The 107,858-nt window shown below is 34.4% G+C and overlaps 3 protein-coding genes, 4 non-coding genes and 1 pseudogene across 9 annotated transcripts; 6 read left to right on the top strand and 2 right to left on the bottom strand.

Moving 5' to 3' along the window:
* Nucleotides 1-1,057: 1,057 nt before the first annotated feature.
* On the top strand, nt 1,058-31,087 carry SPDYA (speedy/RINGO cell cycle regulator family member A). Of its 3 annotated transcripts, none has more exons than XM_074288260.1 (8): nt 1,058-1,236; nt 1,993-2,045; nt 3,009-3,263; nt 6,626-6,684; nt 12,753-12,838; nt 15,558-15,729; nt 27,510-27,813; nt 30,247-31,087. In XM_074288260.1, exons 3-8 carry the CDS (start codon nt 3,029-3,031, stop codon nt 30,333-30,335), a joined length of 945 nt encoding a protein of 314 aa, XP_074144361.1. In that variant the 5' UTR covers nt 1,058-1,236; nt 1,993-2,045; nt 3,009-3,028; the 3' UTR covers nt 30,336-31,087. The 3 variants fall into 3 exon arrangements, with proteins under 3 accessions (XP_074144361.1, XP_074144364.1, XP_074144362.1); XM_074288263.1 differs by having other exon boundaries at nt 1,081-1,236; nt 1,996-2,045; XM_074288261.1 differs by lacking the exon at nt 1,058-1,236 and adding an exon at nt 1,300-1,447.
* On the bottom strand, nt 18,722-18,821 carry LOC141559306 (U2 spliceosomal RNA; annotated as a pseudogene).
* On the bottom strand, nt 30,025-41,211 carry TRMT61B (tRNA methyltransferase 61B). The gene is made up of 7 exons (XM_074288259.1): nt 40,397-41,211; nt 36,889-36,991; nt 35,445-35,635; nt 32,428-32,519; nt 31,791-32,020; nt 30,809-30,886; nt 30,025-30,661 (listed from the first exon to the last, which is right to left on the bottom strand). The coding sequence occupies exons 1-7, from the start codon at nt 41,183-41,185 to the stop codon at nt 30,600-30,602; spliced, it is 1,545 nt and encodes a 514-aa protein (XP_074144360.1). The 5' UTR covers nt 41,186-41,211; the 3' UTR covers nt 30,025-30,599.
* A 5,256-nt stretch (nt 41,212-46,467) lies between these two features.
* Nucleotides 46,468-85,960, top strand: WDR43 (WD repeat domain 43). Its single transcript, XM_074288258.1, has 18 exons — nt 46,468-46,754; nt 56,196-56,333; nt 57,032-57,153; nt 61,046-61,166; nt 62,371-62,510; nt 64,662-64,764; nt 66,834-66,898; nt 69,294-69,465; nt 70,210-70,293; nt 73,026-73,154; nt 75,805-75,942; nt 78,480-78,566; nt 79,590-79,621; nt 80,642-80,705; nt 81,383-81,496; nt 82,142-82,211; nt 84,001-84,053; nt 84,155-85,960. Exons 1-18 carry the CDS (start codon nt 46,530-46,532, stop codon nt 84,380-84,382), a joined length of 2,085 nt encoding a protein of 694 aa, XP_074144359.1. The 5' UTR covers nt 46,468-46,529; the 3' UTR covers nt 84,383-85,960.
* On the top strand, nt 61,868-61,950 carry LOC141559251 (small nucleolar RNA SNORD53/SNORD92). Its single transcript, XR_012487315.1, has one exon. It is a non-coding gene; the product is annotated as a small nucleolar RNA SNORD53/SNORD92 (small nucleolar RNA).
* LOC141559252 (small nucleolar RNA SNORD53/SNORD92) lies at nt 63,061-63,142 on the top strand. The gene has a single exon (XR_012487316.1). It is a non-coding gene; the product is annotated as a small nucleolar RNA SNORD53/SNORD92 (small nucleolar RNA).
* LOC141559249 (small nucleolar RNA SNORD53/SNORD92) lies at nt 72,468-72,546 on the top strand. Its single transcript, XR_012487313.1, has one exon. It is a non-coding gene; the product is annotated as a small nucleolar RNA SNORD53/SNORD92 (small nucleolar RNA).
* On the top strand, nt 74,154-74,228 carry LOC141559250 (small nucleolar RNA SNORD53/SNORD92). The gene has a single exon (XR_012487314.1). It is a non-coding gene; the product is annotated as a small nucleolar RNA SNORD53/SNORD92 (small nucleolar RNA).
* Nucleotides 85,961-107,858: the final 21,898 nt, after the last annotated feature.

The following is a 107,858-nucleotide window of genomic DNA, read 5'->3' as shown; positions in this document are numbered from 1 at the left end:
GCTCACTTATTGGCAATGGTTCAGTACAAAGATGGACTGAAAAAGCTATCTTTCAATCCTACACCTTTGTGTGTTCATGCAAGCGGTCCTGTCTGAAACTCCCTTGTTCCTTCAGAGAAAGATTACCCTGTTTATTTTCTGTCTTTAGAGCTCTCCTTATGTGTTGAGGTGTTTGTCAACTTGACCAAAAACACTCCCTAGTCATGAACCTTTTAGTGCCATTAAAAAGAACCTGTTGAACAGCAGGTGGAAGAAACAAAATATAGCCCTCTCCCTGACTTTGAGAGGCCATTAGGGGAGTCTGCCAGAGGGAAGTTGTGACTTCTGCTGATCTGCCAAAAGAGATTGGATTAGATCTTTCACAATCTCTTCCAGCTCTAAATCTAATCTAGTCCAACTAGGATAAGATTCAACTTTGCTCTTTTTATTTTCTTCAGATAACTTAGCTGAGTCACAGCCAACCACAGACTCCCTTGGATCTTGATTTTTAGGCTCCTGCTCTCGCTACTACATAATCCTGGCCCCGAGTTGAATCTAAAAAAATTTCTCTGGAAGAATATAGCCAACGGGTTTTGCTTATACTTTATTAGGTTCTAGGATAACCTCCCCATCCCCATCCCTGCCAAAAAAAAAGTTGCCTTAAAAGGAAAAAAAAATTTCTGTCCAATATTTAATTCGCTTATTTATTAGAACGAGTGTATGACAAGCCATGCACATCGAGCAGAGCGAAGCCTTCCCCGCCTCTCCCCTGTGCCAGACCGGGACCACTGGTGCCCTGTGGACGCCTGAGCACGGGAAGGGCCTAGCACTGATGAAAAAACAGGCCCCGACAGACTTGCCCGGATGGACAAAACGGCCACAAAGAAGGGCGTTAATTATCGCCGGCAGCTTCACTAGACCTAACATTTGCTGACCATTGACTCCCCAGCTGTCATAAGGCGACCCGAGAGCTCTGGAGCACTAGGTAAAAGGGCACGTGACACGGGGATGGGTCGCGTGGCGCCCCGCCCAGGGCTCCTCTGCAGCCTCTGATTGGCCGCCTGAAGCCTGGACTCGCGCTCCTTCACGCTCCCCCTCTCTGAGTTGGCGGGAGGTTCGGAGTGTCCCGTGGTGTGCAGCTGTTTGCCGTCGAGCGAAGTAACTGCTCTCGGCTTTCCCTGAGGCCGGAAGCTACAGGACTTGCCCCTGCTCGCCATTTGTTCTACAAACCTAGAGCCCAGGCATTCTGTCACTCAGGTACCTCCCCCATCTCCAGGTTTGGTTGCCTCAGGAGATCACCTTTGCCCCGGAGACTCCGGAGAGCGAGCGAACGACGAGGGACGTCCACCGAGAGCGCCTTCCCGCGGGGCTTTTTCCTGAACTGTTCCCCAGACCGAGGCTGCCTGGTCTCTCTCCCTTCCTCGCTCCAAGAGTAGCCGGTGGGGCGGTGGGAGCGAAGGGGAACGGAGTAAGCCAGAGGGGCCCTATTGGGTATCAGCGCATGTGGCTGGGCTCTCGAGTCAGGCCGCATCTAAAGTGTGCGAAGCGGCCCTTTTGATGTGGGAGCCCGTGAGGAAAGGGGCGTGGGGGCGGGGTGAGGGTGCATCGAGGGGGGAAGGAACATGTAGGCGGGGTGAGGGTGCATCGAGGGGGGAGCAAAGACAATTTGAATGTGGGGTAAATGCACTGGGGAAGAGGAGGAAAAGTGGGATGAGTTCGGGGGGAGGTATGTAGTGTGATGAGTATGCTTCCAGGGGCAGGGAGTGGGGATGTGAGAAGTGCGTTGAACGGGAAGAGGCTGGATAGGTGATAAGTGGGCTTCGAGAGGTGGGCTGGATGTGACGAGTGCGCACTGAAGGGTGCGAGAGGTGTGTGGGCGTGTTGTGATGGGGTGTTCGGGGGTGTGTAGGTCGGTGTGCACACGCTCCTAGCTAGCTAAGAACTCTAGGGAGGCCCCCCCTCTTGATTTTGCGCGGCTGGAATTTCACTCATGGCTGTACTTTTTGCTTCCAGTAGAGGGCAGTGCCCGCGGGCCACACACTTCAGGTAGCTGGCTGCTAGAACAGGTGAGTTCAGACTAGAGCATGAAACATCTCCTAGCTATTGCGTTATGGATTCACCCTGCCATTGCAGTAGTTTTGTTTGGGAATGGGTCCTTTGTACCTCAGCCATCTTCCAGTGTTTGTGCACAGCTATAACCTTGTACATTATTGTGCACTTGAGTTTCCTGTTTAAACTGTTTCAGGATAGGCTATTCCTGTAAATTCACAAATTTGCATGAATTTAGAGGCGGCCAAATGTCATAGAATTGTTAATTCTGTAAGCAATAATATATCTCCTGGATAATTTCAATGAAATATTAAATCGTTATGCATGGGAAGAATGAAATTGTAGATATTTCCTATAGAGTAAATCTATGTGGTTTATTCAGAAGTGCTAGATCCAATGGGTATCTACTATGACTTTTGCAATGCTTAAAGTCATAGTAGATACCCATTGGATGTAGTACTTTTCCCTTGATTACTTCAAAAATGCTTGGACTAATTATATAAATAATGCTAATTGTAGACTTTTATGTAAACTGCTTACCATTTGTGCCTGGTTATCATATAGTACAACTGACTGCATATCGTTAAATGTTAGATAATTTTGTGATAAGATTTCATTTGTGCTTATTCTATATGATTTTTATGCTTTCATGGCCTAGTCATTTATCCATTTATAATAACTTCAAAAAATTAAGGATTTTTTTCATTTGATCAGTCACTCAACGTTCATTTCATTGCTGAAGTTCATGATTATTAAGGATGATCTGAATTTTTTTATTAAAAACTGAATAAGTGCTTTTTGGATAATTGAGTGAATTTTAAAATTTACCCTAGTGCTTGTGAATACAAAGATAGGTGTTTTTTTTTTTTTTTACTGTTTTCTAATATAATACTGACAATATTAAGATTATGCAAATGCTACCGATTTTATGTGGAAATGAAATTCAATATGATAAATTTTTCTTGTTTTGTTACTTGTAGGACTCTTTTCAATAACCAGAATGAGACACAATCAGATCTGTTGTGAGACACCGCCAACTGTCACTGTTCATGTAAAATCAGGATCAAGTAGATCTCATCAGCCAAAAAAAGCTATCAATCTTAAGCGTCCTATTTTTAAAGAGAGTTGGCAAACATCTGAAAAAAATGCACATAATAGTAACAAGTCTAAACGTTCTAAAGGACCGTGTTTAGTTATACAACGTCAAGAAATGACTGCTTTCTTTAAATTATTTGGTAGGTTAAAGTATTTTAATAGTTGTGTAAGAATGCAAAAATTAGTTACAGAAACAGCTATTACTCGTTTTCCATTGTCATATGACTATCTTATTTCCTATCAGACTTCTCACTCTTAATAAATCTATAGTTTCTTCTATACTAACCAGATTTTCTTACATGACTTGCTGATTTAATGGCTCATATCAGAGTAACTGATACCAATTCTGGAAAATATGTTTACAGTTTGGGTTTATTTTTGTCTGATATGAAGTTTTAAGTAAGAAATGGGATTAATAGTACTAATGCAATCTTTGGAGTAAAACACAAAAATTGATCAACCCGTTAAATTATTTAATATTATCCTTCATCAGTGAGATTAAGTGTGAGATTGACATAATTGTTTGCCCAGAGCATATGATGTTTGTTACACTGATACATTTCACTAATTATCAGAGAATAAGATCCTTCTTTGATCTACCAAAAAAGTGTGTGGTACTTGATGTTGATCTAGGATGGTTGTTGGCAATAACAATATGAATTAGAATAAGAACTGGGGCTGGAGAGTTGTAGAAGACATCTAGGACATTAACGAAATCAAAAAGATTCTAGAGATAGCACAAGGACTGTAAAAGGTCTGAGAACAACATTCCTTTTTTGTAATAGCATTGTGACATATTGAGAGAAAGAAGAGAGGGAAACTTAGGAAAAAGTTATGGAGAATTGGGGGAGAAAGTATAGAAAAAAAGAAGACAGTAAAGACATATTCTAATCTCTGATTGATGCTCTAGAAGCCTATGGTTCTTTCCTTATCTCACTATTGATAAGCTTTATTAGGTTATGAATAAAAGTAGCCTGCAGAAAAGCTGTTGGTTTGTAGTTTCTCCCAGCATCCACACCTGATCCTGTAAGGAGGGGTAGAAGACTCCTCTATCCTTTAGGTCATTTAGGAAATGGGAAAGAAACTGATTAGGCAAAAATGTATTACAGTTTTTTCAAAAGAAGACTATCATGACTATTAATAATTGCTGTCAGATGCAAAATTGAATTTTAAAAGCAATCTTAACTTTTAAAACAAAATAATCTAGTGGATCCATTGATGTGAGTACTTCTTTCACTGGTACAAAGTAAATGTCATCCATATCACTTCATCTTATCCATATCTTTCTAAGTACTACAGCCCAATGTAATTGAGACTTTCCTCTTTCGGGACAGTTAGGTGGGCACAGATAGAAGGCTGGACTTGGAGTCAGAAAGACTCATATTCCTGAATTCAAATGTTACTTCAGACACCTACTAGCTGAATGACCTTCAGCAAGACACTTAACCCTGTTTAGCGTAGTTTCCTCATCTGTAAAATGCATTGGAGAAAGAAAAGGGCAAATCACTGCATTATCTTAGCTAAGAAAACCCAAATGGGATCACAAAGAGTCAGGCACAACTGAACAGTAATTATAGTTTTCAAACCACATCCTGAATATAATCCAGTATACACTCTTTTCTGACCATACATATTCTTGTTAATGCCTTTTATACCATTTTCCATAAGTGAGTTGTCTCTGGAAATGTGCTAAAACAATTTTATACCCTACCTAACATGCATTTTCCAGAAGTATGGTTATGGTAGAATATTGCTTTTAAAGAGACAGGCTTTTGCAACAGGGAGCACCTTAGAATCATTACAAGCATTGTCTAAATTCCCAAATAAAAACCAGTTTGACATCTTCACATTCCATTCTGCATCCCACTCATTGACCATCTTCACTGCATATTCAATGAGCTTCGTGGCATGATCTGGTCTATATGTGTTCATCCACCTGATTTTTCTTTCATAAATGACTAAATCCAGTCTCTTTAGACCATGGATGTTATTAATGAAAACCTATTGTGAGCACTATATTACTTATAGTGAGGACTATTAAGCACAATATCATCTACAATTGGCTTCTAGAGAAATTTATGCCAGGCCTGATAACTGATCCTCAGGGATTATTTAGACAAAGTTATAACATATATACATGGAGGTCATTTTTTAAAGGGAACCCTCAAGGCTGTCCTTTAGTTCCCCAAAGCAAAATTTTTTTTAAGTTAAAAAAAAATTGGAATAATTTTTTTGTACCTTTTACTCAATTCTTAATTTTAAAAATGTAGGCTACTATAGAGAATGGTGAAAGCTATAGAAATGATAAAAGTATGTGTTGCTCTTTTCTGATATCTTCTCCTTCACTTATTTGTTGTTATAATACCATTCTTGATCACTTTAATTATTTGGGAATTTTCTAATTTAGTAACTTTTAAAAAGCCATGTTTGGATTTTTATTTTGAAAGGTTTTTTTTGCGTCTTGGATTTTTGAGATTTGGAAAAATGATCTCTGAGTGCCTTTGAAATTGTTGTCTTTATACACAGTAATGTGTATATTGGGTCAGGTGGAACTACTATCTCATTTTAAATGTCACAACTTCTTCAAATAGGCAATCAGGTAATGAAGTGATAAGTTCAGTTATAGTAGTTCCATTGTCATTGATGATGAGAATATATCATCTCAGAGCACTGACAGGATTGTTCTGTATCAGATATATTTGATCTCTTTGTGTTATTTCCATATGCTTACAGTGATCTGGCTTAGTTGAGGTTACACAAGCTTTTCACTGTTTTTTTTTTTTTGTTTTTGTTTTTTTTGCTGCTTTTGTGAAGCAGTATGCTTTTAATTATAACAACATTTTGCTTATGAGGATTTAGTTCAATAATAGGTGTAGAAAAATACATTGTTTCAGCTTTGTTCTGATTTAGTAATTTTGGAAAATATATATTTTAAATTCTTGTTTAAAGTCAGTTATTAGATTGCTTTTTAAAAAGTAGATAATAGTTCAGTAAAAAAATAAAATGTTTTCTATGCTTTGGGTTCAGCAAACAGCAATTTTTTTTCCAGATTTTCATTCAAAATTTGATAAAAGTGTTTGACAAAAAAAAGTGATATAGAGTATCTTAATAGGTAAAATAAATAAATTGCAATTCATTGAACATATATAGATAAGTTGATTTGCATTCCTTTTAGAAAAAGAAGGAAAATCTAGAGCTGCCCCAAAGTAAATCTCTTAAAATCCTATTGCCTACAATAGTATATAGTAATTTATAATCATCTCTTCTCCTTCCAATCTCATTTTATATACACAAGCCAATCAGATGTTGAAGGTAACTGCTAAAAGCAACAGTTATTTGGATAATCCTTGCTGTAGAAGACATTGCAGTGCCTGGGAATTGTAGGACATCTCTGTTTTGACCATCCTTATTTATCTTCATAACAAATATTTATGACTCATTATGTAGAAATTCTTCAAGAGGAGTTTATTTTAAAAATAAAAGTAGTAATCTGTTATTGCAGATGATGACTTGATTCAAGATTTCTTATGGATGGATTGCTGCTGTAAAATTGCAGATAAGGTAAATTTTGTAAGCATATAAGGATTAGCAAGTGACACATTGGTATCTGGACTGCATCTTAAGAATCTTAAAAAGTGAGATATTGATCAGAATTAAGAAAAGAAATGTGTTTTTATTGCTTCATAATTTTAGTTTGTGTGAATTTTTTGGGGTAAGAACATTAAAATCTAGAACTGTGACCTACACTTTGGCACATTCACCAGTTCTATTTTCAGGACTATAGGATGCTGATTGAGTATAATGAGGGGTCTTGTAGATTTTAGATCATTAAACATTATAACAGTTGTCATGGTGGAAAGCAATGTAATATTTAGGTTAATATATTCTACTCTGCATTTTAATAATTTTTAAGAAATTCAGATAAAAAGTCACAGTGGTAATTTTTAAAAATGGGCATTTTAAAGAGATCCTACTTTGGAACTCTCAATATAGAATAAAGTTGTTGCGTGCTGTATGGTATAGTAGGGGGAAAAATAATCCCACATAAACAGCAAAAGCCCTTCTGAGTATTCCTGATTGCAGCAGGAATACATGTTTTTGTTTGTTTGTTTGTTTGTTTGTTTTTATTTTTGTTTTGTTTTGTTTTTTTTAATGGGGAAAACATTCAATTTTATTTAGGTAGGTATGGAAAAATCATCATCATATATTTATTATAAAGTGACAGGTATGGAAATGGGAAAAGAATCTGGTTGACCAACATGTCTAAAATAGAATTTCTTAAATTATTTTCCCACTGAATTCCAAATCTCACCCTAACTTAATTATTTTTGTCAAGGGTACCTCTAACTTCATCACTAAAATTGAAATCATCCTTTTTTCATTCTCCTTCACCACCTATATCTGAATAGTTACTCTATTTTACTTCTATTACATCTGTTCTTTTCTTTTATTCACATGGCCACCGACCTATATGCATAAGACATTCCAGCTCTCACCTCCATGTCTTTGTATAACTTATTTTATATATATTCTGTGGGGTTTTGTTTTGTTTGTTTGTTTTGCTGAGGCAATTGGAGTTTAGTAACTTGCCCTGGGTCACACAGGTCCTCCGGACTTCAGGGCTGGAGCTCTATCCACTGTGGCACCACCTAGATGCCCCATTTTCTATATAGTTTGAATGCTTTTCCTACTTCTTCCTTTTGAATTACTAGATTCTTTCAAGCTCAATTTATGTGACACCTATTTCATAATACCTTTTCCTAATTTCTTCAGTTTGTATACTTCCCTCCTCCACCAAAAGAATTGTTATTGTATATTTGTTTATCTTTGATAGGATATAAGCTTGAAAATAAGGGAGCATTTAATTTGCTTAAATGTTTATTGAATTGAATTAGATGGCTAATAATTATTTGTTTCACTATGGCAGAATTATTTCAAAATTAATACATTCCTCTCTATTGGATTTAAAAGGCAATCTCAGACAAAATTTTATTTAAAATAATATGTAGTCCCAACAATTGACGATATTGAACAGCAGATGGCAGTGTTTACAAATTAACAAAACAGTTAACAGACTTAAATACCTCTTATAGACTGACAAATACTTCCAGCCTTTATATATAGGAAAACTAATGTGCTTGACTGTGACTTGCCTGATGTCATAGAAAAAGCAGCAGTACCTGGGCTAAGGTCTTTTTACCTAGACTTATGTTGGCAAAAGAACTGTCCTACTACTCTTACTTTACTACCATCCTTCTCCATTAATACCTTCCCTTCTGAGATTATCTTCCATTTATACCGGTAGAAGATGGACTTTTATTTTTTTTATCTTTTATCTTTTTATTAATTTTATAATTATAAATTTTTGACAGTTTATATGCATGAGTAATTTTTTTATAACATTATCCCTTGTATTCATTTTTCCAGATTTTCCCCTCCCTCCCTCTACTCCCTTCCCTAGATGACAGGCAATCCCATACATTTTACATGTGTTACAGTATAACCTAGATATAATATATGTGTGTAAATCCAATTTTCTTGTTGCATGTTAAGTATTGGATTCCGAAGGTATAAGTAACCTGGGTAGATAGACAGTAATGCTAATATTTTACATTCAATTCCCAGTGTTCCTTCTCTGGGTGTAGTTGTTTCTGTCCATCATGGATCAGCTGGAAGTGAGTTGGATCTTCTTTATGTTGAAGATATCCACTTCCATCAGAATACAAGAAGATGGAATTTTAGCTGTAACTTGAAGCTAAGAGGTGGAGATGAGGAAGACATTTGAAGCATTGGGAACTAGTGAAAATGCCTGAAATTAAGAGATAAGTGCCTTTGAGAAATCGTAAGGAGGCCAGTATCATCATCATAAGAGTGATGATGTGGAAAGAGAAAGGGAGTGTAAAATAAATGGAAAGATAGAAAGAGACCAGAGCATTTTATATTTGGTCCTGAAATTGATAGGGAACCACTGGAATTTATGGTTAGACTTTCATTTTTAAAAGACCACTTTGACAGATAAATGAAGAATAGACAGGAATGAAAAAAAAATATGTAGCTGGGAGACCAATAATCAGGTTGTAGTATTCCAGGTATGAAATGCTGAGGGTATACATTAGAATGGTAGTAATGTCAGAGCAAAGAAGCAGGGAATATATGAGAAATGTTTGATAAGTTGAATTATAGGACTTAGTGAAAGATTGAATGTGGATTGTGAGAGGAGGAATTGAGTTTGATACTTGGATTTTAAGATTGGTTGATAAGGAGGATAGTAGTGCCTTTAAGACTGGGTGATAGGAGAATGATGATATTTTCAACAGTTATAAGTAAGTTAGGAAAAGTGGAGGTTATATTGAATTTAAGAAGTCATCAGGAGATCCATTTTGAGATTTCTAATTGACAGTTGGAGATGAACAACTATATGATGAGAGATGGATAATTTTTTTTCCTTTATTTTAATTAATTTTATTGACAGTACATATGCATGGGTAATTTTTTTACAACATTATCCCTTTTACTCCTTTCCCAAATTTTCCCTCCCTCCCTCTACCTCCTCCCCTAGATGACAGACAATCCCATACATGTGTTACAGTATATGCTAGATACAATATATGTGTGTAAAACCGAATTTCTTGTTACACAGTAAGAATTGGAGTCAGAAGGTAAAAGTAACCTGGGTAGAAAGACAATAGTGCAAACAGTTTACACTCAATTCCCAGTGTTCTTTCTCTGGGTATAGCTGATTCTGTCCATCATTGATCAACTGGAACTGAATTAGATCTTCTCTATGTTGAAGATATCCACTTCAGTCAGAATACATCTTCATACAGTGTCATTGTTGAAGTGTATAATGATCTCTTGGTTCTACTCATTTCACTCAGCATCAGTTTATGTAAGTCTCTCCAAGCCTTTCTGAAATCATCCTGCTGGTCATTTCTTACAGAACAATAATATTCCATAACCTTCATATACCATAATTTACCCAACCATTCTCCAATTGATGGACATCCATTCATCTTCCAGTTTCTAGCCATTACGAAAAGAGCTGCCACAAATATTTTGGTACATACAGGTCCCTTTCCCCTCTTTAGTATTTCTTTGGGATATAAGCCCAGTAGTAGCACTGCTGGATCAAAGGGTATGCACAGTTTGATAACTTTTTGGGCATAGTTCCAAGTTGCTGTCCAGAATGGTTGGATTTTTTCACAACTCCACCAACAATGCATCAGTGAGGACTGGATAAATCTTACTTGATATCACCATAGAGATGATAATTGAATCCATAAGAGTTGATGAGATTAGCAAATGAAATAAGAGGGAGAAGAGAAGAGAGAGTAGGACAGAATGTTGGGGGACACCGATAATTTGTGGGCATTATCTGTGTGAAGATCCAAAAAAAGATATTGAGGCGTGATTGGACTGATAAGGAGAATCAAGAGAGAATAGGATCACAGAAACCAAAGCCTGCAGAGAGGTCAAGAAGGACTTGTCTTCCTTGATTGAGAAAAGGACATTAGATTTGTCACTTTAAGAGATAATTAAAACTATGGAGAACTGTTTCAGTTGAAAGATGAGGTCATCTGCAATCCCTTTTATTCAGGGGTGATTTAGTCTCCATTAAACATTAACTTACTACCCGAATTCAATTTAAATCATTACAAAGATATGTCAGAATAAAATTCTGTATAAGAAAAAAGCTAAACATGAAATTCACTAATTACACTTACTTATTGTTTTCAATTTCTTTCCAGACTGTGCTCTAGTTGTGAATCTCATTTATTTATCTGGTTCAATCAAGGGGATGATATATTTTTTTTAATATGAATTTTCTATTATCTTTAGTGCCCTATGACTAACTTTGGTATGGCCTAAATCATTCTTTGCAGGTCTTTAAAATGCTTAGCAAGGAATGATTATTCTAGGTGACCATTAATGTTTTGCTATTATACTATGATACCATTATAATGTCATATACTAAATATACTACATGATGCTTTTGTAGGATGATACACTTAAATATATTCTTCATGTTCATGTACATATAAAATTTGATGTTATATTAATTTTTAATAATCTCATTTAAATTCAATTTTTTTTTTCTCTGAGGCAGTTGGGGTTAAGTGACTTGCCCAGAGTCACACAGGTAGAAAGGGTTAAGTGGCTGAGGCCAGATTTGAACTCAGGTCCTCCTGACTTAAGGGCTGGTGCTCTATCCATTGTGTTACCCAGCTGCTCCAAATTCAACAATTTTTCAGTGAATAGGCAACATAGGCTTTTTAAGAGGTCTTTTTTGTCAGCATGTATGATTATTATAATAATGCTGTATTATAATAATGTTTTCCAACCTTAAGAACCTATTCATATCACAAATTTATGACAAAGACATTACATCTTTTTTCACTCTTTTATATTAATTATGGAAGACAGAAAATTAAATATAGAAGTAGTTCCCCTACTAGACCTATGCCATAAAGAAAAAGAAAAAATATCTGTTCAGAAATATTTGTAGCATCTCTTTTTGTAGTCAGGAAAGAATTAAAAACTAAGGGTTACATTTGAGAAATGGCTGAACAATTGCAGAATATAAATATTCCTTTTTTAAAAAAAATAACAAAGAAAATGGAAAGTCTTGGTGTTGAACACTCAGTTGAACCACAACCCAAATTACTAACACAATCATTTCTTATTTGGCCAGAAACCCAGAGGATCTTCACCATTTAGTTCATTTATTTATTTAGTTAGTTTTCTTTTGGGGGGGGGGAATGGGGGAGATGAGTAGGTGAAAGAAGAGATTCATTGCCTGAATTGCTATTTAGCCATATTCGCTGAATGTGTGTAGCCTTAGTCAAACTGAGCCCTGTTGAAGACAGCTTAAAAAAAGTCAAGGTCTTCCATTTCATCCAGGGCCATCTCCAGTTGTCTTGAACTTGCCACTGGACCCAGATAGCTCTGGAGAGGAAAGTGAAGTAGGTAACCTTGCCCAGCCCTCCCTCACTTAAATTCAATTTACTTGCATGTCATGGCATCACCTCCCTGATGTCATGGTCCTCTTCAAGAATGAAGGACAAACAAAAATATGAATGTATTATTGAAAATGCTCTTGTCCTATAAGAAATAACCAAAGGATGGATTCAGAAAAATCTGGAAAAACTTGAATGAATTTCTGCAGAGTGAAATGAGCAGAATCAACAATTTATATGATACCAATACTGTAATGACAAGCTTCAGAAAGACTTAAGAACTCATCATTGTAATAACTACCATTGCAATAACAAACTCTGTCTTTATCATTGCCTCCTAATAAAAAATTGATCAATTTAAAATCTAGAATGAGACATATGTTGTTTCTAGTCATGAACTATATATAATTTTTTTTTGCTTGACTATGCAGATTTGTTTTAAGGATTTTTTTATTTTTTCTGCGAGATGGGAGGGAGAGAAAATAAATGCTTATTAATTTAAAGATAAAATGCAAATAAATGTGTAAAAGAATATTTTAAGTCTTTAAAAATATGTAAAATTTATAACTTTGTATTAAATCATCAAAAAATTTAAAGATGTTAATAATTTTAAGTAAATTTTACTTATAAATATAAAACATTGATATTAAAATTTTAACCCTTTTCCTCTAGTATCTTCTGGCTATGACCTTTGTTTACTTCAAGAGGGCTAAGTTTAGTATAAGCGAGCATACCAGAATAAATTTCTTTATTGCTCTGTAAGTATATTTTCTTTCATTTGATTGTGTGGGAGGATTTTTCCTATATAAAGTTCTTTATTCTGAATAAAGTAACAAATTATAGCAAACTTTATATCTAAAGTCATTGCATTGTCTTAAGTTTTTTTTTTGGTTTGTTTTATTTTTTTTTTTTTTTTTTTTTTTTTTTTTTTTTGGAAAAGGGATTTCTTTAGTCCTTTTCCCAGACTTTATTTTTATTCATAGGCCAAAAATTTTAATAAGTGGTAATAATATTTGCATTATTGTAGTGCTTTATACTTTTAAGTGTTTCCATTCAATTATTTAATTTTATCTTGTAGGGCTGCAAATGTTTTAAAATATTTTTTCCAAGATGAGTATTTAATTTGAAATTGCCAGTTTGTCATTAGAATATTTATTGACTTAAAAACTCATTCCTCACTGCCTTTTAGTATGCGTGATTTAGAATACTAAACACTGGTTTCTAAGTAAATCTTTTTTGTTTTTGAGCTCTTCCACTAAGTTTAAATATTTTACCTTAATTTTCTAATTTATTAAAAATGATCGCAGCTAGGTGGTGTGGCAGATAGAACACCAACCCTGAAGTCAGGAGGACCCAAGTTCAAATGTGTCCTCAGACACTTAACATTTCCTAGCTGTGTGAACCTGGGCAAGTCACTTAACCCCAATTGCCTCAGCAAAAATAAATAAACAAATAGATAGATAAATGATAATAGCTCAGTTCTCTAGCCTTTGTAGATTAGACTTGTGTTGTAGTTGTAATAAAAAATATATATAAAGTGTCCCAAAAGTCTTATGATGGTTTTAAAAGCTAGTTTTTTTTCTATTATATTTGAATGAAGTGTTGCTCTTTTAAAGACTTTTGTAAGCATACATAATTTCCTGTTTATAAGAATTTAACAATAAAGCTTAAATACGTAACTATGAAAATGGAAAAAACAGGTTGAATTATTTGTAGTCTGTAAGCAACAAAAGATAATTCTTAAGGTAAATGTAAATCTGAATCAGTCATTAAAGACATAGACATGCATTCTATCCCTTAATATGGAATAAATACACATTTCCAAATGCAGAGGGGAAACTGAATCTATACTTGTTTTATTTCTTAACAAGAATCTTACTAAAATTTGTGAGCTAAAAAATAATTTGTATTTACTGCATTTGAATTTATTCTCTTTTTATTTATTCTGAATATACATGTATATATTGTCTCCTTTATTAAAACATAACTTCCTTTTAAAAAAAAAGATAAATGAGCTAATATTTGTAAAATCCTCCTTACTTCTTCAAAGAATAATAATTCTTGATGATGATGAGGATGAGTAAAAATTAACACCTTTGTTATATATATATATATATATATATTTTATAGATTGAATATTCAATTCTATAGTTTGTATTTGTGAATTAAGCCCTTTCTCCCAAACTCCTAAATTCCTAACATTCAAATTTCATTTAGTTCCCAGGATAATTTCTATTTCATACTGTTGTATTAAATATTCATTAGAAAAATATTGCTATTAGAGCATGTTACACAAATGACTATCAGAACTCTTCTCAAGACTAGTAGACATAGATTAATACATAAAACTGTATGTTATTTTGAAATTTTGTGATAATTTATCGGTTTTGTGCCACTGTACCTTTACAGTTCTTCAGTTGGTTCCCAATTAGTGTGAATAGTGAATTCCCATTAAGCATTTGTGTTATTTGAAGTTACACTACATTTTTTCATTGGACTGGAATTAATGGCCATATTTTATACAATTATTACTTCAAATCATACAGATTTAAATATATCTAGTCACTTCATAGAAATCATTATTCACATTAATTTGTACCTATAAGTTGTCAATATTTGTATTATAATGACAATTAAGAAGACAAGATCTTATCTTACCTTAATATTTTAAAGTAAAGGAAAACTTATATGTATATAATGTAGTTTATCAAATGTTTGTAAAAAATTTTGTGCTCATGTATACATAAATATGTTTATAATTGCTTTGAAAAGGAATATGAAATAAATTATTTTGATGTTGAAGTGAAGAGAAAATCCCTAACATTTACTGTGTGATCGTGAGCATGTCAACCTCATGTCTTTGAACCTCAAGTTTCCTCATATGTAAAATGAACAGAATATTAACCTATTTCACAAGATTGGGGAGAGGTGTTTTGTAAAGGATAAAATGCTATATAAATATGAAATATTTATAAAAGACATAATATTTGCAGTAATTCATTTCTGTTATATTTTAGTTTTTAAAATACCTTATACATATTATTTAATATAGTCCTCCCATTCCACATACTAAGAAATGAATGCTCAGAGGGATTGTGATTATTTATATATTTACTTAGTGGTGATAAAGCTGGAACTCTAATTCTATCTGAGCCTGATAGTCTTTCCACTACACAATGAAGGTAACACCGCCTTTATAGTCCTGGTATGAGAAAACACTTGTCATTTATGTTACTGACTTTTTCAGTCCATTGACGGACATTTAAGTCCTAACACTGTGATAGATGTGGTACCAAATAAGAGAGTAACTATAGAGTACAAAATTTGAACAGCAATATAATAAAATGAGTTCAAATGGGTGCTTTATAATAGTTTTAAAATTTTATATATTTATTTTACTATAACATTAAGTGAAGGTAGTGGTAAGATTAGATATGTATTTCTGTTTCATAATATTATTGTGTTAATTTTTTATAGGTATCTGGCTAATACAGTTGAAGAAGATGAAGAAGAATCAAAGTATGAAATTTTTCCATGGGCTTTGGGAAAAAATTGGAGGAAATTATTTCCTAATTTCTTAAAGTTAAGGGATCAGCTTTGGGATAGGATTGACTATAGGGCTATTGTAAGCAGACGGTGCTGTGAAGAGGTAAGGATTTTTTTTAAATAAAAATTTTTATATAACATTAAATTTATACATTTTCATTTTTGTATTTCCTTTATAAAATGATTATATTTCATATAGAAGAAGAAACTTAATATTAGTTATTGCCTTTTACATGGCTTGTATTTTAAACTGCATCATTTTTATAGTTGATATTTTAATCTTAAAATGGACAGTTTTTGGTTTCATACATGACCTGTTCCTGTAAAAAGCATAGGATCATGTGTTTAGAGCTTAAGGGGAACTCCTGATCCAATTCCTTTTTTTTTTTTTTTTTTTTTTTTTAACTTTTTTCCAGACTTAAAAACCATGGGGGAAATATATCACATGATATTGCCATAACCTATGTATTTGCTTGAGAATGATGGCATTGATGTGGGATAGTAGTAATTTCTATTAAATAAAATATTTGTGATATTTCAGGTATGTAGACAATCTTGGTCTGAAATGAAAATTAGTTTTTCTAGAAGTTGGTTTGATACTGAAAAAGAAAACTAATTTTCTCTAATAGGTATTATAACATGGGTACTATAACATTAGTTACTAATAAAATAAAGTCATTAACACTAAAAACTAACAGATAAATTCTTGAGGTATTTCCCCTTTCCTTTGAGTTCCTAAAACAAACTTCGGGTATATTCAGATCATATCTGTGGAACATCCATGCAGAGGAATCTAGATTGGTGTGCTTGTATAATCTAGCATTAAAAGCTTACTGACATTAATTGGACAAAGAAGCTGATCCTAAGTATTAATTGAGAAAGTGAACCAGACTTCTCATAAATCCCACAAAAAAACCCAAACCAAACAACAAAAAAAAAAAACTTAATAGAAATATTAGCGAAAGTAAATGATAAAACACACATAGACCTGTACAAGAAAACAAATATAAATTACTTTTATAAATATAAAGAAAAAATTAGCAAGAGTGTTGTATTATAAAGAACAATTGAAACTGCTGAAGTATGAGAAGCAATGAAAATGGAAAAAAAACCATGCAGATATCCTGGGAGATGTACTCAAAAGTATAAAATTTATGACACTTTGAAAAAAGTTAACAAGAATTGACTATGCTAAAAAAATTCCAAGACCAAATAATAGAAAAGCTTGAAAAAAGGAAATAGTCAATTAATGACTAATAAAATTAAGCAAGAATTTTTAGAATAAAAAAAATAGCCAACATGGAAAAGAGAAATAAAAGAAAAAAAAATGTTTAATTCATAGAAGCAATGACCAGCCAATTTACTACAATGGACAATAAAATAATACAGAATGAAGAACAAATTTATTGGAAAATGTAAAACTACATAATAGATTTGGCAATAATATCTTGATGTTGCAATCCCAGGATTACTTTACATCCCTAAAAACCTAGACAAACAGAAGAATTTGGGGAAGGTATTTGAGAAAATCCTCAAAGCAGATTTCTAAGAATTGCCTCACCCCTTCTTCCTACACATACAAAGACCAAGAACCAGAAATTGTTCACATCAAAAACTTAAAACTCTTAGGTACACACTTCTGAGGCAATAATTAAACAAACTATGATTTGTGAGTATAATGTGATATTTTACCATAAGAAATGGCAAAATACACAATTTCAAAGCAAATTGGGAAAATTATTTATATGAACTGATTGAGAATGAAATCAGAAGAACTAAGAGAGCATTAATATAATAGTATTTTTGAAACTGACTAGTTCACAGACAAACCAAGAGATTGAAGATGAAGCATGATAGCTACTTAACTGCCAAAGAAGTGAGAGACTTAATTTAGAGAATGAAAAATGTTTGGGGGCATAGTCAACATGAGAATTTTTTATTTGGGGGCATAGTCAACATGGGAATTTTTTATTTGAATATGCACTTTTATTACAAGGGTTTTTTATTTTTCATTTGTGGGAGAAAATGAAAGAAATACATACATGTTTATTTTTATTAGAAAATATTAATTTATTATCAATTAAAAATTGAGGAGGAAAAATAGCACAACACAAAAAGAAAGCACAGAACCCTGAAAATGAAGAACCCAGGTTTAAATAGTGTTTGATATATGGTAGTTAAATTTTAAATTCTGTTACAAGAGATCGTATAGTAAGCTATCAGAAGAAAGAAAGAAAGAAATCACTAAACCAAGAATAAACAGGATTAGAATAAACTCAAGAACAGGGGAGGAACACAGAAATTAAAATATAAATTGGTCAGAAAAAAATGATTTAATTAGTTTTCATTAGGTTAATTAGTTTTCATTATTTCATTAAAATAATTTGTGTGGAAATCAATATTTTTTTGATAGTTTGAAGGGAGTCTGGATAAAAACTCTACTTAATCTTTCTTTTCTTTTATCTAAAATACTATTTTCAGTTCCTTTATATTTCTGAAAGATATTGTGGAATGGTAGATATGAAAGTAGACCTTAGAGTCAAGAAGAGAGAAATTCATGTTTTGCCTAACATAAATTTTATGATCATGAAAAAAAAATCACTTAATTTGTATATTTGTGGACAACTCTTTGAATCCATAATTACTAATGTCCATCTCTGGAGAAAATTCCTCACATAGATAAAATTATAGTTTCCACACCAAAAGAAAAAAAAATTATGTCTTGCCAAAATGGATTTTTTTTTTTTAACCAATGAAGTAGAATTAATATTCATCTTATTTTCAGTAAGAACAGAAAGAATTTTGTAGAAACTTATCTTGGGAGAATAACAGAATGTTGAAATATCTTTAACATTTTCATTTTTGAAATATTTTGTAACAGAATTTCAGAGTTGGAAATAGTTTTAGTGGCAATTGTGTCTATCTCATGCCTAACAAAAGGTCTTTCTATGATATCCCCAATGAATGATCATATTTAAACAACCTCCAGTGATAAAAGAACTCAAATATATTTTTTAAAAATATAAACAGGGCTGAATGGGAGCCCTTACAGACAACAGATAGAGGAACTTGAACTTTTTTCAGGAAACAATTAGGAGAATTTACAATGTAGAATACTTAAACCTAAAAATGCAAGATCTAGCATGCAAAGTACCAGTACTACACTTGATCTTAGCCAAAAGGCCGAGAAGCGATTCAAAGTACAAGTAAAAAAGCAGAAAGAATATTATACTTAGTGGCACTCAAACTCATGAGTAGCAATAATAATAGCTATTGAGATAGTATCAATAACTAACTTAGCCACATGCCTGTTCTGTAAAGAACTCAATATGTTGAGTTCCTATTACTGAAGGTCTAAGTATGGCCATTTGTTGGAAATGGCCTAAAAGACTCTTACTCAAATTTAGGACAGAATAAATGACCATTGAAGTTCCTTCCAACTCTGAGATTCTATAATTCCATGTTATAAGGTTCTTTAAGCAGAAATATTTCAGATACATTTCATTGTGAGGAAGTTTCCTCAAAATAAGTTTCTACAGCATTTCTTTGGTTTTATCCCTACTTTTTCAGCTGTACAAAATCTCTTATTTCAATTTTTTTTCTATATATCCCTACTAATTAAATTCCTATCTTTATTCCCTTTGGATCTGGATAGATGGAAGTCCCTATGCTTTGCTACTGGTCCCTCCTCTCTCAATCCTGTCTTATCTTGGGTTGACCTTTCAGCACTTCTATCCTCATCTGATTTCCCATTATATATTCTATAATTATTATGCTGTTAACAAACTTTCTAAATAAATTACTTCCTCTAGAATTTATATTTTTTTGTATTCTTAGGAAACTGGCTAAAAGATCATTACAGTTCCAAATCATATTCAGGGCTATGAAGGAATGCTTTTCCCTCTCAATTGCAAATCTCAAGAGATCAGTCACTTTTCAAACCCCTACTTCCTTTATATAATTATGGTCATGAAATTGTCCTCTTAGTTCTGCTTAATTTGTTCTCCATCATACAAATTTTCCCACATTTTTCTGAATTTGCCCTCCTCATAATTTCTTATAATGCAGTAATATTCCATTATATACATGTACCACAGTTCATCAGGCTTTCTTATGAAAGGGTATCCATTTTTTCCCAGTTCTTTGATATGACAAAAAGTGCAGTTATAAATGTTCGATCATATGGGTCCTTTCTCCCTTTAATTTCTTGGTAGTATAGACATAATAGTGAAATCACTAGATGAAAGGCTATGTACAGTTTAGTAACTAATTTACATTCCAAAATTATCTAGTGGTAAGGATATTCCTATTAATGATTCAAAAACCAGTAATGTGTTAACATGCCTAGCCTCCCTGTTCATAAGTTCTTTTTTTTTTTTTTTTTTTTTTTGGAAAGCTTTTTATTTTTCCAAATACATGCAAAGATAGTTTTCAACATTCACTTTTACAAAACCTTGGATTCCAGATTTTTCTCCCCCCTCAGCCCCTACCTGTAGACAGTAAGCAATCCAATATAGGTTAAACATTTGTAATTCTTCTAACATATTTCTGTATTCATCCTGCTGCACAAGAAAAATCAGATCAAAAGGTGAAAGAAAAAAAAATGAGAAAAAACAAACAACAACAAAAAAGTGAAAATACTATGCTTTGTTCCACATTTAGTCTCCACAGTTCTTCCTCTGGATGTGGGTGGCTCTTTTCTTTCACAAGTCTATTGGAATTTTTCTTGATATCATCTCATTGTCATAAGTTCTCAACATGCTTTTAAAGCCACAGAGACCACATACAGAGCAAGTGTTTACTATAGTATTATTAGGGTTGTGTGGCTAGAACAGTTATCTTCTACTCAGAGTCACCAGGTGGTAGTCTTGAGCTTTACCAATTATGGTATCCTCAACCTATAAGGGGGTAACATTCCTGGAGAACTCTGTAAATCAAAAATAGGAATGTTGGTACATTGAACCTATGGGAAATAAGGGATTGGATTTGCATGACCATCAAAAACAATTAACTTTTCATAAGAATTGCTAGAATTGTGCTTTTCTGTGTAGACTTCTTTATAACAAAACATTAATTCAAAATTACCCATAAAATGCAGTACACAAAAATAAATAATTGGTATCATGTAAAACATTTTTTCTCACTAATAATTCTCCAGAATTTTGTGACTTTTGGTGCCAACATCTCAAGGAAACAAAACAAAATATTGATTTCAGACAACATTCACTTTTCATATTATTGTACCATAAATACTGTACACAAATAAAATTCTTAAAACAAAAAACATTTTTTAACCTGAATCTTATTTTCTATTGTCTCAGATAGTGGTGTCAGGCTGTTGTATGGTATAATCTACTGCTCTAAATCTCTACTTTGGCCACCTTCTGAAAACTAAATGAGAGAGGGTACTAGGACTTTGGTTGCTAAGACATAATTATTGCTATGGGAAGATGAATGAGACTGGTGAGGTTTCAGCATCACCTTAGAACTCAAATAATATACTATTCTTTGTGGGCATAATTGCAACATACAACTTGAGTTTTAAAGTTTAATAAAGTCATGTAAATGCTTAAAATCAAAGTTAAATGTATTAATGTTGAGGATTGACTGTAGTTGTAAGATCTTGCAAACCTTAAGCACTATCTCTATGTATAGGTATTACTAATCATCCAAAGAGGACCTCCTCTCTTTACCTTCCCATAGAATTAAGAGTCTAAAGTTTAAGCATAAAGATATTACCATGATGATCCATAAACTCACTTAGATCCTTCATAGACTGTTTTGCAAGTCTCTGTCCCTGTCTCCTCAATTTGAATCAAATAAAAATTTATGTATTTGGCATTTAAATGAAGTTGCATTTACTTTTTTCAAAGAATTGAATATACCTTGTTTTTAAAATCCTTAAGTGGCAAGAGCCCGCACTGCTCTTGCAAAAGATTTGAATTTTCAATCAAACAATGTGAAGAGTATGAATTTGAAATCAAAGAATCCAAGTTCAAATCCTGTGTGACTTTGGACAAGCCATTTAACTTTTCCAACTCTGTTTCCTCATCTGTAAGATGAAAGGATTAAATTAGATACATTCTAAACACCCATCCAGTTTTAAAATCTTTAATATTATAATCTAGTATTTTACAAAAGGATCAAAGTACAAAATGAAATAAGCAGAACCAAGAGAACATTATACACAGTACCAGCAATATTGTACAATAAAGATAACTGTGAATAACTTGGCTTTTCTCAATATTATAATGATCTTAAGACAATCTGAAAGAACTCATGATTAAAAATATGATCTGCCTCCAAAATAAGAACTATTCTGCTATTGTCTGAGTATAGACTGACGTATACTATTTTTCTTCCTTTTTTCTTTCTTTCTTGCCTCCCTTACTTCCTGCATACCTTCTTTCCTTCCTGCCTGCCTGTCTCCATGCATGCCTGTCTTTCTTTTTTATTTGTCTTCTTGTACAAAATGACTAATATGGAAATGTTTAACATGATTATACATGTATAATCTATATCAGATTGTTTACTATGTCAGGCTATGTCAGGGAGGATAAAGGAAGGGAAAGAGAGATAAAATTTGGAACTCAAAATGTGAAGAAAAATGTTTAAAATTATTTTACATGTAACTGGGGGAAGATAAAATATTATTTTAAAAAATGGATCCAAAGACTTTTTTTATGGAAGTACCATCAGCACCCCAGTTTTTATATTGGAGAAAAGAGTTAAAGAAGTTTTCAACATATTCTAGTTGGTTTTCTTGTGTGGCCAGTGAATGGTCTACACCTCTTGGCCAGCAGCTCAAATCCAGTGCCTTCTCACTATCTTCTTTTGTTATTGCATCTTCATGCAAAGAAGAAAATTTACCAGGTGCCTTCTGACAGCTTTTATCTCAGAAAGAAAGAATTTGTAAAAGTCCTGCTAGAGCTCAGAGCTTATTCAGACTAACAGTTGGCTTTTATGATATTCAAGGATTTTATGTGATGCCTACAGGTATGAAAATGCAAGGGAAACATTAGCTATCTACTAAAAAGAACTGCTTCCAACATTGGTTACATTTCTTCTATCTAGTTCTTTTTTCATCCTTTTTTTGGAGAGAAGAATTTTATCATAAAGGGAGTGGTACAATAGAGAATATATTAGATTTTATATCAAAGAGCTTGGATAATAGTCCATTTAATATCCTTGAAAAAAAAATCATTCTACTTAACTGATTCTAAATTCCCTTGTATATAAAATGAAGGCATTATACTAGATGATTTCTAAGATTCCTTTCAGCTCTAAATCTGTGAAAATATGAACCATTAATGAATATAACACTATAATTCCGGATGCTTTGAATATGCACATATATATATGTTATATAAAAAGAATTTAACTTCTGATTCCTATATGCCATATCATTTTGTTTCTCATTGGCTTGTAGAAAACTGTAATTTTTTACCTTATGCAGATAGTCTGGTTATTGTACAACTTGCATTTTTACTTTTTTTGTTTGTATTATTAAGATTTAACTATTTTCTTGCTATACTAGGTTTCTTTGAGTTCTAATTATGTTTTCCAAGAATAAGGATCATGATTGATTGATTGAAATCAAAATATCCCATTTCATCAGAAGTAAATGCTAAAATGTTGTTTGAGATACTTTAACTAGCTGAGAATGTCTGTCATAGACTTTAAATGTAAAAAAATCCTTGATCAACTAGAGTGGCTTGCGTAGGAAGCATTAATTAAGAAAATTAATTCCTTATATGACTTGTATAAAATCAGGGAGCTAATTCAGAATTTAGAGGAAGGGCATTCCATCTAAATTCCTGAGAAGGAACTGAATGGGAGGGGGGAGGGGGGGAGAGGGGAGAAAAGGGAGAGGAGAAAAAAAAAAGCAGAACCCTGGATCTCAGTCTTTCTTCTACTCACCTTTGACCAGAGGAAGACCTTGTGACCTTCAGAGGTACATAAGATTTCCAGTCTTCTATCAGCATCCTAGCAGTGTCTCTGGAACAACTAACTACAGTTATTTAGATTAGAAGCCAAGGATATACCAGAAGCATAGCTCTATAAATAGTCTAGCAGAGCACTATATATACCTAAGGGTATAATCCTTAAGGATTGCAGCCAAAAGATGTGAAAACATTTTACAATTTATTATATCCTTTAATATCCATAAAGAAAGAATAAATATCAAATATGTAGCATTTAACAAAGTAGAATTGCTACTTATATATACTCCACTTCGTTACAAATACTTTAGGTTTTAGCCTACTTCCCTTAGACTGTATTTGTGGATCAATGTTGAAGACATTTTGGGGGAAAGGAAGGTATTTTGTACTAACTACACCATTTTAATAAATATCCTTTTCTAAAAAATGATTGGAGATTCGTGATTTATAGCATTAGAAAGACTTCACCCCCCAAAAAAAACCTCTCTAAGGCTAATTTTAGGCTCTGACCCAGCACATCAGTGGGAGTTTGAAATCACTCCACTATATGCAATATATCAGGTTCTCCAGTTTCTTGGTTTACCTCAGCTTGTCATGATCAAGAATTTAATAAGAATAACAATAAGCTTATTGTTATATTATTTCTTAATAATTAGTGTGAAATCCTTAAAAAAAAAAAACCTAACACATTTTATACTACTTTGTGTCATGTTTGAATTTTAACAAAAGAGTAAACTGAGACAGATCACACAAGATAACATTTATTAAGCAAGGATATGCTAATCTGTCAATATATGAATCAATTGCTTGCTTCCATTAATGCCAAGTACTCCAAGCAAGAGGACAGACAGTTCTCCTTATATAGGATTTGGGGAGCATAGAACAAAGAACAGAACAAGGTAGATGACACCATGGAATTAAGGGCAACATGATTGATTGGAAGTTTGGTAATGGGGGCTAACATCAACTCCCTTTCTTTTTTCATGAGATTAAGAAATGCTCATTGTTTAAATCTGGATGGTCAAAGAGTAGCCCAAACGTTTTGGACATCAAATCAGACATCTTTGAAGGATAGTATCCTTTCTGTTCACACACATTTCCCATAGTTAGCAAAATTCTTTGAAACAAGAATAGATTTAAAAATTTTAACCCATTACAGTTCAGCTGAACTCAATCTAAGTTCAAAGACAAAAGAATCATGACAATTAAAAGACAAAAGCAGTTATAGGATAATTAAAATTACTTATAAAGATCAATAAGAAAATGATACAGAATCAATTTTTATCTATTTTGTATTTACTGTACTGCCTAGACTAGTGGTATCAAACTCAAATAGAAAAGGATTCCTGAAAGCCACATATATTGACTTAAGAGAACTACAAATTAACATTATGTTGCATTATATTTTAATTTATTTTGTTAAACATTTTCCAGTTATATTTTAATCTGGTTTAGGGTTTCACTGGGAGTTTGGCACCTCTGATCCAACATACTGTTTTGCATATAGGATGTGATCATGACGTATTTGACTTTTCTTGTTCATACTAGAATGCTATGCTTTAAGGAAATGATGTGAAAACCTTTCACAACTTATTGTATACTTAGTAGCCATAAAGAAAGAAAAATTATGAAATAAACATGTAGAATAAAACCTTCAGCATTTAACAAACTAGAATTGCTACATTTATACGCCATGAAGTTCATTAATAAAAGGAATGGATTCATATACACCAAAATATTTATAGTACTTTTTAAGGTTGCAGAGAGCTAGATACAAAATAGATGCCCTGTGATTAGGAAATAGATAAATTGCAATACATGAATGTAATGGAATATGTGCTTTTAAAAATGGAAAAAAGGGACTAATACAAAGAAGCATGGAAAGATTATATGAGCTGATGCAAAGTGAAGAAAGAACTAGGAAAACAACATACACAATGACTGGAATAGTATAAATAGGAGAGAAAACACCATATACAACTGAAACTGAATATTGCAAAATTATAAATACCAAACTTGAATTCAAAAAGAAGATTTAAAAAAAAAGATACCACCACCTTCCTTCATTCACTTCTTTGTAGAGATGGGGAAACCCACTGTTGTGAAACATTGCCTATGTTTTGTTTTTGTTTTTGTTTTTCCCTGAATTTACTTTTATATCTTTTGAAAAAAAAAATTGTTACCAAAAGTTGCTTTCTGAGAAGGATATGGGGGAAAGGTAGTCATTGTAAAAAGAAATTTAAAAAAAAATTATTTTTTCACTTTTAAGTTAGATTTTTCTGATAAAACTTTTATTTCTCCTTCCAAATCCCTCATCTGCTCTCCCTTTCTTACTGAGAAAGGAAAACAAAACCCATTACAAACATGTATATCAAACAAAAAAAATTCTTAATTGGTCATGTTTAGTACCTCCTCCCCAAATGTCTTGACCTGTACTTTTAGATCTATTATTTCTCTATCTAAGAGTTGAATAAGTCGAAGGGAGGGGGTAAGGGAGGGGGGGGAAAGTACAGTGTTAGTTTTTGTTTTTATTTTTTGAATTAAGAGTTAAAGGGTGTGCCCAAGATCAAATAACCACTTAAGTGTTTGAAGCCAGACATGAACTTAGGCCCTCTTGATTCCAGGGCTGATGTTCTATACTTGTTTCACCTGGCTGCTCTGGATAACATGTTTACATGAGTTTTCATTTAATAATTATGCTTGGTTATTGTATTTGTTAGAGTTCCTTACTACTTCAGAGTTGTTTGTTTTTCGATTTCTGTTAAAATTGTATAAATTTTTTCTCCTGGTTCTGTTTACTTGACTCTGCATCAGTTCATAACAATCATCCAAAGTTCCTTTGAAACTATCCCTTTCTCATTCTTTATAGCACAATAACATTCCATCACATTCATACACCATAACTCATTTGGCCATTCACCAATAGGATGAACATCTCAGGTTTTTGCCACAATTCAAAGAACAGCTGTAACTTTTTTTGTATATGTGGGTTGGTTCTTTGATCTTTTTTTCACATGAGTAGTGATAGGAATTTCTCCCTCCAAAAATTGCCCATTTATATCCTTTGATCATTTGGAAAATGGTTATTCTTATAAATTTGAATCAGCTATAACAGATCTTAGAAATGAATTTTTATTAGACAACCTTGCTGCAACATTTTCATATTTGCCTTTCTCTTCTAATTTTAGCTGCACTGGTTTTGTTTGTGCATGACTTTTTAATTTTGTGTAATCAAAATTGTCCATTTTTTTCCTATGAATCTTACTCATAAACTCATCCCCTAAGTGCATATCTTAACATACTTCCATTCTCCTAATTGTTTATTAGTTTACTCCTTATGTCGAAGTCATATGGCTATTTGGAGCTTATCTTTATATGGTTTGAATGTTGGTCCATATTTATTTTCTTCTAGTCTGCTTTCCAGTTTTCTCAACACTTTTTATTAAAAAATGAGTTCTTGCTCATTTTAGTGGCTTTTTAAAGGTAATATTTTAAAGCAGTCTTGACTTATGTTGCCTAACAGGGACCTGGGGTATCTTTTCACATGGTAAGCAGTTTGCATGTTTTCCAGAAATTATCCCTTCATATTTTGACTATTGTCACATTAGCTGTTGGATGCCACTCCCACATCTCGAGTATCAGCAGAAACTTATGATAAAAAAAGAAGATGGACTACTTATGAAGTGAAAGTTAAGGATGACTGATGAATGGTCTGAATAATCTGTGGTCTTCCCTGGCATCAATGTAAAGACACTAGCTTTAGAAGAAAACCTCTCATGTGTTGAGATGACAATGACCCATTCTTCTAGATAGCAAGTAATGCCTTAGGAAGATAGTGACTTATAAGTAATAGAATAAGATATATTTAAGTTTTAAGTGTGCAGTAGTTAATTTTTGAGACTTACTTAGTAAAATTATAAATGAAAGTTTTCCATTTTAGGTTATGGCTATTGCTCCAACACATTATATATGGCAACGAGAACGGTCCATGCATCACAGTGGGGCTGTCAGAAACTACAACAGAGATGAAGTTCAGCTTCCCCGAGGACCTAGTGCCACACCAGTAGATTGTTCTCTTTGTGGTAAAAAAGGAAGATTTGTAGGACTGGGATTGTCTTCATCATCATCTTCTTCATCCAGTGGCTCATTAGAAATGATGGAGAAATATTCATCTCAGGAATCATACAATTCTTTCTCAGTGGACTTACCACCTGAACCACCTCAATCTTACTGTTATTCCCAAGGTAATGATTTAAAGTTATAAATACGATTCTTTAAAAAAAACTTTTGATTTTTGAGTACTGTTTTGTCCTTTGGGACATAAAATGGCATTTCCAAGGAGCATATAATTGCAAACATAGAATGAAACTAAATATTAAAACATTCTGAGCAGATGATTAATTGAAAGAGATAAGAATTGTTATTTTTTTTTATTTTGGTGGCTAGAAGGCAACAAAACTGGCAGTGTCAACTTTATAGTTATGTATAAAAACTTACCAAAATTGGACCGAAACCCAAATTTTCCTGACTTATACTGCCTTACTTTCTAATTATTGGAATTAACAAATGAAATATAAAATGCAAGAAGACCTAAATCTCCCCAAGTCTTCAGGAATTAAACGTAAAATTTCTTGAATTGCTTCATTTCTCTTTCATTACCATCCAAAGCAAAAATTTTACATTCTCTAAAAGTGGTACTGAGTCTCAGACCCTTAATACTTCCTAGCTGTGTGACCCTGGGCAAGTCACTTAACCCCAACTGCCTCAGCAAAAAAAAAAAAAAAAAAAAAAAAAAGTACTGAACATAACCTGTTAGAAGAAGGAATAAATAAAATTGTAGTGGTTTATTTGTTGGTGGAAAAGTAGCTCTGGATGAATTTGAAAGAAATCATATGAATAGAAAATTGAGTCAACTGGAAAACCAATTTCATCTAAATTGTTTTTATAAAATTATATTTTTATATATACCAATTTCTGTTTCTAATCATTTAATGTGAAATATAGTACAAAAGTTAGATTTCATTAGCATTAACAGCTACAACAGTATTTTATATTTTTTCTTCCAAATATTTGCCCAACCTGAAAAATCAAAACATAAAAGCAACTGATCTCTTTCTAGTTTTGTAATTCTATTAAATCACATTTAGGTTTGGAGTTATATTTATATTATTATACTATAATTTATTAATTAGGATATCCCTTTTATTTTCCTTTAGAATTCAACTTCCTTATTTAAGAGAAAACTGGTATCTAGAGAAATGAAGCTATTTGCCCATAGTCACATAAGTTACTAGTTGTGTGAAAATCAGAATCTAAGTATTTCATGATTTCCCATAGAATAATATTCCATCATAAACACATGCCATAAACATGCATACTTTCGAGTCATTCCCCAATTGATTTTTTCTGAAAAGAAAGCTGCTGTGAATAACTTTTGTACATATAGGTTGTTTTTCTTTTTTGGAATCTCTTGTTATTCATGCCAAGTAGTGGTGTTGTTAGGTTAAATGATAAGCATGAATTTGTAGTTCTTTTGGCCTTAGACCATATTATTTGATCATTTATCAATTGGGGTGTGGCTCTTTTTTCTTTTTTTGATATGCTTCCCTAAATGTTTTTGTGTTGGAGGTAGGGACAGAACATATTTTTGTTTCTTTTCTTAGAGCACTTCCTATGGAACAAAAGAGCTATTGGTATATAGAATTGATACTGAGAATAAGAATGCTATAGTAACCTTTAAAAGCTCACTTTAATTTTAACAAAAGCATCTGAGTTTCAAAGGAGATACAAGATCAAACATTTAAAATAGTGAATGAAGAACTCAATAAAGATTGGATAAAAAGTAGAATTTGAAGACTTACTTGCCCTGGGGGTCACTGAGCTAGTAAGCTTTTGAGATTAGATTTGTTCTCTCCCAAACTATACCAAGATATGGGCTGAGGATTTAATTAACACAGATCATAGTCTTCTTCTCTATGAAGAAAGTACTTTATGCAAAAAATAGATAACTGAGGACTACAAATAACATGAACTCTAAATGCAATACTATTTTAAAAGATGTGCAATTATCTTGTGTATTATTCAGTTAGAGGTCCTCGATTTCATCACCCTCCCTCTTTGTAGACTAAGATGACCACAATCCTTATCCTGTGCAATATTCATCTGTGAAAAAAATAACATGTCCACCAATATATTGTAGATAAAGAGGGATAACAGCACTTCTTAAGCACTATAAAGTGTACTTATATAAAGATATATCTCCTTTTCTACAAAGACAACCCCAATTTTGTTATTGTTTGTTAAATAGTTATTAGCCCAAACATTTATTTTATGTAACTCCTTTGAAAATCTCCAAAATCCAAAAGAAGTGTAACAACCTGTAATTAATAAGATTCATTTAACAAGGCTTTAACATAATTGACATTATACCTTTAAGAGACAAAAGGAAACAAACATTTCTGCTGTTATTTATTGAAAAGATTTTTAACTTAACCAAAATGATTTTACCTTGAAGAGATTAATAACTTTTACATCTTTATACTGGCCTGAATATATTAGTCACTGAAATCCAAAAGTTTTGGTTTTTTCCAAATATACATAGAACCATCTGAATGTATACTTTTAAAAAAACCTAACTTTCCATGTCTTAATACATTTTTCTTTTAAATTTTTAATAGCTACTGATAACGTATCAAAAAAGGGAAGAAAAACTAGTTGCATGAAGCAAGACAAATCTATGGAATGGTTTACAGGAAATGAAGAGTGAAATAACTCAACTAAACCAACTTGGAATCATTAAATATAAAATGTGAATGTAATTTCAAGATAAGTGTCAAAATGAGGTAATGCATGGTTTGTTTGTAACGGTTGCACAGTTGCCTGTTGACTTAGCTTTCATATTTTAAAATTCATATGTAATAAATATTTGTAAATCAAAGTAATAACAAAGATAAAACAACAAATCTATAAAAGCAATCATTTACAATATTAAGTTTATTTTGGTACTTTGCAATCTTGAAATTAGTTGTAGTCAGACATCTGGAGTACTCGGTAAATGTTCTGGGCTGAACTTCCTCAATTTGACAAGAAAAGCTAATTTAAGAGAAAAAAGAAGCATCATTACAATGACAGAGAATTCACTTAACATGGATAATTGAGTTTAAAATGTTAAATTTTAAATGTGGTTAAAAACATTTGACATTTTATCTAACAAAAATTATTTGTTGAATATTAACTTACCTGTATGATTAGCTTGACAATGAAAGGGTCTAGCAATGTAAGGAATTGAGCTATATGGAAAACCAGAAAGTGATTCACCTGGATTCAAACAAACAAAAACAAACAAAAATATATGCATATATTATCATTATTATATTACAAACTGCACAAATCTTCAAAACCTGATTTAAGACCTATTAATATATCTTAACATTATTTCTCTTTTGTTATGCTTTTTTTCTTCTGGCTAATACAATATTTTCCCCAAGTAAATTAATTAAATAAATTAAATAATTTTCATTTCTGGGTCTCTCTTGTCTTAAAAAAATAAACTTGTCACAGTATCACCTTGTTTATGTTTGTAAGGTGTTTGTACAATCAGTGATTAAGGTTTAAAAACTAATTTATGAGATGAAGAATTAAGCAATACATACATACCAGGTTTTTCTGAATTTAATTTTTTCAGAATTCTCAGAGTAACAGTTCTTTATATTTTAAAGCCATTACTTTAAAAATTATAAAATATCCTCTTTTTACAACTTATATTCTCTGTTTGTTTATTCATGTTTGTTAAATCCTCTGTGTCTCCAGATAGTTTCTTTATGAGATACATTAAAAAAAAAAAAAAAAAAATTTTTGCATAGAAGGCCCTACTATTTAAATATGAATACTTTTCATCAAAACTACTGATACTGAGAGCTTTTCTTTACAAACATTAATGTATACAGTGTCTTCTACAAACCTTATGGACATCATTTTAAATTACTATATACACTAAGAAACTTAATACTTCCAAATAGCAATAAAGGCACTGAAAGGCAGGAAAATAAGAGTTTCATATATTCATGAGATTCTAATTTAATTGTACATGAATAAGTACCATTTTTCAGTATCTAAAAGGAGTTAAGTATTAAATGTCTCAAATGATATTCACTGAATACTCAAAACTCCAGAGTCCATTTGCTATTGAAAAAAAATTTCATATCAAAAAAGTCATGCTTACCATAATCATTCTCTTGTACATTCTCACTTTCTTCAGTTTCAGTTTCCCTTTGAGAATATAACTTTAAATCTATACTGGTTTTAGGCTCTACTCTTTGGACTAAAGTGCCATCTTTCCTTTTTGCTGGGCATATTAACCAGTCTCTAAGAAGAACTTCTCTTATCTGTTCACACAAGAGCGCAAGTTTGCAGACACGTATTCCTTCTAAAAGTTCAATTACCTGTGTGATACTTAACAGAGAAAAGCAAAATATATAAATTAAATTTTAGTGAAATCACTACATAATTTTAAAATACATTTTTATACCACTAAATATAACTAAAATATAGGACTGAGTCAATGTTTCAATTTGAAAAAAAGTTACTGTATTCTGCAAGAACTTTGTGAGAGTAAACAAGAACCTCTTTTATATCTTGCTGTTAGCACATCTATATTATAGCTTTCCATGTTAATGGAAGAGACTTTTTACATATGAAAATGTATATAAAATGTACCAGCAATTATAACAATCCATAGATACAGTATTTTATGATAATTTTACTATATGATTTTTGTTTCCACAAATTACAACTAAACATTATTTCAATCTGATGTTTCAGGAAATTAAAATGTATTTAATATTATATCACATACTCACTTTGCTAGATATACTGCACATATGCCACCTTGCTTAAGATTTGGATATACGATAGGTAAGGCAATTTGAGGATTTAGCATGTCCAAAGCCACCTTTAAAGGAGAGAAAATATGCATTGAGTTTTATTAAGTAAAGGCACAAAATTGGGGGGAGGGGGAAGGGGGAGATGTATGTTGGGGAAATAGAGAAGAAGTAGTTTACTTTTGGAAAGCTATTTCATATACTTAAGAATGTTTTTCATTAGAATGTAGTATTGACAACTGTTGTATGATTGATATTGATGTACTTGTCTGGTGATCTATAATTGTCAACTCTTCTAAATTTTGACTATAAAAACAGAATGACATGTTTTAGATATGGTAATTTTGCATTTTTCTTTGGGTTTCTTTACTTATACATTTCATCAAAACTTTTATCAATAAAAATTAATATGATATTCAGTCTGTTTTAATTTATCATACATTACAAAAATCACAAGCTTGGGGTGGGGCATAATATGCCCTGTGAATTTATTATTTAAAGGTTTTACTAATATGCTTATTTTTAAAATCACAATGAAGTCCTTATTTATTTCCTGACATATTCCACTACCACTAATGACCACCACCATTGTTATTTTCCTGGTAACAAAAACAGTTAAGTAAACAAAACTACCATGTATGCAACATTTCATATCTATAGTTAATTCTTTACTTTAAATGAGAGGAAAGAAATGGCACCTGTAAGTTTGAAGAAAGTATCTCTAAGGAAGAAAATTTGCACTTGATTTCTTATGTGTTCTTCACAATGCCCAATTTTGTTCTAGTCACATAGATGGTACTAAACAGATTCTTATTATATTGAATATAAAATTCACCACAAATAAAGTCAGTGTCAAAAACAAAAGAAATTGTTGATGACTTAACAATTTGAAGTGATTTACTGCATATTTTATACTAAGATGATTTGTTTTCAGAAAAACACACTCTCCTACACATTTTTGATAAATCATCAAATAAACAAAATATTGAATTGAAAGTACCCAATGTAGTCTTTTAGTTAATCACTGATGAACATTAACTGATTCCATAGGCTTTAGTTGAAAGCAGAAACATAGTTCAGTGAAAAGAATGCTTAACTTGGGAGTCAGAAGGCCTTCAAAACTTCAACTTAGGATGTATGACTTTTGAGAAAATCATTTTATGTTTTTGAAGGTTCAGTTTTCTCATCTATAAGATGAGAGGTTGAATCAGATTGACTTCTTAGGTCTATCCAAACCAATCTATATTTCTGATATGAGTTGAATTTGAGTAATAGAAAATAAGTGTTAAATTAATTATTTCCCCCCACAACTTTTAAAAATGGAATTAAATTGTAAACTTGCCTATCCAAGGGAGGCACCAGATTTGGAATCAGAATGAATTGGATTCAAGACCTGCCACAATATTAAACTTCTTGACTCTGGGCCAGTCACTATATTCCTGAATCTGTTTATCTGTAAAATTGAGAAAATTGTATTATATCATAGGGTTGTTATAAGAAAAGTACTTTACAAAACAAAGTACTGTATAAATGTAGATTATTGGCCCAAGTTTGTTTGCAAACATAGAATTGTTCATAGATATGAACACTGATTTATTTAGTATTTTACTAATTGAAAATCTCCATGAATTAGCACATCCTTACTTCACCAGCAGAATAAGCAAAGATGTTCATTATGATGGCTCCAAAGAAAAATATCTTTTGTATAATTAGTTTTTTAAAACTCAGAGTTCAGAGACCAATAAGTACAATGCATATTCTGCCTGAATATAATGTACCCTACAAGTGCTCATCTAGTCTTTGCTTGAAGACCTCCCATAAGGAAAGTCACTATCCCAGAGAAGCTAGCATATCTGGGTAGCTCTATATATAAGAAAGCTTTTTCTATCATTAAGTCTAAATTTGTTACTTTCTTTGCAACTTCTACTTATTGCTCCAGCTGCTCTCTGTTACAAGTTTAATCAGAACTTGTTATAACAAGAAGATTAATATGGTAGTCCATCAGATACTTAAAACAGCTATCATGTCCCTATGAGATTTTCAGACTATACTCAGGTCCTTCAAACAATCTAATAGTTTCAAAGTCCTTAATCATTTTTGTAGTCTCTGGATTCTTCAGCTTATCGATATCTGTCTTTCTTTGGGGGGGGTGAAGAGGAAGAGAGACAATTGAGATTAAGTGACTTGCCATAGGTCACTTACTAAATCTAAAGCCAGATCTGAACTCAGATCATCCTGGCTCCAGAACTGCTACTCTATTCCAATGCCTTTCTTAAATTGTGGTATCCAGAATAACAGTATTTCAAATTTGGTCTGACAAGAGCAGAGTTCAGTAGAACCATTACTTTCTTATTCCTAGAAGCTATACTTCAATTAATGCAGCCTAACATCTCATTAACTCATCTAGTTGTCACATCATAATGTTGACTCACACAGAGTCTGCAGTCCACTTAAAACTTTTATTGAAGGCCTATTAATTTATATCCAAGTATGTTGTCAATATTAAAAGGATATTCTGTTTTTGATAATTTGAAATATCTGAAAATTTAATTAACTAGAATATTCAATTAAATAGAAAATATTAAATTGTTCTGCATTAAAGAGTTCTTGCCTAATTAAAATGCGTCAATAGAAAAATAACGTGTTAAGTATGGGAAAAATTCAGTTCAAAAAGCATTTATTAAGCATTTATTCCACAAGCTGCTAGGCTAGATATTGTGGATAAAAAGCCAACAATGAAATATGCTATTGTCTTCATGGAAAAGCAAAATTTAGAAATCCAAGTTAGAGGTCTTAAGGTCTGACAGAAATGATGTGAATGATATAAATATGCCTTTTGGATATCATGTCTGCTTGCCTCTAGTACCACAAATGAGAAAACAAAATTGATACAACAGGATCTTCTCATTTAAAGAGGGATTATGAAGTAAAAACACCCCACCTAATGATCCAATCTGAGAACTTAATGTTCTAGAACACATTTTTAGAAGATTTACCCCATCAAATGTTATGGATTCTATGTCCTCAGCAGCTTTTAAGATATCCTTATGAATGAAATCCACATTATCTGGCCATTCTTCCACATGACTAATCTTCCAAGCATCACGCCAACACTTGTAGTTCTTCTTAGCCTGGTTGTGATGGTCTTTTCTAATTTCAAAACTTTTAACTCGTCCCTGTAATCCAACTAAAATTTTCAAGGAATAACATTGAACAATAGTAGCAATATTTTATAATCTTGAGATGGTATTAAATTTTTTAAATTAGCAAAGAGAAAATAGCCTCCCACCTTCAACAGCAAGCCCATTGTCTCTTAATGTTAGTACCTTCCTCTTTTGATTATTTCCAGTTTATCCTGTATAGCTTGTTTGTACATAGTTGTGAGCATAGTGCCGCCCCATTAGATTGTGAATTCCTTGAGAGCAGGGTCAGTTATTGGAAAGGTTATGTAAGTTCCTTGAAAGTATTTTTATCTCCAGTTTACCACATAATAAATGTTTAATAAATGCTTATTCATTTATTTAACTTAATAAAAGACTGAATTAAACAAAAGATAAATGATAAATTTGAAGGGCCCAGTAGTAGTGACTTCGTGTATAGAACAGAATGTCAAAGGAAAGCAGCATCTAGTGAAGATAAAATTTAATCTCATAGCTTCTAAATACATTTTGTTTAGTCATGCCTAACTCTTCATGATCTTATTCGGGACAGAGTGTGTCAATTTATTCCCATAACTTTACTCATCATCCCTATAACTTTCAATACCAAAAGTTTCCCCCATCCCCCATTTTCTTGTGTTCAGTAATATAACAATTGATTAGATCTTGGAATAGGATTCCAAAACTGGAAGAAGTGGGAGAAGAGTATGAATGCTATTGTTTGCAAGAAGTGGAAGACGGTGTAAAATGAGGAACTGATAAGATTTTTCCTGAAATAGTATTCTTGGAGATACATAATAGAATTCATCTTTTTCCCCAAAATCCTCTGCTCTTTCCAACATTCTTATTATTGTCAGAGGTACCACTATCCAGCCACCCAGGCTTAAAATCTCATCAGTCTCAACTCTTTACTCCCACTCACATATTTAATCTATTGAATATATTCTTTTCTATCTTCACAACATCTCCTCTATGGTTCTTTTCCCTCCATTTATATAGCTGCCAAGATAGCACAAGTCCTACCCAAGTCTCTCCTCACTCAAATCCATTCTCAGCTGTTTTTGCCATTCTTTGTACCCTCAGAACTAAACAGAGGCCTGCCACATAGTAAACAATAAATATTTGTTGATTGACATGCAGTCAGTAATCAGGATTGCCCCAAGTAGATTTTCTCTAGTGTGAGCAAATAGGCTACATGTTTACTATTGTTATAAATTCTTTGTCATAATATACAAAATGAAATTATTTCCTCTGTTGTCCAAATTTAATCATAATTTCTTACCTGCTTGTGATAAAAACAAACTCATTCCTCCAGAACCTGACCCAACATCCAAAATAATATCACCTTGTTTGACATTCATCATCTGCAGCATCATATTCATATCCTATGAAAAAATATAATTTAGAGTTATTTATACAATCAACAAGTACTTGAACACTATTCTTGGCATAAAGAATAGGGAGAAAACAAAGGAAATATGTTCCTAAGGAGCTTACATAATAGACAATATAATTTAAATTGTTTGATTAAAAGAAATCAAAAACTTTTTAATAATCAAATCTAATGGCCTTTTCTTCTCAGTATTAACCCTCAACCTCTGCAGCAGATGACATTTTCATTCTCTCCCTTGCCTTACAAAACACTATACAAATCTTGGTCCTCCTACAACCTCTAACTCCTCCCACCTGACTTTTTGAAAGACTCTTCCTCCCTACAATCTTTAAGGATTTTTTTTTTTCCCAAAGTTTTGTCCTAAGCTACCTAGACTACCAAAAGTTTTAACTATCAACCTAAGAATTTCCAATTTTATATCCTAGCCTCAATGTCTTTCTTAAATTGCAATCTTTTCTTTCCAGTTATATGACAGATGTTTCAACATGATTATCCAACTGTCAATGAACATGTCCAAAACCTTAACTCCATGTTACTCCAAACTAGCTCCTCATCCTTTCCTACTTGTTACTACCCCCACCAATTCTCAATCTAGATTCAAAAGTTCAGTTATCTTTGATTCTTTTCTCTTTCTTCCAATCATTCAAGACCTGTCAATTGTCTCCATATCATCTCAATTCTTATCTCCTCTTTCCATTTCTACCATCATTCTGAATCAAGTCCTTATCTCTTGAGCCAGGACTGCTCCTAATTGGTTTCTCCACTTTCAGACTTCCCCTCTACTCTATCCTCCAGTGCTACTATTAGTCTTTTGTGATCCTCTTAAAGCAGCCAGATCAAGTTACTCTTCTCCATTTACTGATTAAAATTCAAACTTCTTAGTCTAGCATTTACTTTTTATGATCATCTTTTCAGATGATGGTATTACTGATGAGGGAAGAAAAGAAAATGAGCTCTATATCTTCATCGACTATATTCCAAGTAATGTTGGACTTAGTCATTTTATTTACTATGAGTGGAATACCTTAACTCAAGCTGTCAAAATTCTACTTTTTCAAAGTCCAGTTCAAATAAGTGATCTCCAGGAAGCCTTCCATCATAATCATTCTACACTTTTGTCTCTTTAATGGTTTTTACTAGACTTTTATTACAATCATCTATTATTTCTCCTATTCAATTATAAGCTGTCCAAGGAGAGAGACTTATAACACGGAACTAAATAAAATCACATAAAGGAATGAAAAATGGGCACTTAAAAATGAATTTGAATGAAAATAGGAACCAAATGGTTTAATAAAAAACACATTATAGATCAATGGTCCTCAAACTTTTTAAATAGGGGGCCAGTTCACTGTCCCTCAAGACTGTTGGAGGGCCGGACTATAGTAAACATAAAAACTCACACTCTGTCTCCGCCCCTTAGCCCATATGCGGAGGGCCGCATAACCGTCCTCAGGGGGCCAGATGAGGCCTGGTTTGAGAACCCCTGTTCTAGATCATAGCTTCAATCCCTCCATGGAACTCCTCTATTGTCTGCTACTTACATACTTATTCTTAGAAAGAACTGTTTATTGGTAAACTTATTAATCACCTATGGGCCAGGCATTATGCTAAGTACTGTGGATACACAGAAAGGCAAAAGACATTCCCTGTTTTCAAGGAGGAAGTTTAATGGAGAAGACAACCTGCAAACAATTATATGCAAACAAGATCCACATACAGGACACATACATAGTGGAAACAATAGAGAAAACACTAGATAGTGGTTAGAGAACTAGACTAAAGAAAATCTAAATTCCAATCCCCCTTGACAGGTATTAGCTATGTGATCCTGGGCAATAATTTAATTTTTACAAGATATGAACAATTTTCATCTATAAGCCATCTACAGTCACATAAAAATATGCTTTAAATCACTAAGAAATGCAAAGTAAAAAACCTCACACAGATTGGCTGAGATGACAGGAAAAGATGATAAATTTTGGAGGAGATGTGGAAAAACTGGGACTCTAATGCATTGTTGGTAGAGCTGTGAAATGATCCAATCATTCTGGAAAGCAATTTGGAATTAGGTCAAAGGGCTATAGAACTGTGCATACCTTTGATAGAGCAGTGCCAATACAGAATCTATATCCACCCACATGTGCAATCATAAAAATCATAAAAAAGGGAAAAGGACTCACATGTCAAAAATGTTATCTTTTGGTGGTGGTAAAAAATTGGAAAATGAATAGATGCCTATCAATTGTGAAATAGTTGAATAAGTTATGGTATATGAAAGTAATAGATTATTTTCTATAAAAAATGATGAACAAATTGATTTTAGAAAGGCCTGGAAAGATTTACATGAACTGATGAGTGAAACAAGCAGAATCAGGAATCCAATAAACTTTGGATGGAAAAATGCCATCTGCATTCAGAGAGAGAGTACTATGGAGACTGAATGTAAATCAATACATATTATGTTCATTTTTTTTTCTTTTCTGTTTTTTTCTCCCCTTCTGGATTTTTCCCTTTTTTTCTGATTTTTCTCTTCCTATGTGATTTGTAAGGAAAATTGAATGCAACTGCCTCTTAGTCTCCTTGTGTTATCATCTTCTCACATGAAGGGATCTATTCTGCTGGTCAGATCCCCAGCAGACACTAGCAAGTGGCTCCCATAACATCTAGCAAACACTAGCAGGCTGCTAGTTTTCCAACAGGGGAAAATTAAAAAAAAAATAATTAATCTATATGTTCTTTGAGCAACTCTGTAGGACTTAACTATTTTAGTGACATGATCTGGCACTGGTGAAATCAAGAATCCCAAGAACAATTAACCATAACCAATTTCATGTTTTTTCCAACATTAAGATCATTAATAAATTAATGTTGGCTTTTCATAAATATATCATGAAACTACTTTAAATGTATTTTTGTAAACTGAATCTCCCTTTTAATGCCAAATGTCCTGAAACGTACTTATGCCTAAAGATTTTACTGTCTTATTACTCACACTGCTCCTCAAACTTTTTCAATCTGGTCCCAATATCCACTACCCTGGTAAAACTGCTCTTAAAATTACCAGTGGCTTCCTATTAGTCAGATCCAAAGGACTTTTATAGTCCACATATTTCTTTACCTCTTTAAAGCATTGATCAGAAATGACCATTCCCTCCTTTCCCTCTGGATATCTTTTCTATCTGATGGGTCTTCATGTTTGAGAGCCTTGACTCTAAACATTTCTTAGGGTTCACACACACACACACACAACTGTGACAGCCTCTGGTAAACCCATCCTGCCAGAATGAGGGAAACTGGTGATCCGTAAGTATTTTAGTCAGGGCTGCAATGATGCACTTTGGATATATTAGGCCGTTCAGGAACCGGTGGCTATCTAACTAACGGGCATTATTACCTTTGGATAGGATATAGTAGGCCCTCTTTTCATCAATAAAACAAACTCTTCCAATGCTGGTCTTCTCAGCATAAAGCGGTGACCGATCGAACTTCTAAATAATTGGCCCGGGAACTTCCCGATCATTTCTTTGTACGGAATTGATCCCCAGTTACTACTTAGTTGTCCCGCAGCCTCCAACCTAAACATTCTTTTAAATGTATTTTCGCCTTTTTGGAACTCTGCGTAAAGAAGATCCCCGGGTTGAAAGGGGAGTTCTTTAGTGCAGGACTTGACCGAATGCGCAGGCGGCTCCTTGGTGTGCGAGGGCTGCGTTTCACGACAATGCCCTGGGCTCTGTGCGGGGGGTGGCGGGGGAGCCTCGCTTTCATCGCTGTGCCGCCGCTGGTCAGTGGCCTCGTACTGGATCTCTAGGGCCAGCATGTCTTCTGCCAACATTCTCGCGGGTTTCTCCACGGAAGAAAGAGACCGGGCACCCCGGGCACCCAAAGAAGGCTGCGGCCAGCTGGCGTCGTCACCGGGGTGTGGAACAGAAGAATCAATGGGCTTCTCCACAAGGCTCTCATCTTTGCAACAAGTGCCGCTCCCCCCACCCAAACCCCCAGTGTCTCTGGGAAACGAGGCGCAAGACCGCGGTCCAGCCCCTTCGAAAACGCGGCGAGGACTCCGCCTCAGGCGGACTGGCAGGCAGCCCAGCCACGTTCCGTGCTGGAAGGGGCCGAGTGCGCGCCCACTCCTCCGCAGCAAGAAGAACACAGACGAGCAGCACTTCGCAGCGGGCAGAAACATGGTTTCCCTAAGAGCCAGGCTGGTCTCAGGCTAGTGACGTATGTGCGGCTATTAGAGCTTTCCGGATCCGGGGACCAGACAGGATCCACAGAAACTGCCGTGGTCCCATACACATGACGTAGAGCTGGCGAGGGAAGTCTTCCGGGTCAGTGCCGGAGTGTGAGCCAGTCAAGCAGTACCTCAGTTAGTCTAATTAACCAATAAAGTTCGTGGAACTGGAAGCTACTCTGTGCCGGCCACTGTACCAAGCGCTGGAAACTGAAACACCGTCCCAGATCTCAAAAAGACACCGCGCCGGGAGGGGGGGGTGGGGAGGCAGGGATAAGGGCAGCCACAATGACCCTGGGACGATGGGGTCCTGGCCTTCTCGAAAGGAAAAACGTCTGCCCTTCCACAACAGAAACTTAATAAGTGCTTGTTGAATTGAATGGCCTAGGCAGAGCAAATTACGCCAGGGGTTGGGACCCCATCCATGGCTGGCGTCACTTGGACTGGATGATCTGCAGAAGGGCCCATTCAGTGCAGCCCAAATTAAAGGGATTGCGGGGAATCTGATGAATCCGTGCCCCTTAAAGGCGGGGACAACGTCTGATTGACACAGTGCTTTGTATGTAGTAGGTGCTTATTAAATGTTTGTTGGATTTAGTTGACTTGCTTTTCCTGATCCTAATGCCTTTTGAAAGCGTAATTAAATCAGTACAGCAATCAATCATTCTTGGGAAGTGTGTCATTCTAATCCTCAATGGCTCTACTCATCATCTTCAACTTTTCAAACCAGATATACCACTGGCTAGCCACCTCTCTAACTCGAGCTTAGGACGAGAACTGCCTTCTCTCTCCTATCTTTTATTCCTCTTCAGGACGCACTCTAGCCAGACTTTCTCGACTACTTGGAAATCTCTTCATCACTAAAGCTTGCTCTAGTTCTGGTACTCAAACATTAAATGTACTCTCCACCCAGGAGGCCTCTGCAGCTCCTTCTAGACCTTCCATTTAAAGAGGGCTCCCGGACTAAGTCTCATTCTCCCGTCTACATTCTGGATTCTGTACTGCGTTCCTGCGATCCTTTCATGCTCCCTTTCTGAATTGTCTTACCTCCATTAGAATGTAAACTTCTTGAAGATAGAAACTGACTTTCTTTCTGCTTGTATTTATATTCCCTTCATTTAGAATGCCTGGCACCTATTAAGTAGTTTAGCACATACTTTTTTTTCCATTCATTCATATGTTACCTCTAATTTCTTAAGAGCTAAGCTCATTAAAAAAAAAAAAAAAAAAAAGTTTGTAGAAAAGAAATTTAGGGTTTGCAAAGTGATTGGTACACATTATCTCATTTAAATAACCCTAAAGTTAAGTCCTGGGCAGCTAAGTGTTGGAGTTGGTAGAGTGTAGATGGAGAGGTACTTGGTACAAGTCAGGCATCAGCTCCCTACTAGGTGAAGATTTCTCCATTAGCATGTTTCTCTGAGGAGGAAAATGCTACCATCAAACAGCTCCTGTAAGGGAAGGACTAAATCCACAAAAGATAAGAGACCTGTACTTCTCATACCTCCATGATAATTCTGTTCGTTGTTCAGATAGTAAAATCTGAGATGAAAGCAAAATATTTGTTCAACAGTCCCACAAAGAATATTTACCTAGGTTAGGAGAGAGGAAAGTGGCCTCCTATACTGAACTACTTATGTTTTTTCTATATCTTTCCTTTACAACTCTCATTTCTTTCTAAATATTATTAAGATGTTCCTCACTTTTCCAACTACTATCTGTATAAGGACATATTGTCTTCATCTTCTTCACTTTATCAAAACAGATTAAATAAATTCAGAAGCAGATAGGAGAATTCAGTTTACTTCTATTAAGCCAGACATTAAAAAAAATTTGCCACTTTTTTTAACCCATTAAAACAATTTTTTTTAGTAGGGATTATTAAAATATTTTTATTTTCACCAGATACATATAAAACAATTTTTTTACATTTGTTTTTTAAAATGTTGGGTTCCAGATACTCACTCTTCCTCTCCCCCCCTTGAGAAGGCCCATGTGAAGTTGTACAAAACATTTCCATAAAAATCATGTTCAAAAGAAAACAAAGATCTCCCTCCCTCAAAAAACAACCAAACCAAAACACCCAAGGGGGGAAAAAAGCATACTTCATTCTGTATTCAAAAACAATCTCTGGATAACATTTTTCAACATAAGTTCTTCATAGTAGTCTTGGATCATTGTTTTGCTGAAAATAGCAAAGTCAATAATGCTACTCTTAAACTTTTATTTTGTAATTTATAGTTATTTCTTATTAAAAAGTTATAATAGGCTTATTATTGATATTTTAAAATAAAAATTTGTTAGGTTAAATTTCTAATATGCTAAATGTCAAAAGATATAAAATCCCTAAACAAAAGTTTTTTGGAATGCTAAATTATTTTTAACAGTGTAACAGAACCCTGAAACCAAAAAGATTGAGAACCATTGATCAAGAACTCTTATGCTATTTATTGCTTCTTTTTAAACTTTTGCTTTATTTCTTCCAGGAATTTTAATTGACATTGTTGCCAAATAATTATGTGAGGCTTTGCTTATGTGTTGTGGAATTAGTCTGTTCCTTGTAGTCTGTATATTAGACATTTTTGGATCCATAATGTATCTTTATTGTTAATTTCTTCTTTTGCTTACTTATTTTTCAAGCCTTGCTTCCTTGTGCATTTCTGGAGTGAATGGCCTTGTTTTTCACTAATTTGTATTATCTGGAATTCTGATAATGTTTCCTTTAGGCATTGAAGACTTTATTCTGTAGACACCCTATGAGTGAATCAAGTAAATGTGCAGTGTCCTAATTAGTAAACTCTAGATACATGATCAAATATGGAGATTCCCCAAATAATATCGAGATTAAAATGTACAAAATCAGCAAGGTTTGGGTTGTAATAGATGAAAGGTAGACTGGTATAATAGGAAAAAAAAATGGATGAAGCCAGAAAAGATGGTGGCTTGAGAGAGGAAGCTCTCCTGCACAATTAATCCAGCAAAAATTGAGGCAGTCTCAAATAAAGCAGTGATCAGGAAATCCAAAGAACATGACAGTGGATGGTTTTTCTACCCCAAATCAGTAAGAGAGAGCCTAAGGCTTGAGGGATGTAGGCTCAGAAAGTGGATTGATAAAATTGGGCCATAGAGTGAAGGGAGGAGAATAAGGTATAAGAACATTGGGAAGGTAGAATGGGCCAAGTTGTGAAATAAGTTATAGGGATGTCAAGGAATATGAGGAACTAAATAAAAGTCATTTGATTTGGCAATTAGGAAGTCATTTTGAAAGAGCAGTTTCATTAGAATTCTGGAAGAAAAACTTTGAAAGGAAATAGTAGTGAAAATAAAATAAACATTAGTTATAGACAATTATTTCAACAATTTTGGTAGTAGAGCAGCAAAGAGTTAGGGAAAGTAGTTGAATAGGCTAGAAGAGTCAAAGGTAGGCTTTCAGGGAAATCTGAGCTATTTTCAGGGAAGATGTAAAGGAGTTCAATAGAGACTGGGTGGTGTATTAGATAGAAAGAGAAACTTTTTAGGATGTTAAACAATTATTCCTTGCTTCCATTTCTCCCTCCTCTCTTCATCCTTTCTCTCTTCCCCACCTCCCCCCCAAAAAGGGAATATGTTCCATGTGGGGGACTTGGAGAATGAATACTTTACCCTTCCTGGTCTTAGGGGAAAATTGACTCCACCAGTTGTCTGTTCAATAGTTAAGCAAAAAATTATAGAGAAATTACAGCTCCTAAGAATGCTCCCAACAACCCAGAGGGCTTTGACCATATTAGAGAAAAACATTTGATGATGCTCTCATGGAGAAACCACAAAGATGAATCATTATGGAGAATATTTCCTGATTCTTCGGGACTGCAGAGGGATTTACACTTGGCAGAACTTGGACCTTTGGATGAGGAAAGTTCACTGAAAAATGTCCATTTGCTTTTAAAGGCACGTGATTCAATTTCTTTTTTCTTTAATCTTTCACTAAAACATTCCCTTCTTAATTTTCTTATTTGCATTCTTGCAAGAGATGACTTCTCACCAACAGGAACTTTATTATATAGTTTAATTCAATCTTACATTTGGACAAAGTCACACTTCGTGTAGCAGAGCAGTACTTAAACCTGGAGACACTGATTGCAAACCAAACTTTTTGTTTTTATGTGTTGCTTCACAAGGATTACATTTGAATGGAGGCATGATTGAAAATTGCCAATGCACGTGGGCTGATAGAATTCCTTGAAGTTCTTGGAGAAGAGTGATTCTCTCTCTTGTATTTCTATCTTGGGTGCCTAGCACTTTGCTGGGCACCTAACAGGTACTAAAAAATCATTCCCATTTATTGACTGTGCCAAACTTTAAAATGCTGCAGTTGTGTAAACTTGAGTTGATCCCCAAAGAAGAAATGAGATGTAGTCCCTTCTTTGCAGACATGGAACACCAAGTGTGTGAAACACAGTTTATACCAATCAATCCATCTATCAGTCAATAAACATTAAGTGTCTGTTAGGCGCTAGGCACTGTGCTAAATTCTGGGACTTAAAAAAAAAAAAAAAAGACAAAAAAGATAGTCTCTGCCTTCAAAAAGCTTACAATCTAAAGGAGGAAACATGTAAACAAACATATATAAAGCAAGCTATTAATAGGAAATGACTAATAGAGGGAATGCACTTGAACCGAGGGGCTGGGGAAGACTTCCAGGAAAAGATGGGGTTTTTAGATGGGACTCAGGGGAAGCCAGGGAGATGAGCAGAGTTTCTCGGAAGAGCTTCTCCTCTCACTCTCCTTCCTCATCCCCCCAGCCCCTCAATTCTTTGTTCTCTCGGCGGAAGGATATACTGGGAAATAAGAACGTAAACAGAAAATAGCAATTTTTAAAAAGCTACAGAAAGCAAAACTCTTACCATTACGTCCCACTTATTAGCTTTGCTCCATAGGAGCCTGAGATTGGACACAAGGAAATACAGAAGAAGCCCCGCCTAGAAAAAGAGGTTTTGAGTTCAAATGCCTTTACCATAAAATTATGTGGCTTTGGGCAAGAGCGACTCCCTCTCTGGACCTCCATTTCCTCATCAGCAAAAAAAAAAAAAAAAAAAAAAAAAAAAAGGTGGAACCTTAGTTTTCCCAAGCACCTCCCAGATTTAAAGTCAATAAAACCGAAGAGAGCTTGGCGAGCTGCGCGCAGGCGCCCTAAACGACGCTCAAGCCCCGCCTCCTCACCCGGGTCCTGTCTGGGCCAGCTTCCTTTCCACACACTCCGCCCAGGCCGGCTGCGCAGGCGCGCGGCCGAACACGTGGCTGCTGCGGAGCCAGAAGAGCAATGGCGGCGAGTGGCGGAGGCCGCCGCGATCCCCTGGCCCCCTCCGGGAGTCCCTGTGCTTTCTCTCCGCGGGGCCAGCACTACTTTTCGTTAGCCGGTCCGGATGGGCACTTGCGAGTGTGGGAGACAGCCAGCAGCCGCCTGCACCAGGACTTCGTTCCTTCCGCTCACCTCAGCGCCACCTGCACCTGCCTGGCCTGGGCCCCGCCGCGGTCGCTGGCTAAGGTAAAGCTGAAGGCGCGGGATAAGGGCGGAGAGGGCGGGGGAGGGGGCGCGCGGGGCGTAGGTGGACTGAGGGGGCGCGAGGCCAACCCTCGCTGGCCGAGCGCAGGGGCGCGCGGTCCTGGCGGGGGCCGGCAGCCGCAGGAAGGTACGGGACCGCGGGGCCTGCCGGGGGACAGCGGCCGCCCGCCCCAGGAGGACCCAGAGAGAACGGGCTGCCCACCTATCCCCTTTCGGTTCTCGCGGGCCGCCCTTTACTCACCGCGGCCCGTAGTTTTCTCCAGCCACGCGTCTGGCTCTAACCGCGGGATCTCGAGTCCCCTCTCCCCGGCATGCTCTGCCCTGACTTAGCACAGCAGATGAACTTAATCACCCCTGGACAATTCTGGTTAACCACCCCGCGCCCCGTACGACCACTCGCACCCCCTTCACCCCACCTCGCTTCCTGTCAACCCATCACTCGGGCTCTGGCCTCCTGCACCCACCACGTTGGAAACACGCTGCATGCCCTTCCCCCAAGCATTCGGGTTCTTGCCTTCCTCCTAATCCGTTTGTAGTTTTCATTTCTGCTGTTAAATAAGGAGTAAAATTAGTGTAAATCCGGAAATGGGGAAAGGGGACCTTCAGGCCTCATCCGGAAGAATGAGGAAAGTACCCCAAATCTGCCACTGCTGAAAGGCCTCTTATGGGAAAGGCCCATCTCAGGTAGGAAAGACCATTTGGTGGTGTTTGAGTCATCTGGCCGCGTCTGCTGCAACTGTAAACCCACGTGGTTCACGATTGGGGCAATGAGACCGAACTATCAAAATAATATCAAAGTATTTTTGAGAAGTTGTGACTTTTGTTATAACTGTTACAGTTAATAAAGGTATTTTTAAAGATCCTGCTGTGTGCTACAAAAAAACACTTGGCTCTAGAGTTAGAAGACCTGGGCTTAAATCTAACTGTTATACTTAGGGGTTCTTTGACAAACCACTTGATTTGCCTCTTCCAGCCCACAGTTCTTTCTTCTGGGAAAGGAGGGAGTGTGGTGGCTTCTGAAGTTTTCTTTAAAGATAAGCTCCCTGACCTCGGTGAAATGACACTTTCCTGGGAGTGGGAAGAAAGTGCAAAAAGGATTAAGGCACAATACACTAAACAACTGGAAGATTAAAGAAAGCATTACATAAGGACAATTCTTGAGCTGAACTTGGAAAGAAATGAAAAATTCTGAGAGGGAGAAATGATGGGGGAATTGCATTCCAGGTACTTGGGATAGTTTATCCTTAGGTTGTGAGACAGAGGTGGAATGTCAAGATTGTTAAATTCAGGAGTCCAGTTTGGCTGAAATGTAGAGTTCATAAAGAGGACTGTATGGCATAAAGCTGGACTAATAGATTGGTTTTAAAGGCTTTAAATTACAGGCTGAGGAGTTTGCAGTTTCTCTCTTAGGCATTGAGGAGCCACTGATAATTTTGATTTGGTTAGTAGGATCAGATTCAGTAAGATTTTTTTGGCAGTTTTGTGGAAGATAGAGAGCTGAGACTCTAGAAATAGAGAGTAGTTAAGAGGCTGTTTAAAAAGTAGCACAGGCAAGGAGTGATGAAGTTTTGAAGCAGAGTGGTTGTTGGACTAGAGAAATGGGATAGGTTTCATACACATTTTAAAAGGTAGAATATGCCACAGTTAGCTATTTAGTGCATTTACAAAGTGAGAAAAGGAGTTGATCTGGATGAGACTTTGTGGTAGCAATGGGGAGATGATGGTTCCTTCAAAAAAATGTGCAAATTAAGACTTTACAAAGCATGTAACCAAAATTAGTTCCCTTGATCCTCACAAAGTAGGCAGGAAGCACAGGTTATCTATATTTTACAGATGGTGCTAAGTTATTCATCCAGGGTCACCTAACTAATGGCAAAGTTAATATTGGAATGCCTTTTGGCATTGGAGTTGTCTTTTCAATGAAAGTGGTAAAAGTGGGAAGGACTCTGGATTTGAGAGTCTGTATTTTGACTGGCTAAATAACCCTGCCCAATTCATAGCAGCTGTTTCGTAAACCAAGCAATATTCTGGACATCAGAGGTATCAAAAGTCATAGGGTTTAAAACTGAATCAAATGAAAAGGTAATTGGGAAATGTTTTTAAAAAGTAAAAATACAACATAATGCAGATAATATTAATTTGTAATTTTCTAAGTCAGTAGTGGTGGCCTGTTGATCCAGTTGTGTTTGAGTTTGACTGATCTTAAATTTTAGAAGTAGGCAGGATATTTTACTGATAGTGGAGTTACTTCTGGCTTGCCAGTGTAATTTAATAAGTAGTAAATCTACAATTTGAGCCCTTTAAGGGCAAAAAATTGCCTAAGAGCAATTGGGGTTAAGTGATTTGCCCAACGTCATACACCTCACCTAGGCAGTATCAAGTGTTTGTGGCTGGATTTAAACTCGGATCCTCTTGACTGCAGGGTCAGTGCTCCATCCTTTTTGCCATCTAGGTGCCCTGTGAGCCCCATCTTCTTGACTCTGATCTGAGTTCCTTTTTGTCACTTGAGTTGGGTATGGTGCAAGAAGCCTAGACACAAACTTTGTAAGTTAGAAATGAAGATACTATGATTAATTGAGGTGAGTGATTATTGTCTCCTCAAATCAAAAAATAAATAAATAAGGAGTAGATTATAAGATTTATTTAGCTTTTCAGGAAAGTTCCAATTTTTTTCCCTTAAGAGGAATATGATTTTCTTAACATAATAATAGAGATGATATTTTTTCCACTAAGCATAATGCTTCATTCTTCTCACTTTTAAACTCTTCTTTATTTGTGATTAAGACAGTTTTGATGTTCTTTGAGTCTTAAATTTCCTATGTGTTTTTAAATTTTCGCTTTGACTTTGCAAGGGAAATAATGATCAATTTTCTATTAAAAAAACATTTTATCTCAAACTATTAACCTAATTACCTAACATGACCCTTCACTATCTAATTTACTTTTTGCCAATTAGTGTTGTGTGGTCAGAGAAAGAAAAGTTTTGATTTGAGTCTGTTCTGTTCCCTTCTTTTTTAGTCACATAAATGTTCTTCTAATTCAGGCCCTCTCCTGGACTATTGTAGTAGCTTCCATTCCACTTCAGAACACTGATCTGAGAGTAAAAGATTATGTTTAGAATTTGATAAGCATTCACAGGAATGCCTTTGTATTAAGCGTGTTGAAATAGTCTTGGTTTACCAGCATGTGAAATATGTGCAAAAAGATAATGTCCTAGCAATAGTTAGTTGATCCTAGTTAAGGTGGGAATTTCTTGGGTGGAGAATATGGATCTTAAGTTCTTATGTAAACTGATTATTTCTTTCTCTCTTATGTCATAGAGAAATCATAGATGATGGACTTTAGAGTTGGAGGGTCTAATCAGCTTTTCTTTTTTTTTTTTTTAACCAATGAGGAAACTAGATCAAGTTTAGTTGCACAAAAGGCACATAAGTTTTAAATGAGAGCTAAGATCTGAATCCAGGTCTTCAGACTCCAAATTTGTACTCTTTTCCATTGTTTAATTAAAAAAAAATACGTTAAGCTTATATATCTCTTTGTATTTTTCACAGGGTCATGCTGGAATGAATTGGGGAATGAGATTGGACAGGAGCAGAGGCCAGGCACTATTCAGTTCAAGTAGGATAAGATTGATACAGCTTAGTAGATTACTAACTGGAATCCAAAACAACTTAGGCACCAAGGCCCCTAAAAGTAGATTCTATCATTCTTTAGGAAATTCTGTTGCCAAATGTTTCCCCTTTTAAAATTTCCCAGTCTCTTCTTTTCCTTGTGCATGTTTTCTGTCTTTTGTATAGACATCATTTCTTTCGGCCTGGGTCCCAAAACCTATTGGCCTCTTGGAGGAAATGGTTTCTCTGCTTCTGGTGAGGAAGAACAAGGTATAGCATTCTGAAGACAGTATCAGGAGCAGTCTCTCACCCTATTACTCCAACTTTGCTGAGGGAGAAACTCATTGTCAGCCAGAAGCAGGTATTGGTTTCCTCCTCACTCAATTCTCTGTTTCGGTGTTTGGTGGCAAATGTGAAACACCTTGTCAGTATTCTTTGAGAAGAAAAAGCTTCAAATCCTGTAGCGGCTTTATTTTGGTTCCCTAGCCTATGAATAGTGGTTGATATGTGAAATAGAATAGGCCTTTTTTGTCTCTTTGGTGATTTCTGCCCAAACCTTGCCTTGATACATAACTAATCCTTGATAATTTGGACTATAGTTATAGTCACCTAGTTTAGACTTAATATCATTTGACCTTTTCCTAGCTTAAAAATTTTATTGTTTAGTTCCAATATTATACTGGCCTCTAGTGTAGGTTGCAAATTTCTCTTTTTATAAGTCATTCACAGGCCACTTAAGCTGTGGCACTTTGCTAATCTAATGACTACAGCAGACCAGGTGCTACCCCCCAGCTATTAAATTCCTACATACAGCTCTAAAACAACTCTAAACTCTTTATACTTTTATTTGTATTTATCCAAAAATTATTTTCCTTTGTCTCTTACTTAGGTCACCATCCATACTGTAACAGTCTCCCTTTTTGTCTAATGAATCTGAACTTTCAGGAAACTTTGATCATTTAATATGTCACTTTTGAATCTATTCTTCCAATTTCTAGCCCATTTTCATCTAAAGCTATTCATATAATTATTAAAAATCTATATGTACTATTGACTATATTCTCACGTGTTATCTTTTTATTATAGATTCCACCAAAGTAATAGGGAACCCTGTGGGGCATTGCTAAATACTTTTGATGTTGGTAATGCTAGGACAGGGATGAAAACATTGGACTTTATCACTTGAGAAAATTCTTAAACTATAGTTGAGATAAATTGAGTGGACAGGAGACATCATTTCTTTGGATACTGAAAAACAGAAAATAACTTAAAGAGCCTTGCTAAGTTTAAAAGTTGGAGAGAAGCAAGTATTAGTTTTCCAGTAAAAAATCTTTTCTTCAAATATTTGGTGTTCTGATTAAAAAATAATAATTTATTGCTTTTTATTATCACTCTTTCAGTTGAGGGAATTAAACACAGCTCTTTATATAGCTGGATAATCAAGCAAAACAATCTCATTAACCTTGTCTTAAAATTCATTGCTTCTGTTAATAGATGATTTGTGTGCTTAATCTTCATTCTTTTGGACTTGTGGTTTCTCATTGTGTTTCAAAGTCTTTCAGAGTTTTATCTCTAAAATTGCATCGTCTAAATTGTTCTCCTAGCTCTGTTTATTTTGCCCAACATAAATTCATAGAGGTTTTTCTTAGTTCTGAATCTATTGATTTCATCATTGCTTATGGAGTACTAATCCTTCATTACATCGATATACCATAATTTGTTTATCTGTTCCCCAAAAGAAAAGCAGTTCTCTAATTCCTCATTTGTGACTATCATGTTAAGAGTTACCAAATAAATCATAAATGATTGTAATGGAATTCTGTTGTGCTATATAAGAAATGACAGGGAATATGATTTCAGAAAAACCTGAGAAGACTTTAGATGAACTGATGGAAAGTGAAGTGAGAGGAATCAGTTCTGTACATACTAACAGCAATAGTAAAACAAAGATCAACTCTGAAAGGCTTAGCTACTCTGATTAAGACTATAATCCAAGATACCAAAGGAAAAATGCTATGTACCTCCAGAAAGAGGACTGATAAACACGAATGCAGATTAAAGCATGGTTTTTTAACTTAATTTTTTTTTCCCCTTTTTAAAAAATTATCATGGCTAATAAGGAATAAGCATGATTTCACATGTACAGTTGACATTGCTTGCCTTCTCATTGGGTGAGGAAGGAAAGGAATTTTGAACTCTGACTTTTTTTTAATTAAATAAATAATGGATGGACTTGGTGAGTAAATAAAGACTGCTATAAATGTTGATAGTATAAGTAGATATTTTTTTCTCTAATATCTTTTTTATAAGCTATTTTTTGTAAGTCATTTGATTGGATCACAGGTCACTCAAATTTCAATATTTTTATGCACATAATTGCAAGTTGATTTCCAGAATGATTGGAATTTTACAACTTCAGCAATAGTGTTGTATATTTAAAGCATTTTAAATGTAATTATTGGTAGCTTTTGAAAAGTGCCTATTCACATCCTTTGACCATTTATTGTGGAATGGCTTTTAGTTTTATAAGTTTAAATCAGTTCTTTGTGTATATTAGAAATAAGGCTTTTATTAAAATGTGTTTTGCAAAGATTTTTTTCCCCAGTTCTTTTCCTTCTAATTTTTGCTTATTGTATTTGACTATGCAAAAACCTTTTCAATTTCATTTAATCAAAATTGTTTTTGGGTGATTATCTTACTTCTTTAGTCATGAACTCTTCCCTTAGCCATAGATCAATAAGTTCTTCAATAAGGGAACTTCTTTCTTTCTGTAATTTATTTATGATGTGACATTTTATATTTATTTCATATCCATTTAGAATATTTTGATGAATTTTTGTCCTCAATATCTGATTCCTTGTTGAATCTTGATAAATGGTATGAAGTGTTGATCTAAAACTTTCTGCTGCCCAGTTTTTGCAGCAGTTTTGTGGGTTCCCCTTCCATCCCCTCCACCTTTGGTAACTAAAGTTTTGGGGTTTAACATACACCATGATGCTATATGTATTCTACATATTGCATATCTAATTTGTTCTATGGAATAAACTTTTTCTTAAATCAGTACAAGATTATTTTAGTGATGTACAGTTTGAAAATTGGTGCTGATACTACTTTTTAAAATCAGTACCTTGAGATTCTTGACCTTTGTTCTTTCATATGAATTTCATAATTTTTTAGGTCTATATTGCAGTTAAAAAGTAAATTAATTTTGAAGACATTGACATTTTTCTTATAGCTTAAATTGTAAAGTACATGTTAACTTAAATCAATAGTCTGATCTTTATGTTTTCCTCCCTTCCTTTTTTAAAAAACTGCTATTGCTTCACAATGACTCACTTCACTCACTGGAAAACCACTTTGTAACAATTAAATAAAAAAGACTATGTCTGATATATGCCTCATTCTGTTCCTGTACTTCACCACCTTTCACCACCTTTGGGATGCATGCCTTACTATCTAGTCCATTAAAGTCATGATTCATTACTGCATTGGTCAGAATCTAGAATTCTTTCACTGTTTTTCTTGTCATCATCTTGTAAATTGTCCTTCTGGTTCTTTCTATTTGGCTCTTGTTTCATTCAAATCTATTCAAATTTCCCTTGACTTCTTCATAATGATTCTTTCTTGGAAAACAAAGTTCAAGGATTGTGGTCTTAGAGGAGAATGTCATCCATGCTTCATTCATTTTTCTATTCTTGTGGTTCACTTGCAAATCATGCAAATATGATAAGTTATTTTTCTTGACTTGAACAAAGGAGGTCTTTTGTAAAGTTAGGTAATGTCACTTTTTGTTTCTATTTAATTTTACCATTTTCAGGATCTAGCTTTGAGAGAGAATTACTCTTTATTTTTGTTTATGACCTAACTGGCACATAGTCAGCATTTTCCTCTTGTTAAATCATTTTGTTTCAGAAACTTGCCTTCATAGAAGCACCTAGCAGCTAAACCTAACATTTTCATATAAAACTATTAGAAACGTTATTTAGGACTTTGGTTATGTGGCTGCATTTTTTAAAATGTAATTGACTCTTGTTTTCTTAAATTTCTTTTTTTGAGGGAAGCCACTAACTATAGGATTCTTTCTGGGGTTCCCCATAGCTCTTAGTGTATTGAATGTTGACTTTGTACTGAGCACTCAAGTAATAATACTTTTTGTATAAAAGACACTTTTATGATTTATCCACCTCAGAATAGTGAAATGTAAATTTTATGTACATGTGCCCAGATGTCAAAAGAGTTCGCCTTTTGTGATTTTCTTTACCTCTGCTCCCCATCTTTCTCCAGTGGGCACATAGTAGGCACTTCATTAGTGCTTGTTGAATTCACTTCAAGAAAACAAATAGAATAAAGGTGTAGTGGGTGATTAATTTCAGAGATTTTTAAAGTGTAATTTAAACTCTGCTTTGTTGGGGGAAGTGCCTCTGGCTTCTCTAGGGTAATAGAATACTTGCTTGTGAATGCTTCTAATTCATTCTTCTGAAGGCTGCGTAGTTTTAGGAGGGGTCAGAATTGTGATGCTGTGGAGATAATGTTGAGCTTGGAAGATGAATCCCTTTTCTTTGTCCACTTAATATCTGTGAGACCTTGGGTACATCATTTAACCACTAATCAGTTTCCTCATTAATAAATAGATGATTTCTATAAGGTCCCTTCTATTTACAGCTCTTTAGACTAACTTCACATCGTTGCCCTTTCCAATTTTCTTCAAGGTAGTAATAAAGAAGTCTTCCCCTTCCCCCAGAGGAAATAAGTCAGGTCTGCATTAGAAAGAAATATAATTGAGGGGGAGTGCTTCCATGGAATTGGTGGTGTCATGGAATCAGCATGGTACAATAGGAAAAAAGAAAAAAAGAGGATCTGGTTTTGAATTCTAGCTATACCACTTGCTGTCTGTGTGATCTTAACTTCTGTCTTATTTTTCTCATTTTCTCAAAATGAGAGATTTGACTCTGACTTTAACTTTCCTTCTAACTCTAAATCTATGTTCCTGAAAATCTGGGTTCAAGTTCTGACTTTTGTTACCTAGTAACTGATTATGTGTCCTTAGAAAATGTCACATTTTGGGGCCCTCGTTTTGTTAGCTGAGTATACTTAGCTAAATCTGTTTCTCTTATTAGAGCCATGATGTTGTAAGTCATGGAGATACAAAATTTTTTTAAGGCTTGGAAAATTTCTGATTATCTTGCCCACCTTAGAAATACGACCTTATCTTGTATTAGTAATGTTTATGTCTGAAGGAGAAAAAAACCCTCCAAAACTATATCTGCCTTTATTAGATATGATTCTTCAAGTATAGCTTCCCATTAAAACATTGAAATTTTTTTGCCCTTCTACATTTGTCATGGCATCTTTGAAGTGTTTTTTTAAGAGCACTATTGTTGTATCATAATTTTATGACTATTCATCTATAGGGTGTCCACAAAATCTGATTCTAATCTATTTAGTGCTATTCTGTGATTTTAAATAAGTTTGTGCATTTAAAAAACAAGAATTTTTAGAGCTGCAAGAGATCTCCTGAGTCTCTTTCAGTTGTTTATGACCCCAGATATTTTAGCTGAGATTTTAATTGGGTTTATCTTGCACTTACTCTGAAGTGACTTTTCAAAGTGGCATGCCAGCAATGTGTGAGAAAGCATGAGAAACACATCTTCAGTCAGGGCTTCCATATTTTGACCCAATAGGAATCCTTCTCTCTGTTAGTTAATGGATTTTAGTATACTTAAGCCTTCTGTCCATTTTACTGTTAACATCTTATGTTGAAAATTTATTCAGGATTGCATGAGATGTAGGGATTTTTTGTTTTGTTTTCCAGGAAGGTCCCCAGAGGAAAAAAAGGAAATCTGAAGCTGTAGGAACTGGTGACCAGGTTGACCTATTGGCCATTGGTACAGCAGTTGGCAGCATTTTATTATACAACACATTAAAAGGAGAGTTACAGAGCAAACTCGTAGTAAGTATCTTTTTTTTTTGAAACAGCATAATTAACTCTTAATGTTTTGTTTTTGGTTTTGATCTAAGCGGATTACACTAATATTTTGGGAGAATGTTTTTAAATTCTACTTCTGAAAATTATTTTTCTTTTGAAGTAACAACAATCTTTTATTTAAAGTTTTTGTTGTTGTTGAAAAATAGTACTTTTTTATATCACTAATTTCTGAGCATAATTCATTCCTTCCCCACCCCAACAATTAGTGCAACAATTTAATTTAAAGTTTATACAATAAAGTTGTATACAATAAAGTGTTGTTTCTTCGTATCCCTCCATATATGTTTATATATATGTGTGTATTTACATACATATATATATTTGTGTATGTATATGTTTACTATTTGTTAAAAAATAATGTTGCTGTTATCAGTATTTTGTTCTGTTTAAAACTTAATAAGTTATCAGTTCTTTAAAAAAACAATTGGACATTGTGTTTTGATCTGGCATATTTAACTCTAAAGTTAATCTAGAAATTGGGATAGTATAAGTTGAATCTATAGCTTGGAGAGAAAATGATATTTTGTTTTGTAAGTTAGTTAGTTTTCAGGTGTTATGGATGTAAATTGACAATGAAATTATGAATGTTGATATCATTTCATTTAAGTAAATACTTTGTCTTTTATATTTTGCTTCTGTATAATATTTTTTTCTTTCTCCAGAGCGGTGGACATGACAATAAAGTAAATTGCATACAGTGGCACCAAGATAATGATTGTTTGTATAGCTGTTCAGATGATAAATATATTGTGGAATGGAATACACAGACTTGCAGAGTAAAGTGGTAAGTAAGATGGTTCTGTTTCAAAAGAAAGATTCCAGAACTGCTAAGAATTGAGTTGGGAGTTTAACAGATCATCAAATTATGCCCTTATAGACTTCTTTGTTAGATATTGTAAACCAAAGTTTAAGCTAATAGTACCTGCCCTCAAGGAACTTAATATCTAATTGGAAAAAGAAGTAAAAGTTTTTAAAAATTGAACTACAATACAGTGGAAGCAAATGATAGATTAGAAAAAGCTTATCTTGAGGCCATGTATTATATATGCAATAAATACTGAATTCAGAAAAGAGAAAAAAATATTTTGGCATGGTCTGGAAGTGCTTCGTTGTAGGAAGGATATCTCTAAGTAGATAATTACGATTTGTATAATTGTATAAGAATGGAGTACCTCAGTGATGTAGGATGATGGTGAGGGAGCAGTAAGTCTATTTTTGAGTTTGGAAGCTTTAGGAGATAAGGTTCTGTAGTCAAATTTGGAGTCAAATTGTAGAAGATCCTAAATTCCAATTTAAAGTATTTGCATTTTTCTGTTGTAGTCATTGAGAAGCCACTGAAAAGTTTTGACTGTGATAGTGATATTAAAACAGTGTTTTAGTTTTAAAAAAAAATCTGGCAGGACAGAAAAGCTAGAGACAGATTGATTTTAAAGAGGCAGTAAATGAAATACAAGACTTTGAACAGGTGGTCAAAGTGGGAATGGAAAGGGGAAAATATAAGAGGCATTGTGAAGGAAGACTTGAGAGGACTTGGTGACTGAAGGAGAGAGGCAGGGGTGAGATAAGCAAATCAGGGAGTGTCTGCTTGGGGAGCAATTTGATGAATTTTGGTTAATAATTGTCCACAATGATTTAGCACTTCTGCCATTTACCAAAAGCTTTCTAACCTCCTGACTATATGAGGTAAATGCATTGTTTATCCCAATTTTATACATGTGGAAACAATCTTAGAGAAAGGGAATGAGTTTACTGTGTTGTGTATCCAGGAAATGAGCCCATGCCTCCTGGATCTAGATTAGAATTTTTTTTTTTTTTCTTTTTTGGTCCAAATCTGTTGGTTCGTTGGCAAAAATGAACTCCTGGAAGAAATTTCTTTAATAAAGCAACTAATAGGTTGCTTATATTATACATATAAATATTATATATATGTGTATATATATATGTGTGTGTGTGTGTATGTATATATATATATATATAAAACAACTTATATTCAGAACTTGCTTAGGAAGATCACATGTCCTGTGTATGTTAAAATTAGAAATTGATCTGTCTGATTTTGCAGGTCTTTGTCCATCCTATCAGTATTGCTGCTGTTCTCTGGTGATTTTTCTACTGAACCATGTTGTCTCTTAGTTTTAAATGTAGCATTTGACAGTCCAGGAATGGCGATATGGGCTCAAGAACAAAGTTGTAGTTGTGGAAATAAAAGTTCCTGCCTGTGGAAGTAAGATACCTCGAGTAGGGGTAGTATAGAATAGAAGGAATGGGATACAATTGAGTCTTTGGTAAAAGTGGGAGGAAAGAAAAGGATTCACCAAAAGGCAAGAGAAATGCACAAGTAGAACCAGTGTAATAACCTGTCACAGTTGTCAAGTGGGGATGGAGACATAAATCAATAGTAGTATTATAAGTGGGGGAAAGAAAGCCTGGAGAAAGGGAAAAATTTATTTCTGATTTGGAAGGTTTTTGTTGGAGCTCTTAGACTAAAATCTACTTATCAGTAGATGATTGATTAGAGAAGCCAGATTTCATTGGAGTTAGAAGGAAGTCAATAATAAATTAGAGGCTCAAGTATATAAAACTCTTTTAGAAGTTTGGCTATGAAGGATCACTACTATGTACTCTCAATAAAAGAAATGTTTTTGGATGTACCTTGAAAGTTTTTTTTTTTTTTTTTTTTTAAGATAATTTTAGTTACTGAATTAAAAACTTAAGAGTATACCAGTTTGAAGTAAAATTTTGTTCTAATCAAAGCTTCTTAATTTAAAAAAAAAAAGTTTCTAGCTTTTATTTTTATATCATCTTGATTTTCAAAAAATACCTTTTTTTCCCCTCCCCAGAAGGTCATCCCTTTTAAAAGGATAAAAAAGAAGAAAAAAAAGCAGATCCACAAAATTAGTTAACCTATCAGCTAAGACAAGAGAGTAAATATAATATTCTGTATCCATAGCCCTTCACTTATGCAGAGTAAGGGGAGGTGTCTATTTTCTCCAAACTCGGGAATTTTTATCGTATATCATTCTTTTTCATTGCAAGATCATTTCAGAATGATTTTTAAAGACTACCAAAGTCTTTGTGAAATTACTAAAAGTATACCTCATGTGGGAAGAGTGTTCTTGCAGTCTGGTTAGTTCATAGTTCTTGTGGCAGATAAGTAGCACTGGCTGCTTCTAGATGTAGAGACTACATGACTTGATTCAGTCATTGTTGTTCCCACAACCTTCTATCTGCACATCATTTCAGTGAATTGTAATTTTCAGAGCTTCTACCTCTTGAGTATTCTGTGTAGCGTTAAGGGTTTTCAGATAATAGATTTTTGAGGTATTTAAAATATCTTTATGAACAACTAAGACTTTGGAAGACTATTCTTGAAATAAAAGTTATATATTTTTTCCCCTATGGGTATTGGTAACTTCTTTAATTTTTTCCCCCCTTTGGCCAGTTAAAATTTAAAAAATTCTCAATCTTGCTTGTCAATTATCAGTTTTTCTTTCTCAGATTCTAAGTAATCCAGGTAATATTTTGCCATTTGATTTGTTTCTCTTGGTGGCTATTAAATTTGTAATTTTTTAAGAAGAAAGAAAACCTGATTATTAATGTGCTATCCAGTCATTCTTTGAGAAATTCAAAGAGAAGTTCTGCATAATTGTTAGAAATATAGAAATACTTACATAGGGTTTCTTCATCTTCGTGCATTTCACAGTGAGAGGATTAAGTGATCTTAGGGTCATAAATATTGAAAGATAATGAGTGAAATTTGGTTGGTGCTCTGGGGAGTGAAATACAGAATTAGTTTAAAAAGATTTTCTTATAATGAATAGACAGCCTTTTTTTGAGATGCCCTTTGAGGGATTTGATGACACTAGACAGTATATGAAATTGTTCTAGGGTCCTTTGGATGTTTAGTTGAGCATCAGCAACTTCTGTACTATAGGACCAAATATGGAAATACTTTCTGTAAGACATAGGAGTCTACAACAAGGTCAAAGTTCTCTGAAATCTGGAGAGAAAACATAGAAATATAGAAATGCATTCTACATCAACCCCTTGTTCAACAGATGAAGAAATTGAAGTCTAGAAAGATTTGAGCACTTGCTCAAGGTTACAGAGCTGGGACGAGGCCCTAGTCTCTTGACTCCTACTCCCATGTTCTTGAACTACCCCCTGATGCTTTCCTCCAGCAGGGGCCTACACCTGGAAATAAGATTAGGAAACATGTTTTCTAAGGAGATGAGAATGCTAGCAGCCACACCAACATGAATCTACCTTGGGCTGAAAGACTGAAAGCTCAGGTTAGTGTGTGACCCAGACATGATTGGGGTGGGGCTGATGCCAGGGACAAGAAAGAGAAGTGTATTGTAGACTGCTGGGAAACAAGGATTGTAACTGAATTATCTGCCTGCCCTTCTTAAACCCTTATCTTGCTGAAAGGAACTACTTCTAGGATGATTTGAACAGAAGCCAGTCAAGTTTTCTCAGGGCTGGGCCTCTGGGCTAAGTTAGAACATGATGACAATGTGCTGGATCAGTTTTGCTTATGCACAGCTGAACACAAGGTTTGGCTTTCAAGGAATACACCTGGCATGAAGCTCTTGGTGGTAACTTTTGTTACTGCTTGCTGCTGCAAAGGGATGACAATATTAACTTTTTGTAATATCTTTCTTTCTGTAATACAGCAAATGGAAAGGTGACATCAGCAGTGTCAGTGCTTTGTGCATCAGCCCTGATGGGAAAATGTTGCTTTCGGCTGGTCGAACTATCAAACTATGGGATTTGGAGACTAAAGAAGTCTATAGAGTGAGTGAGTCAAAATAGGTGCAGGTATAGTAAAAGCACAATAATTCAGACTAATTTGGGAGGAACATCATTTTGAATTAGGGAAAGTATGAATAATTTTTATTATCAACAAAATACTTTTTTTATGTTCAAGTATATTGAGTTTCCAAAATGTTTCCAAATAAGTTTGATAGCAGTAGAATCGATTAAAATTAGCAGTGTTGCTTACACACTGTATTTGGAGTCAGAGCCTGAGTCTGATCATAGCCCTATGGCTACTCTCTTTGTGACCTTGATTGAGTCATAGTCTTTCTGGCCCTAAGTTTCCTCACCTGTAAAATGAGGGGTTGGATAAGATGATTTCCTTGAGTTCCCTTCTAGTGCTGAATCAGCCTCTGGATCATTTTACTATGACGTTGCTCAAGTCCATTAGATACAGTTTGTTAAAAAGAACAAATATGTACTCAGAAATCTTGTTTTTATTTTAATTTGTTTGGTATTAAATTTGTTTTTCTTTTTAAAAAAATAATATAGAGCTAAGTACAGAACAAGTTAAATTACTTTAGATTTGGATTTGGATTAGTTTGAATTAATGAGCTTTTACTGTACTGCTAACCAAAGATTTTTGTTTTTCAGACTGAAAACTGTACTGTTTAAAATTAAATATAGATTTTATACCTTATTGGTTAAAGAAAAAAGTTCTCTGGGGTTACTGAGATGTGGTGCTGTGATGATACTAAATTGTGGTTTCGACTTAACTGAATGTTATATGAGGACATCTAATTCCTTGGCTGTGTCTGAGCATATCCAGTACCCCTTTTGATTTTGTGTTAGAATTAACTTGACTTTCTGCTATGAAATGTAAAGAAACTTGGGATATGGGGAGGGCATGTGGGTTATTAAGAAGGAATACTTTGTAGTTTTTTATAATTTAGGCAGATGCCCTATTTCCTAAGAATTCTAAAGAGTGCAGCATAAATACCTTCAGTTGCTTGAGCTATCAAACTGTGGGACTTGGAGAACAAAGAAGTCTATAGAGTGAGTAAATCAAACTAGTTCCAAGTATAGTAATAATTCAGTAATTCAGAATAATTTATTGTCTCCATTTAGTTGTAATCATTTGTCCCCATTGTTTATTACAAATTGTAGCTGAAAGAAATATCCAGATTCTTTGGTATTATTGCTTTAGAACCATCTTTTACTAATGAAATTTACTTTTTTTTAGCATTTCACAGGTCATGCAACAGCTGTTTCATCACTTATGTTCACAACTCTAAGACCTCCTAAAGAAAGTCAGCCCTTTGATGGAATTACTGGCCTTTATTTCTTGTCTGGAGCAGTACATGACCGATTACTTAATGTATGGTACGTATTTCTTTTTGCTTGGAAGAAATTGTGCCTTGGTTTAAAAAAAAAAAACAAAAACAAAACAACTTGCCATTTGTGTATCCAAAAATATGGCTGGCTGTTTTGTTATGGGGATTTTGTTGTGTCTCTGACTTCCATAAGGACCTTCCAAGTTATGGATAGAGGTCATAGAAGAATAAAAGACTTTTAAGAAGTTGGCTAGTTTTTTTACTTGTCTTTGAAGATGATAAACTTGTTTCTTTTATCCTCAGTCTATTTTTGCAAGAAACTAGAAACTAATCAATAATAAAATTTCTCTATTAAAAAGAAAAGGATATTTATAATTTGTGAAAGAACAGCTACCTTTCTCCCCAGTTAATGCAAGTAATGAATCATGGGCTGGAGTTGCATGTATTCAAATTTGCATTATTTAAAATTTGTGTTATTTCAAATTAGGTAATTTGTTCTAGCCTGATGGATATGCAGTGTGAATCAGAATAATGCAACCACTTCTGGATTCATTTGTGCACTAATAGGGAGGGACCTAGGTGTAGGTCATTTTGGATTGGTGCTATGATGACACTCAACTGTGGTTTCCTCAAACCGATAATTGAATGAGGACATCTAATTCCTTGGCTGTGTCTGAGCATATTTATCAATCTGCGTTTACAGTATTATTATGAATACTTTATATTTTACTTTCAAACCAGCTTTTTTAAAATCAAAATTCCTCTGGAATAAGTGGTTATTAAAATTTTGCGACTCATTACTTCATGGGATGCTCACAATAGATTTTTGGAAATAAGTAATATTAACTCCATTTTTTGGTATGTATTTTAAATTTTATCATGCCTGTTTGAATATTGGGTAAGCTGTGGCAATCCTTAAGATTTTTTTTTTTTTAACTGGGTTGTAAATTTTGGATTGAGTTATACAGGGACATTGTTCTTGTAGTTGCCAAATTGGGTTGAGCATTTGGTAGTTTATTTTTGAGCTTACTTGGAGAGAGGAATGTTTGTGTGGATTGAGTCTATAGTTTTTGATCTTATGACAGGTCTCTCAGTCTGGGGACAAATGAATAATAAAGATGTCAGCTTTGAAAAATTCTATTAAGACTTAAAATATGCCCATATTTTAAATGCTTGTGTAGTTCCTTTTTAGCCTAAGAAAGGTTATAACTATTTAGTATGATTTCCATTCATATTTTGTCCAAAAAATATATATTATATTATATGATATGATATATTATATTTCCCAAATCTCACAGATTCTTTATACCAGAGTTGAACTTCTCTTCAGAGCAATGAAAAGAAGAACTGACATCTGTAATATAGACACAAAATGATATATATTTTAAAATTTCATAATTAAAGTGTCAGTATTTGCTTACAAGAGAACTCTCATATGTAGCCATGAAAAGGAAGAGCTCTTAGATTTGGAGCAAGTGAACTTGGGACAAATGCTAGTTGTTTTACTACCCATTACTTGTGTAGCTTTTGGGAAATTAATTAATTGACTCTAAATCTCACTTTTTCATTTATTGGTTATTTTTTTTTCCCTCTCATTTATTGTTTTTTAAAGGAAAAGGGTAGGCTCAGATGACTCTAAGGTCTTTATTTTCAGTCAGGCCTAACTCAAACCAGTGCTGTGATTCTGGTCACATTTAGAACAGACATTTGTGGTCCAGAAAAATCTATTTAAACTACTATGTATAGTAGTATAGTATATATTAAAAAATATACTGACTCACAGTTACTAGTGCTGAGCTAGGTGACTAAACCCACCTGGCAATGAGAAATCTGCTAAATCTCCATCATCATCTCACCAAAGACATAGCCTTTAATGTCCTTCAGTTAGCTTTAGCCTCTGGGTGGACCAGCTCATCCTGTATGTAACATGTTGTTCCTACCATAGTCTTCTGCCCTAAGTCTGTTTTATGCTAGATGACTTGTTTGTTGTATAACTGTGCTATTGCTTACTTGTTATGTATGCCAGATAAAGTATTGATAGATGCTTTCAGCTTTCCAAGGATATAGTGTGAAATAATACTTTCATTTTAATTTTTATTTCATTTAACTTTGCACTAATTCTGTGAGGAATTTAGTATCTTTGTTAGATGTTTCCAATTTTTATGTATCTCTTGGATAAATGCTGCTTTATGTATCCTAGGCAAGTTCGGTCAGAAAATAAAGAGAAGAATGCAGTGATGTCTTTTACAGTTACTGATGAACCGGTCTACATTGACCTGACTCTATCAGAAAACAAAGAGGAGGTAAAATTACTAGATAATTTAGTCTTGACCCAGAAGTGCTATTTGCTTTTTATCCCATTTTGTAAGATACAGCATGTTGATGAGTTTGTGAGTCATGTACAAATCAAGGTGGTAGGATGGATATAGTTTTGGTAATGACCAAAAAGAATGAAGTATATGAATGTGTTGAGATTTTTTTTTTTTTTTTTTTTTTTAAGGTAATGAAAAGAGTAATGAAATTTTTGAATAAAGAAAGAAGTGGAGAATAGGCATTTATTAATTACCTAAAACATACCCAAAACTGTACTAAGCACTTTACAAACATTATCTCATTTAGTGCTCACAAAAACCCTGGCAGGCAAATGCTAATACCCCGTTTAAAGTTGAAGAAACTAATGCAGATTGAAGTTAAATGACTAGGATCACTTGACTAAAGAATATCTGAAGATGAATTTGAAGCAGGTTTGCCTGACTCTGGGCTTACTCCTCTGTCCACTGAAAAATCTCATTTGAACATTTTGGATATAAGAGGGACTCAATTCAGAATGGATAGAGTTATTTGAAAAAAAATTTATTAGCAGGAAAAATCAGTCTTTTGCTATTTGCAACACAAGATTCTAAAATATTGAATTTTATTTTTGATGTTCTAAGCTCAAAGATGATAGTTATTTCCACCTTCAAAAAAAATGCAAATGCAGTTTTTCCCAATATGATCATACTTGACATTACAACTAGTTTAAATGTCTCTACTTTAAGCCATCTTAGACTGTAGTAATTGAATTTCAGCTTGAAGGATGTAGCCAATGATAAATTTAATGATATCTCTTTTAATAGAGATACATCACAATCAGAATCAAGAAATTTAATTTTCTATGGGTAACCCCCTAGGATTCTGCCTGTTGGGAAAAGAAATTTTGCCATGTAAAAATTCCAGTTTTTCTTCAGAGGGTTAGCAACACTTCAATAAATACAAAATCTGCATTTTAGAATGAGCATAAAATTGATCAAGAGGCATGAAAATTATGTAGAATAATTTTAATCATATAGATCATTTAATTCAGGCTCCTTACTTTACAGTTGAGGAAACAAATCAAGACCCTTGTCCAGGGTCACACAGGTAGTAAGTATCAGAGGCAGGGTTGGAACCTGTGTTTTTGACTGCAAATGCATTGAACTTCCTTGTGGTTAGTCCTAAGTCTTTTTAATAAAATAAATGTCTTATTTGTTGATGTTCATTTGCTACTGTTACAAAAGCAGGATAATGTGAAATGTTACAAATAGAAGAGTCTTGATGGTTGTGTTATAATAACCTTATGTCACAGTTTTTTAGAGTCTTCTCTTTCTATTTCATAGAAATATTTTATTATGAACTGAATTAGTTTACTTTGCCACTAACATCTTTTTACATTTTGAACTTCCTAAGTTAACAGTAATTTCAGTTTTTTGAACTCAGCCCTCTAAAGTGTTTCATTTGTTCCCCATGTTTTTGCTTAATTTCTAAAATTCCAAGTATGTGCTGATATTACTAAAGGCAGTCTGCAACTTTTTATCAGTGATGTACCAAAGCTTCATTTTTCTTTACTTCCTCCCTTGACTCTACATGGTATTATCTCTCCACTTGTTTGCTATTCCCAAGAAATCCTGCAGTTACTAAAGCAAGACGTACAACCTGGAGTTCCTCCATAGGGAAAATCTGCTTTGCCAAGCTCCATATGCTGAATTGTGACTTTAGTTGTCTGGGAGCTTAGAGACCCTAAAATAGCAATAAACAAGAGGAACCCAAAATTCTTGGACATACCTTTGCCCTTCACCCCATTTATGTACTTTCTCTACAATCCGAATCCTAGGTCACAAATTTTAACCATTTATTACAATAACTAAACTAGTCATACAATATTATACTGAAGATCTATCCTACTAAATGTTTTTCCTTCTTGATATGGAGAGGACTTGGCAAATTTATAATTTAAAAGGGTAGATATGCTTGGGAATAGTTGTCTTCTGGAGGAAAGTTAGTATATTGACAGTAGAAATTGTTGAATATTAATTTCAATGAGAATAATTAATGGTTTTTGACTTTACTCTTTTAGCCTATAAAGTTAGCTGTTGTTTGCAGAGATGGACAAGTCCATTTATTTGAACACATATTAAATGGGTAAGTTAGAATTTTTCAAATGGGAATTTCTTTTATTCACCTGACTCTTTGGTATTATATCTCCTATTTAGAGTCTATTACATTGTATTATTCTGATTTTGTGTTTTCCTTTGTTAATTTTTATTATAGTAATAAATTATTATATTTGTTAATTTTAATTATAATAAATAATTTATTATATTAATATTTATATAGAATCAGGAAGATTTACCTTTTTGAGGGATACAGGACATATTATGTTTATGTCCTATGTCCCTTAAAAAGGTAAATCTTTCTGATTCTCTGCCCAGTGTTCTATTCACTATCAAGCTGCCCCTTATTTCTTTAAATATATGTGTCTTAATTAGTCTTGCTCTTGTTCCTATTAATTCCATCTCTTGTGTCTGTTTTACCAACTATTCTCAACCGTATAGTTTTCTTGGCTTTTGATTTTCACTTAGAATTCTTCTGTTCCCATTTGTGTGAATTCTTTTTCAACCTTCCATTCCTTCCACCTCTCCATTTCTACTCCTCTTTTTTTCCCCACAAAAAAGGAAAAAAGAAATTGCAGGCCAATTTCCTTTTACCTAAAAAAAAAGTTATTAAAATTTTTTGTTTTCTGATTTTTTTTTTCATTGTAATCATTCTTTTTTTCCCCTTTAAAAAATTTTATTTTCCTCCCATTACTCCTTCCTATCATGATTCCCTTTTGTTCCTCATTGAGTAAACACAGAAAACCTTCGTCAGTGCATAACTGCATAGTTCAACAAAGCTCCCTCCCACATTAACTTTGTGTCTTTTAGCATTTTAAGTTTCTTGCCTCTTTCTTAATGGTTAAAGTTGTTTCATCTTCATTCTTTTGAATCGTAATTTTTTTTCATTGTGTTGATCATAGTTCCAAAGTCTTTTCACAGTTGTTTTTCTCTAAAATGGTATTGTATAAATTGTTCCAACTGTTCACTTTGCATTTATTCACAGAGAACTTCTCAGTTATTTCTGAAACTGTTGCATTTTATCATTATAGCACAATAATACTTCATTACATTTATATGCCACAAATTATTTTTAGCCTTTCCCTAGTAACTTCCTTATTTCCAATTTGTGACTACCATGAAAAGAGTTGTTAATATTTATTGTACATATAGATCCTTTTCCTCTTTATTTCTTTGGGCTGTAAGTGTCATCGTTGTATGACAAACAATTAGATAATGCAGTGCATGGAGCAATTGGGCTCAAATTTGATTCTGGATCACTTAGTAGCTGTGTGTGCCTGGGCAAGTTACTTAACTCTGCCTCAGTTTCCTCATCTCTAAAATAGGATGAAGGAAATGGCAAGCCACTGCACTATCTTTGAGACCCAATCTGGGATATTCATGGCAAAGAAGATACGATTGAAATAAATGAACAACTCATGTTTCAATAATTTGATGCACATGGTTCCAAATTGGTTTCCAGAATGACTGGACAAGTCATAGATCCTTCATTTGTCATTTTCTTTTATTTTCTTTCATCTCACTCTCTCTATTGGTAGACCCTCGATTCTGTCACTGTATCAGTATTTTCTCTTCCCTTGTCCTTCTCCCATCCAATTAATTTTCAAGTCTATGGTTTCTAATTATGTAGTTGTTTCTATATCTGGGTCTTTATATTCCCACTGTAATTGATTTAGGTCTTGTAGTCATCTCCGTGTGAAAAGATTATTTATGAAACTTTCCTAATCCCCTATTTTACTTCCCTTTTTTTTTTCCTCTTGCAAGCAAAAAGTCACGTCCCTAAAATTTCCCAGGGCAGCCTGTATATACCTCATTTTGCCACTTTCCATATTTTGTCTTGTATCATATTTAGTTTTCTACGTGATTCATCCTACCCTTTATTAGATTATAAATTTCTTGAAGGTAGTGCCCTTACTACTTTTTTTTTTTTTTTTTTTAATTTTATTTGCATTTCTTGGATTATACACAGTGTCTTGCATATGGTAGGTAGAATTTTCTGAGTTGAATTATAAACCAAATTGAAAACCTTTCAAAGGAACACAATTGTGTTAGCATATGTTTGAATTTCTGAGATCTTCCCATCATTAATTAAATTTTCATTAGATGTTTTCATGATGTTTTTGGTATTAAGTTTTCAAAAGTACAACATTCTTTATATTCTCTCTTGATGTATTTTATTCATGGACTAACCTGCAGTATACCTATGTGGATCTCTGGACCTTGTAAACAGCATAACTCTGTTCCTTTGTTTTATAGACAGTGGTACAGAAGGTTGGTGTAGATGTGATGACCACAGATTACATAGATATTCATTGTTCCCTTTCCTTCTGATTTTTACTTTATTAGGGCATTTTAATATTAAGTTTGAATTGTCTATTTAAATCTCAAGTGATTTGGTCACATCTGAGTTTTTTCATTTCTAGATACTGCAAAAAGCCTTTGACTTCGAATTGCACTATTCAAATTGCAACATCTGGGAAAGATAAAGAATCAACACCTAGTCCTATCCCAATTCTAGCAGCAGCTTTTTGTTCAGATAAGCAATCTTTGCTACTTGTATATGGCAGTCTTTTGCAGCCAGCTATTGAAAGAGTGGTAGGTAGATCTATAACTAATATAAAATTATGTTTTTAAGGGTGAAAAAGATTTTAATGTGACATTTTGGTCTGCTTGGTTTTTTAAAAGGTTAATTTCCAGTAGCTACCAGAAAGGTAGCTCTTTTGAAGTGGGGAAGTAAATCTTAAAGAATTTGAATTAGTGGAGAGTTTTATTTTGGAATTTTATCACTATGTATACTACTAGCATCCATTGAATTTCTGTGGATGGCTATGTAATAGATAATGTAACGATATAATTTTTTTTACTTAATCTTCTTTGAAGACTTCTGATGAGCTGTTATGAGCATGCTATTTCAAGAGTACTTTTTAAAAATCAGTGGCTGGTAATTGTGGCTATAGTAAAGGCCTACTAATTAATGTTACTGTATATTAAAAAGAGGAGGATGTAGTATGATCTATGGGGTTTTGAGAGACAAATAGATTTGTTTCTAAATTGAGCTCATCAGCATTAAAGGGTTCTTTGGCCATAATTTTTTATGACCAGAACATATTGCTTTTTACAAGACATGTCTGAACTTTTAATATATTATATATATATATACTTTTTTAGTGTGTATTTATACATTGGTATATATGCTTAATTTTTTGTGATTGTTTGATTTTAATACATACATATACTTTTTTAGTGTGTATTTATACATTGGTATATATGCTTAATTTTTTGTGATTGTTTGATTTTAATATGTCTGGAATTAATTTTTACATTTTTTTCCTGTTCCAGTCTTTGAATTCCAAAGAACCTCATATGTGTCTGATAAGAGATATCAATTGTTGGACTCCAAAAATAGGAGTAGCTATAACAAAGGTGAGTAAATATGGTATCATTTTGGGGAACGGCTTCAGGTAAACTAATGAATCAGTATATCATAATCATTAGTTAAGCTGTTTATTATATGTTGGATATTCCATTAGTTACTGAGAGCACAAAAAATAGTAATGAAACAATCCCAATTCCCATTTGTTTTATACTGCTCCTGATTCACAGGAGAAAGTGCACTCTATATCCCTAATCATTCCCCCCAACAATACCCCATAGAGACTGAATAATTTCCCAACTCCTGTTTGTCTCAAATCCCATATTAATCTGTTCCTTCCCACATGGGACCAAACTGTCCCAATCCCCCTGCTATTTTCCTTATTTTACCTACATTCCTGACCAGACCTAGCTTTCCCACTGCATCACCTCTTCATTGATCATCTTCTTTAGCACTGCCCTGCAATTTCTCTTAACACTTATGCCATGGAGAGAGGGAGAAGGGCAGGTAGAATGGGGTGTCCTTGTTCTCTATGCCATATCGTGGAGTCTTCTTTTACTATCCTCATGAAACTTCCCTGCAGATCCTATTACCCTTCCCTTCCTCACCCTTTCTTTCAAAGATACTTTATGGATTCCTAGTTAAGTAACTTAAATAGTATCTTGGACTCCAGCTCTTCTAACCCCCTTCCATATCCAATCACTTGCCACATTTTGCCACTTCTACCTTCTCAGCCTCTCTGAAACCTGATCTCTTCTCTCCAGTTACAGCTGCCATCTTAATTCAGGTCTTCATCATCTTTTACTTTATTATTTCAGTGACTGTCTAATTGGTCTCCCTGTTTCAGGTCACCACTTTTTCTTTCATAATGCTTCTGTTTATTAAGTGCAAATCTGTCTATGTGAATTCCCTCCTTATTCAACTCCAGAAATTCCCATGTTGTTCTAAGATAAATGTTGAGCCCTTTCATTTAGCTTTTAAAACTCCTTTATACTCTGACCCCATCTTGTCTCAATGTTCTTTCTCTCTTTTTGGCCTCCTCTTTAAGCACTGTCCCTCACAGCTTAGCTTAATCACTTGTACTATATACAGCTTTTCCTGATATAACTAAAACATTTCCTCCCTCTTTTACTTCTTTGTATTCATTGATGTTTGTTAAATACAGTTTTTGTCTTTCCTATTAAGATTGTAAATTCCTTCCTATCAGGGAGTTTTTTTCATTTTAAATGTATCCCTCATGGCCTCCCACAGTACTTGCACAGAATATGCTGCTACTTGTTAGGTAACTGATCGATCGCTTCTCCTTTATAATATATAATTTGTTTTTTGCTTTAATACTTTTCACTTCAGCATCTCAGTTAATATTTCAATGGTCAGTTGTTTTGAGCAATTATTGTTATAGCAAACCAAGGAAACCCAGTTGAACCTTAGAGATGCATTCATACTTTTATTCTACTGGGTAATAATCAAAAGGCAACTTGAAATTTACATTTTTCACAACACTAATTACTAAAGCATATACCATATACTTTGAAATGCCTTTCATTTTCATGGACATTTTCTGAGTTTTATGCCTGTGATTGCAGGACTTGTTATTTATATCTTTCTAGCATTATTTGAAATAACCTCAATATTTTAATTTTGTAAGACATCTTTTGATTCACCTTAACCCATTTCTATGGCTTTTCTGATTCCTCTTTCAAACTGTTGACTAAATTGAAGTGATCTATGAAATGTTTACTAATTCAAATAATGTAAAGGCAAGGGGTATAGTGAATAGAGTAAATGTCAGTGAATACAGTAACAAGAGGACCTGAGTTCATATTTGACTCAAGCACTTAATTGTAACCTGGGGCAAGTTACAACCCCAATTGTGCCCCACACCTGTAAAGACATTAGGTGTAATTGAATTGGGATTAAAGATAATTTTGTGATTTCTTTCTATAAGATGAGTATAAATATGAATAAGGAGATGGTGAAGGTACATCTGAAAATACTTGAATCTTTCAAAAAACGATGATCAGTAAAGATATTGTCTAGTGAATTAATGGCATATGGGATTTAAAGTCATTGTAGATTTTAGTGTGCTGTTAATCTCACTGGAATTGGAGGGGGAAAAAACAGTAGAGAGAGCATGGCACTTTTGTTTTGGATTAAAAACTTGAGGCAACCATACCAGAACCAGTTTGGTACACTTCAGAAAACAAAACATAAGAGCTGGGAATTGCTGTGATGACTTCCATTTGGTTTCGCTTGTGACTGAGGTTTCAGAGGTGATGCTTTTCTCTTGGCTGTCTGAGCAATCCTAGCATATCACTTAGGTAGATTTGGTGAGGTAATCGGCTATGTCTTCAAATGGTAAGTTTTATAAAGGAAGATTCTTCTTAATGTAATGAAGCTACTTGAAACTCCTTTTTAAACTTAATCAGTAATAGAATTAAGAATTAAGCTCAATAAATATGTCATTTTTAATAGTTAAAAAACTGGTTTATATGTGATTTACTTAACATCTGCATATTTCTCCAGGAAAATTATTTATTAACTAATTTGAGTCTTTGATCAAGATTAGATATTTTAAAATATGCTAGATTAGGAAGAAACTGCCATATTAATTTTTTTTAAACTGCCATTTTTAGAGAGAAACTAATCATATTGAACTTAATTCAAATATTAGATATTTGTTGTGTAGTTCATCCTTTTGCTGATTTAAACTGTCTGGGGCAAGTAATTGAGTCATGGATTTTTCCCCCCGCTTTTCTTAATACTATTTCCAATTCTATAGGTAAAAACACCAGTGATGAACTCAGAAGCCAAAGTTTTAGGCCCTGGAATTCCTGGACATCACACAGCAATGAAACCTACATTGGAGACAGAGAAAACAAAAAGCAAAAAGAGATCAAAGGAAAATGAGGTAATTGAAGATCAGGATATCAAACGGGGTGGGTCAGTCAAATGGTTCTTCATTTAATTTAAAATGATAAGATTTTGCAGAAAGAATGGAATATCTAATAGTAGTTTATGTCACCTTTGAAATCTATAAAGGGGCTAATAGCTTCTTTGCTACCACTTATTAGGTCTAATTTGTTTTAGAGTTATTTTGTTCTCTGTTTTTCTATAAAGACAGATAATGGGGAAGTATCATACTTAAGTAGTATCCAAGTCTTAAACCCTTTAGAAATTTGTCAGGCTGTTGCTGCTGTCTGTTTTATTTTCCTATACTATATTTTGAAGTATAATTCCAAAAAAGAAAATGACCTTTGCTTTAGACCAGTTTGGGGTTAGAAATATGACTTTAGTTTTTTCTTGACCCAATAGCTGGAATGGAATATGTATATGTAATTATCAGAATGTTTTCTATGTGTTGAGGGCAGTAGTCCCTTAATATTCCTTGTTTGATCTCCAACTTCCTTTGGGACTTGGACCTTTGATACAAGATCTGGTCAAACTAGTTTGGGCTATCTGAGCTGGCTGGGGTTTTACAGCCCCCATTCTAATCTGCTCAGATAGACCAAATGCCATCAGGAAATTCCTTTTCAGGAAGAGACTTCCGTCTGTCCCCAAAAGATAACAAGAGAATTCTTATCTTATTTACATCACTCTCCAGAACCTCCTTACATCACTGCATCTGAATGATTGTGCTCTTGTATAGAACAGAGTCCTCAAAAATCTATTCTTTACAAAATTGGCCTTGTACCATGCAACCATTTTGCCCACCGGCTCTCCGGTGTTTCCATTCTAATCAATAAAGACTATATTTCCATACAGCATTAAGTAGCAAATTCATTTGCTGCCGACCCTGCCCTTGGTTACTTTGGGGAAGGAAGGAGAGAGAGAAAAGGAACTGACCCATCTCGGTTTAGACCTCAGTTTACTCCTCATCATATGTTACAGAATTAATAAAAGCCAGTACTTGCTGTGATGATTTCAATCTGGTTTCGCTTTTTGCTGAGATCCAATGATGCCTTTCTCTTGGCTGTCTGAGCATGTCTGGCATTCATAGTCCAAGATCATAGATTGAGAGACTAAAAGAATTTTCATTCCAGCCTTCTGATGTCACAGTGTATGAATACACAGTTATAGAGAAATTAAAAGGATTTGCCCAGTATCACAGAGCTGATGCCTAATTAGAATTTGAACTCAGGCTTTTCTGACACCCATTTTAAGGCTCTCTCAAATTCATGATGTATGCAGTTTTCTAGCTAGAGCCAAGGAAGAAGATGAAAACATGGGCTCAGCCCTCAGGTTTAACACACAAAGTTCTATGTATAAGATAGATCCCAAGTGAGTAGTACTAAATACTTTTTGTGATGTCTAAGAAAGAAGGAATGAGTTCTTAACTGAGTAATCAAGGAACAGGCAGAATCTGATTCATTCCATTTTCAACCTTTGTGCTGGCTGGAGGCTTTGGATTCAGAGGGAGCTAGAGGCAGAAGCTGGAAGAGACAAAGGACTAGCAGCAAGAGAGAGTGAGACCTCCAGAAAACTAGTTGAGCCCCAAGGGAAGGAGATAAGATTTGGAAAGAGACAGTAAAGGACTTTAACTTCTGGCTAGATTATTGAACTGAACTGAAATTAAGGCTGCCTCCAGAAGCTCCCCAAGAATCCTGCTCCCAGAGAACATTGTATCTTTAGAGAAAAAGAACATTACATTTTAAAGGAAGTAGACACATATAAGGTATATCAAAAAATGTGTAGCTTTTCCAAATATGTAGATTCAGATAGAGATACGTGTATACAAATGTGCATGTATGCATGTTATATAACAATTCAATTGAATATCTGCTCAGTTCAAGAGCCTTTGGTTCATATGTGGTATATATGGAGGGGAGAATATTAAGATAGAAACTTTGTTCTTATTGTGGTCTCAAATTGTGGAGTGTCCTGTGTACTTGGCTAAGGAGTATAGTTTTCATTTGTAGGTAGTTTCATTTGCCTAGATTTTAAAAGTATTGAATATACTAATGGCTGACCTAATCAGATTTACTTGTAAGGGAAACAAAATTTATGAATATCAATTAGAGAGAATTGAGGTTGCATTCAAGTTTTTGTTGGAAGCTAATGTCATATGTCAGGCAGGCAAGTGGTAATGAAGTATGAGTAGAATGGAGGAAGAGCAGAATAAAAGATGGGTGAGTTATTTTAGAGTTTTTAGCATTATCACATCTAGGAAATTGATTGGATGAAGGACACATCACAGACATACTTTTTTCTGTTAATAAATATTGATGTTTTGAGAATAACTAATAGTGTTTTATCTGAAAAGCATATTCGGTCATCCCTCCTTGTACACAATGATCATAGCTCTTTAACCAAAAGAAAAAAAATTCATATTATGGATATTTTTGTTGTATACATAGTTATTATGATGAATTTTGAGTACAATAGGAAAGAGTTTTTCTTTTGGGGATGTGTGACTATTGCTTCTTGTTAACTCTTCCATCTGAGCACATGGACGTAGGAAAAATGACATTTTATTTTAGTCTTGTATCATAGTTGTTTGCATGTGTGTGCATGAATAGTGGAGTAGAACATACTTTAACTCTGTTTTTTTATTCATTCAGCAAATTAGCATTGAAGAGCGATTGGGAGCAATGGATATAGACACCATGAAAGAAAAAAGAAAAGGGGACCTGAAGGCAGACAGCTATCCTGTTCTTCTAGTACAGGGCCTAGAAAGTAATGACTGCTATATGTTAAATGTAAGTATTACTTGCTGGTTTTGAACAGATTTAAAATGGCAACACAGTTGCCAGTGATTCATGAACTTCATGAACTTTCTTTTGAGATCATATCCTCTAGCTCTAAAAAGTATTTTAGCTGGTATAATATGGCACATGTACATGTTTGTCTGTATATGCATATGTGTTTTAATGGATTAGATTGTATAATTCTTTCATTGATTCAGCTCATAACCTCTGCTGGTCTTTTCACCCATGTCTTCCATAGAGGAGCTACAATCCAATATTGCAGAATCTTTTTTTCTCATTGCTATTTTAATGTCTCAAGAATCTGAGAGTTAGAGGCCACGCTGTCATGTCTAGATGTCCATTAGTTAGCTAGCCTGGGATATCCTTGTCTGAAGTACATGGCCAGGTTACTTCCTTGTCTGAGATTTTCAGACATAAATATATAAATGAGAGTGTGGGGGTGGGTGGATGTATGATTTATTAAGCATGATATATTCTGTGCTTGTAACATTGTGTAAGCCTTATTTTGTACCACGTAGCATTTGGGGTGATAGAAAGTACCATAAAATTACCCACATATCATCTCGCTGTTTATATTTTTTACTGAGTTTCTTGCCTAGGTTCCTGCCTAGCTTCCTCTCTGACAAGGGTTGTGCTCTAAATAGATTTACTGACTGTATTATCCATTCAGTGAGTTTATTCTTGCTTTTTTTCCTATATGGATTGTTCAACTAACCATTTAAAAAGCAATCTCATTGAGGAGACTTTATAGTATCTTGGTGTTTGGTGCAACCTGCAAAAATGTCATTTGTAAACAAAATTTATCAAGTGTACCTCATAAACTTTACGTTTCTAGTAGCATGGTCCATAGCATGTTCTATTAAAGTGGAGAACAGCTTTGGGCATGATATATGTTCTGCGTATGCCTTGTTTAGTTGGACAAAGTTTTTGCTGTGGATATATCTTCTTTTTTTAGGTTTGTTAATGTCTTGTATCACAGTTGTTTCCATATGTAGCCATCTCCCCTTTTAATTCTTTCCTTGTAACTAGGGAAAAGTTGAGGTACTAAGCAAAACTAACCAGTATCAGTAACTGACTATATATGCCATACCAGAATATGCACATGAATTTTCTGTTCTTGTAATCTTGTAATTCTTCATGTAATCTTGTAAATCTTGAGCATACAAGAAACATCTTGGCCCAGGTTCCTCCCACATCTTGTGGTAGAACTTTTTGTAGCTTAAGGGTCAAGTATGTTTTATGATCAAGCAATTAGCTCATTGGGCTCTTGTTTAGTGTACACTTTTCAATCAGTTATGTGACTAAATGTCTGCTATCAAATAGTGAATGCTTGACTCTATCCATCTTATGTTGTTGTCATCAAGAAAATAATAAGTACATGTAAGCTTTGAACTCAGGTCCTCTGACTTCAGGTCTAATGCTCTTTACTTCAGGTGATCAGTGCCTTCCTCTTGTAGAGGAATAGATTAGAGTCCAGACATTTAGTATAACAGTAGAAGTTCCTGATTATCAGTCTTTTCACTGTCACTTTGAGATAAAAAGTATATCATGGGGGCAGCTAGATGGCGCAGCAGATAGAGCATCAAGCCTTGAAGTCAGGAGGCCCTGAGTTCAAGTGTTGCCTGACACTTAACACTTCATAGTGACCTTGGGCAAGTCATTTAACCCCAATTGCCTCAGGGAGGAAAAAAGAAGTATGTCATGGTCCGGGGACCATGGAATTCTTATTTAGATGGAGTTCTCATAGAAGGCAATGGGAAGAGCACTGCTCTAGTCAATAAATCTAAATTCTCAAATCTCATTTTTACTTTAATCTCTCTGGACCTTAGTATTTTCATCTGTAAACTGAAAGGACTATAGAGGATAGACTAGATACTCTCTGAAAAGTAGTTCAACTATATGGATCAATCAGTACACATTTATTAAGTGCCTACCAATGCTAGATGCCATGCTAAGAACTGGGGTTACCAAGAGGCAAGACAGTTCCTGACCTCAGAAGGTCTACCATCTAGTGGGGGAGACAACTTGCAAATAGCTATGTACAAACTGAGTTGAATAAACAGGAAATTACCAAGTCAAAAGACACTGGAATTGTATATGTAAAAGATGTTTAGTTTAGTTGGGACTTAAAACAAACCAGGAGGTCTGCAGACAGAGTTGAGGAGGGAGGCAGCACCTAGAGGTTCATGAAACAGGAGACCAATGTTACTAGATCAAAGGACATGCTGAGGAGTTGGTGGCAAGAAGACTGGAAAGGTAGGGAGGGGTCAAGGTTATGAAGCATTTTGAATGTCATGGGGAGCTATTCTAGAGTACTGGAGATTGAGTAGATCTTTTGACCCTGTCATCTTGATGAGATTTCATGAAAGTAGTAAACTGAGCCTCTGGAAGGCTTGCCTGAGGTCACAAGGCTTAAGCCCAGGTCTTATGATTCCAAATTCAGGGCACTGATTTTGCAAACTTACCTTCTTTTTATTTGTATTACTATCCTTTACTATCAGATTTGTATATCTATCCTTTACTTACAGAAAGTACTTCAAACAAGAAAGGATACCTTAATAAGAAACACAGTATTAAGGATTCCAGTGTATGCTGTTATTCCTTTATTGAATGAGGTAAGATTCAATTGTTTTTGTGTAAAACAAAACACCATCAACAACAAAAAAACAGGCATGATTTGCTTTCTTCTACTACAACTATTGGATAGTATTATTTAGTACTGTAACCTAAAAAGGTTTACCTTGCAGAACAAGGTTTGCTGATTCCTAGTTCAGGCTTTTGAACTCTGCTCAAAGTTCAAATTGTGTGAACTTTCCTCTGCTGGGTTTTTTGCCATGTGTGTGTATTTTAGTTTATTAGCAGAAATGTCAACTGGACATATGGTCACTGGATTTACAGGCATTAAGTGAAAAGAAATCATTTTGACATTGCTTCTTCTCTATATTGAATCTTTTTTGTTTTTTTAAACTGAACATACTTGAGAATTTTAATTGAATAACACATAAATCCAGCCTTTAAAAAGCATATAAAGGTGAGCTTTGGGAGAGGGAGGAATTAGTTTCCAATGGCATCAGACTTTGGAGTTGATGGTAACTAACAAATAATTCTGCAGAGTATTAAGAATACTCATTAAAATTGGTATTTTCAAATACCTGAGAATGTAGTGGTATGTTGATTTAGACTTTATATTAAATGTTGTTGGGATTGGTGAAATATTTTTTAGGAAGAATTTTGATTATAGCCCCAGGAAGAGTTTTTTTTTTTTATGTAGTTTCTTTTCCAACAAATAACATGTAGGAGAACAAGATGGTGAGAATAAACAATTTGAATTGGTGTAGTTTTTTTAAAAAATTTAAGCATTTTATTGATGCCTTTTTTTTTCCTTGACAGTCATTTCCTACCTATTCTCCTCCCAGAGAAATCCCTCTCTATTATAGATTTATTCTTAGTATTTAAATGTTCTTAATATCCTACTATTAAAAATTAACATTATGGAAACTGACAAGTAAATTTAAAATTTTCCTAATGTAGACAAGACTTGGGCATATTTCACCTTTATTTTTGCAATATTTATTTATGGAAATTATAGAGTAAGTTATATGTTGAATGTTGTTTCTAATTAATTTTTTTCTTTCCAGCTTACTAAGAGATTGCAAGGACATCCAAATAGGTGAGGTGTCTGTTTTATCTTTTTTGCTGTTGATGTGTATACTACTATTATGAGGTGACTACAGTGTTTCTTAGTCCAAATTTGTGACTGCCCTAGTATATCTCGAGTCTTTGAAAATTAATCTTTTATTCACTTGAAAATTTAATGATATACCTATTGTCATTTTTAAGAATTTAACATAGGCTAAGGAAAAATATGAATGTGTCCCTGCTTGCTCAGTCAGTGGCTCTTTGAGAAATCAAGAAACAATCATTTTGATCTACCCTTCATTTTCCTCTTATGGCCTCCCTACAGGAATGCCAATAGAAAAGCAGGAAGAACAGTTTTCCTCTGAGTAATCTTGATTTTAAATAGTTTAAAGTTAGCTTTGGAGCTAATAAGATTAATCCTGCCAATATTTTGTATTGCTTGCCATTAAATGGACCTGATGGTATTAACTTGCTGTAAGTTCTTTTTTGTATTTCATTGTTATTGAGATTTTCTGGCACATGTTTGCACATGAATTGTCAACTGGTTTCTCCTTTTCTTTTTTCCCCCCTCATTAAAAGCCCATTATTGTGTCCATTATATCAAGCAAGTGCTTTACATATTATTTCAATAGATCTTTGCAACTGCCATGTGAGTTAGGTGCTATTACCCACAGGAGGCAGACAGGTTAAATGATCTGTCCAGGGCCACTTAACTAGTGAGTATCTGAGGCAATGTTTGAACTCAGATCTTTCTGATACCACGTCTTAGTGCTCTTCTCACTGTACCAGCAATAGGCATTGCAATAGAATGAAGATGGGAAAGGGAATAGTTCTTTGCCCCAACTTCATTCTTTAGGTAGTTTAACATAGAGGAATATAATTCTTCATCTGGATTTGATGTTTCCAAAGGAAGTAAGGTTATATTCTCATGAAATTTCCAGTGCAATGTAAAGCTCAAAATATCCCCTTTAACAATATAAATGGCCAAATTATTTTGCATCTGGGGTTTAAAATTTCTTTCTTTCTTTTTTTTTTTTTTTTTCTCCCCCAGTGCTGTGCTTATGGTTCCATGGTTAAAATCTGTGTTGACCATACATGCATCTTATCTGTCCACAGTAAGTAACTTCAGCAGGCTTCATCTCATACTTGGTGACCACACACACAATAATGATACTGTAGTAATAAAGTATTTTAATATTTGGAAAGTACTTTATACATTTTCCCTTGATCCTCACAGCTCTTTGGAATACATCCTTATTGATATCTTCATTTTACAGATGAAAACTTAAAAAATGTATTCAGTTTTGTCAAAAATAAATTGATCCTTTATGTCATGAAAACTTCAGTTTACATCACTGTTAAACAAAATTACTATTCATCAAGTTGAATTTGCTTTCCCTCCCCCAGTGATTTGTGAACTTGAACCTGCATCTCCGTACTCTTAACTGTGATAGTTGATTCTAAATCACCCCTTGCTTCTTTAGAATATAAGCTTTTTAAAAGTAGGGATCTCTTCTTTTGAAGTACACTATGAACATTTGTATCAAGAAATGCTTCGTATTTGTTGACTTGACTCACTTGATTTACACCTGACTTAAAGTGGAGAAAAGAAGACTAAGGAAGTGGCAAATGAGATGGATTTTTTCCCCTCTCTGGTCATTTCCTCCACTTCATAGAATAGTCATGTTTCAGGACTGTTTAAAGAAAATGATTTATGCCCTCTGAGATTCTCTATGCTTCTGTTCGCTTGATACAAAATGAGACAAGTGCTACTTGGTCATTTTCCCTCTAGCTGCCTGACTTGGTACCCCAGCTGGGCATGTTATACCAGTTGATGGAGAGCAGAGTCAAAACTTTAAGGAAGCTCTCTCGATTGCATGGAAAGCTCATTCTCCTTATTACACAGGTATGTACATCCCCATATATTCCACAATGAAAGATTTTGTATGTGGTAGTAATGAGGATATATTTCTTTTATCCTTTCACCTACTTTGTTTTAGTAGAAAATATGCCAGGTGGAATAAACTGTAGTAGAAAGCACCTGTCTTAATTTTTAGGAAATGTCCTGTTTGTCAGAATTCATGAAACATTCTTGGAAATTTTTGTGGAAAGCAAAACAACTGAGAGTGCTTAGATTTGTGAAATTTAAGGTAGCACTGTTATATTTTACTCCAATTTCTATAAATTTTATGAAGTTTCTTTGAGGCCCCCCCCCCTTTTTTTTTTTTTTTTTTTTTTTAAACATTTGAATGTATGCCTGGTCTTTCAGGAACCTTCTGAAAGCTGTTCCTGATAAGGTAGCAGTGACTCAGGCTGTGCCATATTTTATAAATCTTAGTTCCATCAGCTCTCAGAAGTCATCTCTGTTGTAGAAGGGTTGTGTGATCTATTGTAATAAGGGATGATTGACTACACACTGACAGAAATTATCAATCATTGAAATTTTGAAAATACATTTGGTCCTTTACTCTTATCTTTTGGTTTTTTAATGGATAAGGTAGGGGGAGCCAAGCTGTGACTGACTTTCCTCACTTAATATTTCATCTTTTAGGTGGCAGCATCTGAAAAAACTCAAGGTGTGCCTCCACCTGAGCAGACAGCCAAACTGATTTATGAAGAAGGTAAGGGGTAGAAATTTGAAGTTTGATAAATATTGCACTCTTCATTATAAAAGGCATCATTTCAATTTTGTTTCTCTTAAATTCAGTTTTGCAGTGAAAGATTTGTATAAGATACCAAGTCTTTTTAAAAATTATTATTAAAGCTTTTTATTTTCAAAACATGCAAAGTTTTCAACAATCACCCTTGCATAAACCTTGTGTTCCAAATTTTTTCATTTCCTTCTCCATCCCCTCCCCTAGACAGCAAGTATTCCAATATATGCTAAATATATGTAATTCTCCTATATATATTTTCACATTTAAGATACCAAGTCTTTTTTTCCCCACAGTATATATGCATGAGTAATTTTTTTTTTATAATATTATCCCTTGTATTCATTTTTCCAAATTATCCCTCCACTCCCTCCCCCCAATGACAGGCAATGCCATACATTTTACATGTGTTACAATAAAACCTAGATACAATATATGTGTGTAAATACCATTTTCTTGTTGCACATGTTAGATTCCGAAGGTATAAGTAACCTGGGTAGATAGACAGTAGTGCTAACAATTTACATTCACTTTCCAGTGTTCCTTCTCTGGGTGTAGTTATTTCTGTCCATCATTGATTAACTGGAAGTGAGTTGGATCTTCTTTATGTTGAAGATATCCACTTCCGTCAGAATACATCTTCATACAGCATTGAAGTATACAGCGATCTTCTGGTTCTATTCATTTCACTCAGCATAAGATACCAAGTCTTAAGAGAAAATGTGGAACTAAATTACACAACTTTATTTTTTATCAGGACTCCCTATTAAGAGGCTCTTAAAGCTTGAATTTTAATACATTATTTTACTTGGTTCTTATGTTGCATTATTTTCAGAAGGCATTGAGACTTTGGCATTAAGAACATTTGCATCTAATAAAAAAGGGGACAGTGTGTCATAGTGGAGAGAATAGCAGCCTTAGAATCAGGTTATCTCTGCTCAAGTCCTACTTCTGATACATAGTAGCTGTGTAACTCTGGGTAAGACACTTAATCTGTTAATGTCCTAAGCAAAATTCTAAGACTTTTATTTGCAGAAGAGCTGCAGATTGCTTTGGTAGAGTCAAGTCAGTAAGTATATTTCAAAATGTCTACTATTTTCTAGTCATTGTACTCATCACAAGGAATTACACATACATGCACTCACACATACACAATAAGTTTCTGCCCTAGGATGCTCACATTTTTATGGAGGAGAACAAATATCCTTTGTAGGAATTCTTTATTCCTGTGAAATTATAAGTCCAGTAAAATGGGATGCTGTTGAAATATTTAAATAATGGGACAGTTAGGTGGCACAGTGGATAGAGCACCAGCCCTGAAGTCAGGAGAACCTGAGTTCAAATCTTATCTCAGACACTTAACAGTTCCTAGCTGTGTTACCCTGAGCAAGTCACTTAATCCCAATTGCCTCAGGAAAAAGAAAGAAAAGAAATATTTAAATAATGTTGCTTGAGCAAAGTAAATCAGGAGAATCAGGAGTTTAGCTATGTCAGGAAATGACAAACACATTTGATCCTGGAAAAGGCAATCTCTTAACAGTACCCCAAGTAACTCTTTGAGATCCTGAGTTTCAGAGAAAGTGCCCAGTCTGCATTGGTAGAGGGAATTTCTTTATTATAAATTCACTGATCTGGTCAAAAATAGTCATTTGACTAGTGTTCTTGTTAGATAAGCATTTTATGAAACAAAACATAAGGTTCTGTATTTGTGGGGTTTTAGATATTTTTGAAATTAAGTAAAGATTTTGTTTTTTAGAGTCTTCTGAAGAGGATTCTGATGATGAATTAATGGCAGATAAAAATTCGGATGTAAGTAACTGTTTCTGCTATCATGATTCTTAGCCTTCTCATACAGCTACCCTACTGATAAAAGCCTTTGCAAATGTTTCCTTTGCTTTTTAATTTATCAGGAAAATTGGGAGGAGGAGGATGAAGAAGAGAAAGAAAGTGAAAAGGATGAAGTGGAAGATGATGATGAAGATGATGATGATGAAGATGATGATGGTGATGATGATGATGATGATGAACAAGAAATAGATCAGGACACAGAAAATGGTGAGGAGAAAGAAATGGCTCTTGAAAAAGAAATAAATGGAGATTCTGATTTGGACCCAGAAAATGAAAGTGAAGAAGAATGAAGAAGAAAGGAAAAATAGGCCAATAGAACTATAAACTTTGGCTCACATTGTTGAATGCTGCCATGTTCTCCTGGAGAGGGCAGTCTCTGTGTTTGACCTCTGTGGCAGAATACAGAAAGCCCTCCACCTTTCCAAATTCAAAATGGTGGTCTCACCATGCCAGCCCCCCTTGTCCTTCCCACCTCAAACTTAACTGTGTAAATAAGAATGTTTCTTTCGATTGTTAATAAACTTTACACAGTAAATAGACACATTTTTCTGCAACATACTGACACGATTGTCCTACATATCTTATATTTTTATAATATAATAAAGTCCTGGAATGATTGGTTATATCAAGAATTGAGTTAAATAAAAATGAGGAAGTTATCCTCCCAACCCATCCCCATACCAAAACCACAGCCCAACCTGTTCTTTGGAGGAATCCATTCTTCTTGCAGGTTGGTAGGTAATCTGGTCCAGGTGTGACTCTGTCCTGAGTAAACTTGGTAAGAAGTTATAAGCATGAGCCAAATTTGCCTTTTTGTGTGGAAGACAAAGCATAACAAAAATGAAAATATAGATATGATTGCAGGCTTTTAGAAAAACACCTTTGATCTCTAGGAATATTGGCCAAAGTGAAATCTGAACCACGCAGGCTCAGTCACTGGACTTATTCTCCCATTCCTCCACCACCACCAACCCCACCTTCCAAACAACAAAACAGAAAACCTAGCTAATTTAAAAAAAAAAATTTAAGTAATTTTTAAAGAAAAACATGGTAGTTCAAAAGCCAAAATGACCAATTATCCTAGCTCCATGAACGGTTCTCTGTGACTGTAGAACATGACTAGGGATCCATTCAGTGTTCATTCTTAAAGCACATGCCAACTGTTTGCGCCCTATTCTTTGGCATTCACCTACAGTCGCTGCTGAAGTAATGAATTCACTTCAGCTTTCCACTGTAGATTAAAATTTTAGAACAGAGACCAATTTTTCCTTGCTTTTGGCTTCAGCTAATATTGGTGATCATCCTAGCAACAGATTTTTTTTTTTCTCTTATCCGAGGAAAATATATTTATGACAGTAATTAAATACTTCTCTTTCTATTAACTAAGCTTGGCAAAGTTTGGAGGCCTTTTTTTTAAAAGAAAAATTGGACTCGAGCTTTTTTTAATGTATGTGTAAACCAGTATTTTTATTTTTGTTTTCTGAAAAAAAGATCTTTTAGAATTATCAGTGACTTAATTGAAAAGAAAAAATTTTGGACCTAGTTTAGGGCTAAAAAGGGGGATATTCATTGGAACATGGTTTCTAACAGCAAGGATGGGCTAGGTGGATAGGTGTTTTTTTTTTTCCCTTGTGAATATTTAAAACAAATATATTTGTTAGGGAGTTTTTAATCTTAGTGGCCAAACAAGAATCTCTTTTTACTCTGCTTATTGAGTTGGAGCCACATTATCATCTTGGGCAGAGTGAGTTTGAGCTGGCCATGGACATATTGTATGTATGTACAGTCTATTTGTCTATAAATGGAGCTCTTTATGGCTACCAAACACCACTCTCTTTGTAAAGTGAATAAATGTACATCTTTACCCAGTTTCTTGTCTTGTGGTATCTGCTAAAAAGGCAAGGAGAAGCATAGCTTCATTGCTTGCTATAATTTTCAGTGGCCTTGATGGAACCCTGATATTAAAGCTTGGCACCTGTAGAAATTGTCATGAAAATAAGCATTTCCTTCATTTGCTCCCAAGGCCTAATTAGAGAGTGGGCCAAGAAGCCTTTAAGATATGCATTTCTTGTAGAATCAGCCTTTAGTTGAGCACTCATGACCCCACATTCTCACACAGGCTTGTATCAATATTAGAGATTTCAGTAGTCTTTGTGTTGGTAGGATTATGTATAGAAAGTGGGTAAGAGGAAGTTGCTGATACTGGTTTAACCATCATTTCCCCATATCCACTTTTGGTTGTGAATAGTACTCTTACTTTAACGTGTAAGGAATGCTACAGCTTTAAGAAAATTTGGCAGGTTTGGGTATTATTATGTTATATATTCCATATTAGTTTATTTAGAAAGAACTCGTGTTACAAAGTACTGGCGATTTTGACAAACAGCCCGTTGTATCTGAAATGACTAAATTGATCAGCATGGGTTTTTAGGAATACACTGCAAGTAAGTAGCTCTTTGCCTTTGTTTTATTTTTATGGATAGCACCTAATGTCTATTGATTCATGATTTAAAGATGAGCTGGAGTTTGGAGGGAGGATAAAAAGTAAAACTCTGGCATTCGGCTTTCTCAGTCTGAAGACATCATTTGATGGCAGAAGTTCTTCATATTATTGTCTTACCTTCTTCCCTCTTAAGAACAGTCAGGTATTAGACACATTATTAAGTTGGTTGAAGAATTTTTTAAAGTTGGTGTTAAGAACGTACAGAAATAACCCCCATCACTTATTTGTTGAATCATTTTTCCATGATCCGGGCAATTTAAAGGACTTAGATAGTTTCAATTGTGTAACTTGATCTAGCCATTCTCTTTAATTTCAAGATTGTTTAGTTTGGGGTATAATCTCCCAATCAATGATCATACTGATTAGTTTCACTGGCTTTGCCATTATTATCTTTGGGCAAACCATTTCCCATCTCTGGGCTTAGTTATCTAAATATGTAAAATAAAGTGAGGCTGGATTTGTCCAGTGCCTTTTTTGGTTCTATGAGCCTGATTCATGGTTAATCTGTTTGCTTTTCAAATAGAAGATTGTTGAATGGTAGTATTTCAGGTGGTTTAAAAATTTTTCCTATACATGGAGGATTTTATTTAATGAGTTAACCAGTGTGGATGGGGTAACCTTGTTGTATAAAGAACAAAACTCAGCAATTTGAATCTGATAACTATCTTGACAGGTAATTTTAGCTGGAGAAGGTTGCTGGTCAATTTTTTTTCTCAAAAGGCTAAGTAAAGATGATGTATTTAGATCACTATCATCAAAAAATAATATCTCTCTTCCCACAGTACCATATTAGATGCTTATTCTCTTCTCTCTATACCAAATATTTTCTGTTGCCTTAGCAATTATCTATAGGTAAGCAATAGAGTAAAAGTTCTGTGGCCCAACTTACAGGTGTCTAGACATGAATAGGTCTAGATCAGTGTTTTCCTAATTGCTGTGGACAAAAAAGATACTTTATCTGTATGTAAAACAAAACCAAAGATCCATCCTCATAAACTTGTAAACTTAGAAAACTGATTTGGTGAATAAGGTGGATTGGATATAGTAACTCAATATGATCATTAAGGATGTTTTCTTAAATATTTTTCTGCAATTATTGAAGTCATCTATACACAGATGAATTTAGCTGAAAAACAGAGGGATAGAGTATTTATGAAACATCACAATGCTAATGGTGGTATATCATAGCAGTTCCTAAATATGCCATTTTCTCAATTGGCAACTTGGGGACTTTTTGGATAGTTGCATCTAGTTTTAGGCCTGAGTTGTAGAAAATACATTATAGGTAAACCCTACATAGCCTTTCTTTGACCAGAGTTAAAATGCAATCATTCATGTATTATATAACTAGTATCTACTGTGATAATATGACTAATGAATAGTCAGATAATAAGATATGTCTCAAATTTGATGCTTCCTGGACTTGTGACTGAAGTTCCCTTTCCATTAGGCTGGAAAGTATGTTGGTATATAATGTGGGGTTGAATAGTTAGAAGTTGAGTTCAAAACCTTGTTGACCTATCAGTGCCAACTTCTAGGTCAAACTCATTTTAAGCTGATGCCTTCCCATCTAAAATTGCTCATGCTTGAGTATCTCAAAGATTTTGTTTTGGAATTTCATATTAATAATCCTTAATCCATAGGGGTATTATTATTGAAGATATTTTAAAATCTGTGCCAAAAGAAAATACTATTTTGAAAAACGTATCATGAAGCAGCTATTAAAAGCAATCTTGTAAGGTGGTTAGGTTAGGTCAATGAAGGGACTGATTTTTAAGATACTGCTTTTTCTGCAAACATAGTATGAAAGTTAAAACCAGATATCTAGCAACAAAGTCATTGTGTAATGGCAGATATCGGGTTGAACTTAGAGTCCAAAAGATCTGAGTTCAAATTCCACCTTTTAATAATCTGTCGTTATAGGCAACTCTACACTTCAGTTTCCTCATAAGATAATGTTAATGCCTCTTGTAACTATCTTACAAAGTGGTTTTGAGCCTCAAATGAGGTAATGAATGAATGTAAAGTCCTTTGCCAGCCTTATAGTTCTTTATACATGGAGATGCCAAGTTGAAGAGTTGGATGCAGTGGGGTGAATGCAGATTCAGTCTCACATCAGAAGTTGGTGTCAAATAATGGTCATGTTAAACCCAGAAAAAGTTGGGAATTCTTGGGGAATTAGCAATTATCTTGTAGAAATATTTGTCCCTGTAAGATAGTTTGAATGTAGAATAGTATTCCTGTTAAGCACTGCTGGAGTAGCTTTTCAGGGAAGCATTTTTCCAAGACCTTTTGTGGATCCTGGATCCTGTGTCACTTCATACTAAAGTTCACTTGTTTTATTCTACTGGATGTTGCTCTTTATTTTACCCTTTGAAAGATAATTCATAGACTTGGCACTCATTCCTTAGAATGAGAACTAATTAGCATTAGGCCTATTTCACAATAAGCAGGGCTTCTTTCAATGACAATTTTAAAGAAATTCACTTGTTTCCAGTTACCTTCAAAAGAAAGGATGGGAAGTTTATCTCCTTGTGCTGAGGTGACCATTTATTCTGCTGTTGGCCGCATATCCTCCTAAGGGAGTCATAGCTATTTTCTTTTCTTTTTTTGGCTATATAATCTATCCTTAATTTAGGTAAAGTAGCTAGGCCCTCTGTGTTTTTGCACATATTAGGTATTCAGTCAGTACTCTGAATTTCTGGATGTTTGTACAATCTCTGCATGCTGGGTGTTCAGTAAATGTTGACTAGCATTTGTAAATCAGAAGTACCTGAGTCTTGAGAACTATTTTATCAGAATAACCTTTTCATAAGAAAAGAATCTTAAGGAATTTGTACTGAATCTTGATATCTGTCAGGCCAAAAAATGGTATCCTAAAACAACATCTTGTGAATCCTAATAGCATGAGTTTCCATTCAGCTCCTAATGGGGTACAGTGGAAAAAAGATCTGGATTTAATTCCTAGCTTTGACTATTATAATTTTCAAGAAGGTAGGACTAGTTTTCAATCTGATCTTTTTGGTGTCTTAGCTGCTTACTTATGTGTTAGAAAAGTTCTTGGTATGGCAAAGTGTGCTTTAGCAGGGCCTCTGGATCTCTTTTGTTATATATTGTTAAAGTAGCCTTCAAGAAAAGGTTTTTGATTGGTGGTGATTATTTTTGCTCATTTCTGTTTTTTGGGTCCGAATCAAACATCAGTACCAAAAGCAACCACTGGGAGTCAGCCTTGCTTTGTGCAAGTTAAGGATTTTTTAAAAATTCCAGAACTCAAGCAAATTAGTCACTATTTTAGTTCATTGAAAAAGACTAGATAATCCCTCAGAATGGAATGATCTTTAGGGAATATAATGCATACCAGATTTTTCTTTGTAAAACTTTATATATGCCTTATAGAATAAGTGAATTATTGGCATGATCTAGAAATTTAGGGATAGAAGGGATTATATAGGCTTGTTGCCTAGGTAGAGGACTTTTTATTATGAAGTTCATGAATTAGTGAGGGGTTTTAACTTGGGGTACTTATACTTGAACTTTTAGAGTATTTTGATAACTTTCTTTTAAACATTTTTAAAAAATCATTGGGATCACCAATTTTCCTAGTATCCCTCTTTTCTGCCCTCTCAGAGATTCAACCCTTATACCAAATAATATTTTTAAAGAAAAAAGGCAAAATTAATCAATGCATTAAAAAAAAAAAATCTGAAAATGTAATGCAGTATACCATATACATGGATCTCTTGGCTCTGAAAATCAAATGAAATGGGATTTTCTTTATTATTTCTTTAGGTTCATGTTTGTCATTTGTAATTTCACAAAATTCACTTTTTTTTTCCAAATTCGCTTTTGATTTCCATTTTATAGTTTTGTTTTATATTGGCCCTCTGCATCAGATTTTGTCAATCTTTTATGTGCTCTGGATTCAATTGTTATCATTTCTTACAACACAGTAATATTCTGGGGCAGCTAGGTGGTGCAGTGGATAGAGCACCAGCCCTGAATTAGGAGGACCCGAGTTCAAATCTGGTCTCAGACACTTAACACTTCCTAGCTGTGTGACCCTGGGCAAGTCACTTAACCCCAGCCTCCAAAACAAAAACAAAAACCCCACGGTAATATTCCATTATTCATGTTATCACAATTTGTTTAGTTATTATTCAATTAACAAACAAGTTTTCCAGTTCTTTGCTACTACAAAAAGTACTGCTTCTAATGTTTTGATACACAATATGAACCTAATTCATTGTAAGCAGAAAGGGAGTTGGGGACTAAAAAGTTGTAGAGGTTGCTGGGGCGTGGTAGATAAGCCAGTCAGAAAAATCTGGCCGAGAAAATAGTAAATCCAGGAGAGCTAAGAGGTGTTTGAGCTGAACTGTTTCCTTAAATGGACATGACCCCACACCTCAGAGAGGCTGGGAGTTAGGAAGGAATGAGGTAGAGTCCCAAGGCTGATGAGATCTTCCTGGAAGAGGAGGCTTTCCTTATCCTATATCCTCAGGGTGTGTGTGTGTAATCTTTTAGTTTATGTAGCTCAAACTGAACCCTTATCTGAATGATAACTAATCCAATCAATATATTTAGTTTCCTTTGTTAATCCCTTGTATTTTATTTTAACTCATTTTAAAACCTGAGAAGGGAGTCAGACTACCAGATTGTGCCAAAAAAATCCATCACACCAAAGAGGTTAAGAACCATTGTGTTAGAGGCACTTGTCCTTGAATAGATGACTTTTATTCTGAAGGTGTTTTTCCCTTTCCTACCAAAGGGAAAATGCTTATAGTACATCTTCATATTAAGATGCATTTCATGTAACAGTGGGATGTAGTGGGTTAAAAGAGATTTGGGAGTCAAGAAGGCCTAATTGTGAATCCTGCTTTGATTCAAAGCCTGGGCAAATCACTTCTCTTTGATCCTTTTTCCTTGTCTGTAAAATGGGAATAACAGTAGTACCTACTTCACAGGGTTGTTAAGATGAGATGATGGGTATAAAAGACTTTGCAAACCTTAAGGTGCTGTGAAAGTGTCAGCTATTATATTTATTACACTAAGTATGGAAGTATAGCTCTTAGGCTTATATTATGGGCCCCATATGAAAGATGCAACACATCTCATTGAAAATCTGAGTGAGAATTGTAATTATCATAGAAAAGGAACTCTTAAAGCTTTAGTGTCATTAGTGCTAGCTCTTTTATATTCTTGCCAGTATAAACTTGGATAAGTCTATTAATCTCTGGGGAGTCACTTTTTTCTGGATTAGAATGAGGGCTGGACTAGATAATCTTGAAGATTCATTCCAGGGTAACTGGTTCTGTCATTGGTTACATCTCTTCAGTGTTTGCTAGTGAGTGTGAAGAATTGGGGGACATTTTTAATGGTTGAATGAATTGCTTTTGTTATTTTTTAATTTGCCTTGTGCTAGTTTCTTTTTTTAAAAAATCAATATGCAAGTGAAATAGTTGCCGTAAAGTTTTAATGTCAAATATTACCTCAGAAAAGGGGTAAGAAAATTGTTTACTTCTTGGCAAAGGTGGAAACTGGGGATAGATAGAATGTTATATTTGCTGTCAGATTCATTTATTTTGTCAATTAATTTTATTGTACTATTTTTTTCTTCCATCTCGATTCTTTGTTGCAAAGGATGCTACATTGGGTATGAGAAGAGAGAATATGAAAATGGGGGTGCTATAAAAACTAAAAAGGAACATGGGGAAAAAATACTTAACGAGGGTGTATTACGTAATTTGTCTGTTTTGGCTAGCTGGCCCAGTAGGTAGAGCTGAGCCTGGAGTCAGGAAGACCTGAATTCAAATAAGGTTTCAGACACTTGACTAGCTAAGTGAGCAAATCACTAATCTCTTTCTGCCTCAGTTTTCTTAACCATGAAATGGGGAGTACAATAACACTGTAGGATTGTAGTGAGGATCAAATGAGATATTTGTAAAGCACTAGCACAGTGCTTTGTACTTGGTAGGTGCTTAATGAATGCTTATTCCTTTCTTTTTCTTTTAGACTGGATTAAGTACCATTCTTATCTATTGTGGCATTTCTTGCACTTAATTCTGGAAGGTAAATGATCACCTTTTAATAAAAAACTCAAAACTTAAATAGCTCCTTAAAGAAAAGAATATGTACATATATACATGAACATATGTGTGTGTGTATCTTATATCATTTGAATCTCACAGTAACCTGGAATGGTAGAGTTCCAGAGAGTTATCCCTATTTTACAGATGAGGAAACTTGAGAATCAAAGAAATTAAAGTGACTTGGCCAATGCTCCTGAACACAACAAAACCTAGGCCACTCCTGGCTAAGGTCTGATAATCTCCCCTACAAAAGGGAAGGTTGTGCTAATTTCAGATACTCTTTTGGAAAGAGTATCATTTGATAAAGGAATTTTATGAATTTCATCTCCATACTTTTTCCCATGAACTATTTCTGACATTTTAATAGCAGAAGATGATAGAAGATCTCTTGGCTTTTTAGTTTTTACAATTAAATAAGAGTTTTTGAAAGAAGCAAGTAAATACTTTTCACTGACAAGTGAAATTTCTCAAAACATTGTTTTCCTTAATTTGAAGAATTTAAAAGTCCTTCAGACTATTCTTTTGGTTTATAGCACTATCCTAAGTGCTTTGTATTAAGATGTTGTTTTACTTTGGCTGGTTTCATGTTCTCCACAACTAAAACTTTATAACAAACTAGCCAAAGACATTTGTCCACATCATCATCATTACTAGAAAGCTATATAGCAAAAATGATTCGACATATTTTCTTGTTTTAGCCATTTTAGGTATAGTACAACCTGGTAGTGAAGACTGTCACATTCTTATCAGCATTTTTATCTCTTCTGTGTAAATTTAGTCACTTGCCCATAACCAAAAAATATTTTGTCCTAAAATTATAAATATTACTAATAATTCCTCAATAAATACTAGCTTTAGTTTGAGCGGGAAGAAAGGGGATGGTTGTGTAGTAGGAAGAAAACAAAATGAGGTCTCAACTTCTTGTTCTAATTCATATCATGTTAAATCATGAGCTTCTTATCCTTGGAGTGGTGTATATTTCCTTCTGGTAATGATAAGATCACAGGTTAAACAGTAGAAGAAGCCTTATAGACTATTTAGTCTGACTCCCTCCAAGCCAACAGCTTTCAAAACTGTTTTATTGACTTTTTTTGTCATATCAATCATTTCTCCACCTAGCTCCTCCACTTAGGATTCTCCATTGTGCCAAAGGAAAGCAATTAAGCAAAAACATCCGATACAGAGACAGTGCACACAATACTCTTGCTTTTTGTAGTTTTCTACCTCTGGGGAGAGTGGAGATACCAGCCAATACCCTTTATTAAATCCATGTTCTAGCATATAGCTACCATCTCAACTCTTGTAAATGTAGTATAGTTCTTGATACAGGTCTGTTAATTAATCTTAGGAAGAAATTTCCCTTATGTAACTACTTGAGATTATCCAGACTCCTTATCATTACTCCTTTTAAAATGCCTACTTCAGGGTAAATTTTTGGTTCCTGGGCAAGCACCTTCACTCACAGATGAGTATGGGGATAAAGGGGAAAAAATTGAAAACTCTCATGTTATCTGCTGCTTTGGGAACATGCTGGGGGACTTGGTTACGAGGACTAGAGATGATTGTTCTAAGGGTTAGCCATCTGACATTAGAGGAATTGTTGCTCTGGTCCAGCAATAGTCTGCTTTGATCAAAACTGTTTCTGAGAGTCTCACAGGTTGAAGAACTCATCTCTGTGCCATTCCCATATGACTCTTTGAACTCCATGCTTAATGAAACTAGATAAAGACTAGATAATTGCTGTTTTACTGTTGGAAAAAGTACCAACTACTAAAGAAATATCCATTAAGTTTGCTGCTATAAATAATTAGTAATACATACTGAAAGAAGGGGGGGATCCAATATTCTAGTAATAGTGCTGAAGCATTTGCTGTGTCCTGCGGGTCAAAGTTGATTTGAGGTCTCAGTGGTAAAGTTGAGGAATTGTAACTAGTTGATGTATAAAATTGTTTTTAGTGTCACACTTAACATCCATCATTCCCAGGAGGCACCATGTCTATTCTGAAGACAATAGGATCAGAGTTTTTGAGCTCAACCTGACTTTTTTATTTTTTTAATATAGAATCCTATTTTTGTTTTTGCTTAATAGCATTTTATTCTTTTCTAATTACATAATAGTTTTCAACATTAATTTTTTTAATATCTTGATTTCTAAATTGTTTTCTTTCTCTTACTTTCCCTTTCCCCAAGACAGCAAGCAATTTGATATAGTCATGTATGTACAGTCATTTAAAACATTTTCATATGTTGTGAAAGAAAAAAATCAGAACAAAAAGGAAAAATCATAAAAAAGAAGAAACAAAAAGGTAAAAACAGTATGCTTCAATCTGCATTCAATCTCCATAGTTCTTTATCTGAATGCAGATGACATTTTCTATCCCATGTCTATTGGAATTGTTGAACATGATATTAAAGGCCATTTTGTTCAACTGCCTCATTTTATGGTTGAGAAATGAAGTCTCAGCCAGAAACTAAGTACTCCCACTTGCTTTTGTCTTGGTCAGCATTGTTAATTAGGCAATGTTCAGTTTTGTTTCAGTATTCATTTGCATTATTGTTATTGTACATGTTATTTATTCCATATCAGTTCATACAAGTCTTCTCAAGGTTCTCTATGTTGGGCTATCTCTTATAGTGTATTGATCACTAAACATTTATTAAGTGCCTATTATGTGCCAGGCACTGTGCTAAACATTAACCACATTCATTTGTATTCATATGCCAGCTTCTTCAGCTATTATCCATTTGATGGGCACCTACTGTTTCCTTTTTTTCTCCCAGATCAGAAACTATTGCTGTAAATACTTTTGCACATGTGAGACCTATCTTGATCACTTTAAACTCTTTGGGAATATACTCACTTGATGTTGGGAAGTACACTTGATAATGGAATCTCTTGGTAACAGGGTATGAATGACTTATAGATTGTTTTCTCATTTAATTCCAGATGGTTTTCCAGAATGACCAAATCAGTTCACAGCTTGGCCTTTGGTTTTTTTTTTTTGGTTTTTTTTTTTTTTTTTAATTTAATGGTTGTGAAGTCAGACTTTATATATTACTTGTTAGTGCCTTAGATCTACTTTGTATTAAAAATAGATTTTTATTGTGTATTTCTTATGTCATATAAATTTTTTCCTTTAACTAAGAGGTTTTGTGAAACCAAGATGAAACAAATCTAATTTTAAATAAGAAATTCCAGACCTCTGGGTTCCTATCTTTTTTTAGGGGTTGCGAGAGATGTCTTCTCTGATTTTTTCTTTGGGACCAAGTTTATCTTTTGCAGTTTTGCAACATGAACTTTTTATTATTTTGTGGTAATTTTCAATTTACTTTGGTGTGTGTGTGTGTGTGTGTTTTCCTTTAACTCTACTTACTTCATTTTGCTTCAGTTCATGGAAGTCTTTCCAGGCTTCTCTCTGTAGTTGTATTTTCCTTACTTTTTTTTTTTTTAATGGCATAATAATATTCCATTATATTCATGTACAACAAATTGTTCAAGCATTCCCCAAATGATGGGCATCTACTTTGGTTCTAGCTTTTTTGCTGTCACAAAAATGTGCTGCTTTAAGTACTTAAGTACTTATTTTCTTACTTATTTCTTTGGGATATATACCTAGCAGTGGAATTTCTGAGTAAAGGGATGCGAATATTATAGACACTTTTTGAATACATTTAATAATCTAAACTTTTTGCCAACCTGCTTTCCAGGTTTCCCAGTAGTTTTAAAATATGGATAGAACAAAAAAAAAAATGTATCAAATATTTTTTATCAAATATTAGGCTGCTATCTCTGTTTTTGTTTCGTGGTTGTCTAATTTATATACTGATCTACTTTAGAAAAAAGTAATGAATAGTTTTGGTCATTATTGCTTATAATAAATGCTTTTCTCTTTTTATCCCTCCTTTTTTCATTCTTTTTCTTGAGATTTAGATCTTTTGTTTTTCCAAATGAATATATTAAGTAATCTCTTGGTGGCTTGAATAGTATAGCTTTAAATCTGTAAACTTTCTATTTCAAAATGAAAATTTTGAAAATGTTTTATAAAAGTTATATGTAATTTCACTATTTAGGTATCTATCCCCTTTTTCCCCCATATTTGCACACTTTTCAAAAATGTTAAGGAACAATTCACTTTAACTCTTTGGGTTAATTTGAATAGTTGTTGAATTGATTTTCCTGGAGTCTATGTTTAAAGAAAAAAAGAATTAAATTAGTTATCATGCCCATGAGTGAATTTCTAATCTAATGCAATCTCATAGACTGCATGGCAGCTTCATTGTCTGCCTGATGGATAACCCACAGCAGATTTTTCCTCTTCAGTGTCAACTGATTGCTTCTGAAGGTTCCTAACCCAAACCAGATAACCGCTACTGTAACTTCAAACCTGTACCTAGTAGGAGATAAGCCTTTGAGGAAATTAGTAAGTAAACATTTGATTGTTTTGGCTTAGCATTATACCATGCTCATTAGAAAATGTAAAGATGCATATGGCATGGTACCTGCTGCCTTCAAAAAGCTTATAATTAAGTTGAAGGAAATTAGGGCTCAATTCTGTGATATGACTGGGTTTGATCCTGGCAGGAGTTATGATCTCAGCTTTAATACTTTAGTACAAGCTTCATGACCTTGGTCAAGGCAGTTAATGTGGTTTCTTTGTTAAGTGAAGAGGTTGGATTATGTGATCTTCCAAATCTCTTCTAGTTCTAAATCTATGTTCTTTTAAGGCAAATACCTAAAATGATGCTAATCAAAGTTAAATTTGAAGTGTTAAGTAAATGGTAGATACTAAATTCTTCAACAAGAAAAATGTAAAAACCACAATTGACTAGAGCAGTTGTTGCCTCTCCTGTAATTTCATCTCTTCTTTCCTCCTTTCTCCCCTCCTTCCCTTTCTTCCTTCCTCTTCCTTCTTTCCTTTCTTCCCTCCTGACTTTCCTTCCTTCTCTTTTGCTTCTTCCTTTAATTATTCCTCCTCCCTTCCTTTTCCTCCTTTCCATCTTTCTTTTTCCTTTTCTTTTTATATGCTGGGTCTCTTTCTTTTTTTTTTTTATTTAGAATTTTTTTTCACAGTATATATGCATGAGTAATTTTTTTTTATAATATTATCCCTTGTATTCATTTTTCCAAATTATCCCCCCCTCCCTCCATTCCTTCCCCCCGATGACAGGCAATCCCATACATTTTACATGTGTTACAATAAAACCTAGATACAATATATGTGTGCAAATACCATTTTCTTGTTGCACATTAAGTGTTAGATTCCGAAGGTATAAGTAACCTGGGTAGATAGACAGTAGTGCTAACAATTTACATTCACTTCCCAGTGTTCCTTCTCTGGGTGTAGTTGTTTCTGTCCATCATTGATCAACTGAAGGTGAGTTGGATCTTCTTTATGTTGAAGATTTCCACTTCCATCAGAATACATCTTCATACAGCATTGAAGTGTATAGTGATTTTCTGGTTCTGCTCATTTCACTCAGCATCAGTTGATGTAAGTCTCTCCAGGCCTCTCTGTATTCCTCCTGCTGGTCATTTCTTACAGAGCAATGGTATTCCATAACCTTCATATACCACAATTTACCCAACCATTCTCCAATTGATGGACATCCATTCAACTTCCAGTTTCTAGCTACAACAAAAAGAGCTGCCACAAACATTTTGGCACATACAGGTCCCTTTCCCTTTAGTATTTCTTTGGGATATAAGCCCAGTAGTAGTACGGCTGGGTCAAAGGGTATGCACATTTTGATAACTTTTTGGGCATAATTCCAGATTGCTCTCCAGAATGGTTGGATTCTTTCACAACTCCACCAACAATGTATCAGTGTCTGGGTCTCTTTCTTAAATAGGATGGAAGTGTAGCACCCATGGTAGACCTGATCCCTGCTTATTGGTCAGGGAATTTTTACTTGTTCTTGCCAATTCATTCCTTAGATGTTGAGATAACTCCCTGCACTCAGGAACTCATTCTATTGCATTAGTGAGGATGACAGATCAGCTTAACTCACTGTACCTCTGAACTACTAAACTCAAGTAATTGACCTATTTCATCTTGTGTCAGGGGTTACTGACCAGGGCCACCATGCCTCAAGTGATTGTAGTTTTTTTCTAATACCATTTTTTAATCTGTTTTTACTGGCCCTCTGATTTCATTGTCAGAGGGAGGTCCCAGCTAAGAACTTCCTCCATCAAAGCAGATCGATGTCATCTTTTTACTTTATAGTCAAAGCTCTCTAGAAGCACTTTGAGATTAAACAACATGTTCAGATTCATACAACTAGCATACATCAGAGGCAAGACTAGAACTTGAAGTCATCTTGTACCCTAAGGACCATGAAGAGAAAAACAACAAGTATAGATTAAGCATCTATTAATGTGTCATCAGGCATTGTGCTAAGTCTTTACGTATTCAGTTGAAGCTGAAACTTTCTGTAGTTGCCTTGCCATGTGAGGATCTTGAGAAGAGGAACTAATGTAATGCTATCTCTTTACACCATGCTGCCTCTTCTTCCAATCAGTACTCACTTAAATTTCTGATTGCAAAAATTAGTCCATATCTTTGAAATTTACTTAGGTTGGTTTCTTCTAATAAAGAGTGATTGGATTAAATTATTTCTAAGGCCTCTTACAGTGCTGACCTCTTCTTATTCTGGGGCTGCTTGCAACCCAAGGTCTCCAGTCATGGCCCCATTAGCAGGAAGCTTCACTCAGTCATACCCCTAGTGTCTTTTAATTATTATTTTTTTATTCCAAATACACAACTATGCCAAATAAACTGTTCAAAATGAAGTTCAAGCATACATAAAGTGTCTTAAACTTTGGCCAAGTAAAATTTCCTCAAGTTAATTTCAGATATGAGAAAAGGAAAATATTTAGAGACCAAGAGGGCATTCAGTACCTTGTAGACTGAGGGGCATTTCCAGGGAGCAGTGTGTAAGATTACACTTGTATCACACACAGTCACACCTAGCTTAAATCCAGGGAGGAGTCTTCATTTGTTCATGGAGCCGTAGAAACTCTGCCAGTGAGGCTTATTATAAGGAAGCCTTCAATGCAAACTGCTGGAACAATCTGGTTTTGCTTGTGTCCTGCTATATACTTTGCAGTTGAAGGTTGGTCTTTCCACATAAGTATGGGAAGAGTATTTGTGAACAGTTGGTTGGAAATCCCTGCTTTCCTTTTCCCAAACTTGGGGGTTTTCTCAGAAAATAACCATACCCCTTTCTGAGGAAGAGTTGAAATTTCCTGTCAGTTTTGTTAAAAAAGAAAATGCCAGGCTAGCATATAGAAATGATATCAAGTTTAGGATTTTCTGCATGTGTGTGTATGTGTTTGTCATTAGAAGGATCTGACTATCAAGAATCACATCTTCCTAATTGACCCAAAGCAGTCTTTGCACAGGGAAGCAGAATAAGAGCATGTGTGCGCGCACATGCACGTGTGTATGTGTGAATAAAATTCTGTTGTGTATATGTGTAATTGTGTGTTTATGTGTGTATATATGAATACACAAAGATATGTATGTATATAGTGTATGAATAAAATTGTATGTGTATATTTAATTGTGTGTATGATATACATACACACATATGAACATATATTCATGTTTGTGTATGTATATTTGTTACTTTCACTGGTCTGCTACTTCACCACCTTGGAAGAGCACAGTTGTTGTCTACTTTGTGGCTATTATGTTGTCATCCATGAATATATTTTGTATGTACGGGTCATTTTTCATATCCCTTTGGACATAATCCTGAGCAGTGGGCAGCTACTAAAACAGTGTGTAATCAGTTTTACTTAGCTTTATTGTCTATTGTCCTCTCCGGCAAAAAAGATGGCATTAATTTGTAATTCCACCTACAATGTAATGTTATATCTGTCCAAAGTCTTGCCTACATTAGTATAAGGTGACATCTCAAAAACATTACAATTGCTATTTAATATCTTTGTGTCCCATACAATCATTGAGCTTTTTCTCACTAAAAAGCTTCAAAAGCTTTGATGGCCAACCATCTGAATGTTTTAGAGAACATTCTTGTTCAGGTTCACCTGAGGTATACCTTGAACTCATGGTTGTTCTTCCTATGATCATTCCATCTTTCTCCATTCCTGTCCAAGGACAGTTCAGTTGCCCAGAATACACTGGTCTTGATTCCACCTAGTAGAATCCTTAACTTCCTTCAAGGCTCCTCTTAAATATCCCTTATAAATCGGATTTTAACATCTCCATCCCTACCTTACCTCTAGTCACGAGTGTCCTACTACCTAAAATTTTAACGTAGACCTCTGTGGCTTTGTTGCTCCCTTCATCTCACCCTTCAATTAAATGGAAGCTTTGGGGAAGAGCAGAAGGATGTCCCTTTTATCTTAGCCAAGTGCTTGACACATGCATGAGTGAATGAATGTTTGAATGGCCTGTTATAATCTGTACAACTCTGAGATTCTGCAGCTTAAGGTGTTGGGTCAGACAAATAGATCATAGATAGACAATGAACTGGATTTAAATCCAGGGGGAGAGGAAGACTGGGCCAGGTAACATTTTAAAAGTTGTCCATTGCTTTTATTGATCTTAGATTCTTGTTGCTGTTGCAAAAGACCTTTTTCTTAATACCATTTTTCTCTTGGTGATGCTCAATGGGTCTGAATAGCAGGTAGGACCAACCAAGCACAGTGTTGGTAGCATGAGATTGTCAAAGAATAAGATAAAGTCCCCTATGTAGACAAAAATGAAGGCTGAAAAGGTGAGAGGGAGTTCCACAAGCATTGAAAGACAGGGTAAGCATACACTCAGAAATAACTCATTCTGAAAGCATTTATTAAACACCTATTGTGTGTCAAAGCAAATGTACTGAATGCTGGGGATAGCAAAGACTAAAACAGGCTCTGTTCTCAGGGAGCTTGTGGTTTAATGAGGAGAAATGGAAGGGAATAAAATAAGCATTCATGTAGCACTTATTATGAACCAAGGACTGTGCTAAATGGTTTAAAATATTTCATTTGATCCTCAAAACAACCACCTGGGAGGTAGGTGCTATTATGAGGAAATCTAGGTAGACTTTAAAGTTGCCTGAGATCACACCATAAGTATCTGTGGACTTGGGGGTTTCTCACTCCAGGCCTATGGCTGTATCTTCTGAGCCAGTCGTCATCTGCGATGGGGATGATAGTACATGAGTGGCTGTGTACCAGCAAGACAGAAGAAGCAAGATAATCTGGAGATAATCAACAGAGGGAAACCCCCAGCATTAAGGGGGATAGGGAAAGACTTGTGTCTGGGGGTGGGGGGTTTAGATGAGCTGAAGGAAGAAGCAGAGATGGGGGAAAAAGAATTCCAGGCAGGAGAGACAGCAAAGAATGTTTGGAGTTGGGAGATAGAGTATCTTGTACCAAAGACATAGGGAAGCCAGTGCCATTGTGTCACAGAGTCCATGAGGTGAAGGGGGACTTTAAAAGCCAAACAGTATTTTATATTTGATTGAATAGGAGATGTGACATGGTCAGGCCTGTGTTTACTTAAGAATCAGTTTGACAAGGGGCAGCTGGGGAGGAGGGGGGAATGGATAGAACAGCAGCTCTGGAGTCAAAAAGACCTGAGTTCATATTCAGCCTCAAACACTTCTAGCGGTGTGACCTCGGGCAAATCACTTAGCCTGTTTACTTAAAAAAAAAAAAAAAATCAATTTGACATAGAAGATGGGCAGGATGGACTGGAATAGAATTGAGGTGTGAGGTGATAAATACCTGTACCAGACAATATTAGAGGAAATATGGGTGTTGAGAGCTGAGAAGCCAAAAATAACACCAACACTGACTGGGAGGATTTCAGTCCCGGTGGCAATGTTAGGGAAGTTTAGAAGAGAAGAGGGCTTGGAAGAAAAGGTAATAAGTTCAGTTTTATATATGTTGTATTTAGGACATCTGCGGGGACATCCAGTTTGAAACAACTATATACAATTGGAGCTGTGAAACTATCTGGAGGGAGCTTAGAGTCTGATCAATCTGAGAATATTTACTTAAAGATGATAATTGAATCGAAGGGAACTGATTAAATCACCAAGCAAAATAATATAAAGAGAGAAGAGAGGATGACCCAGGACAGCCTTGGGGGGTCATATGCTGTCAGCGCATGTCACCAAGGTAAAGATCCAGCAAAAGAAATTGAGGGTCGAATAAGAGAAGAATGTGGATTCTCTTTTTCAGAAATGTTAGTTAACATCCCTGAAGCACTGTAAAATTGTGGATTTGGAGTTAAGGGAACCTAGATTCAAATCTTGACCATACCATCTATAGCTATGTATCCTCAGGCAAGTCCCAGCCTCCAAGCCTCAGTTTCCTTATCTGTAAAATGGGGTTGGTCTAAATTACCTCTGAATGTCCCTTCCAGTTCCAAATCTATGATCTTATTCTTAATCTATTAGAGTGGGTATTTTTCTCCCTTTAAGTTTGTATCAATAGATTCTAAATGTCAGATGTTTGCTTTACAAATAATGCCACAATTTTCACTGAAATCCTTCCTCTTATACTTTATTGTGGTACAGAAATGACCTAATTCCCTGAAGGATATGCCTGTAAAATCCATACTTTGACAGGAAATATCAACCAGAAAAAGCTTCAAATGGTCCTAACACCAGACTGGATGTCTGTCACCTGATGATCAAACTCGATAATTTTGGAGGCCCTCCACATCATGTTGGCTATACAATAACTTTTCTACTCTAGCTGTTATCCAGAATGAGCTACCAAGTCGGGAGCTATTATCTTGGAATAGAAGGAATGTTTTCATCAAAATCCTGATTAATTTGCTTTTTCTCAGGAAAATTTTTTTTCATTTTTATATTCTCAAGTAGTCTGTTTTGATTTTTAAAATTGCTTCCATTTGTTTGATAATTAAGACATATTCTCCTCTGCTTGAGATAAACATGTTACTCTTTCACATTTTTCCAGTGATTTCTCTTATGTTTAGATTGCTGATTCAATTGAAGTGTATATAGTGGGGCTTTACCATTTTGTTGTCATTCAACTTCCCCAATCCTTTTTATTAGTGATTCACATCATTGTTTTGTGATCTTGGGCTCATCAAATTTCGATCTTTTATATGTATTTGTTCTATTTAGGATACTCCATTTTGTTCCATAATCTATTTGTTTTTGTTTTTAATCTAGTACTATATAATTAGAAATAATTACCACTAACATCAAATTAAATTCATAGTACATGGTATTTTGATTGGAATTACAGTAAAAAGATATAGAATAATTTAAGAAGCATTGATACTTCTACTGTGTTGGCTCATCCTTTTATATGCTAAGGAGAGTTATTCATTTTAGTCAAATTATTTAAAATTAAATGTAGGTGTTAAATATTTGTTGGTAGATAACTGGTAAATAATTGTGAACAAATGTTGGACATATTTGTCTTTCAATTTTTCCTGTTTTTTATAGTTAATAACCTAAGAACACAAAATATGTTTGTTATATAATACTAGTTTGCATTAGTTCTCTCTCCTTTCCTTGTATAATCTCTTGAAAGTAGAGTTTTTGAAATGTTTTCATTGCCAATGTTTATTCTTTAACTTTTTCTCCAGTCTTTATTGTTAACATTTCTAAAACTGTGTTGTATAAAATGAATGAAAATGGATGAATTTGGTTTCATTCTATTTTTATGGAGAATGACTTTAATATTAAGTTAGTGTCAGGTTATGCTGATAGTGTTTGGTTTCAAATAGGTACTTTTTATCATATTGAACAAAAGCTTGTTGTACTTTTTAATGTTTTTTAAATATTCGTAAACAGATGCAGTATTTTATTCAAACAACTCTGTTTTATGGAATCTTTAGCTATTGGTAAGAGTGTTGATTTTAAAAGATTTTTGTTGGTGGTGTGACAAAATTTTGATTTCTCAATATTGAACCATCCATCTTTTGTATTTCTGACAATACTCCTATTTGATTGTAGTGACTTTTTGGGGTTGGGGATGGGAATGTTGATATATTTATTTTGCAGCCATTTACTACTTTCAAATCAGTATTCATGGCATTGGCTTATAATTTGTTTTTCCTCTTTACCTTTGCAAAATTGTGTATCAAAACTATAGTCACTCCTTGAGAAGAATTACCATAAAAACTTTGTCTTAAATAATTTGCTTAAGTTTTTTGGAATCCAGTGCCTTTTTACAGGAAAATTCATAAACTGTCTGCCTCATTTCTCCTTCTGAAACTAGTTTGTTTAGCTCACCTATATTTTCTTTTCCCCCTGAATTGGGGTTTATATATCTATCTATGCATATAGATAGATATAAATATATATATATATAGATGTTTATATACTTTTCAAATTTATTAGCATAATTTTGTGCATAGCAATCCCTGGTACTTTATTTTGTGTTTACTGTGATTTTTTCCCCCCAATTTTAGTTGGTAAAGTTGATTTTTTAAAGCTGATTTTTAAATTATCAGATGTTTTAGTCTTTGAAAAAAATACCAATTCTTGGTTATTTTGTCAGTTGGTTTTATCTTCTATTAATTTTTTCTCTGACCCCAATATTTCCTCTTTTGTGCTTTCCTATGTATTACTTGTTCCTTTTCTATTTTCTTTAAGTGTAGATTTAATTCATTATTTCTTTTCTCCTTTTGTTAAATACTACTACAAAATATCCTGAGTATAACACATGTTGTAATACACCGTATTTATATTGTTATTATTTTTAAGTAATCTGTTATTTTTATAACTTCTTTTTTAACCCAGGCAATATTTAATAACATTTCTTTTAATCTCCAAAAAACTTCTTTTTCATCACATTATTGTTTATGGTTTTTAGCTTTATTGAATTACTGTACATTAAAAGTTTCACCTTTCTAAGATTACCTGAGACTTCTCTATAATCAGTGACATGATTAATTTTTATGAATGTTCCATGCTAAGGAGGAAAAGAAAAGTATGTTCTCTGCTTTTTTCATTAAAATTTTTTCCCTATAGATTTATTAAATTCAGTTTCTTACTGTTCAAGTTTACTGTGTCTTTCTTCATTATCTTTGTTTTATTACATTCTAATAGAGGGGTATTGAAATCTTTTATTACTTTTCTTTTATAAAAAATTGCTTTTCCCTACAAATTTAATAGTTTATTATTGGGTGCACAGTTAAAATAAACATACTATTTTTACTGATATGTTTTGATGTGACAATATTTTCTTGTCTTTCTCTATTAATGGGTTCTGGTTTAAATTTGACTTGGTTAATGATAACTATAATTAAATATTTTCTCAAATTTAGCTGTTTATTAAATTTAAGTTGACCCTTTCAATCTACAATAAATGTATGTGTGTGTGTGTGCATGTGCGCACATGTGTGTCTGTGTACACATACATATATTTTTCATCAGCTCACTCTTCACTTCTTTGCCACCATGCAATTCCCTACTGTCCCAATACCATCCAAGGTAATATTCACTTTCAGATCTTCAGAAATGATTGTACTTCATGAGTAGTAGTCATGCTACAATCCTAGAGGAGCCTTAGCTTTTGAAAGGTAAGTTTTTGGGTTGGAAGAGCAACTGAGATCCTAAAATAACTACAAGTTTGCCAAAATCAATTCAACCTGTGTGCCTGCTGCCATTTCTGGACCCAACTCATCCTCTGTAGGCAGTATCTGTCTAAAGCATATGCACTCAGGGGACCAACCTAATGGACTTTTTATTCAGCTACATATCATAGCTAGTCAATAAATATTTATTAAGTGCCTAATATATGCCAATCGTGGAGAAGGAAATGGCAAACCACTGCAGTATTTTTGCCAAGAAAACTCCAAATGGGGTCATGAAGAATTGAGTGTGATGAAAAGACTCAACAACAAATATGTGCCAGGTACTGCGCTAAGCACTTGGAATACAGCTCAGAAAATGAAAAACAGGTCCTGCCTTCAAGTAGTTTACAATCTAAGTGGGGAAGTTGACTCACAAAAGAAAAGTGGTGGGGTGAGGGAGACAATGCTCTGGGAAGTCTGAACCAGCCTGAGCTGCTGATGGAAAATGGAAGACTTATCTGGAGAGCACTGAGAGTTTGGGGACCTCTAGGAAAGGAAGACTTAGGTGGAATTTTTACTCCTCCCCTCTCCAACCTTCTAATCTATGGGGAAAGGCAGCAAAGAAAGGCAAAAAGAGTCCCTTCCCTGGACAAGTTTGGACTATTGGCATTCTTCATGACATAAAATTAATAAAATAGCAAACATTCATGTAGCACTTTAATGGTTTTGCAAAGCAGTTTATATATAATGTCTTGTGATCAATCACAACAACTCTGTGAGGTAGGTGTTGTCCCCATTTTGCAGATGAGGGAACTGAGAATAGAAGTTATCACAGTAAATGTCTGGGGCAGGATTCTAGCTCAATCTTACTTAGGTTTCCTTCAATACTAAGAACAAGAGAATTATCGAACAACATTTTCTACATCTTTTAAGGATTCTTTTATGAATTTGAACAAGGCATGGTATGTACTTTGAGCAGGGTCTTTAATGTGAGTAGTATAGTGCTCTACTCAAGTGGGTGATGCAATGGACAGAATGCCGAGCCTGGAATTAGAAAGGCTGAGTTCAGATGTAACCTTAGACATTGGCTGTGTGACCTTGGACCAGTCAGTCACTTGCCCTGTTTGCTTGCCTCAGTTTCCTCATCTGGAAAATGAACAGGAGAAGGAACTGGCAAACCATTCCAGTATTCTTGCCAAGAAAGCACAAATGGGGTCACAAAGAGTCAGTCGTGACTGAACAACAACAACAGCCACCATACCAGTGAAATCTTACTTTCCATCTTTCAGTAATAAGTTGTATGACTTTAAAGATGCAGTCTACTATGGAATTCCACTTGTTAGAGTCTGCCCATTCCCTTCTCATACCTTCATCCAAGACACCGGTGTGTGAAGATGTAGGGGTGGAAAGTAGGCATCTGGGTCACTAGTTAACAGGTATCTTCTCATTTACCTTTGGGGGGGAATGTTAATGATAAGGTCTGAGTTCTCCTAACTCTGTCTCTAATATTTGCTATTCTTCCCTCTTTTAGATATCTTGAGAAGAAATAATCTTTCAGTGGCCCTAAAAATCATCTATGCTAGTGCAGATCTTCTTTGTGTATAATAAACTGCTTTGCCCAATGATCTCATCCAGCTGGCCACCTGCAACCCAC

The sequence above is a fragment of the Sminthopsis crassicaudata genome, chromosome 2 (genome assembly GCF_048593235.1).
Source record: "Sminthopsis crassicaudata isolate SCR6 chromosome 2, ASM4859323v1, whole genome shotgun sequence".
NCBI lineage: Eukaryota > Metazoa > Chordata > Mammalia > Dasyuromorphia > Dasyuridae > Sminthopsis > Sminthopsis crassicaudata.
Note: the sequence above shows the minus strand (reverse complement) of the source record. Positions and strands in the feature narration are given on the sequence as shown.

Bases quoted from the DNA above. Each gene is read 5' to 3' on its own strand.
- SPDYA (XM_074288260.1), top strand. From the start codon at position 3,029: ATGAGACACAATCAGATCTGTTGTGAGACACCGCCAACTGTCACTGTT. The intron at 6,685-12,752 runs GTAAATTTTGTA...CTTTTCCTCTAG, and splicing joins GCTGTAAAATTGCAGATAAG to TATCTTCTGGCTATGACCTT. The intron at 12,839-15,557 runs GTAAGTATATTT...AATTTTTTATAG, and splicing joins ATAAATTTCTTTATTGCTCT to GTATCTGGCTAATACAGTTG.
- TRMT61B (XM_074288259.1), bottom strand. From the start codon at position 41,185: ATGTTTCTGCCCGCTGCGAAGTGCTGCTCGTCTGTGTTCTTCTTGCTG. The intron at 32,520-35,444 runs GTAAATCTTCTA...TCTCCTTTAAAG, and splicing joins AATCCATAACATTTGATGGG to GTGGCTTTGGACATGCTAAA. The intron at 30,662-30,808 runs GTAAGTTAATAT...CTCTTAAATTAG, and splicing joins TTGTCAAGCTAATCATACAG to CTTTTCTTGTCAAATTGAGG.
- WDR43 (XM_074288258.1), top strand. From the start codon at position 46,530: ATGGCGGCGAGTGGCGGAGGCCGCCGCGATCCCCTGGCCCCCTCCGGG. The intron at 78,567-79,589 runs GTAAGATTCAAT...TTTTCTTTCCAG, and splicing joins TTATTCCTTTATTGAATGAG to CTTACTAAGAGATTGCAAGG. The intron at 84,054-84,154 runs GTAAGTAACTGT...TTAATTTATCAG, and splicing joins TGGCAGATAAAAATTCGGAT to GAAAATTGGGAGGAGGAGGA.